Source organism: Carex rostrata, chromosome 1, assembly GCF_964058835.1.
Source record: "Carex rostrata chromosome 1, lpCarRost1.2, whole genome shotgun sequence".
In the NCBI taxonomy this organism is placed as follows: domain Eukaryota; kingdom Viridiplantae; phylum Streptophyta; class Magnoliopsida; order Poales; family Cyperaceae; genus Carex; species Carex rostrata.
The window spans coordinates 3656813-3768353 of NC_135918.1; the positions used below are offsets into that span (position 1 = coordinate 3656813).

General features: G+C 33.7%; 10 protein-coding genes and 1 long non-coding RNA gene across 14 annotated transcripts; 8 read left to right on the forward strand and 3 right to left on the reverse strand.

The window, feature by feature from the left end:
• The first annotated feature begins 9179 nt into the window (after positions 1 to 9179).
• On the forward strand, positions 9180 to 14248 carry LOC144552672 (Target of Myb protein 1). Of its 2 annotated transcripts, XM_078300674.1 has the most exons (10): positions 9180 to 9366; positions 9482 to 9592; positions 10130 to 10208; positions 10509 to 10607; positions 10695 to 10808; positions 11055 to 11206; positions 11709 to 11790; positions 12240 to 12325; positions 12663 to 12926; positions 13296 to 14248. In XM_078300674.1, the coding sequence occupies exons 2-10, from the start codon at positions 9483 to 9485 to the stop codon at positions 13888 to 13890; spliced, it is 1581 nt and encodes a 526-aa protein (XP_078156800.1). In that variant the 5' UTR covers positions 9180 to 9366; position 9482; the 3' UTR covers positions 13891 to 14248. The 2 variants fall into 2 exon arrangements, with proteins under 2 accessions (XP_078156800.1, XP_078156793.1); XM_078300667.1 differs by having other exon boundaries at positions 9186 to 9366; positions 10509 to 10808.
• A 6043-nt stretch (positions 14249 to 20291) lies between these two features.
• LOC144552686 (protein disulfide-isomerase-like) lies at positions 20292 to 25190 on the forward strand. The gene is made up of 11 exons (XM_078300685.1): positions 20292 to 20609; positions 21274 to 21304; positions 21765 to 22052; positions 22374 to 22562; positions 22887 to 23012; positions 23115 to 23252; positions 23607 to 23726; positions 23871 to 23988; positions 24101 to 24213; positions 24398 to 24599; positions 24949 to 25190. The coding sequence occupies exons 1-10, from the start codon at positions 20428 to 20430 to the stop codon at positions 24596 to 24598; spliced, it is 1506 nt and encodes a 501-aa protein (XP_078156811.1). The 5' UTR covers positions 20292 to 20427; the 3' UTR covers position 24599; positions 24949 to 25190.
• Positions 25191 to 27890: 2700 nt separating this feature from the next.
• LOC144552626 (uncharacterized) lies at positions 27891 to 29685 on the forward strand. Its single transcript, XM_078300619.1, has one exon. The coding sequence runs from the start codon at positions 28460 to 28462 to the stop codon at positions 29447 to 29449; it is 990 nt and encodes a 329-aa protein (XP_078156745.1). The 5' UTR covers positions 27891 to 28459; the 3' UTR covers positions 29450 to 29685.
• Positions 29686 to 29892: 207 nt separating this feature from the next.
• EMB2756 (transmembrane protein (DUF616)) lies at positions 29893 to 35247 on the reverse strand. 2 transcript variants are annotated; one of them, XM_078300635.1, is made up of 8 exons: positions 34923 to 35247; positions 34525 to 34639; positions 33760 to 34157; positions 32479 to 32831; positions 31916 to 32127; positions 30984 to 31240; positions 30350 to 30528; positions 29893 to 30263 (listed from the first exon to the last, which is right to left on the reverse strand). In XM_078300635.1, exons 1-8 carry the CDS (start codon positions 35116 to 35118, stop codon positions 30180 to 30182), a joined length of 1794 nt encoding a protein of 597 aa, XP_078156761.1. In that variant the 5' UTR covers positions 35119 to 35247; the 3' UTR covers positions 29893 to 30179. The 2 variants fall into 2 exon arrangements, with proteins under 2 accessions (XP_078156761.1, XP_078156755.1); XM_078300629.1 differs by having other exon boundaries at positions 33760 to 34160.
• Positions 35248 to 38454: 3207 nt separating this feature from the next.
• Positions 38455 to 40469, forward strand: LOC144552653 (Cox19 family protein (CHCH motif)). Of its 2 annotated transcripts, XR_013511187.1 has the most exons (3): positions 38483 to 38657; positions 39551 to 39715; positions 40062 to 40469. XR_013511187.1 is itself a non-coding variant. In XM_078300647.1 (2 exons), the coding sequence occupies exons 1-2, from the start codon at positions 38572 to 38574 to the stop codon at positions 39654 to 39656; spliced, it is 192 nt and encodes a 63-aa protein (XP_078156773.1). In that variant the 5' UTR covers positions 38455 to 38571; the 3' UTR covers positions 39657 to 39992. The 2 variants fall into 2 exon arrangements, 1 of the variants encoding a protein (XP_078156773.1); XM_078300647.1 differs by lacking the exon at positions 40062 to 40469 and having other exon boundaries at positions 38455 to 38657; positions 39551 to 39992.
• A 44-nt stretch (positions 40470 to 40513) lies between these two features.
• LOC144552667 (uncharacterized) lies at positions 40514 to 41787 on the forward strand. Its single transcript, XR_013511194.1, has 2 exons — positions 40514 to 40603; positions 41225 to 41787. It is a non-coding gene; the product is annotated as an uncharacterized LOC144552667 (long non-coding RNA).
• A 26342-nt stretch (positions 41788 to 68129) lies between these two features.
• LOC144552696 (putative magnesium transporter NIPA4) lies at positions 68130 to 71942 on the forward strand. The gene is made up of 9 exons (XM_078300694.1): positions 68130 to 68482; positions 69113 to 69169; positions 69973 to 70063; positions 70144 to 70304; positions 70619 to 70746; positions 70846 to 70983; positions 71062 to 71154; positions 71320 to 71431; positions 71595 to 71942. Exons 1-9 carry the CDS (start codon positions 68296 to 68298, stop codon positions 71705 to 71707), a joined length of 1080 nt encoding a protein of 359 aa, XP_078156820.1. The 5' UTR covers positions 68130 to 68295; the 3' UTR covers positions 71708 to 71942.
• A 2656-nt stretch (positions 71943 to 74598) lies between these two features.
• LOC144552705 (leucine-rich repeat transmembrane protein kinase family protein) lies at positions 74599 to 105939 on the forward strand. Its single transcript, XM_078300703.1, has 3 exons — positions 74599 to 74703; positions 102443 to 105015; positions 105381 to 105939. The coding sequence occupies exons 1-3, from the start codon at positions 74696 to 74698 to the stop codon at positions 105686 to 105688; spliced, it is 2889 nt and encodes a 962-aa protein (XP_078156829.1). The 5' UTR covers positions 74599 to 74695; the 3' UTR covers positions 105689 to 105939.
• On the forward strand, positions 74724 to 77831 carry LOC144552715 (uncharacterized). The gene is made up of 2 exons (XM_078300713.1): positions 74724 to 75215; positions 76300 to 77831. The coding sequence occupies exon 2, from the start codon at positions 76311 to 76313 to the stop codon at positions 77775 to 77777; it is 1467 nt and encodes a 488-aa protein (XP_078156839.1). The 5' UTR covers positions 74724 to 75215; positions 76300 to 76310; the 3' UTR covers positions 77778 to 77831.
• An 842-nt stretch (positions 105940 to 106781) lies between the features above and the next one.
• Positions 106782 to 109320, reverse strand: LOC144552726 (uncharacterized). The gene is made up of 4 exons (XM_078300722.1): positions 108859 to 109320; positions 108208 to 108397; positions 107450 to 107561; positions 106782 to 107117 (listed from the first exon to the last, which is right to left on the reverse strand). Exons 1-3 carry the CDS (start codon positions 109180 to 109182, stop codon positions 107464 to 107466), a joined length of 612 nt encoding a protein of 203 aa, XP_078156848.1. The 5' UTR covers positions 109183 to 109320; the 3' UTR covers positions 106782 to 107117; positions 107450 to 107463.
• Positions 109321 to 110077: 757 nt separating this feature from the next.
• On the reverse strand, positions 110078 to 110830 carry LOC144552736 (uncharacterized). The gene has a single exon (XM_078300731.1). The coding sequence runs from the start codon at positions 110691 to 110693 to the stop codon at positions 110115 to 110117; it is 579 nt and encodes a 192-aa protein (XP_078156857.1). The 5' UTR covers positions 110694 to 110830; the 3' UTR covers positions 110078 to 110114.
• Between the last annotated feature and the right edge of the window lie 711 nt (positions 110831 to 111541).

A 111541-nucleotide genomic window follows, 5' to 3' on the forward strand; every position in this document is an offset into this window, starting at 1 on the left:
ACTATTGTTTTGATTGAAATAAATATATAATAAAAAAATTAAGGTTTATGTAATTGTTTTACTTTAGAATTATAAATAATAAAAAAATGTTTGCGGTATGCCTGTGTTGATCAAATTATTCAGCATGGATGTGATATATGTGCATTTTGATTTCTTTTTTATTGATTGAAATGCTTACAAAAGAAGTTATATACGTAGTATATTCAATATTGAGGTTATGGTAATATGCATACGGTTTGACAGTGTTATGGATCCATAACTTTATTTTCAAAATTCAAGCAGTTGATCCAAATCGTTAAATATGAATTCCATATAAAAATGTATTCGGAGACCAAATTTTATATTTTTAGATTGATAGAAAATCATTACTTTGAAATGGTCCGAAATTTTTAAATCAAGTGATTTTCTATCTATTTTAAAAACTAGTATTTTTGTAAAGATGTAATCTTTGTTTCATATAAAGATTATGCGGAACGATTTAAATAGACTGCTTAAACATAGAAAATGGAAATATGAACCTATAGTATGAATCCATCCATAATTATATTACAATAGTGTCATTCTTAAAAAGTAAAAATTAATCTCTGATCCAGATGTTTTTTTTTTTTCTTTCCACTAAGTTTGATTAGCGTCATCATTAAATTAATTGATATTTAGATCCGGACGGGATAATTAAACCCGTCCCGCTGGACGGGTTTATTAAACCCGTTCTACTTATTTTTCAACAAAATCCAAAATCTATACCTTTTTTGATATTTTATTATTTTATTTTCTATTAATAAAAAAAATCGGTACTTCTTACGAAAGCTATACTCAGCGACGGATTCAGATTTCGTGAAGGGGTCAAAAAAATATCACAATGCTGTAACTTATAACAGATTCAGATTTCAAAAAATTCAATTTAAATTCATTAACTAATTAAGTAATTCATAAAAAATAATATTTAACTTATACTTTTTAATACTCTGACTAATAATTTCTGATTCTTTAATTTATAATTCTAATTACCACATAATTCAAGAAATTTATTTTAATTTTAACTCCAAATTTAACCCAAATTACAAATCAAACACCCAGAAGGGACAGAAAAATTTTCAAAAAGAACAAAATCGATCAAAATGTCCAAATCTTCACTAAAATTCAAAATCTAGAGAGAGGCAACTGTTTTCTTTGGGACTACATGAGTCTGCCCTGACTATACCTTCCAAGTTGCTCCATAAATTCGTATCACCCCAGGTAAAAACCTGAGATGCAAGTTACAAATTCGAACTGTTCTCTTAACATGGCACTAATCTTAAAGCATACCCCTACAATTTTAATGAGTACCCGATTTAATTTGATCTGGCTGAAATTAATCTAAGTCGTTCCTTTTTTCAAAGTGGTACCTCAGGTATCTGAGGGGACACGGACTCGTTGCTCCTTGATCCAATATATGTGGACTAAGTGATTCCCATCTCTTTGGACTCATCCAGCTCGTCCATGTATATATACTTTCAGTAACTATAATAATTTATGATGAGGGTTCAAATGCTTCCATTTTTTGTGCCTCTATCATGCCTCTATTTTTTTAAATTTTAATAACTCAAAATTTAAAACTCAAAAGTCAAAATAAAACCGTTAGATATGATCTATGTTATTTTCTCTATGTGCTTATAAAAAATTATCACATTTCAATTTTGTTTTTATGTGAATCAATAAGTTCAAAAATCAACGCCTAAAAATCATCCACATTAGTGTGTTTTTTACAAGCTCTTGATGACAATCACAATAAAATTGAAATGTCATAATTTTTTACACATGCATAGATAAAATGATGTAGATCATATCCAACGGTTTTATTTTGACTTTTAAGTTTTCAATTTTGAATTATTAAAGTTTTTAAAAATTGAGGCATAGTGGAGACACAAAAAATGGAGGCATTTGAACTATCCTCATAATTTATTAAATGTTACTGATAACTAATTAAATATTAAATACGATTTACTAATTATTCAATGAATCAATTGATTAGTTAATAATATCACAACTTGAATTTGTTACTTTAAATCAGTGTTTAAGAAAATTATGTTGTTAACAACAAATTACTATATGATTGCAAGTGCCGAGTAATACATATTTATTTATCAAACAAAATTATACGTCAGTAAGAATGTCATTTTTGTTAATATAATTTTTTTTTATTGATATGAGATGTAGCAAAATTGAATTATATTTTTATAAAGATTGTCTAGAAAACAACTCAATTTGTTATGATTTAGTTTTTGAAGTTGGTAATTTTTAACATCGTATGCCTGACAACAAGGTATGCATTCTTAACAATGATTACATTTAATTAATTATAATATATAGAGATGTCAAAGAAGGGAAGCCAATCTGCTCCTTTTCTTGAGAAAAGGAGGGTCCTCCTATTCTCCAATCCGAACCGTTCAACATCGATCAAATGGTTTTGATTTATTTTTAACATGACACGAATCTCAAAGCACAAAATAAATCAGATGTAATTAAAGCCGTTTGATTGATTTTAAACGGTTCGAATTGGAGAATAGGAGGGTCCTCCTTTTCTCAAGAAAAAGAGCAGATTTCATTCTGTCAAAGAAGTGGACAATGTCTGTGGTAGATTTCAAACATTTTCTATATGTGGGTTACGACTAATAACTCGATGGAGACAGAAGACAGATAAGAAGTAAAAATCAGCAGATAGAAAATGTGGTGAAAACAAAAAGAAGAGAACGAAAGAGCCGGTGAAAAGGGCAAATTTCAAAACACGAAAACACTGACCCAAAGCTACTAATTTGTTTATTTATTCTGAAATTGAAAAAAAAATTACTAATCAAACATATTTTTTTAACAATTCATAAGAATCAAAATTTTAAATTTCGTATAATATAAATAACAATTTTCTTTTGTTTTGCATCAAAAGCGCCCGTAGGCAAATATTAAATTTTAAAAATGTGACTTTTCATATAATAATAATGTTTTATTCAACTTAACTAAATGTGAATTTCTACCCAAACAAAATTATGTGCACAAATGCACCTTGTTTTCCTCTAGTTTATAGTGCATTACGTTCAAAATTGTACTTATTTTACATGTTTGACACATGAAAAGCAAAAAAAATTATCCATAACACAAAATAAATTCAAAAATTCATACAAACCATTAGATTTTCAAAATCTCGAATCATTAACCAACCGCTGGCAATGCCAGTGGTAGGAGATTTTTTTTAAGAAGTGTAATTTGCATGAACACTGTCAATTTTTTGTAATGAAACATCAATGTTTTTTCAATAAAATATCGATGAAGTTTATGATTCTAAAACTCATTAATTATTCACCAAGAAATTTAATTTTACTATAATCAACACTTCGAAATTGAGTATCAATATTACAAAAAAAGATTCAAATAATATTAAAATTAGTAACCATATATGTTCCAACCATATTTTTAATTATGTTTGAGAAGTTAAAAAATATCTCAGCGGTAGGAGGGAAATGGTATTGCTGACATCTTGTCAGCGGTAGGAGGGATGGTACCAATGCTAGCGTTTGAGTTATAATTTAAGATTTTGAAAAATTGATGTTATGTTTGAATTTTTAAATATTATTTGTGTTATGGATAAAAATTTCTGCATGAGGGTTTCAAAGGTCTGCATTTTTTGTGTCTCCATTTGTAATTTTCTAATAGAAAAAAAAATCTAAAATTTATATTTTAAAATAAAACATTTAGATGTGATTTTCTCTACACATACATAAAAAAGTGTTACTTTTCGATTTTGGTTTCATATAAATTAATATATTAAAAAATTAACGTCCAAAATTTATTCAAATTGGTTTATTTTTTTAACTAGATCTGGATACTAATCAAAATGTTGTGATCTACTACATGTGCATTATATCATATAACTTTATTATTTTAACATTAAAATTTTAAATTTTAAGTCTATTTAGTTCTAAAAATAGAGAAATAGCGGAGACACAAAAAAATAAAAACATATGATATATATATATATATATATATATATATGAGGAGGGTTCAAATGCCTCCATGTTTTCGTGCCTCCATCTCTCTCCATCATTTTCAAAGTTCAAACAGTCGATCTGAACCGCTCAACCTAACCTCCATACTAAAATATGTTTGGAGACCAAATTTTATATTTTTAGGAATTTTTTTACTATCTTTTTAGATAGGTGCAAAAATACTGTTTTTAGATGGTTCAGATTTACTGATTTTGTACCTATCTAAAAAAATAGTAAAAAAATTCCTAAAAATATAAAATTTGGTCTCCAAGCATATTTTAGTATGGAGGTTAGGTTGAGCGGTTCGGATCGACTGTTTGAACTTTGAAAATGATAGAAACAGATGGAGGCATGATGGAGGCACAAAAACATGGAGGCATTTGAACCCTCCTCTATATATATATATATATATAAAGGACTTTGATACACCCCCATCATTTGAACCCCTCTCTCTCTACAGAGAGACAAAACTCATGTCAATGCACTAAATTTGCGGTTCTAACATACTTGTTTGCTATCACCATATAGTCTTTGCTCAACAAAGTTTTAGAAGCCTAAATGGTGTCTTTTTCCCTCCTATCCATTACTCTATTATAAAATTTTGACTACTAGGGGCGGATGTAAAAAAGGTGAATAAGAGTCAATTGACCTCTATTTTGAAAACAACGTGCAAAGGCAAAATGGGATTTGGACTACTAGATACACTAACCTTTCTACCATGCAGGAAGATATTTGGAAACAACGTGCAAAGGCAAAATGGAATTTGGACGGAGACAGAGGCACAAAATACTTTCATGCTTATGCATCTAGTAGAAAGCAAGCGAATAACATTATGCAAGTGCAATAACATGAACAACTATACTCAGACCACAGAACAAAGGCCAAGGTGTTCTTCGACTTCTATGTGAATCTTATGGGGACAGAATCACAACCAATACCAATCACACTAGAGAAAATTGAGGCTACGATAACCAATATTCCCAACGGGAAGAGCCCAGGTCCGGATGGATACACAATAGAATTTTATAAAAAGTTAGTTAAGATTCTGCTCCTAGACTTAACCTCTATCTTTGCGGCAGTCACTGATAGAGGAATACCACTATCGCCTCTCAATACTGCTTACATAACTCTGATACCAAAGACGGAAGCCCCAACTAGACCAAAAGACTTCAGACCGATCAATCTGATCCACGGAGTGTAGAAAATTTTCTCCAAAATCCTGGCTAACAGGTTGCAAGAAAGGATGCATGAAAATCATCGACAGTGCATAGACAAGTTTCTTGAATAACAGACAAATAACAAAAAGCTTCATCTATGCTCAACAGACTCTTTGTAGAGCAAGACAAGGAAAGGTGCCTCTCACACTTTACAAGGCGGGCATAAAAAGGCTTTTGACATAGTCAGCTGGGATTTCATTATGCAGGTCATGATAAACATAGGTTTCTCGGAATCATGGATAACATGGGTTCAAAGGGCAGTATTGCCGGGAACATCGCAAGTCATCGTCAATAGCCAACTCGATAGAAAAATCAACCTAAAAAGAGGAGTTCGACAAGGTGATCCAATATCACCACTACTCTTCATTATCGCTATGGACTTTCTAGCAAGATATTTTACGAAACTCACGACTACAAGGGTAATCAGACATTCGTTCCCAGGCATGAAACCATGTCTTCTCTATGCGGACAATGCACTCTTCTTCATCAAACCGGAGGTACAACAGCTTTAAGCCTTGCAAATAGCACTCACGGTATTCCAAAAAATATCAGGCCTAGAGACGAACCCACAAAAATCAAAATTATTGATATTTGACCCCCAACCGTAAGACACAGCCCCCTTTTTGCTGTCCTCGATTGCAAACAAGGCTCTTTCCCTTTCACATACCTTAGATTGCCCCTATCTAACAAGGCGCTCTCAAAAATAGCCTTCTTGCCACTAATACATAGATTGAATTGTAGATTATCATGATGAGCTGCCAAACACTTATCTATCGCAGGTAGATTGGTCTTGTTAAATGTGGTTCTCTCAGCACTACCGACATACTTTATGATGGCCCTCAAACTACCAAAGTGGGTGATCAAACATATTGATAAAATTAGGAGAAAATTTCTATGGCAGGGAGTGGGTGAACATACAACCAAGATGAGTCTGGCCAACTGGGATATGGTATGCAAACCTAAACAATACGGTGGTCTTGGAGTAACAGATCTGGTCTTATTCAATAAGGCACTGTTCATGAAGTGGTCTTGGTACTGGCAAAAACAAGAGCACAGAATGTGGAAACCAATTTTTCAAGGAATAAAACTCAACGACAACCTGGTACCGGTAGGGGTGTAAACGGTTGGATACGGATCGGATAGTGGTCTTACCGTATCTGTATCTGTTATAATTTTTTAGATACGGATATAGATAGTCTCGGATACGAATACAGATCAGATATTAAATGTTACGAATTAAATATTGGACGGATACAGATATTTTTCATAATTAGCTTGTTAGTTACAAAACATCTATTGTATTATTAAAATATTAGTCACTAATTATGTCATAGTGTTATATTATTCATCAAAAAAGATATATATATATATATATATATATATATATATATGTAATTTAATAAATCAATTTAAGAACATATAACACATTTGTTGTGGTTTAAAAGTGTAAACGGTAAGATACGGATATTTAAAAGCCTTACTGTATCCTTATTCGTTATAATTTTTTGGATACGGATATGGATAGTCTCGGATATGGATACGGATCATATAATTTAGGTAATTTTTTGGATTCAGATCTAGATAAAATCGGATAATATTTGATCCGTTTACACCCCTAGGTACTGGTATCCCCTCTATTTATGGGTGCCGTGCGAGAGTGTCATGCCTTCTTAGAGACGACAGTCACACACATCTATGGTCAAGGTGATCATGTATCGCTGTGGAACCACAACTGGAGAAATGGGATCTTGAAACATCACTTACCCTCGTTGTTCTCGCATGCCTTAGATACTAAAATTACTTTAAAGGAATCCATGCAAGGCCCGATTAGGAAACTTTTTCAACAAGTTATCACAATAATAGCACAAGAGGAACTCCTAACACTCACAGGATACCTAACAAGGGTGGTAACACACAATGATCAAACCCAGGATGACATAAGATGGAATAGGATAGACACCGGAGTATTCTCAGTGAAAAGTGCTTACCGAGAAAATTAAGCCAGAAATCTCGACACATGTAAATCGTCTATGGAAGCTATAGGTTCCACCAAGGATAAAGGCTTTGGATGGCTCCTAGCTAACAACAAGCTACTGACGATAGACAATCTAAGGAAAAGAGGTTGGCCTATCACAAACATGTGTGTCATGTGTTGTAAGGACGAGGAATCGACGCATTACATGGTGGCATGGTGTACTTTTGCTAAGGAGATGTTCCGACTCATGGACATCCCAACTCACATGAAATCTTAACCAATTGAAGCACTGATGCAATTGACAACCAACAAAAAGAAAAGGGGAATGCTACTGGTCACGATGTTCGTTATCTGGAGGGAAAGGTGTGCGAGGATCTTCAGAGATTCACATAAAACACATGAAGAATTGCTAGAAGAAGTGGCGCAATTGTTATTTCGCCACGTTAAACCATCAGAAGAAGATTGACGGACCAATAAACCTTAATTCTTAGCTTTATTTTCAGTTTTATTTATATGCTTTCCTAGATTTTCATTCCTCTTTGCTCTTCGTTATTTTCCCCTTTTTTGTTCAAATTTATTTGAGCACCTTGTGTTTATTTTCGACATGCAACTACAAATTCTTTGTAACCGTAATTATTAATCAAATACGGGCAAGACACATATTTTTCCTCAAAAAAAAGACCTCTATATTTTTCAAAAAAATTGATACATTATATGATTGTTTATATAATTTAAAATAAAATGTTATGATATTATAAAATTAACTCTCATTTTTTATAAAAAAAAGAATACAATCAATTTCCATATATTTTTGACCCTCATAGTTCCAAAGCATAGCTCCATCTTAGTGTATTGAAAACGGGCTAGACCGGGTGAGTACGGGTCAAACCTGCGCCGACGGGGGGTTGGCACTGGCACGAGTTGCTCGGGTCCGCGGGTTGCTCGGGTAGGGTAGCACGGATTTATTTTCAAAAACCCTACTCCGACCCGGCTCAACCTCCGGGTAGCACGGGTCTGCGGGTTGGTTCGGGTGGGTACGGGTGGGTACGGGTTCGGTCCGGTTTTTTTTCTTCTAGCTTTTTTTAAACCAATAAAATATAAATCAAAATTCATTTCACATGATTGCATATTTGAAGTTTTGAAATCAATAAATTTTGTTATAATAAGATATAAATCAATTTAAAACCATTTTTTTTATTTGAATTTTTTCGGGGTCCGGGTGGGTAGGCGGTCCGGTCTGGGCGAGTACGGATTTGACACGGTCCGGGTTATCACGGATTTTTTTTTTCCAAAAAACTGATCCCAGCCTGTTTTAACCCTTATCCGAGTTACCCACCTACCCGTTCCAAACCCGACCATAGATACGATTTGGTCTGATACGGACCACGGGAGGTCAGATCCGGATCCAACTCGGGCGGCTATTTCAATACACTACTCCATCTGCTACTGCTAGTTGCGTTGAAAATTCCATTTGCAATAAACTTTAAAAACTGACAGTCGTCATCTTTTATCTAGATCTGCAAGACTGCAATTCTAATTTTCTTTTAGTCGAGAAACAATACTTTTATGAGCTAAGCTAAGATTTTATAGTACAACACCTTCCAGAAAGGTCAGAGGCTCAGAGCGGTGTTTTTATCATTAAATATTTTTCTTAAAACGATTTTTACTAATTGTGACAACCGCAATAAACCTCAGGAGAGGTTTGGGATTTTCAGCGCATGAAGTCTGCATTCTGCGTTGTACAACTCGACACCTTTTATTACTTTCACACCTCTCCGCCTCACTTAGCGTTTGCCTTTAGGCTCCCCATTCGTCTAGAAGGTTCTTAGATCCGGTTCAAGGATTGGTCATTCATAATTTATTACTGACAACTGGGGTCAAAAGGAAACCACCGCCATTTATTAGATATCTATTAAGAGACTCTTACGGGACGGCTATACTCCGGTTTTATTTATACATTTAATTAATCATTTCTTCTCCTAACACGACCCACCTTTCTCTCTGCCCCGCGTTGAAGAAAAGTATCACACACTCTATCTAATCCCAACTAGTAATCACGACGCTTTTCTCCTGTATATTCAGAACCGAATTGGGATCAGTTCGATCCACCGATCTAATAAATCTCTTATCGTCTCTAAGCTTCCTTTGCTCAGATCTAGTAAGTTCTTGTTGTGCTGTCGTTTTCGGTTTTCTGTTATATCGGTGGTCTCGATCCGGAAAGAGCTGAAGTTTCTTTTTTCCTTTTTTGTTTGTGGTTTTTTGTTTTGATACAGGATGGCGAACGCAGCAGCGGCGTGCGCCGAGAGAGCAACCAGTGATATGCTAATAGGACCTGATTGGTCGATCAATATCGAGCTATGCGACATTATCAATATGGACCCTGCGTATGTCTTTTTTTATCAGCTCAGTTTATTTTGGAAATTCTGTTTAATCGTTATAGTTGGAGTTGGAAGAGTGAATACGAAAAAGACTTGATTTTGATTTTGAATTGGTATTTGTTGTTGTTATTTTTGCTTGTTGTGGTTTAGCTTAGTATTTATTTGGGGCTTTTTAGCATAATTGGCGGCTGATTGAGCCACCGCATGCTTTATTTTGAACTTGTTCAATAAAGTACTTAATTTTTGGAATTCAAGACCATTCTGTGTCCCTCAAAACTGGTTCGGACCAACCATTTTGCACTGGTACTGGCCCGCACAGAGCCACAGATGCATGCTTGCCTTATGAACATACTTCTGTAGACAGTCATTGTGTAACTATGTGAGTTGTATTCTAGTATGCATATTTCTGTTATTTGGTTGTGTTTTGTGGCACACTATGTGTTATATAAATGCTTCCTTTGTAGGAAATCATTCACATTTTTCTCTTTCTTTTTTATTTTTGAATTATAGAATATAACTGATGAATTTTATTCAAAATTGCAGACAGACGAAGGATGCAATTAAGCTTCTGAAGAAGCGATTAGGAAGTAAAAATCCCAAAGTTCAAATGCTTGCACTCACTGTGAGTTATCAAATGAACTATTGTTTCTCTGTCTTTACTATTATTTGATTTGGGATATGTGCTATTGTTCTTTTTATATAAAGATCTTTTTCATAAGCAATAAAAAAGATATTTGTATTAGTGAAACCAAATCAGGTCATTTACTCAGTACTGTTGAACAAAGAGCCAATAATGTTCACATGTATTCTTAACTTTATCAAATGTCCTACCACTGCCACTAAGGTTCAGAAGTATGAGGTTAAGATTTCTTAGGTTAGTTACTTGTCTTTCTAATTTTTTTTGTTTTTGTTTTTGTTTTAGGCATTGGAGACTCTAAGCAAGAACTGTGGCGATGCAGTGCACCATCAGATTGTTGATCGTGATATATTACATGATATGGTGAAAATAGTCAAGAAAAAGGTGAGAGAAGGAATTATTCTACACTTGTGTTCTTTTAGAATTGCTAGAACAGAGATTTATGTTGTTTCCTTCTCAATTTTTTTACAGCCTGACTTGGGTGTGAAAGAAAAGATATTGAGTTTGATTGACACCTGGCAAGAGGCTTTTGGTGGGGCTGCAGGGAAGTATCCACAATACCATGCTGTATACCGAGAACTGAGGGTATAGTGTGTTACTCATTTCATTACCTTTTATTTAATTAATGAAAATCTAAATTAAAAAAAAAGTGTTACCGTGTTTACTTCTATTGATATTTATTCTATAAAGAATTCATGTGAATTGGCAAATTTTTCATACTTGAATGGCCCAATATAAGTGGAGAATTTTTTTTCAGCTGTTGGCAAAATTAGCATCAGAGATTATCTGATACTGTCATGAAGAATTATGAATAGTTTTCTTTTATGCCAGGCTTATGGTGTAGATTTTCCACCACGAACAGAGAATATAGTGCCTTTATTTACTCCTCCACAATCAGTTCCTCTACAACATGCCCCAGTACATATTAGCCACGAGGAGGCTGCAATACAAGCTTCCCTTGAAACAAACCCTTCCCCTATGAGGTAATTTATTTTATCTTCCTTGTTAAGTTCCGCAATTTGTTTACATGGTTGTCAAGTATGATTTTTTTTTTTCTTATAGGAGTCCTAAAGGTTCTCATTTGGTCTTTCAACATTGCATGTTTTTACCATTTTGTTCCCAGTTAGCTTTTTTCTGAAATTGAGGCTACATACGTAGCATAACTCTTTTATACTCTCTTTCTTAATTTTCAGTCCCTTTGAAGATTTTTTTTTCTTCAATTTTTTATTATGTAGATCAAGGTTTGACTAAATTTTTATGAACTGCAATGCTTAATGACTAATGTTAAATGCTTTATATGTGGGGACCAAGATGAGATATGTTTGTTACATTATGGAAGATCATGGAAATATCCTCTAGTTCCATCTAATTTTTAGACCCTTTTTCTAGAGCAACTGTTCATTTACTTGTGACATGTGATACTTCAATATGAAACAAAGTACTTTATCAGTGTCAAAGTAAAATAATGTGTGAAACTTTGTCCAGCATGGAGGACATTCAAAGTGCTCAAGGAATAGCTGATGTTTTGTCTGAGATGCTAAATGCTATAGATCCTGCACATCCTGAGGTACCCACTTAAATTGCTTTTTCTTTATTTATTTAGAATAAATATTAGCATTTATTTTATTATTTGTTTGTCCACTTATTTTTTATATTTGACATACTACTTTCAGTTGAATGTGGACCATGGTTTTCCACCACAAGGTCAATATATGGAGAAGGGTTAACCATATCCATATTTGGTGCTCACAAATGCTTAAACCATTGACCTCTTGATAGTTATCCTAGTAACTTGCCGCTGGCGCTACTAGGTGGATTGACATGTGCTCCAGAATCTTTTTGTAGAAACAATAGGGCATGTTTTGGACCATTACTTGTAGAATGCACATTTTTCTGTTTCTTTTTGGTTATATCATTTTCTCCTGATTTAGGTTTTAATGAATCTGCACCATATCAGCAACATTTCCCTGATCCTCTCCAGACTAAATTACTTTTACAATTTTCTTATTAATGAAGGGTCTGAAAGAGGAGGTTATCGTGGACCTAGTTGAACAATGCCGCTCTTACCAAATTCGCATCACGGATCTAGTCAGCACTACTGGGTATACACATAATAAAATGCAATTTCGATTAGAAAATATAATTGTAATCATGTAAATAATACAAAGCTAAAATGATCAGAATTATTGTTGAAGTAGGTGTCCCGACAGGACTTAATTTGACAAATGAAATACAACAACAACAACTAAGCCTTTAGTCCCAAACAAGTTGAGGTGGTTTAGAAATGAAATCCAACCGGAGATTCGTGACGGTTTCATTTCCATAAAAATGGCTGTATTTTACGTTCGCTCGCAACGCCTATCTTAACAAATGAAATACAGATTTTTTTTTCCCTCTTTTCTTTCCTTGTGAATCCCTAATTTATGTTGACTTGTACAGGGACGAACAACTTCTAATTCAGGGTCTAACACTAAATGATGAAATTCAGCGGGTGCTTAAACGGCATGATGAGATAGCAATGGGAGCAGCACCTCCTGTAGGTGGAGTTCCTGCAACTGCTGTTGCCCATCAAGCAAATGCAAAACAGAGCATTCCTCCAGCTTCTGCTAGTGGGGCTGCATCAGCTCCTTTCTCCTCTCCTTTTGTCAATGTGAGCCATGAGGATGATGAACCGGAAGATGATTTCTCTTTTCTTTCCCGCAGGTATATTCTCTGCAGTTCTATTGTCAAAACAAAAGATTACCATACAACCACTGTATTGGTGGGATTTTGCTAATTTTGTGTTCGGATCAAAGTTTAATTTTAAGAGCAAAAGACTTTTTCAATTTTACAAACAAAATTACTAAAAACTACAATGAGCAACCTTTTAGTCCAATGGGCTTGCAGCCCTGCACAACTAGTATGTGTTCCAGTTCCAGACCTGACTGGTACAATGTACAGGAGAATATAATAGGAAACTGTAGGCATGAAATACTCATTAACAAACAAGGTTTGTTCTCTTTCCAATTAGAATTTGTTTCACATCCAGGAAGATCTCTATTCTGAGATAAATAATTTTTTTGTGATTAACAGGACTGCTAGAGATAATTCAACTGCTCAGGGAAAACAACCCTTCACCATTCCTCCTCCACCCGCCTCTAAAAACCCTCTTCCAACTGTTAGCACCACTACCACTGCTGGTACAGCTGCCGCCTCAAAAGAAACCACACCAATAGATTTCTTAAGTGGTGACCAGTACCATTCAGACTCTTCTGACGAACCTGTCCTTCCCCCTCCCCCTCCCCCATTCCTCACCTCTGAACCTAAACCTGGGTACTACACTGCACCAAAGTTTGAGGAACCTACCCCCATAGCAAAGGAAGATTTACCAAAAGCCCCCTGGGAAAGCTCACAACCGTCAGTCTCTCTGCCGCCACCCCCTGCCAAGTATGGCCAGAGGCAGCAATATTTTGAGCAGACCCAATATGGGTATAATAACAATAATGTTGCAGATGCAGGTTATGATGGAATGGTTAGTCAGACCCATAATTTGTCAATTAAAGATGTTAAGGGCAATTCTAGCCAGGCTAAGCCAGAGGATGCACTTTTCAAGGATTTGGTGGATTTTGCTAGGGCAAAGTCATCATCTCCTTCTTCAAAGCCAGCGCAGAGCCGCCGAACCCGTTGATTTGGTCTGGTTAACTGGGTTGGGGTGGGTTTGGTCCGGTTTGGGCCTTTTGCTATGTTTTATGGAGCTGGTTACAGAGGGATATATCTTTAATAAGAGAGACATCTCACTTTAATGTGCTTTTTCCTTGCCTTTTTTGTTTTTTTAGTAGCTTCTTTATTGTAGTAGTGTGCATGTATATTGTAGATTTTACATTGAAAAATGTTTAGCTTGAGTTCAGTCATACTGGTACGAGGGGAGAGGGTGGTTTTCTCAAAGCTTATTTTTCTTATTTAAAGCATTCCTTTGGATGATATGTTAACTGTTGGTTCGAAAGGTGAGTAATGAAGTGATACTTTCATATCATTTATATGAAAAATTATTTTTAGCCTTGCTCCTGATTATGCTTTTGAAAGTGAGATTTTGTACTAATATCGCACTGGCGTTCTTAATTTTTGTTGAGAGCTGATGTTTGAACAATAGAGACATTCACATTTCCGTAGAGCTATTTGCAGTGCATGTGAATGTGATTGTCAACACATTTTATTCTTTTTCTTTTTCTTTTTTTAAAAACGAGAAAATATTTGCAAAGATACAACCGGGGGAAACATCCAATTATTCTCTCTCCAGATTTGGTTTCTTCTTTCACATGCCTACAGTGACACTTGAATTCACATGCCACACTTTTCTGTTAATATTTATTATATTATAGCACAGAAGAATTTAACCGTGAATAAAACTGAGAGATCGTGGTACACCATACTTGAAATTTTAAATTTGGAATATTCTTAAATTGGTCAAATCAGAGTCCGTGATGGGATTGTTATATCCAACTAGCCTTGCATGCCGTGAACTTCTCCAATATTTTAACTCTGCAAATATATAGTTAAATCAATAATTGATCTTTAGATTGCCATTTGCTTGGCATTAGCAGTTAGGCATCTCTTGTTGAGCAAGGCACCGTGCAGATAATCTATAACAATTAAATAGTAATGACATTCTTATATTTCATTCACAGAAAAAAAGAAAGCTATCCGTTACCTTGTTCTCCACAAATGAAGAAAGAAAACGATATCCGTTATCAGGCTAAAAGGAAAAAAAAGTGCTAACGGTCGTCCTGAAATGCTAATTATTTTTTTATATATTTTTTGAAAGACTTTGTACCAGTTATCAAGTGTACAGTATTTAGATGTAATTACAACTCCTTTACTTATTACATTCCCTCAATCCCTCAATAAAAATAAAACTGCTCCTCTGGATATCACTTCGACCTCTGTTGTTGACACCATTACAACACTTGAGCCATAGTGCTGGTTCCTCCTTGATCCCGCCTGCAGGTACCCCTGGTTGCATCTTTTTTCCCCGGAAAATGCATTTGTTTCTCTGCTTCTATATTCCCCAAAATACTCCCACAAACATAGTGGCCCAAGTTTTTTTTTTTTTTTTTTTTTTAGAGGGCAAAATGCACATTCCATTGATCGGAATATAGATAATTACATCATCACATTTGTTTCAAGACTAGAGTCAACAAAATAACATTCAGCAAGACATACATCACATAGTGGCCCAAGTTCTCTTGTCATTTTGACTGTTGTGCTTGAAAGTTTGCCAAGATCGGACCCAAGACCCATTAGCAGAATCCGATAAGAAAATCAGATCCGTGAAGTATCTCCATTTCTCAGTTGCATATTAACATTCAAAAAACAAGAGAAAAACCGTTTCAATAGAACATACAGTACACATCGCACGGTCAGCTACACAGTGCAGCCCTCTCTTAAGCATTGTGTCGTGTGTCAGGATTTTATCATGCAACCAAAAGGAAAACAAAAAATGCTGATTATTTCATTGGTTAATAAATGTTGTACCGCATGACAACTTTTTTTAACAAAATCAAATTGGTTGTCAAACATAACTTACAAGACAAAAGTGTTAATTTGGTTGAATGGTAGTTTGAATACGCATCGATATCAATCACATCAGTTAAAACGTCAATCCAAATTAAATTGACAGCTTGACTATATCAAGTGAAGATTTTTTAAACAAGAAATTCAATACGACAAGCACGATTCGCTGCTCAATTGGTGGACAAAAAGGACAAAATTTACATGACATACCAATACTTCTCCAGAAAAGAAAATGTGTATTTTATTTGTGTTTCCAGTAAGCAACTTAATGGTCGGCGTATATTCACGGAGTGTTCTGTTTAGTATGAATTAATATTACCTAAGGTAACATAATGTTTATGTTTAGATTCAGCCCGTCCGATCAGAATCTGCATTTCACCTGGGGCTGGATTGATCCGTATTCTGATCGGACAGTTTAGATCCAAACAAAAATATTATGTTACCTCTGAGGATATGGGTTCTATTTAGTATATGCACAGCAAGGATTCACTTGTACACAGTATTTGAATCTTACTTTTGTACATTCACATTAAGCCGTGATTTTTATTTTTAACCAAAAAAAAAAAAAAATTAATATAAATAACCACGGTTTAGCAGGAATTTTATTTTTGCCCAAACCATATAGAATATATACGGTCCGGAATTAAAATTCCGAACCGTATAGAAAATTTACAGCCCGAAACTCTTTTTTTTTTTTTTTTGGGACCGTATAGAATATTTACGGCCCGAAATTTTTTTTTTTTTTTTTTTGGGAATTCAGTGAAGTTTCGTACGAAAATTGACCGACATACAGTTTTGATATTTCATGATCTGTTTGGAGATTTCGTACGAAACTTCACAGCCTTGTTCTATGATGTCAAGACTGCATGTCGGTCAATTTTCACGATTTTTGGAGATGTTTTGCTATATTAACCAGAGGTGCAAAGTTGGACTCAGAATGCACTCCTTTAGCAGTTCGGGCAATTTTTGAGACCTGATATCTCACTATTTGTTTGGATATTTCGTACGAAACTTTACAGCCTTGTTCTATTATGTCAAGACTGCATGTCGGTCAATTTTCACGATTTTTGGAGATGTTTTGCTATATTAACCAGAGGTGCAAAGTTGGGCTCATAATGCATTCCTTTAGCAGTTCGGGCGATTTTTGAGACCTGGTATCTCATGATTTGTTTGGATATTTCGTACGAAACTTTGCATACATGTTCTATGATGTCAAGACTGAATGTCAGTTAATTTTCATAATTTTTGAAGATGTTTTGGTATATTAACCAGAGGTGCAAATTTGCTACTATGTGCAATATTTTAGCAGTTTGGTCAGTTTGCCCAAATTTGCACCCCTGGTTAACATAACAAAACATCTCAAAAAATCATAAAAATTGACTGACATGCAGTATTGACATCATAGAACATGCCTGCAAAGTTTCGTACGAAATATCCAAACAAATCATGAGATACCAGGTCTCAAAAATCGCCCGAACTGCTAAAGGAGTGCATTATGAGCCCAACTTTGCACCTCTGGTTAATATAGCAAAACATCTCCAAAAATCGTGAAAATTGACCGACATGCAGTCTTGACATAATAGAACAAGGCTGTAAAGGTTCGTACGAAATATCCAAACAAATAGTGAGATATCAGGTCTCAAAAATTGCCCGAACTGCTAAAGGAGTGCATTCTGAGTCCAACTTTGCACCTCTGGTTAATATAGCAAAACATCTCCAAAAATCGTTAAAATTGACCGACATGCAGTCTTGACATCATAGAACAAGGCTGTGAAGTTTCGTACGAAATCTCCAAACAAATAGTGAGATATCAGGTCTGAAAAATTGCCCGAACTGCTAAAGGAGTGCATTATGAGCCCAACTTTGCACCTCTGGTTAATATAGCAAAATATCTCCAAAAATCGTGAAAATTGACCAACATGTAGTCTTGAAATCATAGAACAAGGCTGTAAAGTTTTGTACGAAATCTCCAAACAAATAGTGAGAAATCATGTCTCAAAAATTGTCCGAACTGCTAAAGGAGTGCATTCTGAGCCCAAATTTGCACCTCTGGTTAATATATCAAAACATCTCAAAAAATCGTGAAAATTGACCGACATGCAGTCTTGACATTATAGAACAAGGCTGTGAAGTTTCGTACGAAATCTCCAAACAGATCATGAGATATCAAAACTATATGTCGGTCAATTTTCGTACGAAATTCACTCAATTCCCAAAATAATAATAATAATTAATTAATTTCAGGCCGTAAATATTCTATACGGTTCCAAAAAAAAAAAAGTTTCGGGCCGTAAATTTTCTATACTGTTCGGAATTTTAATTCCGGACCGTATATATTCTATACGGTTTGGACAAAAATAAAAAAACCTTCTAAACCGTGGTTATTTATATTAAATTTTTTTTTGGGTAAAAATAAAAATCACGGCACATTAAGTCTTTGAAAATCCTCTAAATCTCTCTTATGATAATATAAAGTTACAATAAACATGTTCCACGTATATCGTGAGCTCATTTCGTAACTAGATGAAAACGAACAAATAGGTCCATAAAATATTGAATTTTAATTTAATTTATATGTAAATCAATATTCATTATCGCATCGGATTTTTGAACAAATTCATATTATATTATATATTTCAATTATTAGGTCTAAAATTTTATTATTTAATATTTTAAAAAATAAAATAAAATTATATTAACGTATAACACTGATAAATTAAATTATTTTCTGAATCAATATTCATTATTTTATGTCAAATTAAATTATATTAACGTATAACACTGATAAATGTAATTTTATATCATAAATATATAGATTTAAGTATGATGATCAAGTTTCTCTCAACGTATGTGATATATAATTTTGAAACAACTCAATTAAGAATATAAAAATAATATTATTGATTGAATCATTTATCTATTTCGAATTTGAATCGTCCAAGATTCAAAGTAAATTCATTTTCAAAATTCATAAGTAAAAATAATAAATACATTTTCATAATTCATATACAGATTTAGTTATACAGATAAATAGTATTATCGAATTATAAATACCTTTTAACCCTACGATAGAAAACGAAATAATATAATAGAAATTTCAAAAGTAGTAGTTTTTAGTCAGGCAACAAAGGTATATTTTTTCTAAGTGAAAGATCAAGTGTTCAAAATTAAATAGAGAACTTTTTTGTTGTAAAAATACGAATATAGATTTGAAGAACATGATCTCCCATCTCTTTCTCAAACAAAAAAAAAAAATGGAAATTTCAGAGAAAAGGCGGATATCCTGAAACGGACAAAGCTCGAAACTCATGTAGTCACACGAATAACGTTAACAACCAACTAGAGTGGGGGAAGCGTATCCTCTGCAGAGCTAATTCCTGCAGAGCTGTGCGGAGCTTTTAATCTGGTCCGTTCGTTTTGGATCGGACGAATCAGATCAGATTTTGTCCGAATTGGAAAAAAAAAGAAAATATTTTCAAAATTTGCAAGATCTAATCTAGTCCGTCCGATCCGAAATGAACGGATCAGATTAAAAGCTTTGCACAGCTCCGCAGGAATTGGCTTGGCAGAGGATACGCTTCCCTAGAGTGGGTCCACTCCAGAATGAATCAAGTCGAAATTGGGAATGGGACGTTTTAATCCGATCCGCTGAAGACGTTATGCCTGGGTTTATTGTTGCCATTTTATATAAACCATTTATGTTGCTAATTAATTAATCGTTATAAACTTATAATCGGATCGAGAAGCTTTTTTGATGTAAACTGTACAACAGAATTTTGACAACAGAATATCCGATGATCATTGGCTTTTGATCAACTCTTCCTGAATGACTTTTTGGGTTAGACCTCGTAAATGAGATATTTTTGACGTCGCTATTGCACACGTGATATTTACTTGTTGATCCTTATATTTTTTTTATTTATGTATTGTTAGATTTTGAATTTGATAGTCATTATTTCTATAAAAGATATGATTTATACTTAACTATGAATCAATGAATAATCACATCTAATTGTTCGCAAGGACGTTAAATAATTTTCATGTCTTTAAATTATATCTATAATGTAATACATAAAAAATATCATTATTAAATGCTCCATTAATACAATATTTAGTAATTTCGCATGACAACCATTTTTTACTTTAAATAATTTGGATGTTAAATGTTCTTTTAGCTTAGATACTCTTATAATTTGATTGATGGATGGATTAATTCAATTAAATACTAAAATTAACTACTATCAATTAATTAATTGGTTTTAGTTAGTAGAAACTTATTTATTAGCAAACTAAAGTTTAAATGTGTAATACAGAAAAATTACCACTAATGAAGCTAGAAATAAACCGTTCTGTTTTTTTTTTTCCATTCGATTCGAGTATTTCTGTTTCGATTGACGTCCTAAATACCAATTATCTTGTTACATTCATTAGCTTTTATACCTTCAAATTTACTTCTTAATTAAAAGTACTTTTTTCAGGTTAGTGGCTTATTAATTAAATATACCTTATATTTCCATTTTTTGCAAGAGCATATCCGAAAAAGTTCCCTCCGGAGATTTACTAATTTACTAATAAAAGGATCTGGATGTGAGTTTTCTACAAACATAACCAGCCAGACCGAGCAGCTCTGCACCTCGGTTCCACTCTCAATTCCATGGCCATTTCTAGGGTTCCGATCTATGCTCTGCTTCTTCTTCTCCTTGTGTTCTCTGCTACCGCGGAGGAGGCAACCGGAGATGTGGCGGAGGAATCGGCGGTGTTGACACTGGACTCGTCAAACTTCAACGAAGTCATCTCGAAGCACCCATTCATTGTTGTCGAGTTCTACGCACCTTGGTAATCTTACAGATCTAACAGTAGATATTGAATTTGTAGTAGAAACTGTAATTCTGATTCGATCGATCTAGGGTTTAAGGTTTGTTTTTCGAATTTTGTTAGTGTAGCTGACGGGTTGCTTTTTTTAAGAAAATTTATTTTAAAATTTGAAAATTATATTGATAAGTACTTTGGATTTCCTTTTGCACGTTATTGTGAATACTGAATTTAGATTGGATCCTGGAGGAGCGCCATTTTCACTTGTGTGCAATTTTACGCTATAATTTTTGGATGAACTCTTTTCTTGTACGGGGCATTTCCTTTATTTTTCAAATTATTATTGGCAGATCTAGTTAGAGAAATTATTTTATTGTATGACATGCATTTGTGTATGTTAGTTTGATTTGAATTCACATGCAAATAAGGTAGTTTAGAAACTGGAAAAAGATTCATTGCGCATGGCATGCATCTATGTGTCAAAAATCAATCAATTCTTTGAAGAATATAATATTGATTTTTATTTGATAGGTACTTGATATTTAATTATTTATGCCAGAAGGAAAATATATAGTTCAGATTACTTGCTTATTTTCAGTACTTGTTGGAGACTGCCCCAATTTTATCATATGTGACAGTTAGTTTTCTATAATCCTAACTGCTTTTAATTAAAATTTCCTGATTGCAGGTGTGGTCACTGCCAGAGACTTGCTCCTGAGGTATTGATATAAACTCATTATACATAAGCAAATATTCTCTGTATTCCTGATACCTCGAATTAGAGAGGAGACTTTTCAATATTTCCTCACGTACCATATTTAACAAGAAATATTCCACAGACCCTTATAAAGGATGCCAACTGCCCCTTATAATGCTTCATTCCACTAGTTTCATAAGAAAATGCACAAGGTGTTACCGATTTATCATATTTCCTTTTTTGAGAATGAGGATGAAGGAAGTGTAACATACTAACATGTAATGTTTCAAGCAAAAGTTAGATGAGAAGAGATGTGGGTAGTTTTACCATATAAAATTCGGATGCACATGATCTTATTAATTTGTAGGAGAGCTTCAAAATGTATTTAGATTTTGGCTTGAAATCAAAATACATCTTCAAAGATGTCCTTCTTAATGTTCTTTGTCTATCATTTTAACATTTCATTTTTTTTGTTAATTCAGTATGAGAAGGCTGCATCTATTCTGGCAAGTAACGACCCTCCGGTTGTTCTTGCGAAGGTTGATGCCAATGAAGAGAAAAACCGTGAACTAGCTAGCAAATATGATGTGTCAGGGTTCCCTACACTGAAAATAATTAAAAATCAAGGAGCCAGTGTGCAAGAGTACAAGGGACCCAGGGAGGCTGATGGAATAGTGGAGTATCTCAAGAAGCAAGTGGGCCCCGCATCCGTAGAGATTAAGACTGCTGACGAGGCAGCTAAACTCACAGAGGGAAAGAAAGTTTTTATTGTAAGTTGTTAACTTCTCTGGTTTGTTAAATTGAAATCCATGATACGTGGCACTCATTCTACTTTGAACAAACAGATATTTGACATTTATTCCTAGCCCCTTAATCTTGCTTAAGTGGGGTTTGCATGTTAAGGGACCTAGTTAAATGGGTATATATGCTGCAACAAATCGAAAAAATATTTTGATATTTTAACAGATTTTAGATACAGACCATAAACCTTGTGTATTTGATCATGTCTAATTATTTATAAAAGGTATTGAGAGGAATTTGAAACAGAAGAAATGTGTATTGACTAAAAAATGTTATGATTTTGAATATAGGTTGGTATCTTCCCTGAGTATAGTGGTAATGAGTACGACACCTTCATGTCAGTTGCTGACAAGTTGCGTTCGGATTACGATTTTATCCATACCCTTGATGCCAAGCTCCTGCCACGTGGTGATACCACAACAAAGGGACCTTTGGTCAGGCTTCTTAAGCCATTTGATGAGCTATTTGTTGATATCAAGGTATTCCTATATTTGATTAAATTTTTTGATAATTTTTTCAGTTTGCAAAAGTGTGTATGATCTAAGTGTAATTTCTTTTTTGTTTTTGAGTTCCTTTATGGCATGCCCAAGAACACGTTTAATTATGCTCAGATTTGGTTTGTTCATGAGATCTCAATCAAGATAACTGAAGAATGAACCAAAAATTGAGAAAGCAATGCACTATTTTTTAATAATAAACTTACTGTTGTCCTGCATTATGATTCCATAACCATTTTTGTGATTGCACTAGAATATCACTACTTGGGTGAGTCTTACTTGAAACTCTGTTTACATGCTACGCAGGATTTCACTGCAGAGGCATTGGAGACATTTATCGAAACTGAGAGCATGCCATCTGTTGCAACTTTTGATAGTGACCCCTCCAATCATCCTTATCTAATCAAATTTTTCAACAAGGAGAATACCAAAGTAAGTTTTTTTCTACATTTTTTTATAACTACTATAGCTCAGATAATGAAAATATGTGGTCAATGCCATAACCTCACTTGCTGGAAACTCAATTACCTTTAGGCGATGCTTTTCCTGAACTTTTCTTCGGATAAATTCGAAGCTTTCAAGTCAAACATTAATGAGGCTGCCAAGCAGTTTAAGGGAAATGATGTCAGCTTTTTGATGGGTGATATTGAGGCGAGTCAAGGTGCTTTCCAGGTTTGTTGTTTATCAATATTTTTATATTATTATTTATTATGTCTTTTGCAATTGGCTGTTGCGTGCTACCCAATCTATCACACAATTTCACAATTTACTTTGCAACAAGCACCCTTTAATTTAAAGGTTAAGAGAGATTAGGTCAAATCACTTCTATAAAAATAGACTTGTGTTGACTTAAGTTTGTCCAAGAAGAGGTTAGGGGCTCATATTTGGAAGTGGGACAACTGTCAACATTTGATAAAAAATCATTTACAAAGTTAATGGAAGAACACAAATGACATTTGACAGTGTAGTGGCAAAATACTGGGTGTAATTTGTTAATATATGTGGGCTTTGTTGTTTATTTTTCAGTACTTTGGCCTAAAGGAAGATCAAGTGCCTCTCATAGTATTGCAACAGCATGATGGAGATAAGTACCTTAACCCAAACTTGGAGCCGGATCAAATCCTTCCTTGGTTAAAGGATTATAAGGTTATTCCTTCTTCTACATTTCTGATTATGCAACTATTGAAATATTTGATCATTAAAATTTTGAATTCATCTATCCATTGTATATATGTGGTCATTTGTTAATTTGTACCTGTATCCAATTCCTTCTTTTTCTGAAATGTGCAGGAGGGAAAATTAAAGGCATACAAAAAGTCAGAGGCTATTCCTGAGGTTAATGATGAACCGGTGAAGGTTGTGGTTGCCGATAACATCCATGATTTTGTCCTCAATTCTGGGAAAAATGGTATATTCAATTTTACCTTTCAACTTTTAGTAGTGAAAAATGATGTTGTTACTTTTTTTTGGATTGTGGTTGAAATCACAAAATGAGGATATTTGTTTGTTTAATCCTGCAGTTCTTCTCGAGTTCTATGCACCATGGTGTGGCCATTGCAAGAAGTTGGGTCCAATCTTGGAAGAAGCAGCTGTCACTTTGAAAAATGAAGAGGATGTTGTTATTGCAAAGATGGTAGTAACCTTATTAATGCTATGCATTATCAATTGCACTGATCAGATTATAGTTTCTAGGTTGAGTTACATTTGAGTTTAGCATGTCTTGTTAGCCTGGCTAGCTTCAAATTCCCCTTAAACTGAGTTTCTCCATATATCAATTCAGAAGAACTTTAACATTAATGTTACTTTTGTGTCTGTAGGATGCCACAGCAAATGATGTGCCCAAGGAGTTTGAAGTAACAGGGTACCCAACCATGTACTTCTCTTCTGCCAGTGGAAAACTCGTACTGTACGATGGTGACAGAACTGCTGAAGCTATAATCGACTACATAAAGAAAAACAAGGATTCACCTGCTACTGCTGACTCATCATCTTCTGAAGCGACCAAAGATGAGCTATAAGGTATCTGCCAGTTTGTACTAGTACTGGTGCACTTCAGGAACTTTAGAATATTGGTAATTTAAAAAGGAACTTTTAGGACCGAAATGGGAAAAAAAATATTCAAGTTAAAAACCTTGGTAATGTAGCAACATGCTCGTTTTTAGCAGTTTGATATATGACAGTTCCTATCAGTAGCGGTACATTTCAGTTATTCAACATAAGAAAATAGGAGATATAATTAAAATTTAAATGAACAGATTAATTGAAACAAAGCTGTAACAGCTTGGTCTGACTTCTACAGTGTCTCTTTAATAAATTTAAACAAGCCAAAAATAAATTGAAATTTTGTTATTATTTTTTTTGGTGACAGAGCATATTGTTCAAAGCTTGGTGAAAGTTGAAGACATTCATCATGAGGGGCATAACAGAAATTTAGGCAGAAACTGTTTCTTTTGTTGAGTGAAATTAAGAATTAATTAGCAGTAATGTTAATCATATTTAATATTTTATTTTATTCGAGTTTCTAGTAGCGTTAATAATTACTTTGTAGGTTTTCTTGGTATGAGCCATCAGAATTTTGAGCTACAGTTTAATAAATGGCTATTATGATTTTATGAATCTATGACGTCTTTGGTTCTTCATTTTGTTAAACTTGTGATTAGCAATACAATCAGGGTATTATTTTGCAAAGAAGCGCAGGTTTGAGTTATGATAGAATCATAGAAGCATGACTGGTAGGGGTGTAAACGGTCGGATAGGGATCGGAGTACGGATAGTCTTGGATACGGATACGGATAGGATATTAAACGGATATGGATTGGATATCAGACAGATACGAATACGGATATATGTAATTCAGATAATAAAATTTTTTTTTACTAATGTACATTATAGTAAAAATAATATCTAAATATTATTTTTGCATTCATAAATTAGATCTAATATTTTTTATAATAAGTTTGTTAGTGTTATATTGTTTACTAAAATATACAAGTATATGCAGTTTAATATATCATTGGTATGTATATGTAATTTAATAAATTAATTTAATAACATAGACATTTGTTGCGGTTTATGGATTTAAATGGTCGGATACAGATAGTTAAAAGTCTTACTGTATATTTATCTGTTATAATTTTTTAAATACGGATATAGATACAGATAGTCTCAAATATGGATACGGATCAGATAATTTAAATAATTTTTCAGATTTGGATCTAAACGAAATTGGATAATTTCCAATCCGTTTACACCCTAGTTGACTGGGAATTTGAGTGGGAATCTCATTTATAGCTGTTGGTGGATCGGTGTCTGGATTTGAATCAGAGTCTAGCTTGATGCTAGCCTAAATTTGTATTATTTAGAAATTATTTTGCAGATTTAAAATTTAGGAATCGGAAATTACATGCATGTCATGCGTTTGAACATGTTACTATTTATACTGTAGAAGTTTAACTAAGAAAATTGATGTCAACTAATTTACATCACTAAGTTTAATCAAGTACTTGGAACATATATAATACATAGTTCTAGAAACAGTTTACAATGATGTTGAGAAGAATATTTAAATACTGTTTATGATCTTTTTACAAATTCCAAATTTAGATCTAAATAAATTCAAATGCAAATTCAATGACTAAGACAATTTTTCTTCTAAGATTTACATGAAGAGGCTGTCAATGGATATGGATACAATACAGGTGGGATGAAGGTGTTTGTGTTAGTCTTATTACATTTTACTCTTACACCTGTTAAAGTTAACGAGTGACATAAGAATACCAGATAATTATTGAATAAATTGATTAACTTATAATATCTAAAATAAAAATACAGCAAATAAAAAAAACATATACTTTTAACACCTTGCACGTAATATCTTAAAGTATAAAAATTGTAATTATTGGTCTTATTTTTAAAAGAATATAAATTCTTACTCAAATAAAATTATATAAAATATTCTATAAATCAATCTCGTCATCAGTTGCTGATTATATATAAATATACAGAAATATGTAAATCAATCTCGTCATGATAAAATATTGTACAATTAAATGTACAAACAATAACTATCATATATGATTTTGTAATTCATTAATTATTCTACCAACTAGTACTAAATAAAACCCTCCCATAAATTGAAAATTTATAATTTTGTCCATTGAATTTTATAATTTATTTTTGAGTAAAGATTTGAGATACAATCACCCAACTATTTAATATTTACAAGAAATTTTCTCATTCAAATTTCGAACCTGCATTGCCTTTGCCACTAGACTAAATGTTGGTTTTTTTAAATTTTATAATTTTATATGTCTTAATACTTTTAACCAGATACGAATACGGAGCGGATATCAAACATATCAAACTGATACAGATACAGTTTCGAATCAAATCAGATATTTATCAAAATAATATAAAAAAATATTAAAGTTCATAATATTTATCCAATTATAATGGTGAATAACATAATTTTTTCATAATATATATTAAAATATATGGTATATATCTACTAGTCGGATACGGATAATTGAAATGTAAAACCATATCAGTATCCTTATCAAAACAAATATTTAGATATTGAATATCCACATTTAAGTTTTTGAATACAGATATGATATTATCCATACCATTTTCACCCAACTTTTAACTCTTATAAAAAATAAATTTTACATTATATGAAATTATTCAGGACCAATATTGTGCTACCACTTACCAAGCTTAGATAAGGAACATTGAATACAAATGAAAAGGTGAGTTGAAACGTTGGGAAAAGAAAGGCCTCTGTTGGTAAATTGATTGATCTAAATGCTTTGTCGATTGCCAACCAAATGAGTCCTTTTCAGGCCATTAGATTTCTTCATTCAATGGTTTTGCTTGTTCATAGGATGGAGTGTTTTAGTGTTAACTCTTTCATAATTTGTTTCATTATCCTCGACAAAAGGAAAAAAAAAGAAGGGGGAATTTCATTACCATGCGGAAAGGCAACACTAAAATAAAAATAAAAAAACTCAAATCATGGATCCTGAGCAATAGGTACCTGATCGAGTTAGAAATGTTCTCCTAGATCACAATTTCATGCAAAACCATTTTGTGAAATTTGACATCACGGTTAAAGATATACGTGCAGTAAGATGCTTTCTTACAACTACCATTCTTACCTTCCTTCTAAAAGCCCCCAATATATGCTTAAAAGTCAATCAATAGTTTAATAGGAGAAGCACCATTGGACCAAAGTTAGGTGAGATCAAACGGCAACATGATTCTTTTTTTTTTTCTGGTCTTAGTCACTGCCCAAAAACCCAAGTAACTGAGAACAAAATTCTTGACTAATAAATAGTACTAGCACAAAAGTTGTTCCTTGCGTGACTTCTCTTCTTCCCCTTCTTATTCAAGCCCTTTGGTATCACGCTTCCCTTCATGATGTTACGTTCTCTCAATATTCTTTTGGAAGCTTTTGCTTTGTATATCCCTCCAAATATTAATATTTGCATATGACCCTCTCCTAGCTTCTTGTTGCATTGCATGCATGCATCCCACTATAGAGAATTAACGATATTTTTAACATCCAAAATTTATATTAATGTTAATTCTGTCTAACAAAATCATTCACTAATATGTCTTTAAATGGCAATATTCAGTTAATTTTTTTTGCAAGGGTACATTTAAAAATGTTCTTATTCTTTTTCCCTTAGGCCTAAGCCCCTTTCTTTATCTTAGCGCCCTGATGTGTCCTACCCCAACCATGCAAACTACAAGTAGAAGCCAACCTCTTTAATTCGCCATGTTCTTCCCAAAACCATAGAACCATAATCAATTCATCATAGCTAGGCCGATATCCATTCAAAATTATTCACATCACGGTTAATGTAGTTAAAAGTAGTATGAGAGGATCCCTTCTGTCATGTGTGAAGCCACAAAGCCGGTACACTGCCGACCTAAAAGAAGATGCGTCTATGTTCTTCTCTTCTCTTACCGATGGTCTTGCAAGGCTTAACGAGTCGTTGGCTAAGGATTCGGTCTCCCTAAAGTGGTCTATTGAAGCAATGAACCTATTGAAGAATATGCAAACCGACCTCCTTGCCTTGTTCAAGAAATTCAACTTGCCTATATCCATCGGATCAGATGAGGATTGGTTCGACCAATACATGCAAGAAACTGCCATCTTGTTGGATTTCTGCAACACACTTAAAGCTGCAATCTCACGTTATAATTGGTATTGCATTATTGTTGATCTCACAATACAAATGTTAGCAGAGGATAATCCTTCAAAAATTGTGGATTTTGATAAGATGGAGTTCAATAGAATGGAAAAAAGCCGTGAATGGCTTTTTGATATGAAGGTTGTGAATGAAACAGTAAAAGTAGGGCATAAAACCTCTTCCGGCAACCAAAAATGTGACAAGGAAATGATGCTCATAATGCTAGTCACAAAGACAACCATGTTGGTTTTGTCTTTGATCCTTGTTTCTTCAATGACTTCACCTGTTTCAGTTGACACAAATGGTGCTGAGCCTGGTAGCACGAATGGTGCTGACCCTGGTAGCAGGGTTCAGGAGGTAAAACCTTGCTTTGATCTGCTTTCACTAATTGCTAGAAAAGTTGGTGAGAGGTTTGAAAACGCCGAGATCACTATAGTGGAGCATGAGATGATAGCCGGGGTATTGAGAGATTTGAAAGGGCAATTAGTAGGGGGGGTGGCTAAGGACAGAGTGAAATTCTTGAAAGATCTTGAGAAGTTGAGAGAGAAATTAAATGGGCTCAAGGAAGGGGTAGAGAGGTTTAATTCAGTGCTTCATGAGGTGTTTGATGAGGTGATCAAGGGGAGAAATGAGATGCTTGGAATTTTTAGAGAAAGCCTCGACTCTAGATGATTAGTACTATTTGTAAATTTTATCTATATATCTCTGTCAATATTTAGCATCTGATATAGATTGTACTTTTCGCACTTAACTTGATTGCGTTGTGGATTGTCATTAATTAGGATAAACAAAAAGGAAGAAGCTAGTTGTACATTTTCATAAATGTTTCTCCTTTTTTGTATTTATGTTCGAATGTAAAAATGTATAATTCAATTGCTCAAATGCTTTTAACCTTTTCATCTGTACAACTGCTTGTATTCGCACAATATTTTGCCATTTTTTTGCGAGTATTCTCATTATTAAGCGCTTTCATGAAAAACAGAACTGTCTAGAATCAACCAATCACAAGGCACCATAGCATGATGGAAAACCAGTATGGTACCGTAATTTCAATTTCCATCTACAAATGAACTGAAAAATGAAATATCTTATGGGATATTACAATCCAGAAAAAAGGTAGAAGGCAATTTTATAAGTTCTGTATTGCATTTACAAAAACACGTTTGGCCATTACATGGTACTGAACCAAAATTTTACAAGCTGTCTTATGAATGAATATAGGGGCAAGAACAACAGTGTATTTCCCTCTTCTAAAAAATAAATCACGAGGAAACAAAAAATTAAGTGCTCAATGGGAGAGGAAATTGAACGGCATGCAAAATATACAAACATTTAATGTAATTGAGATTATAGTTTAACCAAAGACCTGTAGTTGATTACCTTCTGCTCTCGTTATCAAATGCTATCTCATGGATTCTGAAGGGTTACTATGCCTTTCTTCGGCTCTATGGTGAAATAGTTTTGCTATTGAACGTCTTTCACAGTCCTGCATGTATTTATTTCAAGTATCATAATCTGTCTTTGTGTGTGTGTGTGTGTGAGAGAGAGAGAGAGAGAGATCATAGTATATACCTTGAACATGTTAAGGTAAAAAGGTTTTGAAGGGTTTGTTCTTCTAAGCTTCAAATAAGTATAAGCGAAACTGAGTTGATCTCGAGGGGTAAAACGCTCAACTTCATTAAACCAAAGACAGGAAAACAAGTTTGACATGGGCGTGTGCTCCCTCACTATAAAAGAGCCTTCTGGCACATCTGCACTCAGAAAATAAAAAATGAACTTTCACATTAAGAATTCCAGCAAATGCACATAGTAGGTAGCATTATTAAAAGTCGACAAAAACAGCTGAGATTCTCTAATATTCTTCTGATACAAAAGGAGGCAAAAATGATAGTAGTTACTTTAGCTGTGTTTCAAAATATCTCTCGTGCAACTCATTTTAATTTTTTGTTTTCCAATAATGCCAGACTTTTTGAGTAAAATTTGATCATATTTATTTGCAATGAACACCCAAGGTTTTAAGTAAAAGAGAAAAAGATTGACAAATTCTAGATCTGCTTTCTCATACATTGTCAAAGTTACCTAATAGCTGAGTGTTATTTTGCACAAAATCAACAAAAAGATCAAACACGGTCAAATATCTAATATGATCTGCCCAAGAACGGGTAACTAATGGAAACTTAAATAAAAGGATCTTGAGAATTGTTACAGCTAGGGAGTAGCTTGTTGGGGTTCGAAGGGTCGAAGCGTTTCAGGCCGTCCCTCTGATAGAACTCGAACTGCTGATCAATTATAGTGTGGTTGAACTTGTTCAATTTTTTATTCTGTACCACCTCATCCCACACGCAGTGGCGATCATAGTGATTTGATATGGCGTACTCATGCTCATGCCGCCATAGGAAATACTCTAATATCAAAATAGGATCACTCTGTAGCCTCAACTTACTGTCTAACCAAATTGAATACCTGGTACACATATATATTAATATTAGGATTTGGCTTAGTTGCACTGAGCCCCCTCTACTTTTAATCATGCAACTAATAGTTAACATCATATAATCCACTCCAAATATGCAGTTATCAATTAATACAAAATTTCCCAGGTGCAATAAATTTAAAGAATCCTGCAACTCCTTAAAATAAGTATTTAATTAGCTTGACGTAATGGAGCCTTGATCATGTACAAATTGATTCTATTATTTTCTCTGTATTATTTATTTGTTTATTCATATTCCTATTTCACAGTACCAAGATGTATTTTAAAGAGCTTTCAGCCAGTAAATATATTGTACTTCTACCAGAACTAAGTGATGGAGCATCTTTGAATAATAACCAATAAAAAGTTTGTACCAGAAACCTATAACAGTATCAGTGATTAACACAGTCGTGCTGCTTGGATACTGGAATTCCCTCCAATTTGACACAACTAAATATTGGATTGTTGTGTTCAGTACTATACTACTTAAAATAGCCTTCAGATCCAATTCATTATGACAAATTACATCAGTTCAATGTAACAAAAGGTACTTACAACACCAGTAAAACAGGCTGGCCATACGACATTTTATTCTTGGATTTATCATCAACACAACTGACAAGATATTAAAAATATGGCATATGTATTAGAAAAGATGGTCTGACCTGGCAGAAGGGAAAAGACGGTGTGCCAAAAATTTGGGGACTTTGCCAACTCGTCTCATGTCATTATACGGTAAATTTTTTACCACAATAGCCTTCCACAAACCCATAAATCCCAAGGAATCTATCAGTTGTCCCTCTGACAGAAGGGTTTGCAGTGTCATTTCATCCAAAAACATTGCAAAACACACACGTTTCTTCGATAGTCGTGTTATCTAAATATCAAGACAAAAAGAGAGTAAAAATGCCTTAGTTGAAATCAAGTAGGAACTCAGGTTTTTTTATACTATACCAGTCAAGATGGGTGCTTGTAGTGTTAGTGTGTTACTGATACTTTTTTTTATTTATTATTTGCTCTTAGTTTGGTTCTTCTTTTTCCTCATATGCTGTCTCTTCATATAGACCCAACAATTATTAGTACAACACCAGTGAACCCAGTCATAGAGGGTACAACACGGCTCCAATTGGTTACCCAAAACCAACAAAGAAAAGTAATACAAACAATAGATCACTTCTAGTCCACTACTGGTACAGTTTATGTACATAATTATTGGTTGAAATCGTACCGTCTTGCCAAATGGTGACCTGAGACGATCAGAATTTCCAAAAATACAAGACGAGACCGCAATATGGCAACTCCTCATATACTTCAAATCCTCTTGTGATATATCAAATCCAGTACTGGACCCATCAGGTCCTTTGACAAACCCACAATTTATTGTCTGGTCATGGGCAACAAATGAAGTTTCTCTCTCCTGAAGAGTCTGATGACCTGCGAATCTGGGCTCCCAAACTGCTGAATCATTATGTTTTTCTTCACTTTCTGTGTAATTGAGAGAAAACGTAGAGAACTTGTTGTTTGGTGCAGGTTCTACCAACTGAGCAGTTGAGTTCAAAAACTTCATCTCACATGTTGAACCTGGTATAGAAATTATATAATACTTCAGTTTTAAGGGCTGATATTAACACAAAATGAAAGATAGCCAAAGCATTGCAAGTGAGGTTGTTACCAAATACAACAACAACAACCAAGCCTTTAGTCCCAAACAAGTTGGGGTAGGCTAGAAATGAAACCCAACAGAGTCACAAAACCAAGGTGGATAGTAAAAATAATAATAAAATAGTATAAAATACAAAAAATTATACACTATCTGAAATTAGTGTACCGAGTACATAAAGGCATATTTGTGTTAATCTTGACGCTTAATTTGGAAGCAAAAATCATTTATCTTATAGGATTTTACTAGTAAAAAAGTGGAATAAAAACCAGCATAAGATAAGCCCAAAGTGACAAAACATTACAAGAAGGGCAGAGTTGATTTCTGTTTAAAAATCTCTTCTAGAGAAAAGATCGATTAAAATGTACTTGGTTTGTCTGGACAGATTTGGTCACTTAGGTTGAAAGCTTCAAGAATCTATTCTGTATTTTTATTGAAAATGGAGTACACATACATACTTTGCAAAAACACTCCCCGGAATTGTAAAACATAAGAAAAAAAAAAAAAACATTGTAAAACAATGTGCACTAATTGGGTGTTAAAAAATCAATAAGATAATGTCTCCTCCATTTTACAACTGTGACGTAGTTTGAACACATTTTGACATCACATTTGGGTCAATTTAAGATAATTCTATCCTCTAATCAGATTCTTCTCCTTCTAATTTTTTCATTTTGCTCTTATTTTTCAATAAAATATAATCCAAATCACTTATTTGAGGAGATGAAAATTAAAATAATCATTGGATGTTTTTGCCAATACTGAAATCTTGGATGTTTACTGCATATAAGAATCAAATACATCAGGTTTCTTTCCAAATATCCAAAACATTACACAGAACAAACTCACCTGAAAACTTGTGTTTCTTTGGCTTTTTCTTCAACCCTGATTTCTTCTCATGACCTTTCCCCTTCTTACCACCACCATTACCACCATTATCACTATAGTTGCCAATCTCATGCAAATCCTTATTAGCCTTCAAATTCACTCCCTTGCTTTCTTTCTTATTAAAATTCTCACTCATTGCCATGTCATCTTGTGCATCGATGCCATCGTCATATTCATCCTCTGGAACAACATCTTCATCATCATAATCTTCCTTGAACAAACCCAATTCTTCCCTCCCTCCTTCGTTGTATAATTTCCCATTGTTTTGAGTTTCAGTATTTTTATTTAAATTTGGTGATGACTGTGAGTCTTCTTCAGCATAATCTTGGTCTCTTCTCCTGTCATCCCTGTCCCAGTACCTGCTTGATATATTCAGAAAAAAAAAAGGAGGGAGAGGAAGCAAGACACCATTTGCATTAGATAATTAGTATAACAACCACTAAGGCCAAGTACAGACTAATAGATACGATAAAAAAAAAAGAACTGTCCAGTACTAGTGCGATGCCAAATACTGACAAGACTATCCAAAGTAGTACTGGTATTATCCCAAAGAGGTACCATTCCAAAATTCTGAGTTTAATCTATTAAAAAATGGAACTGATATTGCAATCCTTGGCATTTAACCAGCAAACACTCAAATTACAAAAAAACTTGCATATAACAGAAGCGCACAAGTTTTATATTAGCTTACAACCTCCTATCATTGAACCATAAATTACAAAGTACCTTGAGTCACGCCCAGCTTTTGTGCCTTGTCCAAATCTTAACTCTCTTGATAATTTAAACAAGGTTTGATTCGATTTCTCAAAATCTATGGCAGAATCTAATACTTGTCCCGAATCTGCAATTTGCAGCCCATACAGCACATGTTAGCACAGATGCTTTTAATATGCTAAACAATTGGCTCTCTAAGTAGCTCTTAGCAGTTTTCATTGGTACGTATCAAAGAATTTTGCACCCAAGACTTCAATTACTTTAGACCACAATGATTCAAGGATTTAGGTAAGACCATGGTACCAAATTGTTACTATGCTGTGCACACGCTAATTTGAAAAACTGGAACCAGAAAGGGGGAACTACAGGGACCCGAATGCTTTATACGACTTTTCATGTAAGTTACTTACGTCGACGAAATAGGAGGAAGGCCAAGAAGAAGGCTAGGCAAAGGGTCAGGACGATAACTGGACGCCTCCGGCGGCTGTATGGTTTTCCGGCGCGGCGGATCCGGGCGATGGGCTTATAGGATCCGACCCGATAACCCGTGCTGACTGGGGGTTGGTGGGTCCGGAGATCGGGTTGCATTTGCCTGTACTGAGCCATTGAAGCATCTCTCTCTAATTTTAGCGAGAGAGCTTAGAATTTTATAAGTTTGTCAAGTAGTTATACAATTGCATTCGAGTGATCTGAACTAGGGATTTACATCTCGACTAACTGGGTCTGGCAGGGCCCCGAGAAAGAAGAAATAATTTTTAATTTCTGCCTTATTGGTTATTTTTGGTTTATTATCTTTTATTTTGTTAAGAGAGAAGACAGGTATTGTCCGTAACGAAGGCGAGTATTATGTCGAAGAATATTGAAAATACGGAAATTTCATTTGGATTTTGGATTTTCTGTGGTGGTAACTACTTTGTTCATTTTCTCATATTTTGCAATCAGAGAATATAACTCAGAAATGCCCGATTTTTAATTAATAAGAAAATAAAAAAAATATCAACAACGGGATATGATTTCATGAAATTTGAATTTATAGACTGAACGGAATAAATCATCACGTCCAATTAATCATAGCCATAATTTCAAATCAAATTACTAATTTAAAAAAAAAATCTGGACAGAATAAATCACCCGATGAGCAGTGTAGCATCTTTTTATTTTCTATTATTTTTATATATGTTGAAAAAGAATTATTTCTTCCTATAAATCAAGGCAACTGAAAGAAAACATCAACCTTTCCATCATACTCTTCATTTCTGAAAACTTCTGGAGCTGCATCCCTGCCTGGAAAATTATTATTATACTTATCCAGTAAATTAAAAGCTTTGGAGTAGATACTACACAGTTAGTGAGAAAAGAAAATATTTCTTTAATTTGGAGAACACCTTCAGGAGATGGGTTATATTTTTATTTCCAAATTCAATCTGGGTAGACACAGATCTATACTTAATGACAAGTGCATAAAGGTATTTATGAGATTTAGCAATTTCATCCCATGCTCAGTTATCTCTTAACTAAGCTGGGTTTTAAGTATAATTTTGAGTTTAATTTATTCAACCATATCAACAAATTAAGCAATTTCTTTACCAAACACGCATGCTTCATACAGTTTAGGAAAATTTTTATGAATAGAAATTATTAAATTGAGACATATGGAAATAGAAAGAGTACCTCATTTCTAATAAATATAGAAAGATCTTACTTATTGAGTCCGATTCAAAATTTTGGGTATGACTCGATGGTTCAGATCCACTATTATTTTCTTTTTCTTTTTAAATTAGACAATGATGAAAAAAATATGAAATATGACTGCCATAGAAAATCAAGTGAGAATTGGATCTGCTATTGGGTCTGATTCAAGTTTTTTTTTTAATCCTCAAAAACATTGGAAATGATCGAATTTAAAAAAATAAAAAAGTTGGATCGAACTCAATGAGTCTGGTCCACTCCTGACTTGAATAAATGTGGCACTGATATTCTTCTTTTCTAATGTTAAAAAAAATAGTAACAGTGAGTCTGAACTATTGAGTTAGATCCAAAATTTTAATTGAACTAAATGAATCAGATATTTCTATATTTATTAATAAAAAATATTCTTTTTTATTTCTGTATGTCTTAATTTAATAATTTCTATAAATAAAAAATTCCTACGGTTTACAAGATCTGCTCTAGGCTCCGATTCTATAAAAAACCAAGAGTGAGTCTATGGTAATATGCATATCACGATTTGGCACCGTGCTACGGCTCTATATTCGAGTTTTCAAATCCTAACGGTCGATCCGAACCGTTCATCTTGTTTTCCATATTAATATGTGTTTGGAGACCAAATTTTACATTTTTTGAAATTTTTTTACTATTTTTTTAGATTTATTGAAAATCACTGTTTTTGGATGGTCCAGAATTTTCAGATCAAGTGATTTTCTAAATATCTAAAAAAATAGTAAAAAAATTTCAAAAAATGTAAAATTTGGTCTCCAAACACATATTAATATGGAGAACAAGATGAACGGTTTGGATCGACCGTTAGGATTTAAAAACATGAATATAGAGCCGTAGCACGGTAACAACCCGTGATATGCATATTACCATAGACTCACTCAAAAACCAATGCTCTAGGCTCCGATTATATGTAAAACCAACAGAGGATACACTATTCAGTATACACTATACCATGATAAAGCAAGCATTATATAATTATTTCTCAACATATGTAAAAACAACAGAAAACGAAACAAAAAAAATACTACATTGTTGGATGGGATATGATCTATTCCGTCCATAATTTTTTTTTATATTTAGTTAATTAGTAATCTAGTTTGAGTTTATGGCTACGATTAACTGGACAGGTTGGTGGACGGTATAGATTCTTCCTATAAATCAAGATTACATTAAATCGTACCTCTTTATGATATTTATTTATTTATTTTTCTATTAATAAAAAAAGTTGGCAGAAATGCAGTGGTACAAACAACGCTTCGGAAATTTGACATTTATTTTCCGTTCTCACACATGATGTGTTTCTTAAAATAATATTTTCCACTGATTTTTGAACCAGATGTAATACATCCAAACGGTCCAGATACAATGTGATTAAAGGAGTAGTTATTTACTAATTTACAATCATCTTCAGTGTTCAGTGCTACACAACTAATTATAACAGATGAGTAGAACTAGGGTGTTCTTAAGTTCATCAAGCCTCTTGGTAAACTCAAATCTAAAACCCGTTGAATCGGTTTCAAATGACGAATCTGAATTGTTAAAACCTGCCTACATTACGAGTGATAAGTCTACATGTAAAAAAGTTTAATTTTGAAATTAATTTTGTATAGAGTCAAGTGGTCAAAAAAATGTTCAAAAAAATGAATGTATTAAAATTAATTTATTAACCTTCTAATTTGACCGCTTCACTTTATACTAAATTAATTCAAATGTTTAAAATTTTCATATGTAGACGCATCACTCGTAAAATAGACGGATTTCAACAGTTCAGATTCGTCATTTAAAACCGATTTAACGGATTTTAACCTTTAGTTCACCAAGGAGAACACCCTAGTTCTACTCATAACAGATCGTCTTCATAAAAAAAATGACTTGTAACAGATCGTCTTCATAAAAAAAAAAAGACTTATAACAGATCACCCTTTGCATCAAGTTTCATTTTATCTTTCATCGAAGTCCTACAAATCAGACGGTTATTGATATCTCTGGGCTCTGACTCCGGAAGTTCCCTTTTGGACCCCGATCGGTCCATTTCGTTGGGCCGGATAGCCCGGATCCATGTAAAACGGCCTATAAATCGTCTTTCTTTGAATGTGTTCCAGGAACGCACATCATTTAGTCGTATTCTTGTCCCACAGTTCAGAGTTTGCTCTCTTGCCGACTTGCAATTCTTCCAATCCCAGCGGCGCACGTCGTGGTTATTGCGTGAATCGGGCTTGTGGCCTTACCGACCAGACAGATCGCGTCGTCGTGTCGAACAGAGTCAGAACTCAGAACTCTATATATCATAATAGTGTTCGCAGTTCCCCACGCAATCTTTGTCTTTCTTCGTCGTTCGTAATGGCGCAGCAGAGTAAAGAGCCGTGCAAGAAAGAGGCGTGTGACATCCAAGCCTGCCTCACCAAGAACAATTTCGATTCCAAAAGGTAAGCCTACATAACCCCCTCTTCTCTTTCTCCCTCTCTCTTTTTTTTCCTTAATTCCATTTTGGAAGTGTTGCGCAATCCATTGATACAAGTGAGTGTCACTTAATTAGCAAGCACCCGATTTACTTTAAAACTAATTTACATTGAGCTCTGTTCCAAATCAATTTTAATTACCTTGTAATTATGAAGTTTAGATTGGTAAATAGGTAAAATTTAAGTACTTTGACCTCAGTCAAAATTTATTATATCCGGAAGCATTCTTGGGTAAATGGGTAAAGTTAACCAAGCTTTTTGTCGATATAAAACTCATTATAAGAAAGGGTGTCTTTTAGATGTGTCCTTCCTAGCTGTTTATCTAAAATTAATAAGCCATGGGAACTTCATAATTACCTTTACATTTGTACTACCTCCCCTGAAATAATTCGTACATCAGTAACCTGCTGGTACAAGTAAAAGCTGTATATCAGTAGAGAACTGATATGGTACAGGACCATGGGTACTAAATTGCATATACAGTAGCGGAATGGGGTTGAATAATATGGTAAATTAATTCAGCATGTTTAGAATTTGTACATTTGATTTGGTTACTGAACTGGTACGTGACTTGTGTGCAATTTCAGATTCTTTGACCTCCTAAGTGTGAGTTTATTTTGGGATTATTTTACAAGTGGGTTTGGTTACACACATCACATGCTAAATGGAGAGTTTACAAAGCATCTAGCATTTTTAAAATAGATAAGCTTAGGTGCTGACATGCAATTTTTACGTGCAAGTAGCATATATAAATTGAAGTTTCAGCTCACATATAAATTAATTTCCAAACTAAAAATCATATTATATCACATATTTCCTTTAAAAGAATCATTTACCCTTGTAATGCTTATTTTTTTTAGGTGTCTGAAAGTCATCGAGTTATTGCAATCCTGTTGTGAGAAATGCAGCTACAAATCAACACATTGTGCCTCGGTGGCTGGCCTTCTGAAGAATAGTTCAAAGTGACACAGAAAACCTACATTTGAATTCTTTTATTATGTGATCACAACAAAATAAGACTACAAGTAAGTTTAATGAAGTCTATTATTGAGTTATATAATGTTGTACTTTGACACCAGATCTGATGTGTAGTATTAATAATATTTATAGGTCAGACTAGTTAAACCCTACAGAAAATAGTCGCTCATCTGTCATAAACTTGTATCAGGAACATTGCTGTATCCTTTAGTTGTGCACTATCGCTATAAATTGTATCAACAGTATATATGTATGGTATTGTTGGTCAGAATACCACCAGAAGCCAATTCTCAGTGATATGACAATGCCCTTTCTTGATTGTAACATACCATCTTGTTTTTGTTTTGCTATATTTGTAATATTTTTTATTTTTTCTGTTTTTCCTTTAATCAGAGAATAATGCCTACATAAGCAAACTGATTTGCTGATAGCCCAGTGAATCAAAACTTCTTGGGAAGACCTAGTTGGACTAGAGTCATTTTGTGAGGCTGTGGTATACTTATTTTATTCTTCTAGTTTGTTACCTTAAGTAACCTCGAGAACTGTTTACTTCGCATGATTTATTTTTCTACTCTCCAATCTGTTGTCTCTTGTGCATTTATCCGGTTAAAATTTTGCGTGCATTGTATATAAATAAAGGAAAGCAATCTATGGAAATGTGCTTGAGCAATACTGGCCTCGAGGCTATTTATTTTGACTTTATTTTGACTTAAACATTTTTTTAATCACCTTCACCCATCTGCTACCTTTGTACTGATATGTTAGCGAAAAAATTGCATCTTTTTGAGTGTACTTACTACACAGAGGAGCTGTTTGTGTACTGTTTTTGGAATAGGGTAAAACTTTTTTTTTCTGTTTTTGTGCTTGTTTGATCCTTGACCTGAAATCTTTTGCAATTCAAAACAATTGTGTGCTGAAGAAAAGCTTGTAATCAGGTTTGTCATCCTCCCCTCCCGGCTAAAAATTGATCATTTTGGCTACTATATTGTACAGAAAACATGTAAACTCGATCTATCAAGTCCCCAAGTTATGATCTTAAGCTTTTGATTGGAATATGAAGTAGCTGTGTTATTCTATCTATGTTAGCCCTCCAGCAGGTCTATGTATCCCTTGAGAAATTTAGTTATCTAAAGAGATTAACATCTATTATCCTATCTTAAAAGAGGATTTAAGAAATTGAAAATGCCAGATCGAATTGGTACATGTAAAGGTATTGCATATAGGGTGATGCTTTGGCCCTTCTGGAATTTTGATCTCTGTCTGCCGGTAGGGGGTTACACGTGCCTCTTTGTACTGTTTTGTTCCAAGTTCATTTGACTAGTTAATTTGTCTGTTTAATTTATTATGATTGGCACTTATATATTACATCTAAGTTGTCACTTGCATCGTACTAGGCTCAGACTATTTATTCATAATTTACAGTTCGGTTTGGATATATAGGTTAACACTTTTCCTAACTGATCAGAAAAGAATTTGATCCAAAGTAACACTTCCAGTGATTAGTGTTGACACAAGTGTGTTAATATTTGATTTTAGTATTTAATTTACTCAAACAGATGCTACAATATTAGTGGCTTTTGACCGGTAGCAGACAGGAATGCACTGGCACAACTTCACTGGCAGCTTTCTTCCAAATACTGTGTGTGATGAAACAGCCTCAGATTTCTCAAAGCTCTGCCTTAGCTTCCATCCAGCAGTACTCAAACCTCTGATAGTGGTTCCTCTTCAACATTCTCTTATTGCTTTAAGTTGATCCACTTGATCATTATTGAACACCGGACAATTGAAACCACCATACCACTGACAATAAAGATGATCAAAATTAATATATCCCTCATTTTATGTTGATGCATGTCTCTATTATTTGGAGCTGACCAGTCATTTGGCAAAGTGGATTCTTTGTTTGGAGCAATGGAATGAAAGGTTGGAGAAGTAATTAGAGGAGCTAGGCAATTTAAGATGTGATTTCCACCAACCATTTAATTCAAATTGTTTTAAAAATTAGCTGGAAATTTCAAGGGAAGCTTTTAATGGAATTCATCTTTAGACTCTAATATATATTATTGTACAGTTTAAAGCTTACCTCTTTAAATAACTGTGCCCCACAAATCCACATAAAGGGTCCTAGTGTAAACTTGAGTAGGTGCACCCAGTTCAATTGTAGCTCTTTGTTGTGAATTTGTTGTAATTCTGTTATGTCATTCCAGTCTACACTTGAACCGATGTGCATATTCATGACCAATGCAACCATGAAGGTTGTGGTGGCCTTACATGATTTTTGCAAACCAATTGGTGAAATCTCTACAGTGTAGAGGGTATGAATACAACAGGATAGAACCATACAATATGAAAAAGAAAAATGGGTCTCAGCCCATCGGGGTATCTTAGACCAATTTTTTGCGCAGCAATAAATTTAAACAGAAAGCACAGCCCAAATCCAATATTTATTATAATTTAATTTTGAGTCTTAGCCCATTTATAATTTATTCACCGGTGATTATATTAACGGTGATGCCTTCCAAAATTTTAATAATACAAGCAAAATCTTGTAAGACAGTAAGAGCCTAAGAGGTATCCAAGTTTCTTATAGAAGCTTTTATAGCCGGATTAATTTTCAGGCTACATGACAAATTAAGATGATTAATAGACATTCATAATCTTATAATTTAATTTAAGTTTGTATAAATAAACTCGTATTAATTTTAAAAATATATTTGATAGATTATTGAATCTTTGTGGATATTAAAAAAATCCAACTTATTCGTAATCTTATTTATAGACTATTGAATATAAAAACCGTTAAGCTTCGATAAATAATAGTATTCTAATATACTAATTATTTTTTAGTTCTCTCAAAAGTAGCTATCACGTATATTATTTTTTAAAATTAAAATTTGTTCTATTAATTAATTTAATGAAGTCATTATTCTTAATTTAATGTTTTTATAACAAAAAATAACTACATTTACTCAAATTATACCTATAATTTGCCATTTCAGAAAATCTAGTTAACACTAGGGGTGAGTAAATCGCTCATAACTCGTGAGCCGCTCATAACTCGCTCATAAAATGCTCACTTAAACTCGCTCATTTATTAAATGAGCGAGCATGAGCATGCCCCAACTCGCTCATTTAGGATTTGCCACATCTAATCTCTGCCACATTCAATTCCAAATAAATTTCTGCCATATCAGCCTTGCCTCATTAAATTATGTGTAATATTCATAATTTCTGCCACGATAGCTGTTGGATTTTTATTAGTGCTGTTGTTAGTTTTTGTTGGATTATTATATTTTTGTAATATGTTGATTGTTGTCTAGTGATGCTATTGTGAAAGTATTACACGTTGTTGGATGATACTATTGATTTTTGTTATATTATATTGTTGTTTGTAGGATGATAGCTGTGAAAGTATCACTGTTGAAGTATTGATGATATTGTTGATTTTTGTAATATGATTCTATTTTTGTTGGATTTTTATTATATTTTATTTAAATGAATTATAACAATTTATTAAGTTTTAGTACTCATAACTCATGAGCTGCTCATAACTTGCTTATTTATCAACTCGCTTAAACTCGCTCATTTACTAAATGAGCGAGCATGAGCATGCCCTAACTCGCTCATGCTCGCTCATTAATCACCCCTGGTTAACACACTTGATATGATCTAATTAACTATATATGATCTGAATTTTATCTGAAATCTATTACTGTAATATCGAAATTTTATTAACTATAACGTATACGTTCATCTCACAAAATTTAATAAAATTTGCATTTAAATCATGCTAAAATTCGATTCGCACCTAATGCAAATCCAATTTTACCTTGGTCCGGGGTCCACCTCAGGATCGACCACTTGACTGGGCCTGGATCCCCTAAAGTAACTCAAAATTTGAGCTTGAATATGAACCATCCGATCAAAATTCTGTCAATCCGACCGAGGTAGAAATTACCAAGTCCCTTTAATATTTTATGCAGATTTTTATCGGACTATCGACGCTCCGTACCCAATCTCTAACTCTGAGACTGAGTTACTTCGGGATCCGAATTTTGACCCCTTGGGACTCTGGGAGTCTGAATTTTTTATTAATAGAAAATAAATAAATAAAATATCAAAAAAGTGGATGGCTTTTGAGTTTTATCGATATATAGGTTGATTGGGATGGTTTATTCCGTCCAGCTACAGAGTCATAGACGGGATAAATCATCCCGTCCAGATTAATGCTCCACTAATTTTGCTTAGCATAAAAAAATAAAAATTTTGGACGGGATAGATTATCTCGTCCAGTACTGCAGTATTTAAAAAAAAATTCTTTTCATTCTTTAAGATGAAACTAGAAACCAAAAACCAAAAAAAAAGAAGCTACAGTACCGCACGGAATAATCTATCCCGTCCAAGATTTTTTTTTTCTGCTAAGCGCAATTAGTGGAGCACTAATCTGGACGGGATGGTTTACCCTATCCAGAACACTGTAACTGGACGGGATAAACCATCCCGATCTACCTATATATCGATAAAACCCAAAAGTCATCCCATTTTTTCGATATTTTATTTATTTATTTTCTATTAATAAAAAAAACAATTTTTAACATAGAAAGAAAGAGTGCATCATTTTTAGCAAATATAGAAAGATCTGACTTATTGAATCCGATTCAAATATTATGGATCGGACTATCCAATTTTTTTTTTTGGACTTGGATCATCTGATTAGAAGAGAAATCAAGCTCTAGTTCACAGATGATTTCATAAAAGTATAATATTTAAATCTGGATCATTGAGTCAGATCCACATATTTTGGATCGGACTCAATGAATTTATTTATTTATTTTCTTTTTTTTTATTCAAAAACCGAAATTAGGAGTCATAATTTTTTTGGAATGATGTAAGAGTCATAATTTTTTTGGAATGTACTAGTTGTGTTTGAAGAAGTATTAATAAGAGATCAATGGATATTTCTAGATATATTACTCAAAAGAATCGTTCTCTTTCTATATTTGTTGAAAACGAGATATTTTTTATATTTTCATACATCTAGATCTAATCATTTCAATTAAAATTTCCAGCACCTTTGGAGTACTCTTTTTAAGAGAAATAAATTTGCTGTTAAAGGGAACTTGTTAACTCGATCTTAACTATTCAAATATTTTTAAGTGCGAACCTTGACGAAGTTAATTTTTTATTTGCGAATCTAAATAAAGATCAATGATTGAAACCAAATCACAGATTACTGTTACTCCAAATAACAGCAGATTTATTTCCCTCTTTTGTGTCTATCAGTATCACCTAACGCCTTGAATGCAGCTGTGCATGTATCATGGCCACCGTGCTTGCGTTGCTATCTACATTATTTAACTAAAATCAAAACCTGCTAATTGGCATTTAATTGGGCGCCTAATTTAGGTATGCATTCATTACATGAATAGTATACATTTTGCATGCATTCAACAAATGTACCAATTTTAAAGCGTTAAAAACTGCATGTTCTATTTGATGAACCAGTACAGTGTACTGATCATGCGAGTTTCACATCATATATGTCTGATGTCTCATAGATAATTTTTTTTTTTTGTTTTTTTTCGAAAAAAGATGCTGTACTTTCCTGTTGAATTAATAGATGATTTAAATGGCTGAACGGTATTATATTCCACAGAAAAACCAATAGTTATCAACCGAAATCGGAAAAAGGACGAAGAAAGAATTAGAGAAACAAATCAGAGAACAAAATAAGGCACGCGTCAAATCGGATCTTTTGTCTTGTTCTTTTTTCCTAACTCATAATTAATTAATAGAAGCGTCTAATTATCCACATCTAGTTATTTACAGTTTATCCACATAAAAACTGACATTTGACTTGCACAAATACTATAAAACTCTTCTTTCATATTGTATATTTACACAATATATCACATAAAATACGCTAGTTAATAAAATATTAACCAGCTAGTATTCAGAGTGATACAAAGATTATTAGTAACAGTTTGCAACTTGCACAACAGGACAAAAAAATATACTTTCAAAGATACCACTTGTTGTACTTTCGAAAATTGCAGCTATAGGAAATTATTGGCAGTTAGTGTCAGTTATTAGCAGTTATTTAGACAAAACACATGATCAAAAGGCAAAATTAAATTTTCCGAATATTTTTTTTCTTTATTTAATGAATACACAAAAAAATCATCAAAATAATGAATACTGTAAAATTGACCCTTTACCTATAAAAATAAAATGTACAAACTATAAAATTGCAGTTATGCAAAATTCACAGATTAAAACTATAAAACAAAACGTACAAATTATAATATTTCAATACTTTAAAACTGCCACCTTTAAACTGTTAAAATAAAACGTACAACTATAAAATTTCAATAATGTAAAATTAGCAAATAAAAATGATAAAATAAAATGTAAAAAATATCAATTTTCAATACTGTAATATTGTCAAGTTAAACTATGAAAACAAAACGTAAAAACTATAAAATTTCAATAATATAAAATAAGTAGATGGAAACGATTAAACAAAATGTAAAAAATACAAAATTTCAATACTATAAAACGAGTACGGCTAATGCGCTTCCTCTAGCATATGGGCCGAAATGCTTCCGGTGGAAATTTAAAATTTCATAATCCAAAAAGTCGATCTGAACCGTTCATCTTCTTCTCCATATTAATATCTGCTTGGAGACCAAATTTTACATTTTTCTGAAATTTTTTACTATTTATTAAGCCACTTTGAAAATTGCTGATCCAACGGTGGCTTACCAAACAGTAAAAATCAGAAGCTACCGTTGGATCAGCGATTTTCAAAATGGCTTAATAAATAGTAAAAAATTTCAGAAAAATGTAAAATTTGGTCTCCAAGCAGATATTAATATGGAGAAGAAGATGAACGGTTCAGATCGACTTTTTGGATTTTGAAATTTCAAATTTCCACCGGAAGTATTTTAGCCCATATGCTAGAGGAAGCGCGTTAGCCGTACTCCTATAAAACTATCAACTTAAATTATAAAAACAAAACGTCTCTTCAAAATTGTCAACTTAAACTATAAAACTATCAACTTAAACCGTAAAATTACCAATGTCTCTTCACCAGATCCACAAAACGGGGACAAGACATCATCTCGATGCCATCGCTGCCGGAATCCATTACAACTGAAATTTGAGAAATTGAATGAGAAGCGCATAAGGATGGACAGATTGGTATTAGGAGAGTAGGAGACAGATTTGCGCTCGATCCGGAGTTTCCTCGGGTTATTGATTTGAATTAAATTCAGTAGCGACACTTATTTGAATGAAATCGCCACCAGCTTGATTGAAATCGCGACAAAATATAGACGTGAAATCATAAAGAGGAAGGAAGTTGCCTTAGAAAATAGGAAATCTAATCGGAAATGAAGGTTTGGAAAATGATATTCAAAAAAGAAAAGGGACGATCGGAAGAAGAAATGTTTAAATACGCGAGATTTCGGAAGGATTTGAATTTCCGTAGGTGGAGACATTGGACATTAAAATCAGTTAATCGCAAGTAGATAAGAGGATGTTGACAAAATGTGAACAGAAAACTGTGGACCATGCGCACGGTGTATTATTAGCAATATATCTCCTTTTCCCCAATTATCGTCCAAGCATGAGCGGTTCGGTGTGCTGATGCTAAGTTTCTAATGTTGTCTTTGGCTGTGTATTTTATTACACCTAACAAAGTAACAATAACTTTTCGTGCCTTCGGCTTGTACTAAAAGGAGACAAAAAGATAAAACACAATAAACTTCTTTTGAGTGAATTTTTTTTTTTTGTTTAGAGCAACGATAATTTATCTAATTAGTAAACCAATCAAAATCTAGCAAATTTTATGGGCGTATGCATGTTATATTTTTCCTTACCTGTCATCGTACCTTTTTTTTTATTTATTAGCTAGCTAACTAGATAACATATTACTTGAATTAGTACTATCTTCACATTATTCTCGCACACTAAAATGAATAGTGTTATTTTTTTACTATTTGTTTGATGATCCAAATATGTCCTCACATAACATTAAGTACTTCATTGTAAATTAATGATTTTCATGATTATATCAAACAATAAAAGAATGGTTTCCTTTTATTGCTATCAATTATACCACGTCTAATTAAATTCTCTTAACTTAATTCCAGAAAATGCATATATTTTGAACTTCAATACATTGAAACTAGTTTATAACTTACAAAATCTCTCTCGGATAAATAAAAATACATCAATAACAGTACTATCACCCCTCAATAAAATCATTTAACCTGTGTATGATCCACAACTCGATCGAGAAAAGATATGTACAATAGCCAGGGGGATCTAGGATTTATGTTAGGGTAAAGCACTAATTGGATTCAAATAGCTAATCGGATTTAAATCCATTAACTTATCGGGTACTCAATTACAACTCAATTCCTATAACTATGTTTATTATAAAATCAATTAATATAGCATTGAAATATTTTTAGTAAGTTAATTAAAAATTCGTTTGGCACAATTCAAAATGGAATTGTTCTTAGCCAATTAACAAATTGAAGTCAAAATATAGACAAAAATTTAACCGAAATATAAGTGTTGAATAAATAAAGGCACAAAAAGTTCTGCCAACCTATTTCTTAGAATTGTAATAATAGGTTCTACTATCAGATCTTTCTTGTTCTCTTATTCTCTTTCATTCTATTTATGAAATATATTATCACATATTTAAAAAAAATACACATAATTAATCAAAACTCAGAAGGAATCAATTTAAGAATCAGACTAACACGAATCAGGGATAGACACTACATCAGATCAGTATTAGACACATTGAACAATTAGTACTGGATCGAAATAAAAAATTCAAATTCAAAGATAGACACTAGTCTATCCCAATTTATACATGGGTCATGACAATAGCTGCGAACAAAATCCCTCTTTAATTAATTATTAATGGAAACATGAAGAATCATATATATTATTGTAAATTACCTCGACCTATGACAATTATCTACTGACACTAATAATTTCCAGGCTCATTAAATTAAAACTGTATCCAAATGAACCATGCGTCAAGCTTGGCCATCTGATCACTGGTACCTAAACGTACCAATTCCTGTAATTCTCTGGACACCTAGCAAACAGATGACAATGACGATGATCTCCTCTTTGCGCCAATTTTATGAAGGAAAAGCAACTTCCTTATGACCTTGATGAACAAAATCAAGCTGGGGTTTCTGTGATGAACCAATGGTCGGTTGGTCGGCTCAATATCAGATTCGGGCGAAGCCCGAGCAAGCTCTTCATTAAAATTCTCCCACAACATGTCCATCTTTTCGTCATCTGTGGCGCAATTCTCTGCATTCTTCACCTTCTTCGAATCTTTGCCAGATCCTGAGAGGATTCTATGGAACCGAGAGTGCGGTGATTTTTCGAGGGGTGCAACTGAAGGCAAGTACCAAAGAGGGGAGGTGGTGAAGTGTGGAAAGGGAAGGTGGTGGAGGTGTGAGTCATGGTCTTGATGTTCAACAGAGGGGAAGCTAAAGTCTTCCATTTTGTTTTTCTCCTTTGCAATGTCGTTTTAGTTTTTATTACTTTTGGATTTTGATGAGGTTATGACTTGTGAGTGTATATGCAGGAAGGAGAGATGTCGATAGTAGGCGGGGACCGATGGTACGTCTTTTTTTATTTTTGGCATTTTCGATGGTATGTCTTTCTTTTATTCAAATGTTAGGGATGTGTAGCGGGTCACTTGAAGGGTATTTTAAATATGAGAAAATGTAACGTCTCCCGGGCTACAGTCCTCCAAAAATCCCCGCGTATAAAAACCTTTCATTTTTAGCTTAGTTCCGATGCGCTTTCAACCACCGGTAACGGAAGAAGTACTTTTTCGGCCACGTACTTTCAATTGCCATAACCGGCAACGAAGCAGTCCCCACTACTATAGCCGCCATTTTTCCTATTTAAGCCCTTTCTTTTTTTACCGCTTTCTTTTTTTTTGAAAATTAAATCATTTTTTTGAACCTTCTTTCCTTTTCTGATATGATTTTTTTTTTCCTTCTTTGTTTCAATCGAGTATTGAGTCACAGAATCGAAGACCAACGTCTCCTCTTGTTGTAATTTTAGTGCCGTTTGTCCATTTAATATCATCGTTGAGGAGCATCAGCATTGACGAATAACATCAAAGTTTTGAAAGCTACAGGTCATTTTTCTCATTCAATATTGCTTTTTAGATCAATTTTGTTCATTATATATTGGTATTGATGTAATTTTTCAATTTCAATTACAATATGTATATTCACAGGATAATATTTGTATGTTCACGTTTACTTGTATATTGTTATAGAATTAAATTGTGTTTTTATAGGATATGTACTATTGCATAATTGATATATTTTGTTTATAGAATTTAACACATGTTCTTATAGATTTGTATATTTTTCATTGCGGTTGTTTTATTTTACAACGTCAAATATCTATGATTGTTTGAAGTATATTTGTATGTAAACAGAATTTTTATAAAATGAGTACATTTCAACAATGATGAACCAAATACAAAAAGAGTGAGTCTATGGTACTATGCATATCACGGGTTGTTACCGTGCTACGGCTCTATATTCGAGTTTTCAAATCCTAACAGTCGATCCGAACCGTTCATCTTGTTCTCCATATTAATATGTGTTTGGAGACCAAATTTTACATTTTTTGAAATTTTTTTACTATTTTTTTAGATATTTAGAAAATCACTTGATCTGAAAATTCTGGACCATCCAAAAACAGTGATTTTCAATAAATCTAAAAAAATAGTAAAAAAATTTCAAAAAATGTAAAATTTGGTTTCCAAACACATATTAATATGGAGAACAAGATGAACGGTTCGGATCGACCGTTAGGATTTGAAAACTCGAATATAGAGCCGTGGCACAGTGCCAAATCGTAATATGCATAGTACCATAGACTCACTCATACAAAAATATAATTTCAAGTACAATATGTATCTTCACAGAATAATATTTGTATGTTCACAGGATAATATGTGTATGTTCACAGGATAATATTTGTATGCTAATAGGATAATATTTGTATGTTCACATGATAATATTTGTATGTTCACAGGATAATACTTGTATAATTTTTTTTTTATATTATAAATTTTAAATATATAAAATAAAACATGATCAAAATATTTTATATTTAAGTACAATCCATTTTTTTCATATTATAATTAAAAAATGAGTTTATTTTTATTTATTTAAAAAAAAAGAATTTATGGGTATATTTGTAGAATTTAAATTTGGTCCCGGTTCAATAGATACATTCTAGAAGGTGGTCGTTAAATATCTTCTAGAAGGTGGTTCCCAGTTTAACTGCCGATTGTACTTCAATTGTACTTTGTTCGTTGACCACGCGTTTTCATCTGGGACCACGCGGTTTCATCTGCAGAACATCTATTGAACTTGTTTATAGGATTGTTTTCATAGTATTACTGGATCTAATGAACTTGTTTATATGATTAGTGTAAAAAGTCCAGGGATTTTCAGAGGACTGAGGGCCGGGGACTATTAGCTGCTTCCTTTAAATATTACACATCTACTTGTAATTTACAATTAATGCATTTACATGTAAAATTTATAAATTTTTTAATTATTTAGTATGAAATTAAGAAGTAAATAAATAATAAAAACTAAATGCACTAAAATTAACTTTAAAAATCTTCTTTTTTGACCTCTTGACTTCATATTAAATGAATTCGAAAATTTATAAATTTTGCATGTAAATACATCACTTGTGCGGTAGATCGGTTTGAATGGTTTGGATTCGTTATTTGAAATCTATTTGATTAATTTTAGAGTTAATGTCACTATAGTTGAAATAACACTGATGTCGTAGCACCTAGACTCTTTTGTATTTATATAGAAGTTCATGACATGGTAATAATTAAGTTCCTAATTTGATATAATTTGATAATGTATAAAATATGAGGTGGATTCAAATACCTCCATTTTTTGTGCCTCCATCCTGTCTCTATTATTTTTTATTAGCTAGCTAGCTAACTGGACAACATACTTCACATTATTTTCGCACACTAACATGAATAGTATTATTTTTGTACTATTTGTTTGATGATCCAAATATGCCCTCACATAACATTAAGTACTTTATTGTAAATTAATGATTTTCATGATTATAACAAACAATAAAAGAATGATTTCCTTTTATTGCTAGCAGTTATACTACGTCTAATTAAATTCTCTAAACTTAATTCCAGAAAATGCATTTATTTTGAACTTTAATACATTGAGACTAGTTTATAACTTACAAAATTATTTAACCTGTGTATGATCCACAACTCGATCGAGAAAAGATATGTACAATAGCTGCGAACAAAATACCTCTTTAATTATTAATTAATGGAAAACAGGTAGAATCATATATATAACTGTAAATTACCTCGCCCTATGAGGCTATGACAATTATCTACTGACACTATTAATTTCCAGGCTCATTAAATTAAAACTGTACGTATCCAAATGAACCATGCGTCAAGCTTGGCCATCTGATCACTGGTACCTAAACGTACCAATTCCTGTAATTCTCTGGACACCTAGCAAACAGATGACGATGACGATGATCTCCTCTTTGCGCCAATTTTATGAAGGAAAAGCAACTTCCTTATGACCTTGATGAACCAAATAAAGCTGGGGTTTCTATGATGAACCAATTGTCCATTGGTCGGCTCAATATCAGATCCGTGCGAAGCCCGAGCAAGCTCTTCATTAAAATTCTCCCACAACATGTCCATCTTTTCTTCATCTGTGGCGCAATTCTCTGCATTCTTCACCTTCTTCGAATCATTGCCAGATCCTGAGAGGCTTCTACGGAACCGAGAGTGCGGTGATTTTTCGAGGGGTGCAACCGAAGGCAAGTACCAAAGAGGGGAGGTGGTGAAGTGTGGAAAAGGAAGGTGGTGGAGGTGTGAGTCATGGTCTTGATGTTCAACAGAGGGGAAGCTAAAGTCTTCCATTTTGTTTTCCTCCTTTGCAGTGTCCTTTTAGTTTTTATTATTTTTGCATTTTTGATGAGGTTATGACTTATGAGTGTGTGTATATGCAGGAAGGAGAGATGTCGTTAGTAGACGGGGACCGATGGTATGTCTTTTTTTTTCTTTTTCTTTTTGGCATTTTCGATGGTATGTCTTTCTTTTATTCAAATGTTACGGATGTGTAGCGGGTCACTTGAAGGTATTTTAAATATTACGCGTCTACTTGTAATTTACGATTAATGCATTTACATATAAAATTTATAAATTTATAAATTATTTAGTATAAAATTAAGAAGTAAGAAAATAATAAAAACTAAGTGCACTAGAATTAACTTAAAAAATCTTCTTTTTTGACCTCTTGATTTCATATTAAATTAATTCGAAAATTTATAAATTTTGCATTTAAATGCATCACTTGTACGGTAGATCGGCTTGAACGGTTTGGATTCATTGTTTGAAGTACATTTGATGAATTTTAGAGTTAATGTCACTATAGTTGAAATAACACTGATGTCGTAGCAGTTAGACTCTTTTGTATTCATATAGAAGTTCATGACAGAGTAATAATTAAGTTCGTAATTCGATATAATTTGATAATGCATAAAATATATTATTAAATATATACGGATAAAAATTTGAAAATAATTTATCATTTCAATAATAGAAATCATATATAATATATACTGATATTTTAAAAACAAACAAAAAATTAATAATTTCCATGATTAATATCGAACAAAATTAGAAATAATATAAGAACGTGCTGAAAAATAATAAGAATCTTATTATTATGGTTAAGAAAAATAACAAATTAATAATATACAATTGCATAGTCAAGTGACTCTTGCTTTGTCACATTAAATGCAATGCACTAACGAAATTTTGAAATAATTTTATTACAAACATGAAAATTGTATATTCTGGCAAAAACAACATAACATAAAACCGCAGTGTATTTATAGCATACAATTGTTTTATAAAAAAATAAAATATATATAGCATACGATTGAAAGAATCAAAACTTTTTGGGGGTTGGTGCAGGGTGTTTTATGCAGGTGAAGTCAATGATATGAAGTTTTTGACATCTCATCCACAAGAGAGAGAAAGATGTGACAACACATTTTCTTTTTGAATATACACCGAAATATATTTTCAGCCGAGATTTTTATTTTTACCCAAAAAATATGTATTTTATTATAAATAACCACGATTTAGCAAAATTTATAAAAATGTCCAAACCGCACAGAATATTTGCGGTCCGGATTTAAAATTCTAGACCGTATAAAATATTTGCGGTCCGGTTTTTTTTTTTTTGCATTTAAAATTCCGGACCGTATAAAATATTTGCAGTCCGGATTTTTTTTTTTCAAATGGCCGAGGCAATTTTTGAGTGATGATAATCTGTTTAAAGATTTTGTATGAAACTTCACAGTCTTGTTCTCCGATGTCAAGACTACATGTCGGTCAATTTTCATAATTTTTGAAGATGTTTTCCTATGTTAACCAGATATGCAAAGTTGGACTCAGAAGCACTCCTTTAGCAGTTTGGACAATTTTGAGTGATGATATCTCACGATCTGTTTGGAGATTTTGTATGAAATTTCACAGTCTTGTTCTACGATGTCAAGACTACACGTTAGTCAATTTTCATGATTTTTGAAGATGTTTTGCTATGTTAACCAGAGATGCAAATTTGGACTGACAAGCACTCCTTCAACAGTTGGGGCAATTTTTGAGTCTTGACATCGTAAAATAAGACTGTGAAGTTTCATACAAAATCTCCAAACAGATCGTGAGATATCATCACTCAAAAATTGCCCGAACTGCTGAAGGGGTGCTTCTGAGTCCAACTTTGCATCTCTGGTTAACATAGGAAAACATCTTCAAAAATCATGAAAATTGATTGACATGTAGTCTTGACATCGTAGAACAAGGCTGTGAAGTTTCATACAAAATCTCCAAACAGATCGTGAGATATCATCACTCAAAAATTGCCCGAACTGCGGAAAGAGTGTTTCTGAGTCCAACTTTGCACCTCTGGTTAACATAGCAAAACATCTTCAAAAATTATGAAAATTGACTGACATATATTCTTGACATCGTAGAACAATACTATGAAGTTTCATACAAAATCTCCAAATAAATCGTGAGATATCATAACTCAAAAATTGCCCGAACTGCTGAAAGAGTGTTTCTGAGTCCAACTTTGCATCTCTAGTTAACATAGCAAAACATTATCAAAAATCATGAAAATTGACTAACATGTAGTCTTGACATCGTAGAACAAGACTGCGAAGTTTTATACAAAATCTCTAAACAGATCGTGAGATATCATCACTCAAAAATTACCTCGGCCATTTGAAAAAAAAAAAATCCGGACTGCAAATATTTTATACGGTCCGGAATTTTAAATCCAAAAAAAAAAAAATCGGACCGCAAATATTCTGTGCAGTTTGGACATTTTTATAAATTTTGATAAACCGTGATTATTTATAATAAAAAATATATTTTTTTGGGTAAAAATAAAAATCTCGGTATTTTCAGTTGCAGCTATTAGATTATATTATATGGATATTTATATTATATAAATATTTAACCATGTCCAAAACCAAAATTGGGGGACATATCGTTATAGGGAGGGATCCAAAAAAAAAAGTGATCATGAATTAAGCATGAATAATTACATTTCTTATACCAGAATAAAAATTTATAGTTCTAAAATATTATTTTATTACATTATTATGGAGTACGGTGTTCTTAAGCTCACCAATTTTTTATTTAGCTCAACTCCAAAATATTTTCAGAGTAAATTCAAATAACGAGCTCAAACTGTTGAAACCGGTCTACTATATATACAAGTAATGTGTTTTGTCAAATTTATTAATTTTTGAATTAATTTAATATAAAATCAAATTGTCAAAAATAGAAGGTTAATGAGAATACTTTAATATGTCTATATTTCATCATTTTTTTACTTCTTGATTTTATCCCAAATTAATTATAAATTATAAATTTGACATGTAAACAAAACATTTGTGAAGTAGATCAGTTTCAATAGTTTGAATTTATCCTTAAAAGTCAATTCCATACGTTTAAAGTTAAACTAACTGTTATTATTATTTCTTTCATCGAATACAATAGATATAGTTTATTAGAAATTATTGTACTTTTTTTCGCTCAAACTCGTTGGTTTTTAATTTTAAATTCAGATAAATTTGTTTCTATTTCATCAAAAAGTGAAATACCCTTTTTCATGAAGAGGAGGGTTCAAATGCCTTCATTTTTTGTGTCTTCATCATGCCTCCATTTTTAAAAATTTTAATAACTCAAAATTTAAAATTTAAAAAGTCAAAATAAAACCATTGGATATGATTTACATCATTTTATCTATACACTTGTAAAAAATTATGATATTTCAACTTTGTTTTGGTTATTATCAAGACCTTTTAAAAATGTGCTAATGTGGACAATTTCTAGACGTTGATTTTTCAAATAATTGATTCATATAAAAAGAAAACCGAAATGTGATAAAAAAAAATTTAGCACATAGATAAAATGGCATAGATCACATCTAACGGTTTTATTTTGAAGTTTATAATTTAAATTTTGATTTATTAACGTTTTAAAAATGAAGACATGGTGGAGGCACAAAAAATAAAGGCATTTGAACCCTCATCTTTCATGAAATATAGAGCATTAAATTTCATCCGGTTCATGCTTATTTGTTGTACCTAACCAAAACCTTCTGCAAGATTCAAAACTAATTAAATTTCCCCGTTCTTACATATTAATTAGGTTGCTTTTATGATTATGTTTTTAAAGAGAGATATCTATAAAAAAAAAATAAGTTTTATGTATATTTTTTTTGCATTCAGCAACTTCTAAAAACTAAAACTTTGTAATTTGTATATAATAGAAAACGATTAGCTACGAGAAATTCCTTTGTAGAGGAACATGAAAAAATGTATCGTTTTACATATTTCATTGCGTCTTAGACACATTAAACTCACAATTCATTAAAAAAAAAACACCGAGCATTAGAATATTCCGATAAAGATAAATGAGGTGGAGAAGCAATTGGATGTTTAATGGTGAACATTATGTGAATGGTTAATGAGTTTGCAAACATACCTATTTTTGTGTATCATCATCATCATTATTAATACATGCTACAATTTGATTGACGAGCGAAACCAAACGAAATTGTTTTAGATGTGCGAAGTCATTTAGCTCTCGATTATTATAGTTACTAGTGAATAATTACTGAAAGAGTTATATACGGAGGTTTTTTAGTATAAGTTGAAGTTCAAGCCGTCAAACTAGTTAATATTTACAAGAATTTTTTTATTCGAATTTCGAACCTGCAATCTTCACACATAAATATTACTTTTGTCACTAAATCAAACACAACATTATTTTTAATGTATCACTAATGTAGGATTTTATAATATATTTTTACTCTATATAATATAGACATGAACACGAATTAAATCACATCATTTATATTAAACCATGAATTAAATCAATATTCTGCCGAACGCATGACATGCAATAAATATCTGTGCTACTTAAGACTTCCACTGAAAAGATGACACACACCTCGCATTTAAATCCAAAGTAATTGCTAGCTGCCATAAGTGTCTGAGGAGATAAATAATGGTTGCACTTGAGAAAGATTTTAGTCAAGTGGTACAATTTTTGGTACTCTTGTTTCCACATTAAAGCCAAGAAAGGTTGTGTAGGTTAGGCATTTAAGCCGCCTCCATAGTTCATATTTACAAACTGTAATCACATGTCTCCCTTTTTTTTTTATTAAAAACAAGCAAATTAAATCCGATATTGGTATCCAGGTGCAGTCCATCAATTGATGCAACATTATCTTTTATACGAAATTGACATGGTGCTTTTGTAAAAGCAAGAGGAAAGTTTGGTCTAGAAAGCCTAAGAAGTTGGCATCTTCTTTGTTTTCGCTTCCTTCTGTTTGTTTTCTTAATTATGATTAGTGATTACCTTGAAGTTTTGAACCTTTCTGGAAAAGATAGATAGTGACTTTGTCAGCACCCAATATCTCAAATGAAAGCATTATATTTTAAGATGCTTTTTGGCAAAAGCATAAGACAGTGCTTGCATTAGTGAATTATTGTACAAAACATTGATATGATGGACAAGTAGAGTATATATGAAATTAACACTTCTTCCAGAAAAAAAATTGTAATGCTAATATATGAGAATATTTCACAGAATCTCCTCTGAAGCTCACCTTGAGATAATTAACGACAAATTAATTAAATAAATTAGTAGACAAATGAAATTGTTTAATGATTAGTTCCTAAAGTGACTTCATAAATTGTAATTCTCATTAGCACCTGAAATGAATTTGGAATTTGTGACCGGCGATCTTTTCGGCTTTTTCATTCAAAAAAAAAATAGGAAAAAAAAAATATAAAATATATAAAGCAGAAAATTTCACATTCTCCAACTGGGCCATTATACATTAACGGGCTTCGCTTATTGGACTCTTCCGTCCATAACCCAGCATATACCATAGATTAGATTAATTAAATGCTGAATAGATTCCTTGGCCCTTGAGAATATAAAATCCTTACTGTAAAAGTATTTAAAAAAATAGTGAGGCTATGGTACTTTGCAATGCGCAAATTGTTCTGTTTATTGGATTCATATCTCTGTTTTTAAAATTCAAATAGTCGGTTCGAACTGCTCAATATTATTATCATATGAAAATATACTTGGAGATCAAATTTTATATTTTTTTGGAATTTTTTTACTATTTTTTTTGGTAGGTAGAAAATCACTACTTTTGGATGGTTCAGATTTTTTAGATCAAGTGATTATCTAAAAAATAGTAAATTTTTTAAAAAATATAAAATTTAGTCTCCAAATATATTTTTATATGATAATAATGTTGAACGGTTCGGATCTACTATTTGAATTTTGAAGACAGAGATATGAATTGAATGCACAGAATGATCCGCACATTGCAAAGTACCATAGCCTTGCTCTTTAAAAAATATACTTTTCACAACAGTTATATTAATTGTGCCAAAGATCTGCTAAAGGGTCGAATAATTATCAAAAATATTCAATTATTAATTCAATTTATCGGATGAATAACATATTTAGACACAATATTAGACCCTAAAAATTTAGATTGCGCTTCAAAACGAAGCATATGAACTATAAAGAAAACAAAACAAAAAGGGTAAGATGGAGAAGGAGAAAGGGGAGGTAGCATAATTGGCTATGAAAATGTCTTAGAGTTGTTATACCCAAAGGTCGAGAGTACGATTCCCCCTCATGAACCTTGGTAGCTACTACCAAGTTTAAAAAAAAAAAAAAAAAAAGTAAGATGGAGAAGGCAAATAAAAAAGTCACCTCCTCTACATATTTATTTTTAAATGAAGATCAATAAGAAAATTCTCTAAAACTATATTACGCTTTCACCTCTGCTTCTACTTCTTTTGTTCGCTCCTCTTCTGATTATATTGTTCGGAAACGAATTGACCAAGTGCGGTCAGATCGGTCTCCCTTGCTCCTTTTCCTTCTCCCTGGGGTCACTTCTTTGAACCCAACTCTCAGGACCCGGATCCTCTAAAGTAATTCAATTTTTGAGTTTAGACGTGTCCATTATTTATTCGGAGTACATATTTTAGATTAGCTAAATTCCCTATTAAGTACTTAGGTTTACCACTCCAAGATGCTGGTCTTAAACTAAAGGATTGAGATTTTTTAGTAGATAAATTTGAAGCTAGATTATAGAGTTAGCAAGGGAACTTGCTTTCCATAAGGGGGAGATTAACTCTCATTAACTATGTGCTTTCTTCAATCCCCTTATATGCACTCTCCATTTATCGAATTCCTTCATCTGTTATAGACAAGCTAGATAGAATTAGAAGAAATTTCTATGGCAAGGGTCTACTTCCAAGAAAAAGTATTCTCTTATTAGTTGGCATAAAGGATGTATCGCTAAAGAATATGGTGGATTAGGTATTCTGGACCTGCGACAAATGAATTCAGCCTTACTTATGAAATGGTGGTGGAAATACCAAAATCCAACATATTCTCTCATTTGTGGAAAAAATTGATCCAGTTTCAATACTTTAGTCAGCATACTATTCCAGCTTCTTCTTTTTGGAAAGAGATTCTTAAATTAGAGTCCCTAGGACGTTCTAGTATTATATACTCTCCAGGTACACACACAGAGACCAGATTTTGATTAGATATCTGGCACCACAACAATACACTAGCTACCCAATACCCATAATTGTTTGATATTTGTAGTAATCAAAATGTTCCTCTTAAAGATGTCATTAACTCACAGGGTAGAGCCATCTCTTTCAACAGACATCTGGATGACATGATGACTCAAGAATGGACCCAGATTCTACAGACTCTTAGCAACATTTCATTTACTCATGATTATGATCAGTTGGCATGGAAATGGGAACCCTCTGGGATTTTTTTCTGACAAATCGTTGTACAGGTTTTTAATTTTTTTTTTTTTTTTTTTTTTTTTTTGGGGGGGGGGGGGGGGGGGGGGGGTTGAAAATGGCACAGGCTATGTTATGGTGGCAAATGCCAATCCCGCATAAAATCAAAATATTCATGTGGCTCATGACAAAAAATAGAATCCTAACCAAAACCAACTTGCGGAAAAGAGGATGGAACGGAGTAGTTCATTGCCAATTTTGTAAAGGAATCGAGTCCACTAACCACCTATTCTTACTTTGCCCTTTTATTCAGCAAATCTGGTTTTGGATGGGAATTAGTCAACAATACTATAAAAATTGGTCTGCCATCACAGATATTGTTCAGTTTGCTTGTTCTTTATCTAATCACATGCAAATTGCGTTTTTAGTGGTTTTTAGTGCAATAAGTTGGACGGTGTGGAAATTACGTAATGATATGTGCTTTAATCATAGCAATAATAAAACTTTTAGATCTATTGTACTAATGATTGTGGCCTTGGCTAATTATTGGGCAGATTTAGTCAAGAGGCAAGCACGAGATGTGATACCAGCATAGCTGCCTACTGTGATTGAAGAAATACCACTCAGGATTTGGGATCCGGAAGACACACAAATGGTGTTGTACCAGTCTCCCACAGAGGATGCTGCTTCTGCGGAGACCAGTGCTATGGACTGACTCATTACATATCTATTTAGATTGCTAGTTTACTCTTTGGATATTTGTTTTGTTATATTTGGCAGGAAGTTATATAGATATTTGAGTCCATGGTGCCAGTTTAGTATTTGCACTTTTTATTGCGTATGTTGGAAATGTGCGTAATTTTGTAAGGAACCTGATGTTTCTTTAATGAAACGGACAAACGCCTTTTATCAAAAAAAAAAAAAATTTATTTATTCGGAGATAGTGTAGGAAATCAGTATTATTTGAAGAGTCCAGACTCTTTAAAATTCGTATTAAAAAATTGAGTTACTTCATGGGATCCGAATTCTACTCTCAGTGCTAGTCTGCTAGACTATATCTACACACCTCGTACATTGTAACACGCCATATGTAGCATTTATGATTTGCTTGTGTAAAGCAATAAGAAAATAATTAAGAAATGCATGATGTAATTTGGTAAGGTATTATACCTTAACCGATTCCATAGTCCTCGTCCATGCGGAGTCGGTGGGGAAAGGCATATGCTGATATTTCACGTTCTTCTTTGCCTTAGCCTTTAGCGCTTTTTTTTTTTCTTTTTTTTTTTTGACAAAATCTTTCCTACATTGACTGTTTCCTCTCATGACATGTTCTCCTCTTGGAGTTGGAGTAAGGCTCCTATAAAACCCTTCGTGTAGAATGAATTTCGAATGATATTTCTGTTTGGACCAAAAAAATAATCTATTTAAGAAAAATGATTTTATACTATTTCGGAAAAGAAAATTGACCTGTTATATTTCCTCGTTTGTCCCGCTTAATATACCAATTCTTAATTTTTTTTTTTTGCAAACTTGAGGCCTGATGTGACAGTGAATTAGAGGTCGAACGGTCAAGATCTGCTTTAATTAATTTAAGCATTAAAGTATTAAGTAAACTCCTATCAAGTAAGTGTAACTGTAACTGGTCTTCCTAGGAGCTGATATTTAAATAATTGAAGTACAAAAACACTATACAATTAACTGTTGCAATTTTTTTTTTATAATCCTATAAGAAAAGAGGTCATGACCGACACATAGGGATTTTTTTTAAAAATAGTATTTATTTAAATTATTTCAACGGAACAAGCCTCCTTGGGATGGATTTTCGAAAACTAGCCTCCACCGATTCCTAGAACCGGTGGAGAAAAAAAAATCTAATCTACACCGGTCCTAGGAACCGGTGGAGCCAATTTTGCACCAACGGATAGTCTCGCCGCAGAAGATCTCTCAACTGTACCTCCACCGATCCCTAGGACCGGTGGAGCCTTGATTTTGAATTTTAAAACCACAGCCTTGACCAATTCATTCTTTGTTGCTGGTTGTGGTGTAGCCTTATGTGTGCTCACCACCCAAAATGCTTTAGTTGTTCACTTTTGAATATTCACTTCTATTTGTATATTCACTTTTGAATAATTGTCTCAATTATATGTTTCTTTTTTCTTTTTTTCTTGTGGTTAGAATAGTAACACAACTCACAATTAATTCACGTTTAATTTTTTTTTCGACCTTTCAAAATCGAATTCTGAATAAAACGCAAAAAAAAGTATTATACATTTTATTCTCGAATAAAACACGAATCACAAATTATTGGCTAATAAAATGCGGATTTTTCTAGGGCTTTTTTTGTGTGTGGTACCGAATCATTTCCAAATTATAGTCGAATTATTTTTGAATCACAAATTTTTTATCCCGCCGAATTGAATCTAACTATTCAAGTATTCATTTGTCACTATTGCTAGATTTTAGGAAGCAACACAATTGATGCCACCACATATGGCATAGACAGTAGGAAGTAGATTCCAATACCACTTTCCATTTTAACCTTGTACCTTGTCCGTACTCTGAATTATTTGTTTTTAGAGATTTAAAGATTTAAATATGATTTGATACGTGTCTATGAGTCAAAATTGATAAATTTTAAACCTACACCGGTTCACAGGACCAGTGGAGACGTTTTTTGAAGCTACACCGATCCTGTGGATCGGTGGAGGCTTTGATGTGGCCTTTGGTGCAGCATATCTGTGGCGGGGTAAAAACAGGCTCCACCGGTCCTAGGGACCGGTGTAGGTTGGGTTTTTTTTGCTCCACCGATCCTAGGGATCGGTGGAGGCTAATTTTCAAAAATCCATTCAACGAAGGCTTATTCCGTTGAAATAATATAAAGAAATATTATTTTAAAAAAAAAATCGACACATAGACTACGTTGTTCCACTTAATGCAGTAGAGTTGTTTTTGTGATTAAGCCGAGATCACATGGATCGTAAATTGCCATGTAAATCATGGAGCTACGGCCTACGGTCTCTCCGCTTGATTTTATGGGGTATTGACGTATTGTTCGTGAGAAATAGAAGCTATAGACGGAGTTTGGTGACACTTCGGTGAATTGAACGCAAATCAAGCGACTCTTTTAGCTAATTAGATAATCGATGTCAAATAAACAGAAATATTTGTTTTGCATGAACAACCCTAAAATATTTAGGTTTAATCTTATAATCATAAGAATAGATTTAAGATTTACCTTCAAAAAATAATTTTAGTATTTGGATGATAATGTTCTTGAATTTGATTTTCTTTGAACTACAAATTTAATGGTGACTATAAAAATAACAACGACGACAATAATGATAATAATTTTATAATTTTGTAGCAGCTCCTATTATAACTAATAGCAAAATCAACATGCAATTAATAGAAGGGTTCAATTTAACCAAAAACAATATTGAACTCTCAAAATTTTTGTTATTCTTAACATACTTTTTCCATTTATATTAAAAAAAAAATCGAAATCTGGATCTTCATTTAAGGCTCCTAGATTTAGCTTTGATTCAGTTGAAGTATTTAAAAAAAAAAAAAATGGTATCCCAAGCCATCATATCCGAGTGCATTCCCTAAGTAGTTTAACAGAAAAAACTTCTAATATTGTCTAACTTCTATTTCCAGCGATAATATTCAAACATTTAAAGCTATATTTATAACATTTTAAAATGTCACTCGCAAGCATATAAATCTATGTCTGAAAGCATTTATAGATAGTTTTAACTCTCAACTACTTTTGTCTTCAAGTCAAAAAAGGAAAGATTCTTTTTACCCATTCTTTTTTATTTTTTCTCTGATCATTATAATTTAGGGTAATTATACTGTCCCCCGCGAGTTGGTCCCCTAAATGTCCCCCTGACCAGCCAATCTTACCAATTAACGGTCAAAGTCTTACTCAATTAGAAATTAAAACCTCTTTCTCATTTTGTCTTCATCTTCTCCATTTTCACCTGCCTCTTTTTTTTTCCCAATCTGCTTCCTTCACTTTCATCCTCATCAACCCACACCTCCGCCATGACATGGATCTCCGGCGACTCGCTCCTCCTTTCATTGGCTGGTAAATGCATCATCGTCTTTGGTCTGATAAACTCGCGCTTCATCACTTTGCCTTTGAGGCGGCGTCCACCCTCTCCTGCCTTCTCTTGTCCACCTTCCCTTCAACGGCCGAGCGGTGGTTGTAGTACACCTTGAGTCTTTATTGGACGAGATCATATTCAGTCATGCTCTACCGAGGAGGCTGCCGTTGAACACCGCCGTTGTAAGCGCCGCCTCTACATCAAACCACCTCTCCTCGCTCTCCGATCTCCTTCCTATTCCCCAGATCCTCGTGACCCTCGTCTCCCTAACTCTCCCTCTGTTCTTGTTGCCCTGCCTCTCCCTCCACAACCGCGTCCAGTCCCTCCTCCACTCCGGCGATCTCGACTCCACTTCCTTCCAATTTCGCCCTGCCCACTGTTTGCAGTTGCAATGCTGTGTCGATCTCATTCCACTGGAATGGCATCCTCGTCTCGATGACTCCATTGCTCTCTTCCACTTCTTCTTTAGACAGAACAAGATCATCCCCACTATTTTATGAATTTTAAATCTTATTATTTGATTTGATTTGATTTGTTTCATTTTGTTTTGCATGAATCTAAGATCACATTTGATAGTTAGAATTTGAACTGATTTTTTTTTCTTTGCTTATTGTTTACTCATGCACACAACCTGTTCGATGAAATGTCTAAGAGTAACTTTACTACATCATTTACACCTCTACTTAATTGCCTCGTTTTCACCTTCATAGTTGTTTACTACATTATTTGTAGACTATCTTTTTTGCCAGTTATTACTGTGATGATTGAGGAAACTGTCATTTGCTGGATTAGTTGTGATTGAGAAATTTTTTTTTTCATAATATTTGAGAAATTGTTATATGCTTGGTGGAATATGATATTTTATGAGTGAGTCTATGGTACTATGCATATTACGATTTGGCACTGTGCTATGGCTCTATATTTGAGTTTTCAAATCCTAACGGTCAATCCGAACCATTCATCTTGTTCTCCATATTAATATGTGTTTGGAGAGCAAATTTTACATTTTTTGAAATTTTTTTACTATTTTTTTAGATTTATTGAAAATCACTGTTTTTGGATGGTCTAGAATTTTCAGATCAAGTGATTTTCTAAATATCTAAAAAAATAGTAAAAAAATTTCAAAAAATGTAAAATTTAGTCTCCAAACACATATTAATATGGAGAACAAGATGAACGGTTCGGATCAACCGTTAGGATTTGAAAACTCGAATATAGAGCCGTAGCACAGTAACAACCCGTGATATGCATAGTACCATAGACTCACTCATATTTTATTGTTATATTGTTTAAAATTTTCTTTTTAAAATTAATATTCATACATAAATTCATAGGTATGAATACAAATGTTAATATGGTTACTATTATCTACAAATATAAAAAAAAAATTTAAGTCAAATATTGTTTCATAACAATACATATTTTCACGCATAAGTATAAATATTAAGTGTTTTAGATATCAATAATTCAGATAAAGTATGTATGAAAAGTATAATAACATAAACAAGTAGATATGAATACTTCATGTCTTAACTATTGATATAACATATGTAACACCAAAATTTGACCAAGTAGATATGAATATTTTCTGTCTTAACTATTATTACTTATATTTTCATATATTAATAGTTTGAATATTGTCAATTCAAAAATTAATACTTCAGTAGTTAGATATGAATACTTCATATGGTAGATATCATGCATAAGTATTAATACTAAGTTTTTTAGATATCAATAAATCAGATAAACTATGTATGAAAATAATAATAACACAAATAAGTAAAAGCCACATATAGTAGATATGAATACTTCATGTCTTAACTATTGTTAATTACTGTTTCATATATTAATAGTTTGAATATTTTCAATTTAAAAATTCATGCTTCAGTAATTAGATATGAATACTTTATATAATACAGATTAAGCATAAGTATGAATATTAGGTGTTTTAGATATCAATAATTTAGGTAAAGTATGAATAAAAAATAGCATAAAAATTTACACTTTAATGTGTAAGTATGAATACTTTATAGTGAATGTTTACAACAATTACAATGCTGACACTTGAGATGATCATTACGCATCTGCTTGTCTTTAGCTTTTTGCGTGTGGTCCCTTTCGTGGTCGCTTTCAAGCGATGTTTGCAGCCCCCCCAGGTTGGTAGTGGTCACCCCTGTAGTTAATGCCAAAGACACGTCTGTGAATTTCTTATAAATACTTTACAACATAAATATTTACACTTTACTGAGTAAGTATGAATACTCAGCATTTTAGAGAATAACACTTTGACATATTAGAAATGAATACTTGACAAGGTACGAATACTTGCACACTGAAGTATGAATACTTCAACGATGAAGGATTCAAAAGTACTTCATCATGGATCTCATTTAAAAGAGAAAATTACGTAGAAGATGTTCGTATTCCTCACATATCGTTAGAAATGTTGACGAGATTAAACGAACAACAAAGAACCCACTTTTAAAAACGTGTAAAAGATGGATGTGTGATTAGAGATTAAGTTGGTGTTCAGTTTTTTTTTAATACTTAATGTCTTAGGTATATATATTTCATATATTATATGGTAATACTTGCGCGTATAAGTATCCATATATGCGCGCGCTAATTGTAATTTTTTTTTTCAAATATAAGTGGTTCCACAAGTAGTTAGTGGTCCTCATCGTACTTTATGCATTAGTTAGTTAGGGGGACATTTAGGGGACTGAAGTAGGGGGACTGTTAGTCGATCCCTATAATTTATTTTTCTGACGATCCGTGATGAATTTTACGAATCTAAAAATACAAATGTTTTCTATTTTATCTTTCAAATAAGATCAATGAAGAAATACTTTTGAGTAATTTTAAAGTCATTTGCTTTTTTAAAAGTAAAAATCATGAGCACTTTTAATTTTCAAGTTTTTAAATCTCAGTCTACAACCATTAAAATTTTCAAGACTTTGTACATGAGGTTTATATGCTTTGTAAATGAGTTTTGTAAATGAGTTTTGTAAATGCAGTGTTATTGTTGAGGTTTATATGCTTTGAAGTGTTATTGTTGAGATTTAAATTCTTTGTATATGAGGTTTATATATTTTATTCTAGAGATTTAAAGTGTTATTAATGAGGTTTATATTATTTTGAAGCAAAATAAAAAAAAACTGAAAGTCACAGATATTTAAAGTGGTAAAAAAAATTACGACACAAATATAACTCAAAAGTTATTCTTCATGGATCTCATTTGAAAGAGAAAGTCGGGTAAAAAAACGTTCATATTTTTAGATTCGCAAAATTCATCACGGATCGTTGAGAAAATGGATGAGAATGATCGGAGAAAAAAATAAAAAAAAAGTGGATGAAATGAATCTTTCCGTTTTTGGCTTGAAAACAAAAATAGTTAGGAGTTAAAACTATACATATTTAGAATTTTAATGCTTGCAGATAGAGGTTTAAATGCTTGCGAATAACATTATAAAATGTTATAAATAGAGCTTTAAATGTTTGGATATTAGCGCTGAAAATGAAAGTTATATAACATTGGAAGTTTTTTCTGTTAAACTACTTGGGGAACACGCTCGAAAATTTTATTTAAAGTACAATTATCAGGCTCCAAAAAAAAAACTATATTGAAATAATAAATAGAATTGTATTGAACCCCACAATGTAACTACCTAAACCCTAGATTAAAATTGCTCAGTGCTCACTTTTAAATTCCAAAATTATCCAAATTGGCCGGTAATAAAACCCAACCTAAACCTAGATAAAGAACCATTTCTGATTTATGAAGGGTATAAATGGATAAACAGATAACAGTATACCGAGAAACTAATTAAATACCATCCGCTCTCAACTCCAATCCGTTTCTAACCCCACCATCACGCGCTAATATCACCCCTTCTTTTTCTCTTTTACACTTCCCGCCTCTCCTCTTCTTTCCTCTTCACACTTTAACGCACCCAGATCAAACCGACTCCACTATCCTCCAATATTAACCCGACTTGAAATGGAGGTGGAGCGATGGGTGGCGTGAGGCGGCGGAGATGGCGGCGCAACCAGCACAGGTGGGGCCACCGGGGCACCACCACTTCTACTACTACTACAGAGCCCTGTCGTCGGACAACGTCAAGGGGCTCTTGCTAGCGCTCTCTTCAAGCGCTTTTATTGGTGCGAGTTTTATTATTAAAAAGAAGGGACTTAAGAAGGCTGGTGAATCTGGTGTTGCTGCTGGTAAGTTCATATTTTCTGGATTCAATTATATCTTTCAAGCTTTATAAAAGGGCTGAGGGAGAGATCTATAAGTCGCTGAAAGATGTTTCATGAACCAATTAATTTGTGTTATTAATTTATTACTTTCTTAAAGAGAAAAGATGGATTTTGTTATTATTTTCTCATTTTTTTATTAATTCTTAATTTTAGATTGATATCTTGATGGATTAACCTGGGTCGAATATATTCTTGGAATATTAGATTCCTGTAGATATTGACACGAAATTAAAGTAAATGTTAGCTAAACGCATTTAATCAAACCCACTAGACTAAATGCTTTCAGAGGCACCATATTTGTTGAATTGTTTTTACCAGAAATAGTGCAATGGGGAAAATTACCAAAAACATTGAACCTAATTACCAAAAGAACTTTCATTGTGCAATGGATCTTCAGCAAAATTAAAAGCACCAAAACATGATCAGATCCATAGGTGTTCCCCTATTTTGGGATCAGGCCGGTAATAAGTTACTTTTTTAATCTCATGTAGATTTTTTTATAGGAAAAATAGTTATACTAGTTAAAGTAGTCATATATTTCAGTACTACTAGTGCTATTTTTAACCTGGTTAGTATGTTCATATCTTACCACAGGAAATGGAGGATATTCATACTTATATGAGCCACTTTGGTGGATTGGAATGATTGCTAGTAAGTTTTTATTCTGGAGACTGGAGAGTTTGCTACTGTAGTTCTTAATATATCAGTATATTGGTATGTGACTGTATGCAGTCATTATGGAATTAACTCTCTTGTACTGCATAGAATGTTATAATCTAATACTAGATGATCCTACCATCGGTCCTGTATCTAAACAAACTTTCTATAATGTAGAGTGATTTATGTGACTGTATGCAGTCATTATGGAATTAACTCTCTTGTACTGCATAGAATGTTATAATCTAATACTAGATGATCCTACCATCGGTTCTGTATCTAAACAAACTTTCTATAATGTAGAGTGATTTTTGTATATGACTATATGTGTATTATAAAATTAGGGGATAAGTTATAGACTTATAGTTATATTGATTACAATCTTGTGACAATTGACAACTGTAGCAATATATTCAACTATTATCACAATCAGAAAATTGGAGCTATTGATATAGTTCCTATGGTGGGGCCATGTATCAAGTTTGGTGAAATTTAGAAACTGTTTGGTTACCATCAATCAAATTGAAAAGGTTGGGGCCTATTTTTCTCAGCATTTGATTGATAACTAAATGATTTTCAAACACCAAATTTGATACATAATCTATCTATAGTTCTATACTATAAAAGAACATATTAACAAACTTATTTTTCGGTTTCCATCAAATTGACATTCGTTAACAGAATGAGTGAGTAGTTAACATACATATTTCTTACCATAGAATCAGATCTCTTGTACAACTTGAAGGCAATAATCTATTATTTTAGACAATCCTAATTTACTTTCTTATAATTCACAGTGATTTTGGGTGAGGCTGCTAATTTTGCAGCATATGCATTTGCCCCAGCAATACTTGTTACTCCATTGGGGGCGGTTAGCATAATAATCAGGTGTGCTATTCACTACAGTAACTTCATCAGTATTGCAATTATCTTATGTAAATGAGCTGGGTGTTCTACAATTTTTGCAGTGCAGCACTTGCACACATGATTTTACAGGAGAGCTTGCACATATTTGGAATGCTGGGGTGTGCTCTCTGTATCGTGGGGTCCACCACGATTGTTCTTCATGCGCCACAAGAACGTGCAATTGGTTCTGTCACGGAAGTGTGGGATCTTGCTACTGAACCAGGTTCCTTTTGTTTTGAAAAATGCAAATAAGGCCTAAGGCCCTTTATTTTTCCTGAACTGCAAAGGATCTCTTCATCATGAGAACTGGAAATCAAGTTTCTACTCCAAAGTTGTCTTATTTTCACGAGTCTAATAAACTAGGCTTCCATTAGAATATATATTTGATTTGGATGATGGGTGATCTTGTTACTTCTTAATTTGATAGAAAATTTGAGGATTGTTTATTTATATGATAAATTTAAAATTGTTTATTTATTGTTTTGATTGGGAATGCTATATGCATTTATCTTACTCTTGTATTGTTTCCCCATGTAGGTTTCTTATGCTATGCACTGATTGTAATTGCCTTGGCCTTGGTACTCGTATTTTATTTTGTACCTCGTTACGGGCAAACTCACATCCTGGTATATGTTGGCGTCTGTTCTCTTGTTGGTTCTCTTACGGTAAATTTTTACAAGGAGAGATATATGCTATCAATTTGATTTATTGATTTTGATATTGTTTCAATTTTTATTGGTTTCAGTGGATTGTTCTTTTTACAGGTAATGAGTGTAAGAGCCCTTGGAATTGCACTCAAATTGACCTTTTCTGGTGTAAACCAGTTAGTGTACCTACAAACTTGGGTCTTTGCTGTAATTGTGGCCGCCTGTGTTGTTACACAAATTAACTATTTGAATAAGGTAACATTTTTATGTTTTAATTTTTTCGGCCAATGTGATTGCATGATAATAATATTTGTCTCCCTTTTTTTTTTCCAGGCACTTGACACCTTCAACACAGCAGTTGTATCACCTATATACTATGTTATGTTCACATCACTTACCATTCTGGCAAGTGTTATTATGTTCAAGGTATAATCCCTTCCTACTACTGCTCATATTATTTCAGTATTTAAGCTATCATCATCACCATCATCACTGATTCATCGTCATCTTATTTCTCTTTCTGTTTCTTCAGGTTACAATTTATGTGCTTTATTTTAGCTTATTCTTCATTCTCTGTTTAAACAAATACAGGATTGGGATGGACAAAACGCAACCCAAATTGTAACAGAGATGTGCGGTTTTATAACAATTCTTTCTGGGACATTTCTTCTTCACAAAACAAAAGACATGGTTGATAGTGCAGGTATGCCTTTTTCTCGTGCATGGAGGCCTTCCTGTACCGGTTCTTATATATTATTGCCTTTTGCGATCTATGTGTTTTACTTGTCAGATAGCTTCTTGTAGCGAAAAGGTTATGAATTATTGCCTGCTATTACTTGCTGTATAAACTTAATCTGCATTTGCAGGCTTTTTGCCTATTGTTTCCAATGGAACGTCAAAGCATGCTGACCAAGAGGATGGTTTTTCCCTTGAAGAAATGCCACTAAGCTTTCATGATTCTTGTCACCGTCAAGTATAGCTATTATTTGATTTAACAGGAGCATTATACAGGTGCTTGGGATAGTGGGTAAATCATCTTTGGTGTAATTAGCCTTTATAGATGGGTTATACTGCATTTTTTTCTTTGCAATTTTTTTTTTGTTTTTTATTTAGAAATATTTTGTAGGGCTTTGTAGGGAGACATCAATTTATTATTGTCATTATTTTTTGTAACTATTCTTCCTTTCAGCTATTATTTAGTTTTTATGATCTTACCTTATGCGGGCTCCCAAAGAAACAAAAGCAATTCTTTTCATCTCATCAGGAAGCAGAGTATGTCGGATGTCCATCGGACTGAATTTGGGTTTGATTCGATTTGCTTCAAGATGTGTGTGCACTTGATCTGCATGAATATTGAAGTGATGTGTATGCATCTTGAAGCGAATCGAATGGAAGTACTGCTCATTGAATTCAAATTCAGACTGATCGGCATCAGGCCTACCATGCTCCCCTCATCATGAATTGGATCTTATAGGCAGGTACTCTACCTCTCATTTGTAATATGTTTCACTTAAAAAATATTAAGATTGTAATTCTCTGCTTTAACCTAATTGTTCCTGTCCGATCTTATCTGGTAATGCAGTGGAAATTTGATGCTTTCAAGGCATATTATCTATAATTAGCACGTCTTAATTCAACAGGGCTGCAATTGTATGAATTCTTAGCCAAGGACCTCAAGAGTTTTGCTGTATCACGTAAATAAAAATGGGGGCAATTTTATGTATGCCCCTCAAAAACTTCCATCCAGATTACATATTCCCCACTGTAAAATTAATAATATCATATTTACCCATCTAAATTTCAAATACTGACAAGTTTAGTCAATTTATTGACTTTTCTGTTAACATTCATTTTAATTTATAAAATTTCTATTTTATCCTCTATTAAAAAAATGAGGAGGGTTCAAATGCCTCCATGTTTTTGTGCCTCCATCATGCCTCCATTTCTCTCTATCATTTTCAAAGTTCAAACAGTCGATCCGAACCGCTCAACCTAACCTCCATACTAAAATATGTTTGGAGACCAAATTTTATATTTTTAGAAATTTTTTTACTATTTTTTTAGATAGGTAAAAAAAAATATTGTTTTTAGATGGTTCAGATTTACTGATTTTGTACCTATCTAAGAAAATAGTAAAAAAATTCCTAAAAATATAAAATTTGGCCTCCAAACATATTTTAGTATGGAGGTTAGGTTGAGCAGTTCGGATCGACTGTTTGAACTTTGAAAATGATGGAGAGAAATGGAGGCATGATGGAGGCACAAAAACATGGAGGCATTTGAACCTCCTCTAAAAAAATATATATATAGTATATGTAAGAAAAAAAATTAGTCTTCTAATTGGTCGGTTTTCAAAGATAATTGGTTCATTTTTTTACTTGTGACGCAGACATAAGGGGGTTTACACATATACTTTGTGCAAGTCACAAGTAAGAAAATGTATCATTCGCCTTCACAACCGACCAATTAGAAGACTGAACATTTATCTTATACATACTACATATTCTTTATATTTAATAAAAGAGTAAAATGGATACTTTATAACTTAAATGAGTTTTAATTGAAAAGGCAATAAATTGGAGACAATTGTGAGTTTTTGAATAAATATGATATTATGAAAATTAGAGGGGAGATACGTAATTTCCAGGTTTTTATAGGGGCATCATGAAAATCTCCCATAAAAATAACATGGCAGTTTTAGCAGTAATTACATAGCTTCGCACTGCTTTGATGTATATTTTTGTTAATCAATGTTTATTAATATTTTGATTATTTTCTAATGTTCCAAGTTTGAAAATATTTTGTAAAATACCTCTATTAAAAAGTTATTAATCAGATCTCATTGAAGCCGCGATCTAAATATTATGATTAGAAGAATAAATTACATATTACATAACAGAACAAGATAACCTGAAATTACAAACCTAGTAGTATATGTACAAATTTGAAGTTTTGAACAAGTCCGGAGAATGACAACTTACGTGCAAATTGAGTCATTAAAGCAACTGTGGGAGTGTGACTTAGAAGTCGTAATCAATTGAATTTAAGAAAGTTTCAAAAAAGAAAAAAGAAAATCAAGTAAATTTATTGTTCAAATATTTAGAATGGGTACATCGACACATTAATATGACGAGTCATTGTGCCCGATTTATTCTTCTTATAGAATCGTTTCAACCCAACCTGTCAGCATACTAGTATATATTTTGAAGCCTGTTTCTGTCACAGAGAATCGGATATAGCTTATTAGACTGGCGTGGACTTTGACAAGTCAAGTCTTCTCATTAGTTTCTTTCAGTGGCAAATTGACTGAGTGAATAGACCGGATATTTGCGTCCAGGCCGGAGAGTAAATGCCATCCTTTGATCATTTTATCCGTTTATCCGACTATTCAATAGATAAAGAGGAGAAGTTTTTTTTGTTGAACTATCCGATACACGGATACAGATACTGTTAAAATTCTTTTTATCGTTAACATGATAGATAAAGGTAAGATTACAGATGTATATAATAACTTACTCGTTATTTTATATGGTAATCACTAAAATTATAAAATTATATATATAATATATATTTATACAAAGATGATGAATAATATGATATAATTTTATTCATGATTCATATATTTTTATTTAATAACATTTTTTTATTCGATCTACTAAAAAAAGTTAGTCTGAATGAATTTATTTTTTCCCACGTTAACAGTAATTTCGTTGCCGCAGCTGAACAGGCCCTTGGATACAAGTCGGGGTCCGTTAATATTCACTCAATGACCATAGCTTTGACAAATGACAGCAAAAGCAATTAGACTATAAGAGTCGGGCTATATCTTAAATAATTTACCATCCTTCTTATACGCGCGCAATCACACAGAGAAAGATAGATACAGTCATACAGAGGATTTTAAATTTTGAGTATAAATCACTAAACCCCGCCTTTGGATTAGAAAAGAGTGAAACTCCCTCCTTCCATGGGGAGGTATTCGTATGAATCGTATCTCTTCTTCTCCTTCTTCCTTTTGTCGGCTCTATGCTCCTCTCAAGCCTCAGCTGCGCAGCTCAACCAAACACAGGCTAATCTCCTGGGAAAGATCTTCGAGATTCTTCAATCCGATTTATCTGTCCCCAGTGGCCGTTTGAACAACAGTATCAACACCAATCCGTGCAACTGGACTGGTGTCATATGCGTTAACTCTTCTTCCTCTGAGGTGGTAAGCCAGCTATCCTTCTCCAACCTTGGCATCTCCCCTATTAACTCTTCTTCTCTAACTGTCTTCTTTGGTAACCTCTGTTCTCTCGATACCTTGCAACACCTGGACCTTTCAAGCAATCGCTTGAGCTCTTTGCCTGATTCCTTCTTCTCCAACTGTACCGGTCTCTCTGGTTTGAAGTACCTTAACCTGAGCAACAATGGATTAGTGACACCAATTCCTGATTTCTCCAAATTTGGACATTTGAAGGACCTGGATTTGTCTTTCAATTTCTTGAATGGTACTATTGGTATGGAATAATTATAACAATCCCCCCACCCCTGTCCCCCCATTTATCCCCGCACTCTCTCTCTCTTCCTTAATTATCATATCCCCTCACTTATTTGGCTAAAAATTTCCATTTATCCCCGCATTAAATTAGAGTCATTTAATACCAATCTCTGCATTAATTATGCTTTCCTCTAATAATAATTCCCGCATTAATTATTCATTTAAAAACAATTTCCGCATTAATTATACTGTTATCTAATAACAATCCTCGTTAATAAATGTTTATTTGTTATTTCTGAGAAGTATTTATCCATGTAACATAAAGTATTTATCCATATAACATAAAGTATTTATCATTATGTCTGAGAGTATTTATCATTGATGTTTACTGTAAGTTGCAATTATGTTTGAGAAGTATTTATCTATGTAACATAAAGTATTTATTCTTTATAATGAGAGTATTTATTATTATGTCTAAGAGTATTTATCACTGATGTTTTACTATAAGTATAATTATGTTTGAGAAATATTTATCTATGTAACATAAAATATTTATCTTTGTAACATAGAGTATTTATCCATGTAACATAGAGTATTTATTATTATGCGTGAGAGTATTTATCATTGATGTTTTTACTGAAAATTACAATTATGTCTGAGAAGTATTTATCTATGTAACATAAAGTATTTATCATTATGTGTGAGAAGTATTTATCATTGGGTGAGGGGATTGTTTATTTAATGGTCCCTAGTTATGCGGGGACAATCCAAAAAAAAGGAAATTTTGTGCGGGGATAACTGACAAGTATTTATGAGGAGATTGTTTATTTAATGGTCCCCAGTTGTGCGGGGACAATTCAAAAAAAAAGGAAATTTTGTGCGGGGACAATTAATGGATTGATTTATTCAGTCATAAATAGAGATCATTGCATAGGGATTAATACTTTGCAAATCCAGGATAAATACTTTGATGATTCAAGTTAAATACTAACATTTTTTGCGGAGTATTAATGATTGAGCGGTCCCCCCCATGACTTTTTTGACAGTTAGTGCGGGGTTTTTTGCGGGGATAGACCTGCGGGGATTGTTATCAGCGTCCATTGGTATGAAGTTCGACTCATTGACCCAATTAGAAAGTTTGAATATTTCCTTCAATCATTTGACTGGTAACGTTCCGCCACTCAGTAGCGGTCAGGAAAATGGTTCCTTGAAGGAATTGGTGTTGTCCATGAATAACTTCACTGGTGAGATCCCAGATGGTATCTTTAAGCACAGGAACCTGACTTTATTGGATCTCAGCCAAAACCAATTAACTGGGTCTGTACCCGACAAATTCCACAACCTTACCAAATTGGATACCCTACTTTTAAATGCAAATAATCTGTCAGGTCACATCCCAAATAGCCTAACAAACCTCACAACTCTTTCTCGATTCGCGGCTTATCTAAACAATTTCAGTGGATCAATTCCAGTTGGTCTGACAAAGTACATTAAGATCTTGGATTTGAGCTATAATAATCTAGCTGGAGAACTCAATACTAACCTCCTCTCTGCTCCTAATTTGGAGTCCATTGATATCACCGGTAATAGTTTTACAGGATCAATTCCGGTGAATTTATCTCGTAACCTCTATCGGATGAGACTGGGTGGGAACAATTTAACTGGTATTCTTCCTCCATCAATTGGAGAGCTCTCTCATTTGATTTATCTAGAATTGGATGTGAATAACTTGAGCGGAGATATACCGAAGAATCTGGGAAGCTGCAAGAACCTGACACTGTTGAACTTGGCTTCGAATAAATTTGAAAATGAGCTCCCACCGGAATTGGGAAACCTTTTGAATTTGGTGGTAATGAAACTCCAAATGAACAATATCAGTGGGAGAATTCCTGATCAAATTTCAAATTTGATTAACTTAAGCACTTTGAATCTCAGCCAGAATGCCCTTTCTGGGGAAATTCCTTCCCATATTTCGGATTTACAGAAGCTCTCATACCTGAATTTGCAAGGCAACAATTTAAGTGGTTCTATTCCGACTACAATTAGCAACATGGCCAATTTAATTGAGCTTCAACTGGGAAAGAACAAATTAAATGGCACAATTCCAGAAATGCCTTCAAGTCTCAGCACAGCACTAAATTTGAGCCACAACTGTTTTAGTGGGTCCATTCCATCTTCTTCCTTCAGCAAGTCGGCTCAACTAGAAATTCTTGATTTATCACAGAATAACTTTTCAGGTCCAGTACCTTATTCTCTGACCACTCTGCAATTTCTAACCCTTTTGGACTTGTCAAACAACAATCTCACTGGTACACTTCCGACCTTTCATAGGTGGGTAAATGTAATAATTACCGGTGATGTCCTTCTTTCAAATTCTTTTTGGGAACGAAATTCTAACTCTAATTCTAATCCTCATTCTAAGAGAAAGATGGACACGAGCCTTTCTATACTGTTTTTTGTACTTTTTGGTGCTTTCGTGGGGATTCTTGTAGGAACTTTTTTAGGAAATTATGAGTTTCATGAGGTTCAGCGTCATCTTTTCAGATACAAAATTTTTAGAGATATAGTTTGATTGTGGGAAGTCTTTTTTTTTTTCCCGACAGGCACAGTTATCCGTTGTTAATTATTCTAAATGTTCTCTACTTACCTTCGAAAAAGGGACTTGATATTCAAAATGTATCGAAATGTAGATTGTGTTTAATAAAAGATATCAATTATATGTGTCTATTATGTCTTGAATTTGATTTGACTTTGTGTTTGGTTTCAAATCAATTAAGTGCTTAAGACAGAACCAGACTTTTGAACTATGGATTTCAACAAAAAAAAATTCTACTGAAAATAAAGATCAATTTTACAATACCAAATTATTTTATTATAAAATCATACGTAAATATAAAAAACAAAAAAATGTTGGAGATCAATTGACGCTATTCTCCCTTCTCTCCGCCACTGTGTTCAATGAATTCAAGCCAAGTTCTAAGGCTCTCAAAGCTAACTAATCGTTCAAAAAAGTCCAGCTAATATCGCATTGATAAAATTTTGTGTAGTTGGAATCCCCTCTCTAGCGAATTCGCATCCTCTGAGATATCTCATATTTTGCGTGACTTTCTAGAAAATCCCAACCGTTCAAATATGTTATGTTCGAATCTCAAAGCTCTAGTAATATTGGCTCTCTGTGTTATCCCCAAATAGACACCAGACACATCGGTCACGCAAAATATGAGATCTCAGAGGCATAGTGACAAGATACCTGAATTATATCCGAATTATACTCGAATAATTCTTTTTTGGGGTGATGCCGAACCGAATGCCAAATTATTCTGTTGGTTTGACCGAATTAAATCTGAATAATTCGCGAATTTCATGATTTTTTTCCAATTTTTTTTTGTTTTTTTTGCTTCCTTGCAGAACTGAGGTTTCTGATCTGAATAATTCCGAATTATACCTGATTATTCTCAAATTACGAATTTTTGATCTCGCCAAACCGAATCCGAATAATTCATTTGTCACTATGCTTAGAGGATACGCACTCCTGTCTAGAGCCGGGAGCTCTTGGTAGTTGGTACTCGTGCTTGTGTTTAATTATTTTTTTTAGCTGTTTCAAAGTAATTGAAGGTCTTAGTTTCTCGTTATAGGTTCTAATACATTGTCAAGTACTTGCCTAAAGATGAGACCTCAACAAAATCATTCATTCATTGGACGGCCTGGTTAATCAGACTATAGTTAACGCCCGGCCCCTTGCTGGAAATTTCATGAATTGGGCCCACGATCAACAAATAAGCGTATAAAGGTAACAAAGAAATATGTGCGTGTCGGATTGGACTTTTAGTTCGTTTGAAATTTTGAGTGAGAAGCCTGGAAAGAAAGAAAGCCCGTTGTGGTTCAAGATATGATGGTCTTTTCTTTGGTATGTGGTGAAAATCCAAAGATATAATTATTATTGTAGTTCTTTATTTGTTTGATTTTGTGACGAGTACCGAGTACTTCAATACACGAACCAAAACGAATTAGAAAGCTTTACGCATTCGAGAACGGAGTAGTCTGAGCATCAAACCTACTTTAAGTCTGAGCTTTAGAACCGTTCAATCTGCTTAAATATTTGTGTACACGGAATTGAGGTAAACGTGCATGAATCTTAATACGGATTGTACAGTTCTAGAACCTATCGTACCTAAAGTAAGTTTCATAAATATCGAACCAAATCCGCAATCCTGTGATTCTTCTGATATATAACAGATACTGGAGTTATAGATCCAGTTCCCATCGGATCTACTCCACATATGATTCTCCATTTCTCTTTCTACATAATAGACACTGAAATCCATATCTAGTGCAATACCGCGGAGAGTAAAATGAGATCTGAGTTGTTAGTTTTAATACGTCACGAATCTCAAAACGGACATAAAGATACATTTGTTTGTTTGTTAGGCCCTGTTCGGCCGCGTTACTGTTCTCGTGAGAAAAAAAAAATTCAGTTGTTACACGAAAACAATACTTTTCAGTTCAATTCCTGTGCTCATACCCATTTCCAATTGAAGGCCGAACAGTCCCTTAATGTCCTTAAAGAGTAGACAGCTGGCGGGCTCTTATTGTTTTTATGCCATTTTGCAAAGTCTTAAAAGTAGAGAAGGAAAAACGTAGCATAACGTGACATGACTATCACATCGTGACTTGATCACATCATGTTATATAATAATTTTTTTTTTACTTGACGTAACATGATTAAAATTGTGAAAGACAGTCACATCATGTGTAATCATACCGTAACAAATCACGTTTAATTATTATTTTTATGTTTAAGTTAGTTAAAAAAATAATAACAAAATATATCAAAAAATAAGAAACTATTACAAAATAAATTATAAATAAGAATAATATTAAAAATATTGGTCACGTGATGTGACATGACTAAGATAATGAAGAATAGTCATGTCACGTGAGTGGTCACATCAAACAACAAGTCACATTACGTGACGTGATTGATAATAGTGTGACGATTTCCTTCTTTACTTGGGTATGATTATTGAGCAAGCTTCTAAATAGCTAGCTATAGCGGTTTTGGACCCAAAAAGCTAAGCTACGGGCTAAAACTGCGCTAATCAAGCTACGACCGCTATAGCGGTAATAGCGGTCCGCTATAGCGCGTAGCGCGTAGCGGCAATAGCGGTCCGCTATGCTACATGGGTTATGATTTTGCAATTTTTTTTTTCTGAAAACATGATTTTGCAATTTTAATGGGCCTTAATATCTAGATTGGTTTTTTTTTTTTACTTTATTAAGCTATATCAATACAATGGAACATGTGCGGGCTATACCGCTATATCAATTAAATTTTGTATCATGCATTAATATATGGTAGTGGTATATTTTGAATATAAAATATATCGATAGTTTTTGAATTAGGGATATTTTGAATGACAATTTGAACTTTGTATTGGTTTAATATGAATAATATTAGAACTTCTTAATTAATTTGATTTTTTTTTCTTGATGAGACATTTTTACTAGGCAAAGCCTTCTATGGACATAAGGACCTATTTGTAAAATGAACATATTTTTATTTTTAAAGTTCAAACAGTCGATCCGAACCGTTCATCTTGTTCTCCATATTAATATGTGGTTGGAGACCAAATTTTACATTTTTCTGATTTTTTTTACTATTTATTAAGATGGGTACAAAATTCAATGGTCTGAATTTGATATTTTTTATACCCATCTTAATAAATAGTAAATAAATTCAGAAAAATGTAAAATTTGGTCTCCAAAGATATATTAATATGGAGAACAGGATGAACAGTTCGGATCGGCTGTTTGAACTTTGAAAATAAAAATATATTCATTTTACAAATAGGCCCTTATGTCCATAGAAGCATCACTCTTTTTACTATTAGTAGAAATATAAAATATAATTTTTGAAATAAAAAAACGCTATTTATAATAGCTTTCGCTATAGCTCCGCTATTCGCTAAAACTTTTTTTTTTGTCTCCCCGCTACACTGCTATAAACGCTATTTAGAAGCTTGTTATTGAGTAAATGCATACTAGCGTACCTAACTTGTCCCTAATGGTGGTTCTAGCACGTAATGAGTTTTTTTTTTTTTCGAGAGAGAAGGGGCATGCCATTATTTTATTTTATTAAGCAAAAAAAAAAAATACAAGTTTCAAAGAAACATACAGAGAGACAAAACAAACAAACAAAAAAACGAAAATAAATATAAATTATGAAAAGACCGACCCAAGAGGTTTGAGGTAATTACAAGGGGGGGATACATAGAAATGAAATAAAAGAAAGCGAAATTTAGATATATACCCATCATAATTTGATCAATTAGATATTTATCCATCAAAACTTTAAATTTAGTTATTCCCCCATTCAAATTCATTTATTTTATTTATATGCCCATTGAGTGATTTAATCAATTAAAAGCACTAATTAATACTAATAAAAAAATAAAATTACTTGTTTGCCCTTGTCTCTTCATTCTCTTTGGTATAACTAGTCCTCCCCATTACTCGTTTCCTTGGGTTTTTTTTTTGTTGTGTGCAAAAAACAGACTTCTAAGAAAATGTTCGTAGGATTTTGTATAAAGCATAGTTGCAACTTGCAACATGTCCCTTCTGAGGAGGAGCTCCTGCTGACATTAAAATCGATTCTAACGTTCTACAAGAATTGCTATCATTTCTAGCTTTGCTCGGATGTTTCTCTCTGAAAAACTTGAGCTGCAGAAAAAAGGGTTTAATATGGGATATGGGCCCACACCAAAATTCTTAATTGGTCCAATCATGAATCTTTGATGGAGTATCCTGATAATTCTCAACCCCTGCAGAATAACAAGAGTTTAAAGGAAATTAAAGAAAAAAAGAAAGTGAAAATCCAAATTTTTGAATCAGTTTTTGTTTCTTTCATTAACAATTATGTTCATTGTTACCCTTGCCCTTCTTGCTCGAAGAGCTGATACTTGAGGATTTCACTTGTCAATCTTGAAGCACATGGTTCTTGGAAGCTATTTTTTCTCAAAAAAACCAAATAAACGAGTAATGGGAAAGAAGAAGAGGGCTGGTTATTAGCAAAGAGAATGAAGAGACAAGGGAAAAAATGTTATTTTATTTTTTATTAGTATTCATTAGTGTTTTCAATTGAATAAATCACTAAATGGGGATATAAATAAATTGAATGGGTTTGATTGGGAAATAACTAAATTTAAAGTTTTGATGGGTAAATATCTAATTGATGAAGTTATGATGGGTATATATCTAAATTTCTCTAAAAGAAAACAACATCATGCTCATTGGATAGTGTAGCCTGTATAGGGGTTTCCATATCTTTAGCAATTTGCACTTTTGAAAAGACTTATCTATTTACATATAATATTGACTTAAGAAGGGTGTGTGTGATTAGAAATGTTATAGGGTGTTGGCATTGGGAGATCTCGACTTATTCGTTTGACTGAATTTGCAAAAAATACATAATTGCATTTTACAGTTTTTCTTCTTGAGTATTTGTGTAGGTTCATGGCAAGTGAAGAATCAGTAATTACACATCAAGAATGAATTAATACACTGCAATACAACATCATGAATGTAGTCATGAAATACAAGACACTGGATAGCAAAAGTATTAACTCAAGATTAAGGATAACGTATATGTAAGTTGGTAAAATAAGCTTGAAATTGACCTAAGTGAGGCCTACCGTTGTAACGGTCCAGTGACCGTTACAACGGAATAAATAAATTATGTACAAATTCCGTGACGCATAAAATAGGTTTTAGCATCACCGAACGTTAATCCTTCTAGACAATTTTCTTGGTGGGTACTATTGTCACGGTCATTGACCGTTATCAACAGTGACCACCGTTATACTCCAAACCGCTCAGATTAACCTATCGTTGTAACAGTCCCCTGTACCATTGCAACGGTCAGCACCACTTACTTTTTTTTTTATTAGCTCTCTATAAATAGAAGCTATACCAAGGTTTGGGGTATCACTCTAACCGCCTCCAACTTCAATATTTCATATTTACAGATCTAGAGAAAGCCGTTGTCGCTTGTGCACTCCAACTTCAATATACACAATCAATCTCAAGTTTATTCAATCAATCAACTAACTCCTAGAGTGATCCTGCGTGATCAAATCATTTACTACTTCAAGCCTTGTGCTCATCTAGCAATCCTTGAGTCCTTGCGAATCAAATTGTCTTGTTAGGGCCGTGTGACTTCCCAGAAGAATTGTAAGGGCTCACTACCTTGTACTCATTTCTCATTGGGTAAAGAAAGACGCGCCATCTAGAAGGTCACGAGCTCCGGAGACGTAGGCGTTAATGACGAATTCCGTAAACAACTCTCGTGTCCAGTGTCTCTAAACTCTACTATTTATTTTATTTACTTAACATTTAGTTTAGGACTAAGTTATTCTAGTTTCCACCAAGAATAACTTATAGACACGGTAGAATATTATTAAATAGACAAAAATATAAAAAGACCTATCCCCCCCCCCCCCCCCCCCCCCGCCTCTAGGTGCCTTTGGGACCAACATAGGATAGAGTAAGGTATGGATACCCACTATTTTAAAATGCGACCACATATTCTTATGCAGTGATTTTTCGCATACAGAATCTTATGCAGTCAAGTTCATACAGTTTTAAATATACAGACACATAGACGGTCCATACGGACTTGAAAAAAATTTAAAAATTATTTTGCAGTGGAGGAGATTAGAATCTATAACCTTTATATTATGATAAAGAGCACAAACCACTCAACTAAATAAGTCTTTAGATATAAATTAGTTTTATTTTATCTATATTTCTTTAACAAAGCATAGTAAAACCGCACATGTACTTCTGCATACAAATTTGCATATGCGGCATGAGGCCTTCCACATACATGAACAGAAACCGCATTTGAAAATACTGTGGATACCACTAGGGGTGTCAATGGCACCTTTTTAGCCGTTTACCTGACCCGTTTCGTATTCGATAAGGCGGGTATGGGTAAGTTTTTTTTTTCATTAGTTTATCGAGTATGGGTTAGAAATTTTTTTCGTTAATCAAATGGATAAGGGTATGGGTAATAACTATTTCGTACCCATTACCCTATATGGTAATTATAAAATCTAAATATATATATTCAATTCAATTTTCAACCCACCTAAATATATATATTCAATTCAATTTTATAAAAAAAAAATTAGTTTTTTTATTAAAAATGCAATTACATATATGTGAAATTAATGAGTTTTTTATGTTTAATTTGTAAAATATAATAAAACTAATTATTATATTAGTAATATTTGTTATTACCCGCTACCGTTTTGTTACCCTATAATATTAACGGGTAAGGGTAGGGTAGGGTAAAGTCACTTTTTAATGGGTATGGATAAAGTCAATTTTAATGGGTATGGGTATGAAAATGTTTCCACCCAATCCGTAACGTACCCATTGACACCTCTAGATACCACACTACTTGAATTCATTTTCTTAATCTTAATATATTTAAGAGATTTGATTTACATATTAACTATTATATAAAAAAATGGGTTTAATTTGAATTTTGTGAATTATATTGGAACTTCCGGTTCTGTAGTTCGGATTTTGGGATTTGACGAATTCATATCCTAATTTTGGTCCCTAGCTAGACAGGCATTCATATCTTAATTGTACATCAATGTAAGACAGTTGTAGTTTAATATTGCTAATATTTAACCAATGTTTTCAATTATTCCTAACTCTTTATCCCTAATTTAAAACATTGTTTGCATATCTTTGAAAAAATCTATATATGTATTTGAACTGAATAATTGCACGAAATATTCGAATAATTATGATTTCGTGTAGGATAAAAAGACCAAGATCATATCGATATATCATATTAAACATGATTTGATTCGGACTAGAAAATATTAAATTTACAACTACATTTATATTCAAATTAGGTACATTTAAAATAATGTTTTGGCAACCCCTTCCCATTAGCTTATATTGAATTGGGATTAGTCTAGTTCAGATGAACGTTGAAATTAAATTGATTTGACTCCTGGACCTCACCAATTATGGCCTCAACCTCAACTTCTTCAGTGATTAGACCAACTCGGTTGTGGTCTTTGCAAAAGGGTGTCCAAAATGGTATGCTGCAGAACATATCACTCTCGGCAACAACACAGGATCAGATTCACTGGAGGTGGTTGAACAATGGTGAATATTCGGCCAAATCATTCTACGATGGGGTGGTAAGTGGAGGTCGAACAAGGTGGAAATTTGAGTTCACTTGGACATTAAAAATGCCACCAACAGTCCGAATATTTGCGTTTCTCTGGTTATAAGGAAAGTTATTAACTCACGATGTAATGGAGCGTAGAGGGTTCAACTGTGATCTGCACTGTGTGCTATGTCAGACACATACCCTCGAAACCGCATCTCACTTGTTCTTTGAATGTAGCTATGCGGTTCAATTCTGGACAAGAGTATCACTTTTACTGGCACATGGCCTGGTACATGTTGAGGACTCTGTGCAAAAAACGTTTTATAATTCTTTTATGATGTGTAGGGATCGGACTCAGGGGCGGACGCAGGATTTTTGTCAGGGCGGGGCAATAATCGGATGCAAATAGCTTATCGGGTACAATTCAACATAACAAAAAAAAAATACCAATCAATATAATAAAAATCCTAAATTACTTGAAAAAAAATCAACAATTCAACATTTATAAGAAATTTGAAATCAACATTTTAGTTCAACTTGGCAGCCTCTGCCTTTGAATTCAAAAAAAAAATAAAAAATAAAAACATTTTGGTTCAACTAATTTTCGCTATTTGGGATCAACGCCTATTTGGGCTCCGCTAATTTGTTTCGCTCAGAGTTTATATGGGCTCCGTTCCGTCTATTAGAATTCCAGAATGGGCTACAGGGGGGCAATTTGAATTTCAGGGAGGGGCAGAGGTCCGAAAAGCAGATTTTTAGCACCATTTTTTAAAATCCAGCAGGGGACAGCTGACCCCGCCTGTGCTACAGTGGGTCCGCCCCTGGTCGGACTGATAAGCAGAAATGGGGAACTTTCTTCTTTTCAGCGGTTTGGTTTTTGTGGAAAGAAAGAAACTGCAAAAGATTTGAAGGCAAATTGAGGGACCCAAGAATAGCAGCAGAAAAATTAGTGCAGGAGGCGAGGGTATGGTTACAATATTGCTGAGCAGTAGCTAGTAGTGCTTTACTGTTTTAATTTTTTAAATAATGTTGTATGATTGTATCTGATAGCTCCTATCAGAGTTTCAAAAAAAAGAAATTAAATTGATATCAACTAATCAAATAAAAAGTGCTGCAGCTACATATAACATATCTATTATTAGAAGAGATGGGACTATGGCTACGGTTTTGTAGGGAAATGAGTGCAACTGGGCATAGACAACGGCTGGAGATAACAACGATGAGAGAATAGCAGCATAATTTTTTAGCATTTGTTCGTAGGTTTGTGATGTAAACACATTTATATAATTTAATTTTAATAGTCTCTGTCAATTTTCGGAGAGTAACTTTTATGCTGACAATTGGATATTCAAATTAAGTTGTTATTCGTTAAATTTGGGGCATCTTATTCATCTAAAGGAAGCCAGCCAGGAGATATGTTAGGTCTTAGGTGTATTTTTCAATTTCAAATTTACTGCCACACCAGAATAATTTTTCGACATAAATCTGGTCCATTAAAATGTATTGAGATTCTGTGCTTGCACACATCTTGATGCATCCCAATGGACCAGATCTTTGATGAAAATTTTCAGCGTCACAGAAGATATGCAGTTGTATTCTTCTTTGAGTTGAAATAAAAATATAATTTAATCTTTTCACTTTAATTAAGACAATACATAATACCTGAATTTTGTCAAGTTTACAAACTGATAATAGTAATATATATCTTTCACTGTACAGTATTAAATACAATTTTTTGTTAGGATTGAGTTGCGGTTGGTGATAATGTAGAACAGTGCCTATGCACTTGTAAAAAAAAAAAAAAAAAGTCAGTGAATATATCAACAGAATTGCTTACTAATTTCTGATTAAGCAAACAGGGGTACAAATTGGGTATGCAAGTAGGCGTCCGCTATGAGAAGGGTTTACCTCGAAATCTTAACCAAATTTAGCATTCTGCAGTACAACGTTCCTGGACCTAATTAATTAACATATAAATAATAATACAGCATTAGTATACGGTATAATAATTGATCACATCGAGATCCGACCTAATGAGGATCCTAATCCTTGAGCTTTGTGTACATATTAAAACCTCTTCCATGCTTTCTCCACATAACACGGCTTGTCGCGCATGATACAAACACAAGCACCGAGGAAAATTTAGCTGGGAAATGAGATATATCATTATCATATTATTTTTTCCTAAGTGAAAGTTACTTGGAACCGTATAAATTATCTTTTAACTTGGATACTGGTTTTCTCTTTTTGACCTCAGATTTATATTCGGAAGAGATATAGATAAAAAAATATGGAATATATGGAATAAGGGGTGGTGCATTGAACATCAGACTAAATTCAATTTGATATTCGATTAAAGTCATTTGATATGCATCAAAAATCCGTGCAAATAACTTTACAAATTTTATACTGATCAACCACGCGCAAAATTTTATGCGAATCACACTTGACTACTTTTGAGAGACACTATGGAGCTGTTTGTTTGTTACAGGATTGTACGAGATAAAATTTGACGGAAATGAGAACTCACTATTTAATTTGCGAGAACCCATACTTATAGACATACACGGAATTAATTATGAGATTATGTTCAAATGAGTCTTCAGTTATAATGTGGGATTAGTTATGAAAAATTTTATTTTTCTTTCTAAAATATTTAACCCTATACAATTATTAGATGTAATTAACTAAACTGGATTTAACAACAACATGACAATATTAATTAATTATTATTATGTAAAATACAAATATTTATTCTTTTATAATTATGTATGTATTTAATGAGATTGGTCTTTTTTTATCTCATGTTTGTAATCTCTCTTTTTTATGAAAATTATATTGGTATATGTCGCATCTCAACTTAATTCGTAAAAATAAAGAAAGAATAAATAATAATAATAATAATAATAATACTAATACTAATAATAATAAATGACGTTTTATTTTATTTCTTAGAATTAATTTTTATTAATATACCATATTAAATTTTCTCTTGATTGTCAAAATGATTATTAATTGACTACTGCAATTAATATTTTTATGCTGCATTAAATATAAAAAGCATTTTTCGAAAAAAAGAAAACAAAGAGGAAGATGTTGTCTGAATCTAAATTTCAATTAGTCACACATAAATAAATTTAGGAAGCAGCTAATAGTCCTCCAACTCCAGTTCCTCAGAAATCTCCAGAGATTTTCAACTAATTCTGTAAACATCAATACTAAATCCTGTAAACTAATTCAACAAATCCTGTAAACATAAAAACGCGTGGAAGCTGTTGAAAACGCGTGACAGCTGTTGGGGACCACCTTTTGTGAACATACACATAATATCCTGTAAACATACACATATTATCCTGTAAACATACACATATTGTCCTATAAACATACACATATAATTATGTAAACATACATAGTGTACTTGAAATTATAGCAGTTGAAATTATGGCTAATATCCTGTAAAAATGCACATATAATTCTGTAAACATATATAATGTACTTGAAATTATAGCAGTTGAAATTATGGCAGTTGTGGCAGTTAAAAACGCATCAGAACTAAGTTAAAAAAGGGAAGGCTTTTATACACAGGGATTTTTGGAGAACTGTAGCCCGGGGGACATTACATTTTCTCATAAATTTAACTTTGTAGGGCGCAGAAAGTTGCACGGCGTTAGGTTAGCTAACGGTGCGGATCTCATGTGAGGGTGAGTAGAAATGCTCCCGGTTGGGCTCAGTGCTTTGGTTCATGGGCAAATCACCGAACTCAAGGGAAGGCATTCGCTCAGAATTTGCTTTCTGCTTTCCTCCTGGTTCACCCCTTGTGAGGACCTACGTTCATGATCAGTTGTCGTAGGTTTTATTATTTGCGATTGTAGGGACGTTTTACTCCCGATGATCGGCGTAAAAGCGCAACGCAAGTTTCGGTACGCTTGGGGGCGTACCTTTTAAAACCGCGGTTACACCTTCCGATTAGGGTTGCAAGTGTACAACCCTATCGAGGAGTATAATCGGGTATCGATCCACAGGGACGGTTCCCTTATCTAGATATTTACTTATCTCGACTAAAGACTAGAAGTGAGAAAAAAGGGGTTTTGGTGTTTAATTTTTCCTAAGGTATCAACTCAAGCAATCACACAATGATATAGAATAGTAAATGTGCAAGAAAAGGTATAAACTGTGTTTTGATTTGGGATAAAAGGTGTTTCAAGGGTTTCAGACTTCATCTCTGATTTGCCTCTAGTGGTACGGCCCTTACCAAGTTGGTACGGCCAGGCCGCACCAACCTGGTATGACCAAGCCGTATGGGGCTTGGTACGGGTAGGCCGCACCACTCTTGTAAGGGCCGTACTGGTTTACCAGAACAGAGCTTACAAGTTCGAGTTGATGCATTTCTTGCTGGTACCTCGTATTAAACTCTTGATAAAGGTTCAATTGACCATACCTAAGGTTCCTAAACCTCAACTCTCGTTTGTTGGTTCAAGATCTAAGTTTTGGATTCAATTCTTCACCTTCTAGGGTTTCTAAACCTCAACTCTCGTGTTTTGGTCCAGATCCTCTAGTTGATTGATTGGAGATCTAAGGTAACCTCTAATCTGTCGATTAGAGGAGAATTCAACCTTTCGGCTTCAATTCGATCAAGTCTACCTAAAGGGATTGGTTTGGTTGAGAGAAGGCAATGGTCACATGACCTTGTTAGGGTTGATCTACCACTATAGGCACACCACATGCAATCACAGAAACACAAAGCAATCAAGACAAGCAAATTCACAATCAATTCAATCACAAGAGTTCATACAAGATCCAAATCAAGAAAAGCAACACAAATCAAGAAAATCCATCTACAAACCCTAGAAACAAAAGTCTACTACTCACAAGTCATGGATCTGTCCAGATATACAAGAAAAGAGATAGAGAAAGTCATGAAAGAACTAGATTGAAGATCGGGAATGGAGAAGGTGTAGATCCGTCGATTCTCGCCTCTTCCTCTTCCTTGATCTTCTCTTCTTGCTCCTTTGCTCTCTTTCTCTCTTTCACTGAGCTCTCAATCTGGAATGAAGTGGAATCCCCGAAAATGGAGAGATCCCTCGCTTTAAATAGCCTCTGCCAAGATTTGAATCCTGTCAGGCGGCATCTATGTACGGCCCGTACCAAGGTGGTACGGCCAGGCCGTACAAGATGGGAAAGAGGCTGGATCGGCTAAGTCTGGTAAGGGCCGTACCAAATCTGGTAAGGGCCGTACCAAGTCTGGTAAGGGCTGTACCAAATCTGGTAAGGGCCGTACCAAATCTGATAAGGGCCGTACCAAGCCTGGTAAGGGTAGGCCGTACCAAGCCTGGTAAGGGCCGTACCAAGCCTGGTAAGGGCCGTACCAAGGTGGTACGGCCAGGCCGTACCAAGCCTGGTAAGGGTCGTACCAGGGAGTCCAAAAACGCCGTTTCTTCGTGTATTTTGCTCCAATCCTGCAGAAAACAAACAAACTCTCAGCAGTACCAAATTCTAAGGATATATCAATGAAATGCACATGATTTTGACAATTTAGAACGTGAATTTGGTACGAAATCAAGTCAAATATAGGCTAAATATGCGAGGTATCACCCGACGGGCGCAAGCCTCCGCCGTTAATTACATCAGAAAGACCTTTCGAGTCTATCTGAAGACCTCATGCATTCCGGGATGTGTGCCTATTTTAATTGAACCGGATAATGGGGCTAAAAGGGTCTCATGCATAGTCTGTTTTGGTCATCTGGTTGGTTCTCATTTGATTTATGGGTATGTTTTGGTAAATTGTCATGATATATGCATGAATTTGTGTGTTTGAAATGTGAGAATATTCATGAGAAATGTCATTTGTGTGTTTTTAATTTGAGAGAAGTATTTAAATATCATTTTTTATATTTTTATTTATAAAAATATGTCAAGAGAAGGGTATTTTGGTCATTTTAGGTTATGGCTGAGACCTGAACATATTCAATTTTTATTTAAAATTGTAGAGAATTTAATTTGGGTTCATTTGGGACTGATTTGAGACGATTTGGACTTAGTATGAGAAAGTTATGGTCAAAAAGGACTTGTTTGTAAGGATTTTACACTTTCAGGGACCCATTTGTAAATGTCCAGGGTCCCGAGGCTGTGATTTGGACTTTTGATAGGGTCTGGAGTGTAAACTGGGCCTTTAAGGGCTTGTTTGAAGAGATTTTATGCTGACAGGGGCCTTTGTGTAAATTTACATGGGTTTCTCTGCATATTTTGAATAAACAGAGGGTTTTATGTGCAAAAAGGGATCTTCTGGTCACATGTGGACTTTAAGATTGGTACTGGGCTTTGAGATTTGTGCTTTTGGGCCTTTGAGATGTGCACTGACCATTGGATTGAGATCACTGGGCTTTAAGATTCGTATTATGTTTATTTAAATTCATTTGAATCACTGACAAAGGGGTCCCATGCTGTCAGGAGCCGTTTGATTCATAGATTTGAATTTGGGCCGTTAATCACAGAGATTGCTTCAGGATTCGTGCAGAAGGGTTCCCCGGCTAGGGTTCATCCCCGACAAAACGAGTTTGGCCGACTCCGGCCACGGCAGCGCCGGCCAAAGGCATGGCTGTGATCGTGAGGTCATCAGGAGTCGATTGGTATCATTGTCAGCCGCCGGCAATCGTTGGAGGCGGCGGAATGGGCATCTATAGTACCTATCAGTACCGATTAATTTCCAGATTAATTCTAATCAATTTCTTTGGAGTTTCCTTCAATTGATTGGTCATTTAGAGTCGTGTGAGACTATAGGGGACACTGGGGATGTCAATTTGAGGTTTAGAGAAGCTTTGGGCATGTTTTGAGTTCTATGGTTTCGGTTTCAGTACCGAATTGGTACCAGAGGTGGTACAAGGAATTTTGAGTAAAATTAGACACTCAATGAGGTCATGTATATCATCTGGAAGGATTTAAACCATCTTGGAAGCATTGATTTGTACTAGATTGAGTTCTGGATCAAGCTAGCCTGATTAACATGCAATTTTCAACATTTTCAGATTAATTTCTCTTGAATTTTATATAAGATGTATGATTTTTATTTCATGAATTCAAAGATGTACATGTCAAGGATTTTTGTTCCAAATTTGGGATTTTTCTGAGCTCATTTGCTTAGTCAAATGGCCTTGAATAAAGCTCAGGGGTATTGAGGGTAATTTTACCATTTTAATTACAGAATTTTTCATTTTTAAAAGCTGAACTTTGACAGATCATAACTCTGTGTAGGAAAGTCCAAATGATGCAAACTTTTTATCAATTTTATGTGTTTTGATGTGCTCTATCTGACTGTGAAGTTCATTTTTCAATTTGGTCCTTATATTTGTCAGAATTGCCAGATTTATCAGAAGAGGTCAAAACAGTGCTTTTCAGTGCATTTTTTTGTACCAGTGGCACTTCTAATGCAATTAAGTACTGAGGCTGGGTCTGTCATGGTACCAGGGACTGGTACAAGTCCTTTCAAGGTCTGGTTTGATTCAGAACAGGTTTTCAAGGGCTTTGAAGCCACTGTTTATACCAGAAACACCTAAAGAAGAGATCAAAGAGTTCAAAACTTGTCAAATCATTACTTTAATATATTTTTAACATGTCAGAGCTTGGAAATATGCAGGGAGACCCCTGATTGTTTTAAAAATCATGTTTTGAGCATATCCACTCGATTTTAGAGAGCAATATCATTAAAACTTCATTAGACAAAGAATGTAAATGGCATATGGCAGTATAACTGCTGCATATTTACATCTTAGTCCTCAGTTTCTCACTATTTGCAATTAGGTCCTCCAAAATAGTGAAATTAGCCATTTTAAGGGCATAATCTCACCATTTCTTTGGATTTAGTTGCAAATAGGCTCTCTCAAGGGAACTTAGGGTTGAGAACTGCAAAGGATGCTCACTTGCTCACTTTAAACAGTCCTTGTGTGTTTATCTTTTGTTTAAGTCACTTTTTCCTCTTTTTAATCACTTTTAATCAAAGAAATTAAGGGGTTAGATGAGCAAGGATGCCCACTTGCTCACTACACTCATCCTAGCCCTTAATCAATTTGCAAAAGTGATCAGAGGAGACAGAAAAGAGAAAAGTGAAAGAAAATGAAGAAAAATGTGCTAAAATATAACTTTTATGAAATATTTGTATTAAAACAGCATATTTTTGTATTTTAAATGTTTATGTACAATGTTTAAGTGTTTTTAAGAGAGATTATTGCATCAAAAAAAAGAAAAGAAGCAAAGATGTAACAAAAGAAGATCAAAGAACAAGAAACAAGCTTTATTAATGAAAATTGATACATGAGGTGGCCCCCTAGGGGCCTTACATTGAATCCAAGCTCTAATTACCTATGAATTAGGCTTGCTTATCACAGAGGGAGCTTATGGTGTGTGTGCACCACTGTATGTATGTAGATGTGTGTGTGTGTGTGTGTGTGTATGTAGCTTGTTGTCTCTTCTTCTATGTGTATGTCTCTCTTTCTTCTTGTCTGTGTGTGTCTTTGTTCTTCATTTGAGGTGCCCTTTTATAGGCAAAGAGCTCAGCTTAGGGTTTGGTAGGGCTGAGGTGGTCTCATCTTGACCAGAGGTGTTTGATCAAATGTCTGTGGTTGATTGGCATCATTCCATGTGTATCTGTGTTGGGGATCACCCAATTGAGCTTTGACACATCATAAATCGTCTGTTGTATGATTTGTAGCCTTTGGATTGCATTGAAAGCAGTGTAGGGCATGATAGCCATTGGATGTACTGCCATATAGAAGAGGCATGAAGAAATGCATGCTCCCAGCCTCTGAGATGAGATTCCCCTATTTTGGACTGATCTCAAGTGCTCTAGGCATGAGGAAGGGTGTTAATAGCTGTATCAGCTATGTTGTATTAGACCCGAGCCATTTCAAGGCTTAACATGGGCCTTTCTTAATTACTGAGCCTCAAGCATGCAGGGATGACAGAGAGCATCGTATAATGTTCCTTATCATGTTCCTAGGCGCAATTTATCATTAGGATAACGAATCCAATGCTCTCAGCCATGACCAGAACTGAGCTAAAGCTCTTCGTTCAATTCATCTTATTTAATCCATTAAACTTCAAATTGAGAGCATGAATAGTATCGCCTGAGTGTATTGAGCATCCCTGTCGAGTTTCAAAGCTTGATTGCATCTCTAGCTTGAGTTCACAAATTTGTTCTTCTTCTCTTCTCGGCTCAAATTAAAGCTTGTGAGAAGGAAATAACCGTTGAGTTTTAAGCAGAGAGAAGAGGGAAGGTAGCTTTCTCAATCTTACCTGATCTTTACTTCAATTTCATCGAATTTGAAGCTCAAAATTGAGCTCAGGCCGTGAGAGAAATGAGGAAGACAATGTCAGGGATTGGGCCCCGCTTGTCAGCCGCACTGACATGTCCTCTCTCTCTCTTTCATTTCTTCTTTTCCCCGCATAGGCTTAGTGTACCGTAGGCCGTATAGAGAGGCAGTGGCATGGCTTATGGTGCTCCAAGAGCACGCAAAACGAAGGGACCAAAGGCGCTGAGTTTAAACTCAGCGCTTCCTTTGTTTGATCTGGCTGGTCAGGGTGCATCATGCACCATTGCACTGCCACCCGGTGTACATAATTCATTTCTAGTGCACTGAGTCTATCTATCTTCAGAGATCAGCGAAATTTCACTTCTGCTACTGACCGGAGGGTCCCATTTGTAAGGTGGAGGTTTGCAGCTCCCAATTTGTACCCAGAATGCTTAGGGTTATTGCTATGAGTACCCAGGCTGAGGTGGCACCATTCAGAGGCTGCCATGTCAGCAATTCTTTGAAAATCCATAACTCTTCAATCGTTTGGAGTTAGAATCTGAATTTTATATCAAAATTCATGGTTTTAAATGTAGAATATTACCATGAATTTTAATAGGTCATTTCCCTTCATTTCGGGAAGATTTTAAACCATTTGGCGTCTTTCCAAGTATTTAAATTATTACCAATTTCTGTTTATTTAATTGGCAATATTTTAGGGTACAACAAACTTAAAAATATGTATATATATGGGCTCTTGATAAATAAGACACAAATCACACAATGCATGAGTGGACTGAGACCCAGATAATAAAAAGGAGGCCACGGGGAATAAGAGTGAGGAAAGAGTAATTGGAAAATTGAAAATGAAGTATGAGCTCATGAAAAATTTTCTATCAAATTGTATTGACGTGAAAACCGAGGTAAGAATCAAAATGAAAAAAATTATGGAAATAAACATGCAGCCGGACACACAGACCCGACATTATTTTTACTCAATTTTTAAAATATTTTAATAAAAATAATCAGGATTTAAAAAAAAAAATTAAAAATACTCAAAGTGTGAAAAAATTCTGCACTCCCGAATAAAAATTCGGAACCGTGGAATATTTCCAAGATCCGTGCTGAATTTAATTGGGTGCTTCAAGATCCATGCTGGACTTAATCCAAAGGTCCAAACAATTCAAAATTTCAATATGGTATCATTTAATTGGTTTAAATTTTGTTTCTTTAATAAATTCAAATCAAAAGTTTGTAAATTTTTGTAATTATATTCGTACATATAATTCGTATATTTGTTTCTCAATTTAAGATTCGAATAATTCAATTTCCTTTTATATAATTATATATATTCAATTAATTCTCTAAAATCCTAAATGTACAAGTTTTATAAATTATATATTTTATTTAATTTCTGAACGACCGATTAAAATGAATCTAAAATTTTGAAATATAGATGAACTATGAAAATGTAAATTAAAACTTTGAGATTTACAACATAAAATAAAGTATAGAACCAATAATTAGTTATAAATCAAAAATTCGTTACAAGTTCCATTGAACCATTTAGAAAAGAAATTTAAAATTTGATTTGTATTAATAAATAAATAATTGAATTCTAATTAAAAGTATAATTATACGAAATTATTCGTACAAATAAAATATAGAATTTATAAAATTCGTTCATTTAGGATTTTTAGAGAATTAATTGAATATATATAATTATATAAAAGAAAATCGAATTATTCAAATTTTAAATTGAGAAATAAATATGTACGAATATAATTACAAAAGTTTACGAACTTTCGATTTGAATTTATGAAAGAAACAAAATTTAAACCAATTAAATGAGACCATATTGAAATTTTGAATTGTTTGGACCTTTGGATTAAATTCAGCACAGATCTTGAAGCACCCAATTAAATCCAGCACGGATCTTTAAAATATTCCACGGTTCCGAATTTTTATTCGGGAGTGTGGAATTTTTCCGCACTTTCGTTTTTTTTAAATTTTTTTCAAAATCCTGGTTATTTTTATTAGAATATTTTAAAAATTGGGTAAAAATAAAAATGCTGGCACACAGGCCCTAATTGGATATTTTTTTACATAAAATTGTTTTTAAAAATTTTAAGGGTGTTTTCGTTTGTCACGGGATTACACGGGATGTGATTTGATGGGATAGAAACTCACTTTTGAAAAAGTGGGAACTCACAGGCACAAGTACGCATAGGATTGATTATGGAAATGTGCTGAAATGAGTCTTCGGTTGTATCGTGAAATTAATTGTGGAAAATCTTGATTTATTATTAAAATACATGTATCTATTTCAATTTCTTATCTATTTAGAAAAAAATTTGGTGACTTTTCTGTTTATTTTGTTCTAACTGAAACAATATGTAGGTAACTTTATTTTTTAATTAGTAACAAATAATTAAATAATATTGTGCGATAATAGTGTTTGTGCATTTCTCAATCAATTAATTCTTTAACTTTTTGTCTTATTAACATTTTAATGAGCAATTCTAACAAAAATAACAGCATCTTTAATGCTACATCAAATAAAAGAAGAAATTGCAGGATATTAAATTTAGCATGTTATAATTTAATGTACTTTTGTATTTTCATATTATTTATAATGTTCAATGCAAATAGCATTTGTTTTTGTTTTTTTTTCATAACTAAGTACCACTAGCTCGAACTGTATTATTTATAATATTTAATGCAAATAACAATACTTCACTAGTACAGGTACGAACTGGTACCGACCTTGTGTCAAGAGTATGTAGTTACATAAATTCATTCCAAAATTTTAAAATTACATAAGAACAGCCAACATAATTCTCAATAACATAATAACATTCTTACAATTTGATTAATTTCAGTCACAACCGCCAACAGAAAAAAACAAAACAAAAGGGAAATAAAATTAAAATCTTCTTACCTACCAATACCACAATACCAATACCTCTAACTTGCTGCCGTTACCAAGACTAATCTTTAGCAAAATTGGTATAGACTGAAAATAAATTATTAATAATGCAATTAAATATTAACATAATGTTGCTTATTAATTATTATTTTATAAAATATAGACATTACATATTAATTATTAGTTATTATTTTATAAAATATATATTATAAACATTTTAAAAAAAAAACAGTGTCCTAAATAGCGCGCTATAGCATTTTTGGAACCTAAATGCTAAGCTATGGCATCAAAACGCTCTATTTGAGCTACAAACGCTATAGCGGTAATAGCAGTCCGCTATAGCGTGTAGCGCAAATAGCGCGCGCTATGCAATATGAGTTGTTTTTTCCTTTTCAATTTATATGGACTTTAAATAAAGGCTCAAATTAGATTTTAACCGTGATCTTTTTGCAATTGACGTACTAAGCTTCATATTAAACTATTAATTTTTAAATGAGAGATCCATCAAATGAAATCAAATAAGGAAGCTACAGCAAGCTAGAAATAGGAAAGTTTTCAAGGAACAACCATCCCAACGAGCAACCTAGGTAATTTTAAGTTTTAACATTTAATTGAAATCTTATATCACTTTGATTTTGACTTTTGTTCCTATTTCTTAATCAATTATGGTACGAATAACAGTCTGTCAGAGAGATGAAAAGTTACAAGAGATCCCCTAATTTGTTTTCTATTCTGCGAACTGGGAGGAGGTGGGTAAAATTAGGACCTTTATTTTTTTAATTTGGGTAGTTTGTCTTTACTTTCAAATATGAGGTTAATTTTACTTTTTACTAAATTAGTGAGTAGTTATGTTTTAGTGCAAATTTATGTTACTTTTTTTTCTTTTCTTTCTTAAAGTAACAAAATAATACTTACTATATGGTAGTTGGAATATTTTGAATAGATTAAGATAGTTTAATTATGCCATGATGTCTATAATATAGTACAAATGTATAATTTAATTTTTATAAAAATAAAAAATGCTATGTAGCATAGCTTTCACTATAACGTTGCTATTCGCTATAATTTTTTTTGTAGGCTCATAAGTGTAACTAATTTTGAAAATATATTTTAGATGAATTTTGTGTAAATATAATAACTTAACATATGAGGTAGATCTGTTGAGTTTAAAATATGTGATTAAAAAGAAAAAAAAGAAAAAAATCTGTTCGGATTGATCCATATAATTTATCCCACAATTGAAAACAACACAAGAAGAATTGTGCTTATATATATCATGATGGGTGCATAGTTGCATATGTATTTGAGTATAAAGAGAGAGAAAGAAGAAATTTTCTCACTGAAAAAGGAGAAAGTGTGGGGCCCAACAAAGAGAGAAGAATGGGAAAAAAAATTTTGCTCCGAGCTCGCGATTTTTTTCCTACCTTTTTACACTGCGCAGGGATACTTTGGGGGGGAAAAACGTGGAAAAGAAGGGAAAGAAAAAAAAAGTCTGCCGAACGGGTCTCGGGATAAAATGATGGGTTCTCCCCAAAACCAATCAATTCCTCTTAAAATCCAAGGAAACAAGCAATATGGGTGAGAAAGCTATAGAAAAAGACTCCATCAATTCTATCGATTCTAGGAATCGGTGGAGGAAAAAAATTATTTTCTCTACCGATTTCTAGAATAGGTGGAGCAAAAAAATTTAGATTTATCTAACATCAGCACTATTGGTGATCCGAAAATAGATCTACCGATGTCTAAGGATCGGTGGAGAAAATGTTTTTGTGCCTCCATCGATGTCTAGGATCAGTGGAGTTTTTTTTATAACTTTATCACAAATAGTGCTCGTGCCGTTAAAAAGATTAATAACAGTTCTTTTAAAAAAAATCCCCTAACCAAGCTGAATTCAGATTCAATGAAATAATTCAACCTTTGGGTTTTAAATCAGAATTGTCTGATTCGAATCTATGATAATCTACCTGAAGTGGAGCGCACACATTCCGAAAGATAAATTTGAATCGCAAAACAATGTCGAGCGACGAATTAGAATCGGACGGTCCCAATTCAAAACCCCAGTGGATCCGGAGTTCCGGACCCAACTGAGCTTAGATGTTCCTACTTCCCACCTCCCCCCGTACAACATACTCTTTTTTTTTTTTTTTTTTTTCAAACTGCTTTGTAATGCTTTACATTCCAATACTGATACTTCAAGCTCAGAATATGTATGATTGCCCAAATACACATAGGCAAATATAAATGTCCAAACAGTTTCTACTGGACGATTTTAATTTTAGATCAAAATTTGAGCTGTCAAATTATAACTACTGAATCTAAATACATTTATTCTTCTTCCTTTTTTTTTTTTTGCTCACTGACCTTTAAAAAAATACATTTATTCATTCATGAACTATTTACGTGAAATAACTACAGAACAATCGCAGCCGAATTTTCTATATATTTAAAAATTTAATTTGAAAGTTTACATTTGTTAAATAAAAAAATCAGGTATTACCGTATTATGGTATGTACAGCAGAAGAATGGAACAGAATGGGAATTGGTGCGAACACAAATCCCTGGTGCAAATCTCCGGTCTATTCAAACTTCAAAGTCACAGTCAATTCGGTGGGGCCCGAAAGAAACGTCTGATGAGAAGACTCTGACCTGTCTAACAGTCCAAGTCTACCCCTCACCCCCCGAATTCGTATCACCTAAGGTAGAATATTTCTGATTTGATCTGGACCGTCCAATCAGAATCCTCACAATTAAAAGCGGTCCCTGGCGTTCCATCTTGGTCCGGATTTCGATCGGACGGTGGAGATCCAAAAATAAATATTCTGTTACCTCAGAGAATATTCGTACATCAGTAATACCAGATTTTCTGTGACAGGTTGGGTCGAAAACGGGTCCAAGACAATATAATGTCAGGGATCAATGACTCGTCATATTAATGTGTCAGTGTAACCATCCTACAGATGTGAACTTTAAAATAAATTAATTTTTTTCCTTTTCGGAAATTTTCGCAAATTCATACAATCATTGTGACTTCCAAGTCAAACTCCCTTGCTTCAATGACCCAACTTGCACACTAAGTTGTATTGTCTCGGGACTTGTTCAAATTTATAAACAGTACTAGGTTCGAAATTTCGTGTTATTTACTGATTTGTGTAATCTGTACTTTATTCTTCTGATCATAATATTTAGATTATTGATGAGATCTGATAATTACTTTTATTTATATAAGTATTGATCAGTTACTTAAGATAGAATCAAAATTGATCAATGCAGAACCTGAACATTTTGTAATAATTTTACTTTCAAGTTTCAACACCCGACCAAATTCTTAGCTGACACGAATTTTTTTACAAAATCATAACAAATAAGGTTATTCCCTAAAAATAATTGTTGTCGCGTCCATCTAATTTTTTAAAATATATTATATTTACATTAAAATTCGAAAGGTGCTTACTTTCCCACAAAAAAATAAGCAACTTTTCTTACTTCTTTCTTTTTTAATCTAATTTTAATTTTATTCGATTATAATAACCTAATTTTAAAACTTTTAAACAAATAATCCTGTTTTCTCAACATTTAATAAAACAGCTAGCAAATCATTTTTCATTTTACAATTTGTAGACCTAAAAACTCTATATTGCCTTCAAATTTCAGTATACCATCTAATCAAGACATTATAAAAAAAGAATTGATTTGCATTGACTAAGAAAATTCTTTACTTTTTTATGGTTCAGTGCTTAATGAATATTTTTTTCTAAAAGCATGGATGGATTGAAATTGAAAATGCTCAATTCAGGAGTAGCTGATTAGTTATTTAGTTCAACAATAAATCAATTTGTGTATTTTTTTTTATTAAAAAGTTTAAAAATCATAGAATTGCAGATCTATAAATTTAATTTAAACTTCATCTTTCCGTTTGTTAAGCATGCTGCAATAAATAATGATTTAAAATTAGGCACTGAAACGTAGAGGAACAAACAAAAGGTCGCCGGCTAATCAAGATATCGGGTTTATTTTGTCGGAAAAAATAAAATAAAAATTATAAAATAAGAAAACTGACTTGTAAAAATTGTAAACGGAAAAACTAAAAAGCCGGACTTTCAGACATCCGCTTTTTCTCGACCCAATTAATAGTTCTGTCTTTATCTTGGTCTTCGTTCAAATACTCGTTAGTCAAGTCTCTAACGAATCCCTTTTACACCACTGTAATAGCAACTTTGCATTAAAAGTTGATTTGGAATAAAAGGCGGAATTTTTAGCAAAGCTAACCCACTGTCTAATCGCGACTCCTAGGTCGCTTTGACTGTCTTAGTCTATGCACGACCCCCGTGAATACAAATCGCCTCAGGTAATAGAATATTTATTTTTAGATCCAGACCGTCCGATCATAATCCGCATGAATATTAAAGAGGTCTGTGTATTCCAGCTCGGGCCGGATTGGTCCGAATTGTGATTGGACGGTCTTGATCTAAACAAAAAATTATGTTACCTTAGAGGAGAAGGACCTCCGCTCCATGAACCAAGAAAAGTAAGTGCAATCCGGGCAAGAGCACGTATGTGAAATTACTTAGTAAATTGTAGAGGATCTGGATCTCTGTTTCTTCAGTTTCCACTCTGCCATTCCATTCTCTGGCACAGACTCGCTGTGGAGTATCCAAATGATCTCCCTTCTTTCATTAGAAATTCCCCGTTTCCTTTCTCACTCGGCATTTTCTTTCTCACACACGCGCACACTCACACAGAGAGGTTTTTAAATTCTGAGCATAAATCACTAAACCCCAACCTTTCGTTCAGAAAAGAGTGAAACTTCTCTCTCTCCTTCCATGGGGAGGTATTCGTATCTCTTCTCCTTCTTCCTTTTGTCGGCTCTATGCTCCTCATCTCAAGCCTCAGCTGCGCCGCTCAACCAAACACAGGCTAATCTCCTGGGAAAGATCTTCGAGATTCTTCAATCCGATTTATCTGTCCCCAGTGGCCGTTTGAACCACGGTATCAACACCAATCCGTGCAACTGGACTGGTGTCACATGCTTTAACTCTTCTTCCTCTGAGGTGGTAAGCAAGCTATCCTTCTCTGACCTTGGCATCTCCCCTATTAACTCTTCTTCTCTAACTGTCTTCTTTGGTAACCTCTGTTCTCTCGATACCTTGCATCAACTGGACCTTTCAAGCAATCGCTTGAGCTCTTTGCCTGATTCCTTCTTCTCCAACTGTACCGGTCTCTCTGGTTTGAAGAATCTTAACCTGAGCAACAATGGGTTAGAGACACCAATTCCTGATTTCTCCAAATTTGGACATTTGGAGGTCCTGGATTTGTCTTTCAATAACTTGAATGGTACTATTGGTATGAAGTTGGACTCATTGACCCAATTAACAAGTTTGAATCTTTCCTATAACCTATTGACTGGTACGGTTCCGCCGCTCATTAGCGATCAGGAAAATGGTACCTTGAAGGAATTGGTGTTGTCCATGAATAATTTCACTGGTAAGATCCCAGACGGTATCTTTAAGCACAGGGACCTGACTTTATTGGATCTCAGCCAAAACCAATTAACTGGGTCTGTACCCGATAAATTCAACAACCTTACCAAATTGAAAATCCTACTTTTAAATGCAAATTATCTGTCAGGACCCATCCCAAGTACCCTAATGAACCTCATAAGTCTTTCTCGATTTGCGGCTTATCAAAACAATTTCAGTGGATGGATTCCAACTGGTCTGACAAAGTACATAAATGTCTTGGATTTGAGCTATAATAATCTAACTGGAGAACTCCCTACTGACCTCCTCTCTGCTCCTAATTTGGAGTCCATTGATTTCACCGGAAATAGTTTAACAGGATCAATTCCTGTGAATTTATCTCGTAACCTCTATCGGGTGAGACTGGGTGAGAATCATTTAAATGGCACTCTTCCTACATCTATTGGAGAGCTTTCTCTTTTGATTTATTTAGAATTAGATGGGAATAACTTGAGTGGAGATATACCGAAGAATTTGGGAAGCTGCAAGAATCTGACGTTGATGAACTTGGCTTCGAATAACTTTGAAAATGAGCTTCCATCGGAATTGGGGAACCTTTCGAATTTGGTGGTAATGAAACTCCAAATGAACAAAATCAGTGGGAGAATTCCTTATCAAATTTCAAATTTGATTAACTTAAGCACTTTGAATCTCAGCCAGAATGCCCTTTCTGGGGAAATTCCTTCCCATATTTCGGATTTACAGAAGCTCTCAAACCTGAATTTGCAAGGCAACAATTTAAGTGGTTCTATTCCGACTACAATTAGCAACATGGCCAATTTAATGGAGCTTCAACTGGGAAATAACAAATTAAATGGCACAATTCCAATAATGCCTTCAAGTCTCACCACAGCACTAAATTTGAGCCACAACTGTTTTAGCGGGTCCATTCCATCTTCTTCCTTCAGCAACTCGCCTCAACTAGAAATTCTTGATTTATCACACAATAACTTTTCAGGTCCAGTACCTGATTCTCTGACCACTCTCCAATTTCTAACCCTTTTGGACTTGTCAAACAACAATCTCACTGGTACACTTCCGACCTTTCATAAGTGGGTAAATGTAATAACTACCGGTAATGCCCTTCATGCAAATTCTTCTGGGGAACAAAATCCTAACTCTAATCCTAAGAAAAATGTGCACACGAAGCTTGCCATACTGTTTTCTGTACTTGGGGCTTTTGCGGGGCTTCTGTTGTTAGCAGGTCTAATTGTATACTCATTGCCAAAGCGGTTTTACCGGGTCAAAGATGTCGGGATCCAGTCGGATGATAGCACCCTTCCCCATATCATTAATGGGTGTTATATCACGACTAATAGCATCCATACTGCAAACATTGATTTCTCTGAATCAATGGAGGCGGTTTTGAATCCGTTAAACGTGTTTATGAAGACCCGGTTCTGCACCTACTACCATGTGGAGATGCCCAATGGGTCAGCATATTCAGTCAAAAAACTAAATTTCAGCGATAAAATAATCCAAATCGGGAGCCAAGATAAATTTGGCCATGAGCTTGAGGTTTTGGGTCGGCTAACAAACTCAAATGTGATGGTACCTCTAGCCTATGTACTAACTGAGGACAGTGCCTATCTGTTTTATGAGCAGTTGTGCATGGGCACAGTATTTGATGTGCTTCATGGTAGTGGTAATGCCTTGGATTGGAAATGTCGGTACAGTATAGCTCTTGGTGTAGCCCAGGGCCTTGCATTCCTTCACGGTTGCACGCATCCAGTGCTGCTTCTAGATCTCTCTACAAGGTCATTGCATCTGAAATCTCTGAATGAGCCCCAGATTGGTGATATCGAGCTTTATAAGGTCATCGACCCGTCTAAGAGTACTGGTAGCTTGTCTACTGTTGCTGGTAGTGTTGGGTACATTCCACCAGGTACGGAAGTGTCAGCTGTGTATTATCTACTGTGATTTAAATATCCTTGTTATATTGGTTTAGTCATTTGTTTTTGTGTTGTCAATTTTTTCTATGGTTCTTGTGCCAGTTCTGAGCCTGACATATTCAACACAAGACTGGTCCTAATAGAAACCTTTTCCAATTATATAATTAGTACTTGCCATCCCTGGTTTAGGGATTGATACGGTACCAATTTGAATTATTGATGCTACGGGCATAGCTAGTTTGATTCTATACCTGGTAATATTAGTTAACGGCATAAATTTTTAAGAATTGACATTTCTGTGCCTCAAATAGAAATGTATATGCATTGATTCTAATTTCACTTGTTTTGTTAATTGTAGAATATGCGTACACCATGAGGCTGACAATGGCAGGCAATGTTTACAGCTTCGGTGTGGTACTACTTGAGCTACTTACTGGGAAGCCAGCTGTCAGTGAAGGGATTGAGCTGTCAAAGTGGGCCCTGAGTCGCTCAGCACGGCCTGAGGACAGAGAAGGAATTCTTGATTCAAGAATCTCTCGTGTGTCAATTCCTGTGCATAGCCAGATGCAGTCGGTTCTGAAAATAGCCCTCTCTTGTGTTGCTTTTTCACCCGAGTCAAGGCCGAAGATGCGAAATGTCTCAAGGATGTTGTTTAATGCTAAATGAAATTGTTGTTAGATATATACTGCAGGTAAGGTTGCTCTTGTACAATATTGGTGTGAGATGGTAGTTGTTTGCTCGGTTTAGTTATAAAGTTTAGAGGGCTAAATTTTAAAATGTGTGGGTCAGACATGGAGTTTTTCTTTAAACCCTAAACTGTGCATAATTCAAAGAAAGGTTATGTTGAAAAATGAGCATGGATTTTAGTACAAATGTGATTTCCTAATGCTTCAATTTGTGTGAAAATTATTAGAAAATTGGATGGATTTTAGCGTACTGGATCTCATGCTTGTACCCGGACTGAAATTGGTACCAGTCCGTACCAGAATAGTAATTTATAGAAATATTAAAGGTTTTGATCATATGTAAACTAGTTAGTGTGCACTATATTTCTTAGAAGAAATTTCCAGTTCTGGTATGTTTCTGGTACGGTTCAGAGAGTGTTTGCAGAATTGCAGTATTTTGGTTGTATTCTGGTACTGTTTATTTCTAGATGTCTGCACAGTTGAGTAATTCTGCAATATTCCAGGGCTTTTTCTGTAAATTTCTAGCATTCTGTTCTGTGCAAGGTGAATTCTGGTAAATATCAGGGTCCATAGTGCAAACTTTCAGTTCCGACAGGGTTCAGGGACTGAACTGTGACTGAAAATAAGTTTGTTTACAAAACAGTCTCTGGACAGGGACCTTTTTGTGACAGATAAAATTTTATAGGAAAAGCCTTTTCTAATGGGCATTTCGTGAAAATATTAGTTTCAAAATGTAGAAAATTTTAGTAATAGTATGGAACGACAATTTGAGTTACAGAGAAAGGTGTTATTATTATGTCTTCATTTTGAGATTGGAGTCTTCTTATGTGTTCATCTCGTGTTTGAAAACCAGAACAGTCAAATACTAATACCTATCAGCACATGCCAGCACAACAGATCACTAGTACAATTGTTGGTTCATGATACTGCTACCCGGGGTGCTGTTTAAAAAAATTAGATGAACTATTCTGGTTGTTTTGTTAGTTTAGATTAGATTATGGTTGATTTGGAATACAGCAATACAGCCTATATGTATCAAATGGAAATAAATATGGCACTTGCTTCTGAACTAAGATAATTACAGTGTTACACTTCATAACAAATACACAATTCATGAAATGATGTTAACAAAAAGTAGCTGCCCCTCTTTGAACATAACCTCCTTTGGTCTAAAGATTCAAGCATAAAATTTTCAATTTCAATAACACAGAACCATCACATCTCTTTAGATCTCTACACTAATGCATGGGAAAATTGAAATGGTGGTACACAAAACCTGCTCTCTTTTTTTTTTCCTTAAAAAATGCGTTCTCTTCTTCGTCTGATTTCAGAAATTTTGGATTTCTGAATTCTCTCAACAAAAATACATCTCTTTAACTCTGTTAGGCACATCTTGAATGACCGATCATCTGCAAAACATTGAAAGAATTCATTGCTTATTGTAAAAAGAAATAAATTTAGTTAACGAATTTAACAAAAATTCAGTGAGATTATGTTGATGCTAAAACATGAAATTATTGAAAGAGTAAGAAAAAAAAAACCAGCATGTAAAATATTACCCATACTAAAAGGTCTGGTGCAGGAACCGCATCCAACAAGACATGAAATATTGGAAAATTATGTAAAAGAGCAGGAACAGTAATCAGAATTATATCTGAAGTTATATAAAATTTGATAAATTTCTGTTTGTAACAGTTCATTTGAAAAGAAAGAAAAAGTTAGCTTCTATTTTTCTTCTAACCTGAACTACTATAATCAAGAAGACATTGATAGAGCTAGGGGTGCCTCGCTTTCCCGAGAGGCAGTTGACGACTCGCCACCATCCCTTGATATTCCTTCCCCTTCTGCTTTACCTGATGAGAAATGTTATCAAATTGATTGATATTAATGATAACACACCTTGTTATCTTTTTACTTGTTCAGTATCTCAGGATTGCAATTGCAATTTGCAAGCACAGTGGTTCTAAGTGAATTGTCAAAGCGGCCTCAAGACCCTTCAGCAAGTCCCAAAGAAAAAGTATAACAGCCGAAAAATATGTTGTAAACTATATAAAAAATGCATGATGAACTATACAAAAGTTCTCAATTTCAGAAAAAAAGAAAAAGAAACTATACAAAAGTTTTTCTTTCTTGGAAAGGAATCATCTGAGTGCCTCTGGTTTTCATTGAAAGAGAACTAAACAAGCATTAACGAGTTGAAGGTCAATATCATTCATACTAAGGAGAGTTTGAGCTGCCTACTTTTGGTATGAAAAATAATTTCTCATAGTTTACACCATATGTCATTCTCTGCTTGAAGCAAACCATCTGATATAAATGAAAACTATTTTCCGAGTATAGATTTTTATATTAGCTCTTGTATGAACTCTGAACTCTGTTTGCTTCCCCTTCTGGTTCACATTCTCGGGGTAATTTTTTTTTTTTACAAAAAAGAAAAAGAAAAAAGAAAATTCTATACGATTTGCTCTGGAATCTTATTCTCTGACAGTCTTATAGTACCTGTCAGCCTAGTACCGGACTCATCGCCCTTCCCCTTCTCCTCATCACCGACATCACTGTTGTTCCCTAATACGATTGCATTGCCAAACCTCACCTTCCTTGTGCCTCCAGGCGAGTCGACGGCCTCCTCCTCCACCACCTGTTGTTGAGGTGCATCTGTGGCCACCACCACTGTTGGCTGTCTTGAAACCTTTCAAAAAGAAAAAAAATAGGAGCTTATCATAATTAGACTATAGATAACAATTAACCTGTCACCAGGAATTCAGGAGAATTAATGGACCATTGGAACGGAACAATTGGGAATGACAACTATGAATCTATGATCCATACTAGTAGAGATGCTAAAATTTTCTTTAAAAGGTGTTTTCCATTCCCTCCCTTCCTGTACTCTCCATCCAAACACGATTCTGCATACTTGTTTTCTTTAAAAGAAAAGGTCAAAAAGGAATTTCATCAGGAAAATAAATTAAAGACTTTCTCATTTATAGTTTTACAACAACTTCTAACATAACAGAAGTCTATGATAGATAGCACTTGTTAAGATCAAACTATTTCTAACAATTACAGCATGATTAGCTTCAAAGCATCTAGATCTATGCTAAACATTTAATAAAAAGAAGAAGATGAACAATCTTTGTTAACAAAAATCACCTGTCGTTGTGATGATGACCTGTCTTCTGCTCTGATCTTATTTGTATAAGCAATTCGCACACCAATGCAACGATAGATGCATGTGAAGATCCAGAAAATCCATGGTGATGCAACCAGGGCCATTCCGGCAGGGAGAAGCCATGACGGAACTGATGATGCCGGGAGAGAAATGAACATTACCAGAAAAACACCACCAGTTACTAAGAGAACAAAAAGGAAGCAAGTGATGATGCAGACACATGCCTGGCCAGACCTGGGCCTGCCTTCTGACGTCTGTTGCGACATTCCCGATGAATTACGCCGCTTCGATGGGCCTTTGTTCATCAAGTATGTCTTCTTTTCTTCCTCTTTGTTTACCTTGGATTCATTAATGAAATGTGATTCTTCTCAATCTTTCTTCCTCCTTTTTTTTTGTTTGTAACTATTATCTCTGTATTTTTGTTCTTTGTTCTTTGTTCTTTGTTCTTTGTTCTTTGTTCTTTGTTCTTTGTTGATCTTGATTTTTTTTTTTTTTTTTTTTTGAGAAATTGGGATTATTGGTAGGAGGAGGAAATTGGTCAAAATTGGGTTACGAGTTAGGACAGACAGGGTTTGCAAGGTTGGCTTGTTTTATGGTTTAGAGAGAGAAAAATAAACAGGAATTGAGGAGCTAAACCGAGATTATCTATAAGAGGTATGGTGTGGTTGCATTTGCAATTTTGCATGTTTGTGGGGAAGCGCTCAGAGATAAATAAACAAGGCAAAAATTATTTGACGATTTGTATTTCATAAGTTTGTGATTGTTTATTTGTTAAGGGGTGAATTTTAAAATCGGCATCAATTAAACAACCAATAACGCTTGGCCAAATGTGAAAACTATCTATGTTTTCTTTTGTATATTTCATTAAGGATTATTTAATTTTCCTTCTTGATTACAACCATGGTCTTCCGAAGGTAGTGGGATAGTGGAATCCCATTATTTCTCCAAAGAAAAAACAAAATATCACTCTTCTCAACAAACATTTTTTTTTATGTTCTCAAATATTGTTTAAATCAATTTTAATAACATAATTGTCATATGAAGAAAATAAAGCCATCGATCAGAAATTAAGAAAAAAAAAACAGAAACACTATGATTAACAAGTAACAACACCATTTTATAAGATGACGAAAAGGATGGTGATATACATGTCCAATTTTACCGACGAATTAATATGATTAGAGTCTTCAGACCATAGCACGCCAATGGAGTAAATAAGACTTACAAAGTTAACGAATTAACTAAGCACACTATAAATAGATTCAGGATAACTATAGTCTATGTCATCACTGGAGCTCTTCTTAGAAAAGATACGGCCAACCAAAGGCACCAGTGGCTTCTTCTTTTGTGACTTCCTCCTCTCCATTCTCCTCTCAATTCCAATGTCCATATTGGAAATGCTTAAAGCATCGCCAAAGCATGGCCAGTACTCATTCTCTTCTTCCCATCTCTTTTCTTCGCTAATTGCATTTCTCTGTGCTGCTTTAGCAGCCTCAATCTCTGCCAATTTGGACAGACTTCTATGAAATTGAGCATTAATACCTGCCATGGCTATTTCCATTTCAGATCTTCTCTTTTTCATCAACGCCAATTCTTGCCTTACCTCTGATAACTCCACCTCCAGCCTCTTGATGGAATCCATAACTGATACCTCATAGTAAACGGGTGTGGACTTCTGGCCAGACCCGGATCCGGCTCTCGACGCTGGTGTGCTAGGAGAAGAGATTGCTACTGTTGAATCATATTTGCTGAAGGCTGCTGCAGCCTCTTTGACTGATCGAAATTGCCTGATTGTTTCATCCTCTGACGTGTTCATTTTCTAATTTTTTTTTCCTTGTGTTTGATGATTGGATGAATGGAAGCATAGAGGGTTATAGAGAGTGTATATTATATATAGTGAGATGGTGAAGTTGTGATGATGTTATTCTGGTTGCTTTGCTTCTACTTCAAAAGGTTATTACTCATTGAATCTCCACGCCCCAGAGCATGTGATCCGGGATATCAGATATGTAGCCTGTCAAAGCTTGATTTTGGGGGCAGAGAAATAGACTTCTCACCTAAGGCCACTCATATGGTTATTGTCAGTGACAAACTCAGATCTTCATATAACTATAATAATATTAACAAGTGGATTTGTGGCCAAACATGTCTAATCTCTCGTGCTAATTGTAAAGGATTTCATTAATAGTAAAACTAGGGTGTTCTTAAGTTCATCGAGCCTCTTGGTGAACTCAAGTCTAAAACTTATCAAATCGGTTTTAAACGACAAATCTGAATAGTTGAAACCTGCTTATCTTACGAGTGATGCGTCTACATGTAAAAAAATTTAATTTTAAAATTAATTTTGCATAGAATCAAGTGGTAAAAATATATTCAAAAAATAAATGCATTAAAATTAATTTATTAACCTTCTAATTTTAACCGCTTGACTTTATACTAAATTAATTCAATGTTTAAAATTTTTACATGTAGATGCATCACTCGTAAATTAGGCGAATTTCAACGGTTCGAATTCTTTATTTAAAGCCGATTCGATAGATTTAAAACTTGAGTTCACCAAATAACTTGATGAATTTAAGAACACCCTAGTTCTACTCCCAAATATCAGATTACATTGATGTCTGGTACATCCTCATAAATAAAAAAAGGAAGCAGCTAACAGTC

What these genes read in the sequence shown, in the direction of transcription:
- LOC144552672 (XM_078300667.1), top strand. Translation starts at nt 9,483, where the DNA reads ATGGCGAACGCAGCAGCGGCGTGCGCCGAGAGAGCAACCAGTGATATG. An exon ending in ACAAACCCTTCCCCTATGAG is followed by an intron (nt 11,207 to 11,708) that starts GTAATTTATTTT and finishes AACTTTGTCCAG; the next exon opens with CATGGAGGACATTCAAAGTG. An exon ending in TAGATCCTGCACATCCTGAG is followed by an intron (nt 11,791 to 12,239) that starts GTACCCACTTAA and finishes TTATTAATGAAG; the next exon opens with GGTCTGAAAGAGGAGGTTAT.
- LOC144552686 (XM_078300685.1), top strand. Translation starts at nt 20,428, where the DNA reads ATGGCCATTTCTAGGGTTCCGATCTATGCTCTGCTTCTTCTTCTCCTT. An exon ending in GTCGAGTTCTACGCACCTTG is followed by an intron (nt 20,610 to 21,273) that starts GTAATCTTACAG and finishes TCCTGATTGCAG; the next exon opens with GTGTGGTCACTGCCAGAGAC. An exon ending in CGAGTCAAGGTGCTTTCCAG is followed by an intron (nt 23,253 to 23,606) that starts GTTTGTTGTTTA and finishes TTTATTTTTCAG; the next exon opens with TACTTTGGCCTAAAGGAAGA.
- LOC144552626 (XM_078300619.1), top strand. Translation starts at nt 28,460, where the DNA reads ATGAGAGGATCCCTTCTGTCATGTGTGAAGCCACAAAGCCGGTACACT.
- EMB2756 (XM_078300629.1), bottom strand. Translation starts at nt 35,118, where the DNA reads ATGGCTCAGTACAGGCAAATGCAACCCGATCTCCGGACCCACCAACCC. An exon ending in GGTCACCATTTGGCAAGACG is followed by an intron (nt 32,128 to 32,478) that starts GTACGATTTCAA and finishes CTTGATATTTAG; the next exon opens with ATAACACGACTATCGAAGAA. An exon ending in TTTACCTTAACATGTTCAAG is followed by an intron (nt 30,264 to 30,349) that starts GTATATACTATG and finishes AAATACATGCAG; the next exon opens with GACTGTGAAAGACGTTCAAT.
- LOC144552653 (XM_078300647.1), top strand. Translation starts at nt 38,572, where the DNA reads ATGGCGCAGCAGAGTAAAGAGCCGTGCAAGAAAGAGGCGTGTGACATC. An exon ending in AACAATTTCGATTCCAAAAG is followed by an intron (nt 38,658 to 39,550) that starts GTAAGCCTACAT and finishes TATTTTTTTTAG; the next exon opens with GTGTCTGAAAGTCATCGAGT.
- LOC144552696 (XM_078300694.1), top strand. Translation starts at nt 68,296, where the DNA reads ATGGCGGCGCAACCAGCACAGGTGGGGCCACCGGGGCACCACCACTTC. An exon ending in GTGGATTGGAATGATTGCTA is followed by an intron (nt 69,170 to 69,972) that starts GTAAGTTTTTAT and finishes TATAATTCACAG; the next exon opens with TGATTTTGGGTGAGGCTGCT. An exon ending in CAAGTGTTATTATGTTCAAG is followed by an intron (nt 71,155 to 71,319) that starts GTATAATCCCTT and finishes AAACAAATACAG; the next exon opens with GATTGGGATGGACAAAACGC.
- LOC144552705 (XM_078300703.1), top strand. An exon ending in TGTTGGGTACATTCCACCAG is followed by an intron (nt 105,016 to 105,380) that starts GTACGGAAGTGT and finishes TGTTAATTGTAG; the next exon opens with AATATGCGTACACCATGAGG.
- LOC144552715 (XM_078300713.1), top strand. Translation starts at nt 76,311, where the DNA reads ATGAAGTTCGACTCATTGACCCAATTAGAAAGTTTGAATATTTCCTTC.
- LOC144552726 (XM_078300722.1), bottom strand. Translation starts at nt 109,182, where the DNA reads ATGAACAAAGGCCCATCGAAGCGGCGTAATTCATCGGGAATGTCGCAA. An exon ending in GGTCATCATCACAACGACAG is followed by an intron (nt 108,398 to 108,858) that starts GTGATTTTTGTT and finishes TCTTTTTGAAAG; the next exon opens with GTTTCAAGACAGCCAACAGT. An exon ending in GTCCGGTACTAGGCTGACAG is followed by an intron (nt 107,562 to 108,207) that starts GTACTATAAGAC and finishes ATTTCTCATCAG; the next exon opens with GTAAAGCAGAAGGGGAAGGA.
- LOC144552736 (XM_078300731.1), bottom strand. Translation starts at nt 110,693, where the DNA reads ATGAACACGTCAGAGGATGAAACAATCAGGCAATTTCGATCAGTCAAA.